This window comes from Acartia tonsa, chromosome 4 (assembly GCF_053477335.1).
Source record: "Acartia tonsa isolate MP-2025a chromosome 4, ASM5347733v1, whole genome shotgun sequence".
NCBI lineage: Eukaryota > Metazoa > Arthropoda > Copepoda > Calanoida > Acartiidae > Acartia > Acartia tonsa.
In genome coordinates, this window is record NC_137263.1 from 15355962 (window position 1) to 15472286 (window position 116325).

General features: G+C 33.5%; 6 protein-coding genes across 46 annotated transcripts; 2 read left to right on the forward strand and 4 right to left on the reverse strand.

Annotated features, from left to right (window-relative positions):
* Window positions 1–8630: 8630 nt before the first annotated feature.
* Window positions 8631–21675, reverse strand: LOC145316241 (uncharacterized). Its single transcript, XM_080156629.1, has 12 exons — window positions 21295–21675; window positions 19866–19918; window positions 18788–18869; window positions 18159–18315; window positions 17656–17722; window positions 15873–17354; window positions 15287–15362; window positions 12349–15066; window positions 11884–12145; window positions 11125–11504; window positions 10759–10819; window positions 8631–10260 (listed from the first exon to the last, which is right to left on the reverse strand). The coding sequence occupies exons 3-12, from the start codon at window positions 18866–18868 to the stop codon at window positions 10151–10153; spliced, it is 5394 nt and encodes a 1797-aa protein (XP_080012755.1). The 5' UTR covers window position 18869; window positions 19866–19918; window positions 21295–21675; the 3' UTR covers window positions 8631–10150.
* Window positions 21676–23800: 2125 nt separating this feature from the next.
* Window positions 23801–32930, reverse strand: LOC145316242 (ubiquitin carboxyl-terminal hydrolase 12A-like). 31 transcript variants are annotated; one of them, XM_080156660.1, is made up of 11 exons: window positions 32553–32930; window positions 31272–31335; window positions 30140–30332; window positions 29299–29733; window positions 28460–28802; window positions 27309–27765; window positions 26343–26496; window positions 25897–26008; window positions 25630–25667; window positions 24830–25106; window positions 23801–24199 (listed from the first exon to the last, which is right to left on the reverse strand). In XM_080156660.1, exons 1-7 carry the CDS (start codon window positions 32599–32601, stop codon window positions 26421–26423), a joined length of 1617 nt encoding a protein of 538 aa, XP_080012786.1. In that variant the 5' UTR covers window positions 32602–32930; the 3' UTR covers window positions 23801–24199; window positions 24830–25106; window positions 25630–25667; window positions 25897–26008; window positions 26343–26420. The 31 variants fall into 31 exon arrangements, with proteins under 31 accessions (XP_080012786.1, XP_080012787.1, XP_080012778.1 ...); XM_080156661.1 differs by lacking the exon at window positions 25630–25667 and having other exon boundaries at window positions 24830–24955; window positions 25921–26008; XM_080156652.1 differs by having other exon boundaries at window positions 24830–25664; window positions 25921–26008.
* A 3101-nt stretch (window positions 32931–36031) lies between these two features.
* LOC145316244 (uncharacterized) lies at window positions 36032–46122 on the forward strand. Its single transcript, XM_080156665.1, has 14 exons — window positions 36032–36228; window positions 36535–36652; window positions 37128–37215; window positions 37637–37955; window positions 38074–38281; window positions 38831–39061; window positions 39335–39483; window positions 39712–40251; window positions 40457–42993; window positions 43112–43506; window positions 44051–44296; window positions 44680–45000; window positions 45368–45696; window positions 45939–46122. Exons 1-14 carry the CDS (start codon window positions 36125–36127, stop codon window positions 45946–45948), a joined length of 5595 nt encoding a protein of 1864 aa, XP_080012791.1. The 5' UTR covers window positions 36032–36124; the 3' UTR covers window positions 45949–46122.
* Window positions 46123–48483: 2361 nt separating this feature from the next.
* Window positions 48484–59524, reverse strand: LOC145316245 (putative odorant-binding protein A5). Its single transcript, XM_080156666.1, has 10 exons — window positions 59255–59524; window positions 57270–57334; window positions 54253–54343; window positions 53736–53799; window positions 53378–53470; window positions 53113–53225; window positions 52183–52323; window positions 51406–51488; window positions 50457–50527; window positions 48484–49779 (listed from the first exon to the last, which is right to left on the reverse strand). The coding sequence occupies exons 1-10, from the start codon at window positions 59308–59310 to the stop codon at window positions 49561–49563; spliced, it is 996 nt and encodes a 331-aa protein (XP_080012792.1). The 5' UTR covers window positions 59311–59524; the 3' UTR covers window positions 48484–49560.
* Window positions 59525–72452: 12928 nt separating this feature from the next.
* Window positions 72453–93930, forward strand: LOC145316230 (uncharacterized). 4 transcript variants are annotated; one of them, XM_080156607.1, is made up of 8 exons: window positions 72453–72836; window positions 74016–74086; window positions 81785–82014; window positions 86887–86991; window positions 88370–89080; window positions 90949–91456; window positions 92534–92780; window positions 93037–93930. In XM_080156607.1, the coding sequence occupies exons 2-8, from the start codon at window positions 74054–74056 to the stop codon at window positions 93621–93623; spliced, it is 2421 nt and encodes an 806-aa protein (XP_080012733.1). In that variant the 5' UTR covers window positions 72453–72836; window positions 74016–74053; the 3' UTR covers window positions 93624–93930. The 4 variants fall into 4 exon arrangements, with proteins under 4 accessions (XP_080012733.1, XP_080012734.1, XP_080012735.1 ...); XM_080156608.1 differs by lacking the exons at window positions 72453–72836; window positions 74016–74086 and adding an exon at window positions 75601–75760; XM_080156609.1 differs by lacking the exons at window positions 72453–72836; window positions 74016–74086; window positions 81785–82014 and adding an exon at window positions 85650–86136.
* Window positions 93931–97746: 3816 nt separating this feature from the next.
* On the reverse strand, window positions 97747–115655 carry ATP8A (ATPase phospholipid transporting 8A1). 8 transcript variants are annotated; one of them, XM_080156614.1, is made up of 19 exons: window positions 115570–115655; window positions 111191–111266; window positions 110910–110998; window positions 109496–110642; window positions 108800–109114; window positions 108201–108491; window positions 106275–106375; window positions 104883–104975; window positions 104575–104767; window positions 104022–104213; window positions 103344–103510; window positions 102812–102991; window positions 102472–102582; window positions 101849–101942; window positions 101092–101375; window positions 100659–100739; window positions 100217–100252; window positions 99419–99468; window positions 97762–98827 (listed from the first exon to the last, which is right to left on the reverse strand). In XM_080156614.1, exons 1-18 carry the CDS (start codon window positions 115620–115622, stop codon window positions 99450–99452), a joined length of 3522 nt encoding a protein of 1173 aa, XP_080012740.1. In that variant the 5' UTR covers window positions 115623–115655; the 3' UTR covers window positions 97762–98827; window positions 99419–99449. The 8 variants fall into 8 exon arrangements, with proteins under 8 accessions (XP_080012741.1, XP_080012745.1, XP_080012743.1 ...); XM_080156618.1 differs by lacking the exon at window positions 115570–115655 and adding an exon at window positions 114089–114234; XM_080156616.1 differs by having other exon boundaries at window positions 98248–98827; window positions 100665–100739.
* Window positions 115656–116325: the final 670 nt, after the last annotated feature.

Here is a 116325-nt window from a genome sequence, read left to right on the forward strand (position 1 = left end):
AAAATTTATTTCATATTCTTCTGTGTTTTACACACACAATAAATGAGTTGGAGAATTAGGCTTTAACAACTTTTTAGTGTTAGTGCTGAATGTCTTGACTACATTACGGGAGACCATGTGAAATGCGAGCACGGCGGGACGGCCACAGATTTCAGTTTTCTGTTTACAATGTGATTTATGCTTCTCATTTTTCAAAATGGATTTGGCCTTTACAGGAAATGGGGGCCATTATTTAGTTTTATTTTTAGAGATGTCATTTTTAGGATTATATCAATATTTTAAATCAAGAACAGATTTTAATTTATTATTTTGGTAAAGCTATATTTAAATCAACTTTTTTTATTCTAATAAAATAATGGATATATGATATACGTGGATATATTGACAGGTGAAAATTTATCGTCAATTTAGCTTGCTAATATGGACCTCTTTAATTGGTCTGTTCGTTCATCCAATAGGTGGGGAGGGGATGGGGTAATGGGGCCGGAAGTTTGGAATCGTTATTTTAGCCCGATGAAGTTTCACTTTGTTAGAGAACATGAAAATCTTGTGTAAGGTCCAATTTATAATATATCCATTCTAACAGTGGAATTTTATAGCTTTTCAATTAAGCGTTGCTTTTGTATTTTTGCTTTTTAATTTCTCGGCTGCGCGTTGAGAAATAGTGTGATCCTCGTTATCAGTAGGGGAGGGGATATTGGGCTGTTTATTACACGGGTCCCCAAAGTCTTATAATGACATTGGCATGACAAACTTTGAGACTTTTATTGAATTTTGATTGGTTGGTTCATTGAGTTCAGTGTTCAAACGGTTCAATCACCAATTGTTATCTACAAAAGGGGTTAATTTTGTGTATCATCATTGGGGATGTACATCAATTTATCGGCAATTGTCTTATCCCTGCCTCGTTATACTTAATACATTGGCTAGTGTAGGTATCACTTAATATATGCAGATGAGAAGAGCCGCCAAATTAGTCTGGCGTCTCACTGTTTAATGAATGTGGTTAAGTCGTTTGGTCTCAATACATAATCACAAAAAAAAAACATAATTGACAACATCCATAAAAGCGAAGGTCTAGCATGAGAAGGAAGGACAAATGAACAATAACTCTTTTAGAGTATCAGAACTTAATAAGTAGAACATTAATTTGTAAGTTTAAACAAAAATTTTGTCGTACTGTTAAATACAGGATACTGTTTAAAGGACATACTTACATCTTAGGATTTGATTATAGAGATGCCTCACTTATAGTATTGTACTTTGTTGTCTATGAATCATTGTTCCAAAAATCAGATGAGTAGGATACTTATATCATACAAAAAGTTGTTGAGAAGAAATAAAAAATCCAGCATGATTTAGATGATTTCTTGCAATGATTATAGATTTGCTATACTTCCTAAATCGTAACTGACTGTTATTAGAATCATTATGCAAAGTTTAAAATCGATTGGACAACTCTAACATGTCTGAATAGACGAAAAGAGCTAACCGTTCAAATAGACCGTTCATAATTATAGAAAAATCCTGCTTTTAATTAATGACAACATCCTTAAAAGCAAAGCTTACCTAGCAATTAAGAAAAAGTGTAAATAACCAATAAGTACAAGAGGGGGGGGGGGGGAAGTTTTGACATATTTGCGTAAACAGTGTTTTTATTTGGACTAAGAGGATAGGTAATAAAAGATAAAATCATTCTTATATTATGAAAGTTCCCAAGATTAAAGATTTTTGGAAAGGCCTCTAGGTTCAGAAGCTGCAGGCCACCAGGTGATCACTGGACAGGTAAAAATTAATTTTTTTTTGAGGAGTTAGAGGTCAACTTATAAAACAAAATCCCTTTTCTTCAAATATGTAAATAACACTCAGAAAGATGCATATTTTGTTTTATACGTTGACCTCTAACTGTACAAAATTTGAATTTTTATTTTTACCTGTTCAGAGACCACCAGAGATGGGTTCTTAAAAGATGCCGCGTTTTTTCGACATTTTTTTAGACATTGCTTGATTGAACGAAGACGATACACAGAGTATACAACATAAGAATCCAAAATTTTAAAATTATTATTTTAGCCATTTGTATAATGTCTAATACAACTTAAATCCATTTTCGCTGCATATTTATTAATGCATCCTTTTAGATCTGTATTAGACATTATACAAATGGCGAAAATAATAATTTTGAAATTTTGAATTCTAAATTTGTATACTCTGGAAATTTTCTCACCTTTATTTTATGAATTACTAACTCTTGATTTCATTAAGGAATACAGCTCTCGACCTAAATCTGTTGAACTTCTTTTGGAATTTATTTTATTTTATTTTAAAGAAAAGATTTATGGAAACCAGTACTTAAACAATTTAAGATACTACTTTTTCTTAACAAATATATTTAACTAACAAACCCCTTACTTATCTAATTTACCTAATATTTATTGCTTAAGTACTGGTTCATTAAAACATAAAAATACAGGGATGGAGGGTGGGGTTGAAAAACTTTTTAAATAAAATTTAAAAATCTGAAAATATATTAAGATTAAAATTGATAAAAAGATGAATTTTAGATAAAAACAAGGTAAAAATATAAAAATTATAAGTTACAAATAATCACGTTCATTGCAAAACATTAGAGAAAATTTCCATTCATTTCAATATACTTGAAATACCAAGGAAATTTTCTCACCTTTATTTTATGAATTACTAACTCTTGATTTCATTAAGGAATACAGCTCTCGACCTAAATCTGTTGAACTTCTTTTGGAATTTATTTTATTTTATTTTAAAGAAAAGATTTATAGAAACCAGTACTTAAACAATTTAAGATACTACTTTTTCTTAACAAATATATTTAACTAACAAACCCCTTACTTATCTAATTTACCTAATATTTATTGCTTAAGTACTGGTTCATTAAAACATAAAAATACCAAAAACAGTAAGAAAAACATCCAAAAGAAGTCAAACCCAAAGAGAAGCACGAAAATCAGCTAAAATTTTTGATCGCAGATCCCAATCTATAACAGGATTTAGTAACCATGATTTCAAAGCAGGTGGCCAATCAGTTTTAACAGGTTTGCCAATATTGTCAATAAGATATTTGCCTTTAGGATCTGTTCTTGATAATGTATCCGCTATTAAAGCTGGCAAAGTTGACACTCTTGGAAGATGTTCCACATATAATTTAAAAGGTGTTGAACCAGCGATATGATTTATTACTGACACTATGAGACTGGTAAAAGGATCCTGACGAGATCTGCCATTGATAAAGGCCCAAACAACAGCAACATTATCCACCATACATACGACATGTTTATTATGTATCAACTTGTAGTTATGATAAATTGAAATAAGGACACCAACTGCTTCTAAAAAAGTTGTCTTGTTTCCAAACTTTTTTCCATCTTCATCGAATAACTGTAAAATAAACTTCTCTGGCCACATACATTGTCCAATGTAGAAAAAATCAGTCATTTCACTATGAGGCATAACATAACCAACTGCGCCTATGCCTAATTCATGGTTACTTGTTTGAGAAGCACAACCTGCGGCATCTGTTACAAACACAATGGATTTTGCTGGAGGGCACTTATTCATATCAGATATAGGGAAACCATCTTTCAACTCCTCTAGAATATACAACCATTGATGTAAAAGATCAATTGTATCAGCGTCCAAGAACAGAGGTTCCATTTCATAGGAATTTTTTAAATCATCTATTACAGGAGTTCTAAAAAACTTTAAAACTGGACACATTTGAACAATAAAATTTATCATACCCAAAAGTTTCTGAAGTTCATTTTGTGAAACTTTTCCACCAGTAAGAATATCTGATATATAATTACTATACTTGATTCTTTTCTCTTCAGGAAGTGACCATGACATATTTATAGTATTAAAATAAATGCCTAAAATCACTCCTTCTTGTTGGTATAAAAAAGCTTTGTCTGGTTTGTCTAACGGAGCTAATGGTAACTTGATTTTTTCAGCTAAATCCAAATAAACTTCAACAAACTTTTTATTCTCAGCTAATGTTTTGGTCATGACAATCTGATCATCTAATTGACGTTCTAAATACAATTCTATTGTTTCACTTTTAACTTTAACAATGTCAGAAAAACCTTTATGTAATCTGTCATAATTTGGTACAGCTGATCTTGCACCAAATACTTGTGAAGTTTCAAGAAAATATTTGTTTAACCAAAAAAAACCTTGCAAGAATAAATGATCAAAATGGGTTGGAACAAGTTTGTATGCACTCTGGTGATCAATTTTTGACAAATAAGCTCCTTTTCCAATAGAGTACAACTTTTTTGCCACCAAAGACGGACTAGACATCACTACTTTTGTCATTAAATTGTCTACTATTGCATCATTGAAACTTTTTCCTTCTGGTGCACTTAAATTTAAGATGGGTCTAAATTTGTCTGTTTGTTCAACAACAAACAAACTATTTATTCTAAGATTCATTATTGGTGGCTGATCAAAAGGTCCAGAAACATAACCTTTTTTTATCATGGTTACCAACTGATCAGTGAATTGACAACCAACTTTTTGTAAACCCATATTCTGTGCATTTGAATCAAAAAGAGGCTCTATACAGTCAAAATCAACTAGTGAATTTGCGCCATATCTTAAATCATTAATAGTTTGTAAAACTGATTCACGTTGAGGTAAAGACAATTTTTCTTTAATTTGTAAAAACTCACTTTCATAAGAATTAGCACAAATCGGAGTATTTGGACTATATCTGCCAGGTAACGGTCTAGAAGGAAATTTAACCCAAAAATCAGCATTTGGTTCATCATTATAATTTTCCAACAGAGGAATTTCAGTATTTTTTAAAGGCTTTGGTAATTTGATTAACTCTTTATTTACCGGAAAAAATCTCCTCTTCTTTAGCCAAGATTCCAAAACATCTCCAGGTAAACCCAAATGACTGAATTCAACATTTCCTTAAACATTCACATTGTCATTTTAAAACCAGACCCCCAATAAAATTAATATTCCAAATTTTTTTTTTCTGAAAATAAACACAATTATTATTGACAATTTCAAAATAATGATAAATATTATAAAATAAATCTATGGATTTATAAATATATATATATATATATTACTGGGATAAAAGACGACTATTAAAATCAATAAAACTCTTTAACTATAAAATAGTTAAATAAATAAAAACAGATTAAAATGGAATAATAAAATGCTTAATCTATAAAAAGATAAACATGTTTTAAAAATCTATCAAAAATAGATATCATAAAATACAAAAATAAAATCTGTATAAATGTATTAATTCTAAGCTCGATATAACATAAACAAATGAAAACTACCATAGCTAATAATAAAAGAAAAACTTAAACTCTTATTTATAAGCTAAAATATTATTATTATTATTTGATTCTTTATTTGTCTTAACTATATACATAGAAAGTTAACATATGAATTATAGGAGTTTTTATAACAATATTAAATAAGGACTAATCCAAGATATTCTCTTATAAAAAGTGTAAGTTCATTGTGAAGCAGAAGTAAGCAATACAAAGAAGGAAATTTTGCCGTTTAACATAAAAAGTGTACATTTAAATTAGGTCAATACTAATTCAACATAATATCTTCTCAAAATATGTCCAATTTATACAAAAAAATAAAACTTCAGTAAGTTCCAGAAAGAAAAATAATCGTCATCGAGAAGTAAAATATAATATTCATGATAAAAATAATAGGTCAATAGGTACTAATCCTTAATATAAAAATGTGTATAATGGATACACAGCTGAACTTAAAATTGTTAAGGAGGGATAAATAAGCTAAAATAAACAAACAATAAATAAAATCAATTTTTTGGATGACTGCTGTTTTTATGTCCCTGGCCGCAAGGTCTACCATTTGGCATTTTAACATTACAAATATGAAGGTATTTATTCCCTCCATTTGTGTCGTGGCACTTTCTAGACTTAGAATCAAAAGAGTTTTTGCAGTTTTTGTCAGAATTGAACACACGACAAATAGTTCTTACTGCAATGTAAGAAGCACCAGGTTCTGAAGGTGTCCAAGTTTCTTTGATAACCTGTTTCATTTTCCCATCAACATTTTTATTAACCACGGGAACCAGCTGAACAAAAGAACATTTTTGATTGAAAGTACAAAAACTTCGGAAATGAGCATCTAGCTCTGAAAATGACATATGCGGTTGTTTCTGAGAAAATCTGATTGCATTTGTTTGCAGTACGCTATCAGTGAACGAAGTACAAAAACTCCCTTGGTCTTCATTTGTATTGTATCCAAAAGAGTTAGGAATATCTTTTAACCAATCATGTACTAGAAAAAATTTCCACAGAGGTTGAAGAGATTTGTCCCAAGGAACAACTCTGTCCTTCGCAACATATAAACCAAAAAATGCAGCCTTGAAATTTCTAATATTTTCAATGTCTTCTAAGTAAAGAGAAGTTAAAACAGTTTGATTTCCACTCTCATCTCGCACCACATTTAAACTTGATAATCCACCATTTGTTTTCTTTACATTCTCAGGGGAAAACATTTTTACAGAGAGAATTGTGGAATCCGGTTTATGAAGCTCTTCAAAACCCTTCATTGATATCTTATTTGTCAAATCCAGCCTAGATAGATCATAGGTATTAATGGGAAGTAACTCTTTGTCATCATAAAAATGAGCCGCTTTAACAAACATTTCTTCAGAGCTTATAGTTGGACAGCGATCAAATCTCAATGGATGAAGTTTATCTTTAAGATTATCCATAGTATTATTATCCCATGACTTGACAGTGTGTATTTTAATAGCATTATCCTTTAACTTGGTTTCTAGTGTAGAAGGTTTCTTAATCACTTTACTCTTTGCCTTACAGTTTTCAATAGCCAATTCACCTATTGTTAAGTAAAAAAAAAAACTGGTTCATTAAAACATAAAAATACAGGGATGGAGGGTGGGGTTGAAAAACTTTTTAAATAAAATTTAAAAATCTGAAAATATATTAAGATTAAAATTGATAAAAAGATGAATTTTAGATAAAAACAAGGTAAAAATATAAAAATTATAAGTTACAAATAATCACGTTCATTGCAAAACATTAGAGAAAATTTCCATTCATTTCAATATACTTGAAATACCAAGTTAAAAACCTTATTCCATCTCGAAGATCAATGCCCCGTACGATTTTAACAGAGTATTCAACTTGAGAATTCAAAATTTTAAATTATTATTTTAGCCATTTGTATAATGTCTAACACAGCTCTAAAAAGATGCATTAATAAATATGCAGCGCAAAATGGATTTAAGTTGTATTGTTTTGAATTCTTATGTTGTATACTCTGTGTTGAAATCCCATCGTCTTCGTTCAATCAATCAATGTCTAAAAAATTGTCGAAAAAACGCGGCATCTTTTAAGAACCCATCTCTGAGATGGATTTTTAATAAATGCAGCGTTTTTTCGACAATTTTTTAGACATTGATTAATTGAACAAAGACGATGGAATTTCAACACAGAGTATACAACATAAGGATTAAAAATTTTAAAATTATTATTTTAGCAATTTGTATAATGTCTAATACAACTTAAATCCATTTTCGCTGCATATTTATTAATGCATCTTTTTAGAGCTGTGTTAGACATTATACAAATGGCTAAAATAATAATTTAAAATTTTGAATTCTCAAGTTATATACTCTGTTAAAATCATACGGGGCATTGATCTTCACGATGGAATAAGGTTTTTAACAGAGTATACAATTTAAGTATTCAAAATTTTAAAATTATTATTTTGGCCATTTGTATGTCTAATACAGATCTAAAAAGATGCATTAATAAATATGCAGTGAAAATGGATTTAAGTTATATTAGACATTATACAAATGGCTAAAATAGTAATTTTAAAATTTTGAATTCTTATGTTGTATACTCTGTGTTGAAATCTCATCGTCTTCGTTCAATCAATCAATGTCTAAAAAATTGTCGAAAAAACGCGGCATTTATTAAAAACCCATCTCAGGAGGCTTGCATCTTATGATTGTATATTTTTATATACGTAGAAAACTGGATATAATACGATGCTAGGCATAGTTTTTTTTCGTATGGATGAGAACCGGTTCTAAACCACCGGATATTTTTCGGTTTCGAATTAATACGAGAAAAGAACATACTTTAATTTTTAGGATTTTATTATAAAGATGCCATGTATATTAAAATGTAACTTGTTGTCATAGGAAAAGTTATTAAAACAAGGATGACAACATCCATAAAAGCAAAGCTCTGAAACGGTATGACTGACGAACATTAACTCTTCGCTTTAAAAAATTAGATGAATAGAATTATTATTTCATACAAAATATGGTTATCATAAAGTTAAAAATCAGCATGTTTTAAATAGACATACAGACTTTCTTGTAACGATAAGAGTTGCTGTGCTTCCATCTGTTAAAGGAATCATCATTCGCAGTTAGAAATCAATAGTACAATTCTAACACATCTAAATTGAAAATTAGAGCTAACACTAATTTTAGAAAAGCTTAGCTTTAAACATTAAAAATTAGGTTACATTTTAGTACAGGCTTAGATACAATTTTGCAGCAAAAATCTGAAAACATAAAAATAATAAATGAAAAACACCAATATCGTTCAGCACTATTTATTTAAATTGATTTCATTGTGCAAGTATAAATACTTTATCCAGAGACAATGTGTGTAGCTTCAGTGCTATAATTAGTTTTCACTTGAGAAAAAGTTCATTACACTCGCCAGCAGACAGACGACAATTGATACAAATTTTTAATTATTACAAACTTTTTTTTAGTTAGAATCACTTACATATAAGTAGACAATAGTGTTACAAAATGTTGACTAATGCAGAGAATTTTTTATCAGTTCTATGCAATCCAGCAGTGTCCTTGAATATCTTCGCCAAGTTTTCAATGTGAAATTTGTATCACCACCTTCCATGCTGGCCTATTCACAATTTTGTAACCTTTGTCAAAAGGCTAAATTTTTTTGTCGAGTTCAATTGCTTTTGTCTCACGGTGTACTTACTTTCTTCATTTTTTAAATTATTTTTTTTTCATCAATTTTTATACTAAATCTAACAGTGTAACATGTAGTAGTAAAGTCAATTATATGCAAAGAAATTTTTTATCTAATCAATCAGGTGAATAGAACAAATTGCCTCCACCGTAGTATTAATTAAATTCTAGGACAATCCTAAAATAATATCCTAGGTTGAATGGGTTGGATGTTTGTTTGTGTGTGTGTAAGCCACCTCAATAAAAAAAAGGGGCTGATAACACACCTCGTAGCGTAGCTGGTACTCCAACAATTTTGTAAGAATGTTCATTTCTTCTAGCACAAACATTCTTTACTTGTGTGGATGTGTGTTTATATTGCGTTATTCATTAAATACACAAAAAATTGTTTATAGAAAATAAATGAACAGGATGAATGTTCCTAAAAACACACGTAGTGATAACCTGATCAAAAGTATGATAAACCTCTGGTGGTAAAGATCATACTACTAATCACATATCATCTCACATAAAATATGTTGTAACTAATCATTATTTCTTGTTTAAACTACTATAACAGAAATGTTAGTTGCGTGCACGGCCTGACCCAATGCGCGTCGGTTTGTACGCGTTTGAGTATGCATGCGGCATTGCGCGCGCGCGCGAACATATGGTCAGGCTGTCTTCTTGTATGCTTCTGAACTGCGTGCATGTAAATTCTTTTTGCACAAGGACATAACAATCTGTTGCAATTGTATCAAGAGTTCTTTTTTTGTTACTTTCTTCATAAGAAACATGAATACTTGGGGGGGGATTATATCAACACAAATATCGGTATTGGATTATTCATTTTCACTCCTCACTGGTTAAATATTTGTATGTATTGAAAAAAAGTCTTCTTAGCTAAATGAATTACAAGATTAGAACATGTCAAATGACTGCTATAACTGTGCATAGGACACAGCTGTAACAGCTAACCATTCACACTTCACGTATACAATATTCTTCATTTTAACAGACCACAAAGATGGAGCGAGACAAGCATAGGTTAGTTTTTTTCTTATGAGGCGTTCAAGCTGAAGTGACAGGTGTCTTTAAAAAAACACCATGTCCAGTTAACACGTGTTGGTTGATGATTTACTGGACAGATTCTCCGGCTTCTTGTTCTGTGTCGCCCTTATCGTTGGCGCCAGAATCACATTCTTTAGCCTCACTTTTGTCAGCTTCTCCTTTCTCCTCTCCGTTTCCTAGAAAATTATGGATTTATTATTACTTGGATCTTACATCAGATTATCATGTACTCTAATCAGGTGAAATCAGAAGTGGGTTAAAATAACGATATCCCCATCCCCTCTTATTCCCACTGGATGAACAATCCGACCAATAAATGAGAATGTTTTTCCCCCTGTCATAATATCCACGGATATATTATATATACATTCCTATACAATATCCCCCAAAACACCCCTTGTTTTTAAAGATAAATTGAAAACAAGGGGCAGTGGGGGTAGTTATATGTAAAATACAACGGCTGCGCCCCTAACGTCTAGGGGCTTTATATTCTAAGAGGTAGGGAAAAGCAGAAAAATAGTTTGAAACCATCCCAAAACTTAAATCTTTAAATAAAATAAGAACCATTCCGGGACCTGTAAGAACTTAATCGGTTCATTGGTTATTGAAATCATAAGCTTCAGAAGAAAAAAATATTATTTTGTTGCTGTAGGGAGAAAAATCATGTAAATTACCTTCTTGATTATAATAATCTGGTTTGCCAGGTAGGCCGTGGTTTCCTGTTCCTTGACCCATCTAAAATTAGGAGTTAATTTAGAACAAATTCTGTAAATTTTCACGTGGCTATTTGTTACCCATAGCAGGCTGAAATTTAATTTTATCTTAATTCATTATGGGTAATGTTTTCTCATGAGGTATAGCCAACAAGCAATATTCATCTAAAATTATATTTAGGGGGCGGATAAAAAGGTCGGCTTTACTATGAAGCGTTGCACCCCAACCAATATCACAAAAAATGCTAAAAATTACCAAATATTTTTTTCGAATTAATTCAGTTAATTGGTTACAGCTGATTTTTATAACTTAAAATGTTAATTTACCTGTGGTCTAGCAATAGGAGATGGATATCCTGGCTGAACACCTGCCATCCCCATATTAAAGCCAAGTCCCATCCTTGACATCTGGACAAGCTGATTAAGACTGGCAGCTGTCACTCCAGCTTGTTGCTGCTGCTGATGCTGCTCCAGCTTCATCTTGGTCTTAGGCGAAGCAGGTCCGCCCGCAACTGATCTATTGTTGGCTGCACCGTTGCCAAAATTAGCGCCGGCACCGCTGCCGCCGCCAAAATCATTGCTGCCAAGCTGATTCTTTTGCTGGTTGGACAGAGCTGCTGACAGATCATTTTTCATAAAAGGAAGGCTGGCAACATGGTTGGCGGCACGTAGTTGCTGCTGGGCTGAAAGTGCATGGTTGTATGATCCTAAAAAAGTATAATTAGATTAATTAAGGTATAAGGTTAAAATTCAAAGGGGTAGTTGCACGAAATACATTTAAACTTGAATTTAGTGAACTGCATATTTTTTCCTGTTTGATGGTTTAAACTACATTTAGTTTTAAAAATATCAAGACTTGAAAATCGCATTCTTGTGATATATGCATCTGAATTATTGATTTCTAAATGTTTGTTATTTATTGAAATTCAAAATTATAAATGTTTGATGGTATATTTGTAACTTATGCTTGAAATCAGTATTCTGAAATGCAATTCATGCAACTATCCCTTTTCAGAACATAAGGTATATTAAACAATAGAGCATAAAAAGCATTATTAAGCAAGATGATTTAAGAAAACTACTAACCTGGTATAGCTGCATTAAGGGCCAATTGTGGCTGCCTCTGGTAGAAGGCTGTCTGGGTTGGAGGGGCATTTCCTCTTTGGAGTCCCGCGGCAGCTGTCGGGTTCACAAAGTTAAAATTACTGGCGTCATACTGGATAAAGGTATTGGAGAGAGTTCCTAGGCCTGGCTGCAGATACGGGGATGTACTGGCCCCCGTACCTGCCTTGGTTCCAATTGGACCAATTTGGTTGGAGTGCTTCACTCCACCAGATATTATGCTTGCCTGCAAAAATAAAATGTATTATTATGAAAATTTAAATTTGATGTAGTACCTACAAAATGATAACAAAAGAGGAGTTTCAAATAAATATATCAAGAATAGGTTTAAAGACGATAATATAAAAAGAAGCGCAGCATAATCGAGTGAAAAATACATTTTTACAACTCATTTTAATCGAACTTTATCAAGAAATTAAATGAATTTACCTGAGAAATCATATTGGCTGTACTTTGTTGAGTGCCAGGATAGTGTCCATGTCCGGCATTCTGGAGCCTGTAACCACCAGCACCGTTAGAACCAGTGAACAAATCAGTTCCAATTGAATGTGTGCCAGCCATAAGAATCGACTGGTTGTACGGGTTGTACATGTTGGAAGTTCTGTCCAGCTGGTATCCCCAGGACTGCGGCATTGTTCCCATCTGGTTCAGTTGTGTGGGCGGAGACGGGATGGCGGGCATTGTGTTCCCGGCCAATCTGTTAAACTGCATGGGATTGTTGGGCCTGTTGTCCTGTTCCAAAGACATTGACGACACAGCCTTTACTTTCTGGCCGTTGTTCTGGTGGTGGCTACCTGGTACGCCCTCTTGTTTATCATAACCTGATGCAGGATCAGAATTCTGGCTGCTGTGATCCTGGAATCCTTCAAAGCCTGAGTTTTCTGTGAAAGGTGTACCGTCATTCCAACTAGTGGCAACTGTATTTTCTGGAATTCCGGCCATTCCACCAGGCGAGTCCCAAAGCTTCTTAGTATTTGCTATCTTAACAGTAAGGTCATCTGTGCTTGGTGAAGGAGGAATGCCTTGGCCAGAAGCAAGATGCGTCATTGATCTAGGTATGGAAAGTGGTGGCTTTCCTTGAGTGCCCATTTCGTCTCCACCAAAGAAGTCTAGCTTGACAACATCAAGATTATCCTCTGGTTTGCCCAGGCCTACTGGCAGCTGAATATTTTGCTTGTCGAGTGCATTCTTATCCTTGCAAGATTTCATAGATGTATTCTCAAACACCAAGGTCTGTTGAATCACGCCATTCTCCTTGCCGACCTTTGGAGAGCATCTCATGTCAGGGTTGTCAGAACCCTCTTTCTCACGTCTGATAGCAGTTTTCTCCCAAGCATTGGTGCCAAGATCATCAACCTGGAACACACCCATCTTGTCACCTTCTGGCCAGCCATTCTGTTCCACACTCGAAGGAGATACACCTCCAGTCCTGGCCTGGGCGCGTGACTCCTCCCTTACTTTGGCTAGCCTAGGTGGCAGTTGTTTGCGTTTTTCAAATGCGTACATCTTGTTTTGTTTGTTAAAATCTCGGCCATATTTATCGCCGTTTCCACCACGGTTGTCTCTGTTGTCATTCATCTTCATGCCTGGCCTATCATAGGACTTCTGCTCATAAGGTTTCTTCTCCTCTCTACCCATAGGGGGTCGTGTCTTCTTGTTGACCACCTGCATGAACTCTCCAGTCTCACTACCATCCATCTCATGGTCACCACCACTTGTCTCTTGGTCGACAACAACAACTCCAGCAAAATCATGCAGATCAATGTTATCGATGCCTGTCCTCTTCTTAGCAGCTTCACTTTCTGGTGTTTGTTCTCTGTTATCATTGATAAATCCACCAGGTCCCATCATTTGTCCAGAATTATTCATCATGCCTCCACGTCCTCTGCCTCCGCCTCGTGAGTCCCAGCCACGGCCTCCGCCTCTGCCACCACGACCGGAATCACGTTTACGCTTGTCCTCGCCAGAGTTCTCACTTTCGTTTTCCCACTCGTCCATCATGTCATCTCCCTCACCGCGACTCTTACGCTCATCACGCTTGCGCTGCATGCGTGGAGGAATCTTACCACCACGACCTTTGTTGGACTCATCATCGCCCCAATCTCCGATTTCGTGTTCATCCCCATTTTCATTGTAGTGTCTTCCCCCACCTCCTCTACCAAGGGGACCACGTACACGACCATCTCCTCTTCCTCTCCTGCTAGGCTGTCCACGTGGCATGAAGGCTCCTGCAGGTGGCTGGTTTCCTGCATCCATACCACCCTTTTCAAGATTCTTTTTATTTTTCTTACTTTCCTCCGACTCATCATAGGAGGAAAATGAATAATATTCTTGGCGAGGTTTACTCTTGTTATCGCCTCTACCGCCACCTCCACGACCGCCTCTCTCGCCACGACCACCGCGACTGTCCATGCCTCTGGTGCCTCCGACACCACGTTGAGACCCGACCCTCTTGTCCTGTCCTGGGGGCATACCACGACCACGTGCATTACCACCGCGACCCTTGTTAATACCACCTCCGATTACATTACCCCCTACGGACATATTTTTATCTTCCTTCTCAGGACTGTCAAGAAGTCCATCGTCGTCATCACTAATATTTTCATACATGTCAGAATCTACCAGGGGATTTAGTTTATGAGCAACCTCTTGCTCTGCAATATTGCCTGCGTCAGGCTTGGCCATATTATTGGCGGATAGGTTGGGTATGTTAACATCGCGCTTCTTCAATTGGGTCATTCCCATGTTGTCGCGCTGATTTGAAGCTTCCAGCTTCTCACGTGTAATTGGGGCAGGAGCTGCGCGGGCAATTTTCTTGTTATCCTCAGATACGTCACCAAAATAGTTTCTCATATCTGTGGGACCCTTCTTGTCCATCTTTTTGTTTTCCTGGTCAAGTTCATTAATGTACTGATCCTGTTTTCTCATTTTGGCCGAGTCCACATACTGTTCCATCTTCTTACCGCTGGAGCGCTCCATGGAGTTGCGGGCATTCTTGCCCTCCTTAGAATCCTTGGACACCCTGGAGTCTCGGGAGTTAGGTCTGCTTGGGTGTTGTTGCTCTGGGACGGCAGCCATCTCAAGTTCTTCTGTCCAGTCGGTTTTGCCAGATCTTGGAGCTCCCCATTCACTGGTTCCATTCTCAATCTAGATAAAAAATATTAATATAAGTAAAATAAATATACAAAAACAATTCTCATTTATTTCTCATCAAGGTACTTATGACTGAATGTACAAACGCTTTATCATTGGGCATTTCGTAAGTAATTTGGTAGTTATTAAATTGCCTAAATTAATATCCAAACACAGTTGACAAAAAATGATAGGATTTTAATTCACTGGGTTGTAAATGAAATATTTAGTTTACCTCGACGTCTCCAGAAATATGTCTAGATCCATGTTTACTGTAGGCTGGAGATCTTTGGTTAACACCAGAATCAAGACTAAAAATAAAAACAAAAAGTAATCTTCCGTTAGGCATAGTTTTATAAATGACTACTATATGTAGTTTTATTATTCTATTCAAATGCTTTAAGAGCATTGCAATTGTGTAGTTAAGTAGATACTATTTATGTTTAACTGGTAGATTTTTAAAACATTTAATACCTAGATTTTTTTCATATTTTGAAAGTTAATTTACAGAAAATTATGAAGAGAAGCCGAAAAAGATTATTTCCTCTTGAGCTGTTTAAACATTCCGATGATGTAGAATAGTTATAGTTGTAAATATGCAGGTGGACAAATAAAAATAAGATTTTCTCAACTACGGTAACCTTGTAAAGTTGCTCAAGTATTATTTTTCTATAAAGAATGTTGTGGTAAGCGAACATTTTATTGTATTATAGACAGCTTTCTGTGGATATTCAAATAAAAAAATAATAATAATCCAACAGGTATTAATCGGTTTCAAGCCATAATGGAAAAAATATCGTGTAGAAATTGCAGTTAGATACCTGTTTTCCTCATGATGTGAGTAGTCGGAGAATGACCTTTCTTCAGAGCTGCGGTTTCTATCCCTGTTGTCCTCAAAGTTGCGCTCCTTGCGGCCAAACTGTTGCGGTTTGTATTCCTCATCCTTGTGATGAATATCCTCAAAAGTTCTGTAATCATCCTTGTCCTCCTTTCTTGGCTCGTACCTGTGAGGAGCATGTCCGCCGCCATAGCCGCCTCCGCGAGAATCAAATGATTGGCGGTCGTCATACCTTCCGCCGCCACTGCGCCTGTCCTCATATCTGCCTTTAGGCGGCTGACCGCGCATTTTCATTTTATCATCGCTCGTCCAGTCTCCTCGACGATCATTACCACTTTTCATGTCCTTGTCATCATAACGCCTAGCGTTGCCTACACCATGACCGTTTTCCTCGTGTCTCTGAACCTCACTAGATCCAGGTCGACGGTATCTGTTTTCTTCTTCCTCTCGCCTTTTCCTGGCCCGATCAATGTTCTTCCTAACTTCCTCGGACTTCTTGTTTCTTCTCCGTTCCTCTTGTGACTCGTCGTATCCTTTCTTCTCATCATAATAGCCACCAGCATATTGTCCGGGTGAACCAACCTTTTCAACCTGGTCGGCCCAGTTAGGATCTGCTTGCTGATGGTGGTGCTGCTGGTGTTCAGATTCATTCTCCTCATCGTCACTCTGTAAACGTTTATTGTAGTCAAAATTATCATCATCATATGTCCAGTCATCACCAGCCAGGTCGTCCATACGACGTAGCTTTTCCTTGTCAATGATAGATGGTGGTGTAAATTCAGGTCTGGAGCCAGGTGGCCCGCCGCGGCCTCCACCACCTCCCATATGATGGGGCAGGTGGTCCCCGCTCCGTCTGGAACCAGGAGGCGGAGCGTGCGGATGGCGGTCGCGTGATATTCGTCGCTGAGAATCGGAGGAAAGTCCGACTGGCGGCTCAATTACATCCATATAATGTGGCATAATTGCTTTGAACTGACTTGAAGCAGATTTACTGGCCGAGCCCATGCTAGTCGATGAAGAGGAGCTAGGAGGGGTTGGCTTGTGGGGCTGAGGGATTGGAAATTTTGTGTCTGGAACAGATTGATCCGACTGATGTCCCGTGCCCGCCCCTTTCCCGCCCCCCTGGGTCCAATTTCCAAACGTCTGAGGTCTGAGCATAGGCCCACCATTTCCGTGTGTTAGGTCGTCCTTTCCAGCTCGTGACTGCAGCTGCAACCGTCCTACTTGATTCCCGACAGCCTCGGCATCGTCTGGTTTGCCCGGGCTGCCGCCGCCGTTGTTGTTGTTGCTGCTGTTGGTTGATTCTGCAGTTCTCAAGCTCGGAAACTCGTGTCCAAACTGTTGTGCTGCCCTTGCCTGCCTGGCACCTGTCACACTGCTCCATGTTTTGGGTCCCGAGGATGATGATAAAGCAGGTCCTGACTGCGATTTCTTTACTCCTTCTCCTATTTCTTTATGTACTCCACTAAAATAAATATATTTCTTGATTTTTAAATCATATTTAATATATTTGCGACACACAAAAACAATAGAACCCAAGTTTTATTTTAAAAGTTAGTTTTTAAAGTCTATATTTAGCGTAAAATGCAACCTAAATGTTTATAATATTTAATTCCAATAAAATACATTAAATTCAAGATTTTTTTTAAAGTGTCAAAAGATTCGTTAAGTATAGAATTCATCAATAAATACGATGAAAAAGTGAAAGTAGGTGGAATATGCGAAAAAAAATTCTTAATGGTTTCAAATGAATAAAATTGTATTACCTAGATAAATTTTCTTGTTTTTCCACATGTTTTGTATCTGGTTCCTTGCTGTTCCATCCTGACCCTCCTAAACAATATTTAAATAGTTGAAAACTTAGGTTGCTGACATGGAAATCATTTATTGGCCAGTTCGTTCATCCATTAGGAGGGGAGGGCATGGGGTATAAGGGGTGATTGGGGGGGCCGTTATTTTACCCAGATACAATCTTCACTTTATTAAAGTACATGATAATCTGGTATAAGATCAAAGTTATAATAAATCCAGGAATGTATATTTTTCAATTTAGTTGGATTTCTTAACAGTGGGGGTGGGGGAATCTCAATAATGCGTATTACCTTATTTATTTGGAGGAGAGGAAGTCTCGCAAAGCGTCCCGAATTTTTACCCCTCCTCCAAATTTGAAGCCCTTGTTAAGACACGTAGGAGAATGTTGAATAAAGAATAGAACATAAGAAGCTTCCCTGTAGAGCCCAGTCACCAATTTTAGTTAGCATATGTTTACCTGTGGGTACAAGTACTACGTTCGGATCGTTTCCACCCTTCTCGGACTTTACACTTGGAAGATTGGCAGGGGCACGTCTAGCGGTTGGAACTTTTCCAAGACTTTGCAACCCATGTTTCTGTGGTACTTTACTACTTGTTACTTTACTAGCAGCTCCCTGTAATAAAATTATCTTTGTTAACACAAAACTTTGCCTTAAAAGATCTATATTATTATAAGTACAGACTTTAATGCAAAATAAGAATGTGAAAAAAGTGAATTTATTTCGCAATCTTGCAAATCATGCACTTTTCCTTGTCCATCAAGTTAAAATTTCTGTAAACAATATGTTTAAATTTTTTTGATATGCATAAAACTAGAACAAAATATTTGTAAATCAAATACGGTATAATCAATTTGTTAAGGCTATACACATAATGTATAGTGTAAAATGATCAATCAGTGTACACAGAAGGGACTGTGAAGTAACTTGAACCTTTATATGGTAGGTATTAGAAATATTTTGAAAAAACTTATCAAAATGCTTAAATTAAGGTTGATATAAAAGAATAACTAGGTAGTTAACTGCCCCCCCCCCCCTTTTCCGAACAAGCTGTCAATAAGTGGGAGTAAGTCCTATTTTTTTTTACCTGATATATAGTGTTGATGGGTAACGATTGGAACTTTGACTTTGCTTTGGAATCCGATAACTTTTGTTGAGGCAGTGACATCCTAAACATAAAAAGTAACTTCAGGAGAGGAATAAAACTGAAAGATGTAGGTAGCTATTTAAATGTATGTAGATCATTCCCATGGATCTAAAGGGATAAGACAATGGCCGATAAGTTGATGTACATCCCCAATAATGACACAGAAAATTATCTCTTCTGTTGATTACAATTAGTGGTTGAAACGTTTAAACACTAAGGATAATGAACCAACAAATCAAAATTAAAAATAGTTCCCAAATGTGTTGAGCCAACGCGACGGTAAGAAAACGTTATTAAAAACTTTGAGGATAAGCCTAATAAACAGCTCAATGACCCCTACGGAATAATACTCATCACCACCAAGAAAAATCTTGTTAAATACAACAAATTTGGAAACTTAATTCTAACTAAAATATTATACTCATATCACTAACATCTTATTTTTAAATACAAATTAGGAAGTACCACTTTGAACTAAATACTTTTACTTGTATCATTATATTAACTTTGTTTGATGTACAATACAAGTGTTTTCTTTAATAGGTACAAATCTTTTGTTTTAAAATAAAGATTTCTTTTCTAGAAAAATATTGAACTAAATATATAAAGAGGGGAAGGGGGGGGGGGGAAATAAAATAGTTTTTTGAAAACAAATGTACATGTTTTAATTTTCCTTTAAAGCAAAACAAACAAATACAAGTTTATGTTCGATATCTTAATGTCTTCAAAAGTTCTTTTTAATAAAGGTTGTAACGTTGTACAATAGAGAAAATACTCTCTAAATCAGCCAATAGGATAACAGTTGAAAAATAACCCGCCGATGGTGTTGGTTGAAATTGTGTACATATTTAGTAGCAAAAGGTATAATCTATTCATTTCGTTAGCATTTCTTGAGATAAAGCTTTTCTTGCATAAACTATATGCTATAAATCCCTTTTTAAGTTTGACGAATTTTGGGATCAGATTGACCATCTATATATATCATGTCTATTTGTTGTACTAACAATTTGTATCTTACCTGTAAGTCACACAACATCAAGCTTATTCAGGACCCTCAGAACGAACCAGATACTAAAAACAAAAGTTTGTTAAAAATCATATTAAAGTAATATTTGTTTTAAGAAAAACAATTTAGTTTGGTCTTCAAAAAGTAAATTCAGTCGCTCGCAGCTAAAAACAGAATTTCTAGAAGTCTAAAATTTTAATCTTTCTAAGATCTGATATTCTATAGTCTCATGAAGTCCTATTGGAATATTTATTTCTTGCACCTCTAAAAGTAGGTCAAATTATTTTTCAACTGCAGTTATATTAAATCTGCAGTTATCGAACTACTCAACTACCCTTTACGCTTAATTTATGATTTGTTAATATATAGAAACTAAATTTATAGTGATTTAAAAGTAGATAAAACTCATGAATTTAATCCTTAGATGCCTTCTCTTTTAAGTATTGGCGAGCGAAAAAACTTGAAATTGTAATTTAAATCTCAGAAAACTTATTTTTTTTTGTAAAAATAAAAAATATTTTTTTTTGAATTAATGAACTTTAAAAATCTTTTTATTACATAAATTTAAATTTCGTTCATAGACTAGAAGGTAATTAGGTTATTAAAGGCATATTAAAACTATTAGGTAATTCATAGAAAAATATAAAAAGTAAGAAACCTTTGAAAATTAGCCGGTTCAATAATAATACTTTGAAATTAATTTAAGCTAAATAATTGTAAAATATAGATAGAACAAGTCCCCAGCTTCGGGGTGGTTGAAAGCTAATGTCTGTGTTTACTTTGAAAACTTAAATTGGAATGATTTAGGTGGTGGCTTTAGGCTATTTTTAAGTGGTAGGGGGTGGAAATTGCTTCTTAAAACCTCTTGGATTATATAGAGCATGTTTGTTAGTTTTAAAGATTTAGATAAGAAATTAACTTCCAAGGATAAATTTAGCTGATTCATTGTCTGTTTCCCTAATGCAAAAGCGGACTTTTATTAATGTAAAGTTAAGTAAACGTTATACAATTAAGCCCTTTAGGTTAAGAGCCCCCGCCGGGACTAGAATATTTTTTTTTAAATTTATTTTCAGAAAGTAGGGTACTGGATGAGTTCAGTGGTCAAAAAAATAAGCTTGTGTGAAGCCTAATTTCCATCAAAGATAACGTGAATTCAATTTTATCATAGAATAATAACTTTTTTTTTGTCTATTAGAAGGTAAAAAAATGCTTTGGGTGTTTTTTATGTTAAATATATGTTTATATATATATAGTAATAGAAAGAATTAAAATAAATACAAAAACAAAGAAAACTTCATTTTGGAAGAAAAAATAAAAGTAAATGACTTTTTGTGAAGGATTTTTTCACTTTTTTTTTAAGATTACAAATGACGAAATATACCCGATACAATTTTCAAAATTGCCCTTTTTTCGGTGAAAAATATAATAAAAAATGGCATACCTTGGTTCGTTCACAAGAGGACCAAAGGTTAAAATATAACTTTAACTTATAAAATTGCTTGGCTTTGCCTAGCTCACAAAAAAAGCAAATTTTATCACAAATTTCTCTTTTTCGCCGGGGAAGTAATGGCGGCCCACACCACTGTGGAAAAATCGATCTGTAAGAACACAGGAGAGGAGGGGGAGAGGGGGGAAGGGAAGATAATGGATGTGGATATACATGGATGTTAAAACAAGGGAAATTTGTCTTCAATTTAGGTTGCCAACATGGAAATCTTTTATTGGTCAGTTATTTTATTCAGTAGCAGGGGAGGGGATGGGTTTTCGTTATTTTATCCAGCTACGAGTATCAGTTTATCAGAGTACATGAAAATCTGGTGTAACATCCAAGTAATGGTATATCCATTGTAAGAATATTGTAGAGGAGGAGAGAGAGAGCGAAGAGGGGGATAAATAAGGAGAGGTAGAGGGGAAATATTGCTCAATGCAGAGAAAAGGGAAGTAATATAATGCAATAGAAATAGAAGAGTAGAAGAATATTCTGGACCCTTTTTTCGTCAAATCTAAGAGAGAACATTCCTAGCAGACAAAAGTATTGTTTACTTTCGACTCAAGCTGATGTGGATTCTTAAAAAATGATAGACTCGCTATTCGATAGTGAGGCAAAATTATTTTTGTGAAAAATCATCCAAAAGCACATTAAAAATCTACAAAAATTAAACAAAATCATATGTTAATAACCCTCTTAAGATTTTATTTCATTTTGGTAAATTTTTTTATTCGATTTTGGAGGATTTTTCACAAAAATAATTTTGCCTCACCAGCGAGTTGCCAGCCTAACTTTTTTTTTAAGAATCCAACTTTGTTTCAAGCTTTCAAATTTAAACGAAATTTTTGGGCAATTAATTCTGATTCCGCAAAGCTTTCTACTAAGAAAATATACTGTTAACAGCTGACTTTTATGTATGTATGAAATGAAAAAAAACATGCCTTCGTAGGAAAATGTGTACATAATTTCAACCAATGAGATCCAATGTAAATTCCGATGCGATTCTCCTATTGGCTCAATCAGACATTCCCTCTCTTTCTTAGTACCTTTATTTATAATGCTAAAGGAAGATGACTGTTCAAGGAAAGGGGAAATTTGAAAGTGGAAAGGGGGAAATGGAGACTAAAGGGACAGTACACGTTATGTCATATTATTCTTTCTATAAAAATCAAACGATGATTTTCCAATTCAAATGTTCTTTCAAATCTAAATATTGTATTCTCGAAAACGAAATAAAAGTAATTTTTACTTATTGTTCAAGACAAAATTCTCCACTCATCAAATGTAAATGAAAATTGATAAAACTAACAATGCTAGAATATTTTTAAAATATTCACTTGTACTGTCCCTTCAAATTTCAAGATATGTGAAAGGGAAGGTGCGGATTGTTTGGGGAAAGGAAAACATTGAAAGCAGAGATGTGTTGTAGAAAACAGTTATGCGCGGTTTTAGAGAATAAAATCAACAAATGTTACCTTCCCCTCTCCCCGGTGTATTTGTAATAAGGAAATTAAAAAAAAATCCTTAATTTTATTTGCATGACAAAAATAGGTTTTGGCTCGATAATAATTTTAATTCAAAGTATTTCTTTTAGCACCAACTTTTAAGTCTCAACAACATAATTAAAAATTAACATATACAATTTTTTTAACTAACATATGTTGTAAATTTCTAATAAGAAATGTATGACATACGATATCGCAATATAGAAGTTTGATTACGTAACAAAGGTAGGCCTTTTTTATTGTACTTTATAATTCCATTTTGATATCTTTTATAAAGAATTCTCAACACTATTTAGATGATACACATTAAAAAGGCTAATTTACACAAAAGTAATATATATATGTATAACGAAAATGCCCGGCTGTCACAGCCGCCTAAAAATGCTTTTATAGTAGGGCAGATGAAAATGTAACCTTCGATCGATTGTTTATAGTTGAAACTAGAATTGATGCAAAAGGTACAGAAACCTGCGAATATAGCGTAATAGCACCACCGCTCGTAGTTGGGAAGGTAAATGGTTCGAATCTCGACTGAAACCGCGCCATAAAAGTTGTACCTACTGCTGCTATGTTTGATACAATTAAGTAATATGAGTAGGGAGAATGCCTTGGCTCTTTAGAAGTGCAACACATTACCATGCGGTTAGGACTTTCAGACAACGATAATGCGTTCAGAATTAGATGTCTGCAACAAGTTGTATTGTTATTGGCAAAGACACTTTATAATATTTAGTGACATAAATCTTGTCCAAGTGCTATATGAAGAAGGAAGTGCGTAAATTTTCACTAAGAATTGTTTGTAAATATCCTAATCCATGCTATAAAGATACTTTCGAGAAAGGTATCTTGTTTTGGAAAACACAGTATGTCGGAGTAACAAAGAAATCACTGAGAAGCTAAGCATTATAAAACACGTTTTACATGTTAAAAAAAAGATTTTTATGAACAAGATATTATGATGAAACAGCATATATTTAGAATATATTAATAATAATAATTATACAATTCATGATAATAATTAAAAACAATTTACTATACTAGATATAACTGTAAATATTAAACTAAAGGAATTTAAAGTTAATACATTTTGTTACAATTTAACACCTCGGCTTAATTTAGCTGAGCTAAGGTCAGGTATAGTCATAACATATTTCTAATTACTATGAAAACCAAGTTTCTTGTCCAGATTTGATCGACAATAAAATATTCTTCCAAGTATTCTATTAAGGTTTCATTTAAATAAATAGGATCACAAGATTATAAATTAAATTATAACAGATTTTAAATAATAATTAATTGAAATATTCTAGAAAATAATTAATCAAATTCTGGTTAAATCATTTCAATGCCCACTTCGATTTTGACGGAGGTAAAATAATTAATTTTTGAAGTAAGGAAATCTCAATCTTATATTATAAAACCTATGGTAGAGGCTAGAATTAAATTATTTCCTTTTAGGGATAAAAAATAGCAAACACAAAAGTTTAATTTCTCCAACTTTAATGCTATTCAAAAAGTGTTGGGGCAGCAAAATCTATTTTTAGCCGACATATGCCTGTCCAATTTTTAACCCTGATTAATTTTAAGATAAATGCAACAGACAAGCGCCAAAATTAAAATAAGGGGGGGGGGCGAAAGTGACACTTTTTGAAACCAAAACTAAGAGTCAACAAAGGAACTCAACTAAAAAAGGGGTTACAGGTCTGAGATTTTGCATGGCAGTTGCTTTATAGGGGTGCAATATGGAACTGTGAAAAAACGGCGGCGCAACCGCCGAAAACCGCCGTTTCCCGCCGTAATTTTTGTTGCCTTTTCTCGGCGGTTTTCGGCGGTTGCGCCGCCGTTTCTTCACAGTTCCATATTGTAGCCGTATAAAGCAACTGCCATGCAAAATGTCAGACCTGTAACTCTTTTTTTAGTTGAGTTCCTTTGACTTTTAGTTTTGGTTTCAAAAAGTGTCACTTTCGCCCCCCCCCCTTTACATAAATAATACGAAAATTTAATATATAACAATTTTGATTTCAAGTAACAATTCAAACTTTATACTAAATTTTAAGTAAATTAAATTTTTTTTGCAAGACAAAACAATTTAGCATTTATAGGCACATCTGAGGTTAGAGCAAGAATTTGAAAAAAAGAAAAGAAATATATTTTACAATATTTCTAATACACCTTAATACAATATTACTTAACAGAAAAATGACCTATAATTAACGAAGAACTTGTTTTAGGTGGACTAATATGAAGATTCAAACTTAGGTATGAACATGAAACAACACAGATAATTGACCTCTTCAGGCAAGATGATGTTGATGGCAATGGAAAAGTGAACCATTAATGTAGGATATACCATGAAACCAAAGGGGTAGTTTCACAAAAGGCATTTGAACTTAATTTAGTGAACTACATATTTTTCCTGGTTAATTGGTTAAACTACATTTTTATGGCATATATTTGAAAGAATTTCAATTTTCTACCACGTAGTTTTTAAAATATCCAGACTTGAAAATCGTCTTTTTAAATTGCATATATCACATTAAAAAGACGATTTTCAAGTCTTGGTATTTTAAAAACTACATGGTAGAAAATTGAAATTCTTTCAAAGATATGCCATAAAAATGTAGTTTAACCCATTAGATAGCAAAAAATATAACTACCCCTTTTAAATTTATCTTGTATCTTCCTGTTCATAGTTAAAAATTACTGTTAGTACCTAACAAAATTGCATAAAGAAGTCTCTAAAATTAACTTAATCCAAAGTTAGCCAATAAAGGCCAATTATCTGTAAAATGTTTCATTCATCATAACATATCAAAACTACTTAGAATATAATTTAAGGATCTAATGCAGTTCACGGTCAAATGTTCCTGGTAACGATTACCTGCAAAAATCTAGGAATTTTAAATGCTGCTAGCGGCCCAACAAATGTATGAACATAGATGAGTGAAAAAGGCTTATTATACAATTGTTTTCTTTAGAAAGTCGCCTTTTAAAGTTTATAGATTTCTGGAGATAATCGTTACCAGGAATATTTTACCATGGACTGTACTAAATCCTAATTTTAATTATGAACCTGATAATGCAATTTCAACATATTTTTTTCATCTACACTTAAATATCTATAAAAGTGTATATTGCACTAATATAGGCAACACTAATCTCTAAAATTATGGATTTGGTTTCACATTTAGTTTTTGCATCTCTTATTTGGAAAAGCCTTTTTTATTTCAAATTAACATCGACTAATATTTATACCAAATAGTTTTCAATATTAATTTTTACTTCAATAATTCATTTGATTAAGATACGGTTTTTAAAACTTTTAAAAATATTAGTTTGGTACATATAATATCCTTAAAATCCTATTTCTTTGATTTTATATCATTTCTTTTGAGTATTTAATAACCAGCATACATAAGACTAATAAAAATAGTTTTCCAATAATGATTTCTGAAACTGCAAATAAAATTAAAGCAAGTTATATAAACATAAAACCTTATTGCTTTGCATGTGAAGTTTTTTCCTTAAATATTTGTGTACATATGTTATGTAGTAATAATAATATATATATTTTCAAATTTTGTTGTAGAATAACAAGTATGGAGTTGTGGTGGTTTGTCGGGACGTTAACAAGTCTTCTAACTGGGATCTAAAAGCAAAAGTTTAAATTCAAATGTAAATAAATAACGTTGACAAAATATTGAGTACATACCCAATGATGAATAAAACTAACCCTTCCGTATAGTAAATTAAGTTTAAAAAGCAGGGTGCCGGAGCCGTATAATTTTGATGCGGCTCCGGCTCCGCGTAGCCGTATTTGGAAATACGGCTCCGGCTCCAGCTCCGGCTCCTACCTTAAAATTAATAAATAAATTTTTTTTCATTATTGAATTTGATAAAATAAATAATATAAAATATTTTGCTTTTATTTGATTAAAGCTATATAAAAGTAGAAGGATGTGTGTCTATTTGTTAAGTAACAATAGTTTTTCAGTTTATTATATGGAAATAGACCGTTGCCAAATTATAATATTACTTCAAAAAATCATTTTTAGCTAGTCCGGAGCCGGAGCAGTTTTTAACGAAAAATACGGCTCCGGATCCGGCTCCACCAAAAATGTTGCTGCTCCCGGCTCCCGAACACTGTTAAAAAGTAAGTTATTAAGTAAACTAATAAGAGAACGTGTATATGAAAGTGAATAACTTACAGTCTAATGTCCTTCTCACTGGTATTTAATCTTAATCATATTTGATATTTGATACAAAAAATATCAAAAGCAATTTCAAATACGTATTCATACACTACGAAAATGTCAGGACTGGAACGATTATTATGAATAAAATTAAAAATTTACTATGTGTTATAAGATCCCCTTACCAAAAAAACATCCCAAAACAAACTTATAAAAATGTTGATACTAGTTAAAGGTATATTGACTAGGTATATACTATATACTATACCTGGTTAGAACTGATATTTGTTCATCGTCGCACTCCAACCAAATATCATCCATAACGTCAGCAGTTGCTCCCAGGTTCGGAGAATGCTTGCCGTTGCTGACCCCACCAGGATCCAATCCATTGCTGGATATGGAACTTTCCACCCCAATGTTGCTGCCATTACTACTACCGAGCCTGCTCTCCAGGCTAGAGGCTGACAAGGTGGGGTTCCACTTGAGTCCGCAACAAGAAATACTACCGCACACCTGGTTCGTTAATGATTGATCCGCCGAGTTGCCGGTTAAAGAACTCGAACTGGAGGAACTAGATTTGCTAAACATTTTGAAAATGCTACGTTTAGAATTCTTATTTCGTAGGGTGTTATCCACAGGGCCTGGCCGCCGACACTGGAAGTATTCGTAATTCACATCGCCTGCTCGAACACACGTTATATAATGCCCAGAAGCAAGGGAAGCGCCTGAATTTTAAAGTTTTGCATTTCTTAAACTAGATAATTTACTTACCTATTCCTTTGGAAATAATTTCTACTTTTCCTAATTTTGAAAAAAAACATATTCTATAATTCACTTTGTCCGTAACGCTATATGTATACTAGCAGCTTTGCCCCTAGCCTCTAGGGGCTTTGCCCCAAGAGATAATTAAAAAAAAAAAAGTACTACTGGTTCTGCTCATTGTCTAATGTGTTCCCAAGAAAATTATTTTTTTTTTATTTGGGGGGGGGAATTTTCATTTATTTTGGGGGGGTTGGGAGTGTCCCCCCCCCCCCAAGAAAATAGCTTAAAACCACCACAGGACTAGTAGGTATATACCCTGAAGAGTAGAATCCAATCGGTTCAGTGGTTACCGAGATCTTAAGGGACGGACGGACAAACAGACAGACATCATTCTACTTTGTATTTGAAATTTGATTTTCTCACCCGCTATTTAAGATAGATAGCTGAAGTTTTTGTTAAAAATTCCCTGTAGCTTTAATTAGCCAGTACATAATTTTCTCAGTCAATCGGTCCTGATGTTATAATAGTATTTAAGTTTAAGAATCTATCTTTTAACATATATTGTTTCCAACCTAAGCAAAATGTCTTATTACTGCGAAACTGCCGCGTATAACTATTCCTAATGAACAGAGTAAAACTACTGAAATGCAAACTTGCCTAAATGTAATATGACAGAGTAAAGACGATACCGGTGTAGGGGGGCGCCGGGGCTGTCCCGACATTTCTGACAAAAACAATCCATAACAAGTGGGGTCGGCATGTAATCAGTCAACTTGCTCACATAACTGCGTGACGCCGTTGCGGCAAACCGGTTCAAATGTAGGACTAAAACGGAAGGAAGCTGCTCGTACGAAACTGTGAGCTGGGCCTCGTTGTTCCGCGAGCACTCAGAGCAGGTGTATTTGTTGGCGTCTCTGACCGTCTCCGAGGCCATGATACGACTGATGAAAACATTGTACCCGCTAGGATCTTCATCCTCTTCGTCACACTGTACCGGCACCTACAAAATAAGGATTCCAAAATATACTTATAACGTGCTACCACCGTAATAACTTCCAAGTGGAAAAATTAAATATCTTTCTACTAGCGACTAGGGAAAGGGGTAGGGAGAAGGTAGATATGAAGCCTAAAACCATCCCGGAACCTTAGTGAAACTTCCCTAAATGGAGAACTACATCTGTGGATATCGTGATATTCACGGACGAGCAAAAATCTTAAAACTTTGCATTATAGATAGAATAAGGATAAATAAGTCATACAATCTCTGAAATGACTAGGAGTGGGACAACTGTAGAAATATCCCCCCCCCCCCCTCATCAAATAAACTAAAAGAAGGCTATTAATAATAAAGTTAGTCAAATCAAATCTCAAAGTAAAGTAGGTATATTAATATCTTAGTATTTATTTGGATTCAAAGGGAACTAAAACTATTAGGGTAACACGAATGCAAGAAACCAGCTACTATACAAAAAGTCTAACAGTGAAAGCGACTCGACCTGTATGGTATTAAACTCTTCTTTGCTGTATGTGCTTGACTCACACTCCAGACACTTGATACGCCGTACCCCCACCCCAACAAAATTCTCTTTGATAAAATTTGTAGGCAAGGGAGGCGGGGGTGTGGCAGACTTGCTGCCTAGCAGCGGATTTGACTCCACGGAGCCATTGGCGTCAAGCGAATGAACAAGATTTGGTGTGCTGCCCAGATGCTGTGGCTGCTGCTGATGTAGATGCTTGTTTTTCTTTAGCTTCTTGTCATCCGCTGATGAAGCCGCCACAGCAGGCTCAACTTTGGGAGGGGGAGGTTTTACTTCTTGAAGGTTGGTAAGAAGGTGGTTGAGAAGCTCTTGGGCGTCGTGCTGCTGGTTCCCATCAAAGGCTGGCAACAGTCTTACTATGGAGCGCAGTAGATCCGTAGGAAGGACTGGATCCTGTAAAATAAAAATCATGTAAAAATAATTTGTCTAACTAACAAAGAGAAAATTAGAGTCCAAGGCATGAAAAGATATCTGACCGTACTAATTGTGCATCGTAATTGGTTACGCAATCGCTTGGTTAATGGGACTCTTCTTTTAAGGTCTTATTTCTGACATCTAGTTATTTTTTATCACTCTAGTATAATGACATTCTAGGCCAGCAACAAAGGCTCAAGTTTCTATTCAGTACGGCTTGGAAACCGATTTAGCGTATTCTAGACGATTTTCCACATAAATTAAAGAAAACATATAAATTAATAAACTGTAATTTCTTATATTTTTCCTTTTACTATACGCGGAAAAATGTCTATATTGCGATGCGATCAATAACTATTTCAAAGCTAAAAAAAGGTTGACAAACCTTTGGATCTCCATTTGCACCAGTATCTGAGATGCATAGTTTGTGAAATAACTGGTGAAGGCTGTGAATAACATCGACTAGATTTTCTTCATCTGGGTCAGGTTTCTCTGATGTCCGTCCATTCTCCTGCTTTAATTTGGCTTGGAGGTCGCAGTGCAAGTGATGAAAACTGTGACAAAATCCAGGTGTGAACCTAAAATTATTTTTTGTATTAAATTCTTGTATAAAAGTAATGAGAGGTCTATCAGTAGCGAAAGATCTCGCAAACCGCTGAACTGATATGTTGCTCCATCACAAGATAGCATATTTTTGATGGGATATCTTCACCCTCCCAAAAGAAAAAAATTAGACTTAATTTTTTTACTTCCTCTATTTAAAACCCAAACTGAAAAGGAAAGACTTACCTATTTTTGAATATTAAAAGAAATATGCTTCTTAAAGTTTCAAAAAACTATATGTAATTTTTATTTATAAAAATTCTTTCATCGTGTAATAATGTACACAAACAATTTAAGATTATGAGTCAATTTTGTTTACATTAACAATGTATTTCCTCCTTATCTATAATCCTAGCACAAATACTCACAAATAAAATGAAACAGCTTCATTGTGTTTTGAGTGCATGTAATTAATGCAGGACGTGATAACGCAAAGGATTGAAGACAATGAGACAAACAACTTAATCTAATGCTAGTGGCTACGCCCCTAAGCCTTTAGAGGTAGTGGGGGTTTGATTCCATCCTCTACTTTTTATTTCATTTTCCTTTTTATAAGAGGGTGGGTGTGGCGGGAGTAATCGACCACCCAACATTTTTAAATTTTAGTTTTAAGAATAATTTTGGTAGCGGGGAGAGTAATTTCATTCTAATAGCGATTTCTCACCCTTCCCCAAACTAGTTATAAACCTTCCTAGAACCTATGCGAAGCTATTGTAAAGGAGTACCATTTCGGTTAAGCAGTTAGCGAGATCCTTCGGTACAGACAGACACACAGTTTCCCTTGTCACAAAAGTCATGCAATCTATATACAATATACATCCACACCACATTACATTCAAAAAAATAAATTTGTCTTGAAATTATTGTTTACCGGCATAAACATTAAAGCGTAGTTTATTCCAACAAAATAATACCTGAGAGTATATAGAACTGAGTTTAGGAAGCATGTATTTCCAAGATTGGCCAACGATGAAATGCCTAAAATTTAAATAGGTTTTTATTGGATTGTTAGGAATCTTGATATCCTAAAATGCGAGGCAAGAATCTAAATCATTTAAACGTCAAGAGTGGTTTTAATACTTGTAAAAGATTAACATAAGGAAAAAGGATAAGAGGATGAATACTCACCCCTTTTTCATGGTAAAATACTACTTCCCCATCCCTAAATTTAGAAGCAGACGAAAATCAAAAGCCGCCCAGGGCTTTTTGTAAGTCAATCATAAATAATAATGTGAATAAAAAGAAAAGCGATATTTAGCAAACAGCCGTGGGCGGTCAGAATCAGCTGAATGTTCATTGTGAAAAAAAATTCCCCCTTTTTAGAAATAGAAGGATTCATCTTTCATGAACAAATTTTTTTAAATAAAAATAAAATTCTATGTAATTTTTAATTAAAACATTAAAACGAAAATATCTAATCTAATATTCTTGCCCTAAATATGGAAATAGTAATAAGTAAAAAAATATTTTTTTAATAATTTTTAATCCTCCCATTTGAAAAGTAGTGGAATAGCAATAAATTTTAGCGCGGCAACAGCGCTGAGTAGGCCTCTAGGCCCACTGCCTATTTTCGTCTTCTAGTTGCTTCGATTCCTCTCTTTTATTTTTTTCTCTATGAAGATTAACTAGTCACTAAGCCATTTAGGAAAACTTATGGCAACTATGACCGGTAAATGACATTTAGAATAAGTTAAAATCCTTTGACTCAATGACAGGCGCTATACATTACAATAACAAACGGGAGCCATGCAAAATATGTGTGGATTGTCAGTAACATTATTTCTAGTGATTTAATATAATTTAGTTGATTCTAGTCTTTACCTGGTGAGATGGACCTGCTGTTCCTAGTCCGTACCTGGTGAAATGGACCTGCTGTTCCTAGACCGTACCTAGTGAGATGGACCTGCTGTTCCTAGACCGTACCTGGTGAGATGGACCTGCTGTTCCTAGTCCGTACCTGGTGAGATGGACCTGCTGTTCCTAGTCCGTACCTGGTGAGATTGACCTGCTGTTCCTAGTCCGTACCTGGTGAGATTGACCTGCTGTTTCTAGTCCGTACCTGGTGAGATGGACCTGCTGTTCCTAGTCCGTACCTGGTGAGATGGACCTGCTGTTCCAAGTCCGTACCTGGTAGGATGGACCTGCTGTTCCTAGTCCTAACCTGATGAAATGGACCTGCTGTTCCTAGTCCGTACCTGGTGAGATGGACCTGCTGGAGTCCGAGCCGTGGTCTCCATTCATCATCCTGGGGGGTCACACATCACATTTTTATATTAATATTCTGCAAGAGAGAAAATGAAACAACTCTAAGATTTAAATAGAATGGCACATTTTAATGGAACAAGTTAAAGCCATGCAAAAATATCATTTGCATATATCAAATAACGGATTCCATTTGGCTCTCTTAGATGATGAGAAACATAACAGCCATTACAGATTTATCTTAATCTCCTGGCTTCTCTCTCGCACTCGAGGAGGGTGAGGATATCTCCCTCTCTGACGGGGCCCTTCACATTTCTGATGATTTGACGGCTCTGCTCAGAGATGAACTCAACCTTCACCTGTTAAATTTGCTATTTTTATCATTACTTTCAGAAATAAAGATTTGTATTATGTCTAATAGGGGGGGGGGGGCCGGGGGGGGGGGGGGGTAGGAGGGAGCATAATTTTCAATTAAATATTATTGTCCGTCAAAAATCAAAATATAAGCAAATATTTTGGATAAATTAAGGGGTAAAGCAAAATGCAAGGTCATTGACAATATTTGTTAAGAAATGTTAACATTTTTGCCAATAACTACCCGAAATATAGAAATAATTGTCAGTATAGGTACAAAGGTTAAGAAAAAAATTACGAATCAAATTTGAGAAAACATTACAAGTAAAAAGGAATATTAAGAAAGGAAGTTTATGATAAATATTAGCATCCCTGAGTACACTGTCCTTGGGAACCAGTACGGCCAAGAACCTTAATGACACGAGCGAGGGTAACTTTGTTATCCATTCTTTCTCTGAAATTAGTACAAATGTTACACAAATGACAATTAAATACATGAGGATATTTTGACAGGTAAAAAATTGTTGTCAAATTAGGTTGCTAACAAGGACATAGTCAGCTACAAGTTTCACTTTATTAGAGAACATGAAAATATGGTGTAAGATACAAGTAATAATAAATCCATTAGCATGATGAAATATTAATAAAAATGTTCTGGTAGCTTTTCCAGCAAATTCGATTTTCATAAAAAAAGGGGAAGGGTTTCCCCTGGGGAAGATATTTTTTCTTTCAAAGAATGGCTTTATATACCTTCCTGAATTCGTCTTGAAGAGTAGAATAAGAATCAAAAAAATATTTTTTAAAGTATTGATCCTAGCAAAAGTAATCCTCAAATAACCGTCAAAATAACCTGATTTTGCTAAAATGGCCAAAATTGTCAGTCTTTTGAGGATAGCTCTTACTATGATCAAAATCTTTTAAAATCGTTTTTTGATTCTTAATCTGCTCTTCAAGACAAATTCAGGAAGTTATATAAAGCCATAGTTTGAAAGAAAAAAATTAATGAAAATCGAATTTGACATGTTGCTGAAAAAAAAATACCAGAATACTTTTTTTGGTATCAATGGTCATTATTATAACATAATAGGAATGGGTTGGAATAGCGCGCCCATTGAATTTCAAAAATAGTGACAATTCCGAGTCGGTTTAGTGTGGACTCTGGTTTCTAGAAAGGTTCATACCAGTAAAGATGTGAACTCTTAACTATCCTACGAATAAGAGGAAATTTAAAAAATGACCAAATACAGTAAACTGCGTTCCTTCCCCTCCAATGTAGTGTCAAAACTATTCAACCAATATTTTTAATCTACAGAAAAGTACTTAAAACACAGTTTATCGTCCATTGTCTTGTACCTCCAGATCAATATTTATATTCGTTCTTTAAATGGAAATTTACAAAATAGGTTTTTAAAATAAACTGACAAACGATTCCAATATCTTAATTCAAAAGTACATAAGCTTCAGGATTTGTTTAAAAGAAAAAGGCCACGAAAAATTTATAACAAAATTTAATTGTCAAATATATAGTCACTAATTAATCCAAAAACTTAAAATGTCATGCACACAAATTATCCTTAACAACACCCTCATGCTTAAAAATTATGGAAATAGTCATATAAAGTGTGTATAAATTGATAGAAGAATTAAATGGAATAGATGGATAGAAGATCGTGCTTCCTCTCCTCTCCACTTGTGAACATTTATTTGGTTTGGCAGTTAGAAACTTTGACCAAGTATAACATATAGATCAATGTTTTCTATACACATATAATGTAGACATCTTAATGGTCAATCTAGCCCTATAATCCATCCAGCTTTAAAAAGATTTTTTAAGCAGTTTTTTTGTATTTTAGTTTTACATGATTTATTTTCTATTATACGAGCGACAAAAATATTCGACGATATAATTCACTGAAAGCTAGCTTTTTCCTTACAAATTAAACTATTTGTATGAAAGACTTATTATGCAAAATAACAGAAAAAATAATTTCCCTTTCTGTGAAAATTGCACGCTTTCTTACCAATCATAAAGTCGGATTGTTACTGCGCACTGTTTTCATTTTGGCCGATAAAGAATTAATCTAAATTTATTACATACATTCATGTAATAATTTCTTTTAAATATCTATGATTTATCGCACATTTGTAACCACCATAATTAATCTAAATTATGCTGTAATTTTGATACAATTTTGTAGTGAATTTTCAAAAGTAAATTTTCCCCAAAAATATAATATATATTTTTTCTTTGTCTGTGTCGAGTCTAAGAAATGCCATCTAGCGCTCGAGTCCACATTTAGGTTCCAAAATTTTAAACAAAGTTCCCAAATCTAAAATTTCTAAAAACATAATTTTTTTCTCATATAGTCTATGATAAGAATAAATAAATTACATTTATTTTATTAATTTATTCGTAACAATTTGTTTTCAGTATCTTTTTATTTATAATCTTTACACAGTTTGTCATCACTGTGTAAAATGTAATAAAATGAATCAAATTTTGGCAACCTTGTTTCAGAGGTTTTCTTACAGAATAAATGTAAACAAATTATTAAATATTTGTCTGCTACTAGATCACATCATCTACATATAAAATAATAAATTTGAAAAAAATTCAGCAATCTTAAAACAAAAATAAATACTTACATGAAACTTTTATTTATGTTGATTTATTGTTTTGAAAATATAATGAAAATATCTTTAAATTTCTACTTTAGTAGATATGTAGTAAATAAGTATTATTCAAACAATAATACATGTAAGGAATCCTATTATGTTTAGATACAGTTAATTAAAATAATAGACAAATAATATGATATTGAAATTAGAGCACATTCCAACTTTGCTTGAAATCCTCATCATAATTCAATTGACAGGACTTTTTTTTATTAAATAATCGCTGGAAACTTTGCCACCTTCTTATATTTTCAAAAACAAATTTATTAAAATCGAAAATGATATATTTGTCGTATTCAACTTTCTTTAAAGTAAATGTGCTACTTGCAATTGCATATTACTTAATTAAAACTATTTTGTTGTAATGATGGATCCAGAAATTTTATAATAATCCCAGTAACCATTTTATTATATTACACTATTTATTTTTCCTTTTTTTTTCAGAAGATAAAATGAGTTTACAGTTAATTTGTTTACATTTTTTTAGTATTTGTAAAATTATTATTATTAGAATTTAGAAGACACGGCATTGGAAATGGCGGTAGTAGCTCAAACAAAATTTTCTCACAAACTATTTGAGCCAACCCTGACTATCAATGAAGCAAAAACGCATTGTGTAGCCATTTTTGATAAGTTAAAGTAAGTTTTTTTCGAATTTTGTTTTTTTCTTTTATAAATATAAAACTATCTATTCAAACATCTATGATTAAAATACCATATAATGTTACGTAAAAAAAATATTAAGCGTGTGTGTGTGAACCTTAAATCATTCCAAGCTTTTTAGATAAGGGAGTTTTGACACCTCCCAAAAGATTTTCCATACAATTTTGCTAGATACATCTATAATAATTAAAGGAATTTATTAGCAAAATCATAAGAAAAACTATAATTTAAAAAAACTTTACATAATACACCAATTGTAAATTCTTATTATTATTTTATTAGATTTCAGCGAGAGCAGGGGAGATTTTGCGACGTTATTTTAAAAGTATATGACAGAGATTTTCCTGCCCACAGATGTGTCCTTGCCTCGTGCTCTCCTTGGTTTGATACCAAATTTAAGGTAAAGTAATGGATTTATCATTACCAGAGGTGAATTCTTTTAAAAAAATTTGCCTCACTAAAATCAGTTTGCCCCACTAAAATCAATGAGGCTTGCTAAAAATTTAGAGGGGATAATTTTGCCCTACTAAAATTTTAGTAAGGCAAACTGATTTTAGTTGGGCAAAAGTTTTTTTGAGATTTCACCGCAGATTTTTATATTCTACAAGAAAAAGCTAAACTCGCAGCTGGCTAAATTGACACTATTCCCATCCACCCTCTTTACCCCATATTACTCCTACTGGATGAACGAAATGACCAATAATTGAGTTCCATCTTAGCAACCTAAATTGATGACAATTTTCCCCCTTTTGTAATATCCACGTATAATCTACATTCATTACTTATACTTATTTTGTCAACACATGAATCGAGACAGGCTGTGTTGCCACCAAAAAAAAGAATCATACCCTAAAATGATAAGTTTTTTGTTTTAGGTTCATAAAACACTGAAGGAAGTGATTGAAATAGAAAATTGTAAAAATTATGAAGTGTTTCATTTGGTGCTAACTTATATGTATTCAGGTATTTTATTTTGTTTCATAGTTTTCTTAAATAATTGTATTGAGATTTAATCAGAAATATGTATATGCTTAGTTTATGAGATTAATGTTTAGCTTATTATTGATTTTTACTGTTATTCCCTTGTTATAACAGCAAATAAAATAGATTGAAAATAAGGGCGGGAGGGGTATTTTTTCTTTTGTCTATCTTTTTAGTTTAGATCAGTTTAGGTTAGGTTATTTTGAGTACTGAGCACGGTTAGGTCCCTTGCATAAGGATTAAACTACCCCTCCCCTTCCCCCTTTTATTTAAATTTATTTCATGAATAAGGAAGGGGGGAGGGTGTTACAACGCTCAACCAGCACATTGAATGAAAGCACTAATAATCATATGATATTCATGCTGTGTTGTTCGCCTTTATATTAAGCAAATATATTTTCAGGTGAAGTAGTCATAAACAAAGACAACGTGGCTGACATTCTGGCCATCTCTCACATGTACAGCATAAACAAACTCAAGTCCTATTGTGCTGAGTTTCTGGAGAAAAATTTAAAAGTTTCAAATTGTGTGAATGCAATTGAACTTGCTGAAAAATATCATCTTATAGATTTTTCTAAACAAACTTTAGCCTATATTAACAAACATTTCGAGGCTATTATTCATTATCATGAGATAGAGAAGAAACAATTTGTGGATATGCAGCAATTTATAAATAAATCCTGGGGTTTGCCAAATCAGCTGGTCTTACGGTTGATAACTAGGTATGTTATATTTTATCAATAAATTACAAAATTGAAAAATCCTCGAAAATGGAAATGAAATCTTTATTTTTACTAACACTCTTTTTTTGATAATAATATTCTAAAAAACTATTATTAGATGGGTAGAACAGAACCAAGACAGAGAAGAGCATTTCCAGGATCTTTTAAACAACCTCTCATGGAGTACTATAGATCCAACTTTTATTGAATCTCACCTTGACAATGAGAAGCTGTACAAGAGCAGCGAAGAAGCATTACTGACAATTCTTACAGTTATGGAGAAGAATAATGTAGAGCTTAGCTCTAAATACAGGGCAATCTCTCAGGTAGATTCTACTGAACAGAGGTGGATTCTTAAAAAAAATAGGCTGGCTACTTGCTTTTGAGGCAAAATTATTTTTGTAAAAAATACTCAAAAATCACTTTAAAAATCTACAAAAATTAAACAAAATCTTATGTTAATAACCTATTATGATTTTATCTAATTTTTTAGATTTTTATTCGATTTTGGAGGATTTTTCACAAAAATAATTTTGCTCCAGCTGCGAGTTGTGAGCCTAATTTTTTTTAAAGAATCCATCTCAGGACTGAAATCTTTATATGTGTTCAAATATATATTTCTCTAGTTAGATGCTTGTACACAAATTTGCCTTTTTTCTAATAAGAATTGCTTATATTGAAGATATTTTTTCCATTTTGGGTTTATTAACTTCCAATTGGGGACTTAATTATTGATGTTTACCATTACATTCTTTTCTTTAACTTTATTAAAGTTGCTTTTTCGTCCTGACACTAAAATATACACACGTATGTATGTCTGTAGCTTAAGATCTCATATGTAAATGTAACTAATGATATACAAATTAATGTTTCAGGAAAAGTTGTTATATGAAACTGGACTTCAGCAAGAGCTTGACGATTCAAATGATCTGTTATTCAAAGACCTCGAGAATTCCGATGTGTACGAGTCCATCAGTTCTTTCATGCAGAATATGCAGAATGATTCAATAGGAAATGAAGGAGCTTATGGAGCACCCTACCGGCATCCTAGTGGCAACGACATGGAAGTTTTTAAAACTGAAAGTGAAGTTATTAGCAATTCCCAGGTATTGTTTTATTCCTATAAAAGTTTTTAATAAATAAGCTAAGTTTATGTCTACAATGTGACTTAATTTTCAAGTTTAACAATGAATTAATACCTACTAAGAAATGCAATGTTTTCACCAACAGTCATATTTTAAATATCTGCTTGAATGTGAATAAATATACCTTTGAATGTTGTACATTCTTATGTAGTTTTATTTAAGATGAAAAATGCCAATATAATCAACTATTTATTAAATCTTTTTAATTTTCAATCTTCTCTTTTAATTTTGTAGGAAATGTCTGGTGGTAAAAAGAGTATAAAAAGAAGTACCGCCTGCTCACGCGAGGAGGACAATTCTCTTATTAAATGTGAACAAGAAGTGATAAGAAGTGAAAACAAGATGAATATAGATCAGAGTTGTGCTTTGCTTCAAGATCCTAGGTATTAATTTTACCTTGGATTCTTTTCTTGTCCCCAATAAAACTAGCCAATACAAGCCATATGCAGGCTATCACTTAATGACATTTAATAGTTCAATTTTGATATCACAACAATGTTTCATTGTTTTCTAATTGAAACCAACTGTATTTACATTTCATAGAGATTTAAAAATATTATTTTACAAAAAAATTTCTTAATGTTGACCATAACTCTTTTATAAAATTTTAGAGTTTACCTTGGAGACATGAGGGGGAACGAAAATCCAGTTAGCTCGGCTGGTCAACTTGGACTACAAGGTATACCACATTCTGCGGATGAAATGACTAGCCCGCCAGATGGGGAGGAGACAAATCTGACGCATTCCAATGTGGATATTAAAAGTCAAGGACAAACAATAACGTCATATGGTAATCAAGAAAATTGTGTCATGTTTAAAACATTTCCAAGCTCTCAAAACCAGGTGGCCACCAGTGGGGGTGTGATGCAGACGACCGAGGCCTGCTACAGGCAGGCACAGCAATATTCAAACAAAGGACAACAACAACAGTATTCCAACTCAGATCTGAGATATTCCATGGTGGATCATGTAGATGGAGAACTGTTTAAGCAGAGCCACGACATGTACAGAGATGACTTGCGGGGAGGGGGAGGTGTTGGTGGGGCTGGATACTCACAGCTTGGATTTCTACCGCCAGGTACAACAGAACAGATGCTCTTCCAGGATCATTTGGTTTTCTCAAGAGAACAGATGAACCCAAACTTGTCAAGGTATTTTTTAAACATATTATTCAATCACAATAGAATCCATTGAATGGCTTTATAGTAGCACAGCTACTCTATATTAGGGAAAGTCCGTACTTTTGTCCGAACGTTCGTAAAAGTAGTTTTTTATCTTGTTATTGATATGCTACTAATGGATATAATCATCATTTTAAAAAGTTGAAAAGTTAGCAGTAATTCTATTACATTTTAGGGATGGATGTGTGCCTCATTCCAGTTTTATTGAAAATTACAAGCATATACTTACAACAGAGCAACAAAATATGATGGTGTCAAACAGAATTGGTGTGCAAGATGATTACACTAGCAGTTATAACAAAGATGCCAATGATCCTTCCAGAAATGTAATAACATCCAGTTCCGACTCACATAAAGCTGACAGGCTGGAACGAATGAACAGTAACCGCAGCAACTTTGATAATATTGACTACAGCCAGCTTGTTGACATCTTGTGTGAAAGGCCTCCGGGAGGGCAAGGCATGGATCACATTGTAAGCGACCAGCGGCTGACTGACAGACAATCTGGTGTTCCAGGTATGGATCAGGTCATTCCTGATCAGAGGCTTGCCGACCGCTCAACCACAACCAAGAGATATGATCCAAAGTTTCGAGCCCTTGCTGAGGCTTCCAAGCATGTTGATCCTGACCCGGCAATGTTTGGCTACAAAAGTAACGAGGCTGATGTAGCTTGTGATAACCTGGCTGTGCCTGACGTTGGTGGTGATTACAAATCCCACTTCATGTACAAGATTCCTTCCCAGCAGGATGCTTCATCTAGTTATAGAAACCATAATGCTGGATACAAACAGACAGATTTCATTATGGGGAAATCCGAGTTGGATTGTTATAGATACGGTGAGATTGGTAATAACTTTAAAACCCATCACGATCTTGCTGGCTATGAAAAAGACCTGGTAGATGTTGCCAACAGATCACAATCAATTCCACGATCAACTGAAGCAGAAATGTTTAAGGCCAGACCAATGATAAATAATGAATACTTGCAGTGTGCTGATATGCAAAAGGATAATATTGGATTTGGAAACATGACTGCTGATACATACCATAATCAGTCCCAGTCTTGCAGTGAGCTAAGGAATATTGAAAAACAAGAGAGAACAATGCAGCTGTCTGACTGTGCAGCCGAAAATAGTCAAATGCACAGCCATGCCATGCCAGAGACAAATGTAAACAAACGAATGAGTGGTGCAGTCAACAAACCGAATGAAAACTCCTGGAAAGGCGAAGATCTCGATTTGGTTGATCATCAAGAACTACCTCAAGAATTTAAAAATTGTAGAATCTCGGAACGAAACATGGATCGACATGGAGTTGTGAATTCAAGTGTTATAACCTCCATTCCTTCATCAGTACACAACATGGATTATAATATGCAACAGGGTAAACACGACATACAGTCTGTGGACGAGAGAAATTGGATAGAGTCACGTAAAAACTCCGGGTGGGATCAAGGCTCAGCCACTAGAAACATGTTACCAACAACAAGACCTCAGGATGTTAACAGAGCCAATTTAAATAAGACGCATAATGCTGGAGGACTTAACAATACTGACCCATCAGAAGATTTCTTGGCACATAGGCTTGAGTTTGGTGTGAACAAAGGCCAATATGATAATGTAGATGGGGGTCTAGTCAGTGAGGAGGATCAAAACAAAATGCACCAACACCAGCGCAAGAATAGACTCACTATTGCCAAAGAGAGTCCAATTTTGGATCACATGCAGATCGACTGTCAATTTGTGGAAGACATGCGTCCCATCAGCTATGATCCCATACCTATGTCGTGTGATACACCGCATTATTCACGAGACACGGGCAGTATTATTGAGCCATTCAGAAATAGTGAAATTTTGGAGCCAAGTTTATTAGACCTACATGATATGAATTCTTTCCCGACAGACATGAAAAAGGCCATTTTAGAAACCCCTCCCAGGAAAGACATTGAGTCACCCTCCAGGCGAAGACAGAAAACTGTACCACCACCACTAATTCTCACCCCCAAAGAAAAGTATGCCAAGGAGATACATGCTGAACGTAAACTTGATAACATTATGAAGAATGTTTTTAGTGATCAAAATCTTGAAAACAATTTAGACACTAACAAACGTAGGCCCAGCATGATAGATAAACCAAACGAAACAACTGAATCTTTAATATCGGATTTAGAAAAACAGACTGATATACTTACTAAAGACGACCTGAACATAACAGGAGACAATATTGAGGCTACTATGGAAGGTAAGAGCAACGACGCCAGTGGTAATGGGTCAGGCGTGATGACACCAGAGCCGTGTGAGAGTCAGGAAGCCAGTTCTCCCCGTAGTACAACAGACCTATCAGATATATGCAGTGAAGAACAGAAACATGAGCTAGCTTCACAACATCAAATAAAAATTCAAAATAATATTCTTAAAATACTGCGTCATAAGAAAAAGTTGGCCTCGCAAAAGAAGCTGATTCTTGAGCATGGAGGGGTTAAACTTACCCATAAACAAAAGATAAAGCTAAAACAGAGAAAGAAGAAACCAGCTAGTAAAACAATTAATAAACCTGTTTCTGTTCCTGAAGCTATGACTAACACTGTTAAGGAATCATCTGCTAAAGTGAAGTCTGACTCAGCTATGAAGAAAATTGTCAATCTAAAAGACAAATTGTTGGCTGAACATCGAAGCCAGAGTGTTTTTAATCCGACACTTGACAACGTTGAAGGTGATGATTTTTAAAAAAAATTCAAGAGTTTTAAATTTTCAATTAATAGTTTTGTTTAGTTTAAATTCATCAAACTTTATTTTTTTTAAAGAAATAAAAAAAATTCTTTACTTTTCAGGGGAATCAAAAAACCAATGCAACATAATAATAAAAAGACCACCATGTACTGTGCCTCCAGATAATAGCACTACAACCCAATCCAACCCTATTGGTAAAGAACAGAAAATCGAATCGCGCTCTTTTGAAATAAGTCTTCCTTGTCAATCTATAAATCCCTCCTCGGATAATATTGGCTCTAGAAATGAGCGTTCTTCGTGTCAGGTTAATGAAAAAAATTTGGAATTGAATTTTTCTTGTCCTTCTGGTGATAAAAGAATGGAGTTGTCACTTCCCGGCGCACCAACACCTGTGAAGACAATTAATCTGAATGATTTGCAAAGCCAAACAAATTTAAAATGTTTGTATTGTGATGTTGTTTCAAATGAGAGAAAAGATTTCTTCAAACATTTGAAGGTTTGTAAAATTTTTATATTTATATGTACAATAAATCTGGGCTAGGTAGCCGTGCGTCAGCCTCATATTCAAACCCGTTTAGATGCTTTGAATGTTTTTGGAAAGAGGGATTACCATATTTAGGTCCGGTTTAGACTTCCAGCTGATTTTTAACATTGTAAAGGTTGACTTCTCTGAGGCTTACAGGCTGCTGCCGACCCCTGTTATAAGTATTATTATATAAAATGATTATTATCCTTTTATAAAAGTAACAGAACGAGTGTCTTATATCCGTGTCAATGTAGCAAAAGCTCTTGCTAATTGCTGAACCGATTTGGTTCTTCTTTACATTAAATAGCTTATGTGAAGTTTTATAGAAATGCATTTTAAAAATGAAATTGCCTCATTTTTTTCATTTGTTTTCGGATTTGAAACTTTGCGCGCATCCTTTTTGATTTTTTAACCTAATAAGTTGATTAAATTCTTAAAATTTATTAGTTAAGGACCAAATGAAGGCTGAAATTGTAATATTTTTAAAAAACTTCACTTTTATCTTTTTTACTAGGAAGAGCATCTGCGTGTGGCACCCTTTAAATGTCCCAAGTGTGGTCAGGAGTACAACAAAATATCCCTCCTGCTGAAGCACCACAAGACCCACACCTCCAGGTACGAGTGTACTACCTGCCATCTTGTCCTGAACAGCCACGCTGACCTGCGCAACCATGCCAAGATACACAAGGGAGTGCCCAGTTATGTTTGTGATATATGCAGCAAATCTTTCAGCACTAAGAATAATCTAGAACAGCACAAGGTTAGTCTTAATGGATATAGAATATGCGTGGATATTATGAAAGGAATTTTTTTTGTCATATTAGGTTGCTACATGGACATCATTTAATTGTCAGTTCGATCATCCAGTAGGAGAGGAGGGGTACAGGGGGTGGATGGGGTATCGTTAAAGCCCGCTACAAGTTTCACTTTATTAGAGTTCATGATAGTCTAATGTAATATCCAAGTAATAATAAATCCATTTTAGCTTTTAATATTATCTTATACTTTTTAATATACACAAAAATAAAGTGGATTTTAAGTACACGTATGTAAACTTTGATAGAAACAAAAGATAGAAAATCAAACTTGTAATTGACTTTACCATTACTTTATATGTATACCCTTAACTTTCATAACTTTCAGGCTGTCCATTCTGATGAGAAGAAGTTTAAATGTTCTTGTGGCTTCAGCACTAAATTTAGTTCTCACCTAGCAGAGCACAAGCGCACCCATGAGGGCAAGGTGCACAGATGCACGCTAGAGGGATGCCAGTACTGGACCGCCAAGAAGACACTATTGAACGCGCACATGAGAATGCACAACGGGGAGAAGAAGTTTGTTTGCAAGGTGTGCAGCAAGGGGTTTGTTGAGGCGGGACAGCTGAGGAGACACGAGAAGATTCATACAAATGATAAGAAGTTTGTCTGTGATGTGGAAAATTGTAGCTATTCAAGCACACGAAAGGTAATTTTTCACCCATAATAAATATACACACCTTGAGTGAGGACAGAGATTGTCTTACTTTAAAAACCTTATCAACTAACACGATACATACTGAAATGAATAAAGAACCCCGTGTATATTGTGGGAGATTTTCACTTACCCTGATAAAATATTTCTCCTAGATGGCTAATATAGCGAAACTCCCCATGGTCCCTCTCTTATGACTCTACCCCATCCCTTCCCCTGACCATGGAGGACCGTATTAACCAATATCTGAGGACAATATATTAGCAACCTTAATTGACGACTAAAATTTCACTGTCACAATATCCACGTATTATATATCCATTATTATCATTATTAGATTGAAATATAATTTGCTTTTTAGGACAAACTGAAAGAACATAAGAACCGCATCCACAACAGAGAGCCGACCCCACCACCAGAACGAAAGCAGAAAATGAGCAAACTCTCAAGTCTCAACAAGTACCATATTCCCTCAGTACAATCTGACTTCAGCGAGACAATTGACGAAGATGACCCCGCCGTTCTTGACACTACCACTGGCGGCGCCAACGTTGCTGATGGTAATGGGGGTCAACAGCAGATGGGCAGAGGAGAGGAGGAGGGAATGAATAAGTATTATAGTGTGGAGAGTGGTGTTCATCTGTCTGAATCTCAGATTCCATACGTCAAGGAGGAGTACATTTTAGGAATGTAAATTGTTTTTCGGTATATGGCTTCGAAACCGATTAATATCCACAGGATTAAAACCGGTTCAAAGCCATACTGAAAAATCATTCATCTTATCGTATTTTAGCCAGTTTTCTACGAATGTTAAAACAAAAATCTTAACACCAATAAAAGTTTGGTTAGCCTAACATGATTTTTCAGCAATAATATTTGCGGTTAGCTGTCTATAATACGATTTGATAAATAACTATTTCTTTTATATAAAGCAGCTTATAAGTATGTAGTAAAGTAGCCTTAAGATTTATGAACTGTTTGGCAAAAACTCCCGCATTTTTATGAATTTAAATGATCTTCTTGGAGATCCTTTGTTATTGAGATGATGTTGTCTATAATTCTGTGATAATACAATTGTTTAAATACTGTGATACTTCAAATATATCTTTAATAAAACATACTTGTTTTTTACCTTTACAAACAAGGGGGGGGGGGGGAGTTTTGCCACTTTCGCGTAATCCGTGATTATTAGGCTAGGTATTGATGTGAGACTAAAGGTTATTTGGGATAAAAGTTTACTTTTGGATAGTACTTCACGTATATTTAATCATGTTTTGGATAACCCCACCCCCTAGCCCCCCGGGGCTCAAAACCCCCCTAAAGATGAACCTAATCTTAATTTTCTCAGAAACCATTTGACCTATAGGGATGATTTCTTAAACTTAAGCTTTTATGCTTATAAAATAACTTCTAGTTTAGAAGTCACCCCCCTGCTGCCAACCCCTAACCCTCCGGGGCTTTAAAAAAACCCTAAAAATGAACCTAACCTTAATTTTCTCAGAAACCATTTAACCAATAGAGATGATTTCTTAAACTTTTATGCTTATAAACTTACTTTTTGTTTAGAAGTCAACCCCTAAAAAAAACCCAAGTACATTTTTGGTTTTTTTTTAGCCCAAGGTGGCTACGGGATGACTTCTAAACTAATAGTTAGTTTATAACCATATATCTGCTAAACAAAAATTATTAGGTTTTTTTGAGCCCCGTAGGGCTAGGGGTTGGTGGCAGAGGGGTGACTTCTAAACTAAAAGTTAGTTTATAAGCATAAAAGCTTAAGTTTAAGCAATCATCTCTATTGGTCAAATGGTTTCTGAGAAAATTAAGGTTAGGTTCCTGTTTAGGTTTTTTTGAGCCCCGGGGGGCTAGGGGGTGGGGTGGGGTTATCCAAAAAATGATTAAGTATACGTGAAGTACTACCCAAAAGTAAACTTTTATACCAAATAACCTTTAGTCTCACATCAATACCTTGCCTAATAATCACGGATTACGCAAAAGTGGCAAAACTCCCCCCCCCCCCTTAAATTATCATTCCATTGCAAAAAACGCGATATTCAGTTTGTTTAAATATTCAATTAATTAGGTTTTTTCAAGAATGTCAAGCGTGGGAAAATTTTTTGAACGTGGGAACCATTTAATTTTCATTTAAATGGTACATATGTTTTTCATTTAATTTCATTTTTAGGGCCCGTGTGAAAATTTTTTTAACGTGAGAACCATTTAATTTTCATTGAATTTCATTTTTTGGAAGTGTGGGAAAAAACGGGAGAAAAAATATGTTTTAGTATAAAGAAATGTTCTATCAGTTTCAAACCTTTTTCATTCGATAGATCATACTGACTTTGGAAAAACTGTCAGACCGATTTTTGAAATTCAATCTGTGAAAAAAGATATTCAAGTTTTAATTTTTTGTTTTGAAAATATTATTTTACATGTATTGACGCCATCTTGGATTATGATAATTTTTTTTTGTTAGAAGATTTTTTTTCTAAAATATTTTTAAAAAATTAACTTTTTACAATAAAAAAATCTTTGAACTTAAATTGACCAATAATTCAAAGATTTTTTCTCTTTGATTTGGAAGATTTTTTATGATTTTTATTTTTAATGTCAAATAAAAACACAACAGTGAAAAAAATGAAAATTAAATGAAAAAACGTTTTATGATTTTATTCAAGAAATTATTTGCTAACATCACCTTTTTGTTGCAATAGAATGTTATTTAAGCAAACAAAATTTAGCATAAATGGATATTTAAATCCCTCGGTATTAAATGATGAGCTAACGCTCAATCATTTAATACCTTGGGATTTAAATATCCATTTATGCCAAATTTTGTTTGCTTAAATAACTCATTAGCGAAGATACTCTTTAATTCACTTTTTTTGCATCCGTCAGTCAGTTCGTCATTCTGTAACGCTATGGAGAAATGAGATTTATTCAGCTTCTAATTAAGTTAGACCTTTGATTTTTCTTGTCAACATTTCAATTATTATGGGGCATATTTCAGTAATTAACATCCATAGCAGTCCGACTGCTTAATTTTTTTTTTTTAGATTTCCACATTTCTCTTGTGTTTTTTTCTGATTTTCAAAAAAAGTTGGGTATTAGTATCAAAATCTAATTTTCCGTCACTCTGAAAGATTATTGTGTTTATAGATGAAAAGACAAGTAGCCTTTTTTTCATTATTTAGCACGGGCCTTCGGCCCTTCGGATCTAACAAAACTGGCTTTAATCTTATAATTTTTCATTTTTATATCCGCGGAAAGCTGTCTAATATAATACGATGATATATAAATAACTTCCAGACGTTGTATTGAGTTTGTAATGTCTGTTTATGAATGGATAGCAATCTTTTTTTTAAGTCATATGATATTGATAAGTTTTCACGAAAATTAATCTTTAGTAGGTATTATTTTCTACCTACTGAAAACTGACATTAATGAAAAAATATTTTCTTCATAAAAAAAACAGCTATATACATTCAAACAATTTATTAAAAATAATGCAATAACTTTACAGTATAGTTATATAATCTAGGGATAGGAGATTTTTATTACAAAAAGAGGTAGAGAATATTTTGTAATTCATTTTCATAGTCTATGGAGGAGTTTTTTTTGACATTAATCAGTCTTTATTACAGTTTAGAGGAAAATGCTTGCGGAAGGATTTTGCTATGGAAATGTAAAACAGAATTTCTTTTCCAATATGGCTTTGAAACCGATTAATATCCAGTGGATCAGAACCAGTTCTTAGCTATACTGAAAAATTATGTCTAGCATCGTATGACAGACAATAATTCACGAATATTAAAATAAAAATCATAAAATTAATCCTAGTTTTATTAACTCGTGTCAACAGTTTTTAATCTTATTTTTTTTAAATATCCGCGGAAAGCTGTCTATAATACGTTGCCACAGTAGTCTTGGCAGGATATAAAGGGGTAAGTAACTATTGCAAAATCCAGTGTTTAGTACACTACAGAAACCAAAGATTAAAGTATAGCTTTCTATAAACATGTCTAAGAAGGATTAGTTAAAGTTAACACAAAAACTCTAATTTTTAAGATAAATTTGGTTTAAGTTGGTATTTTGTGTGGACTATTCAAAGCTTTTAACGTTAATAATTTAATTTCGTGTGTTTTTATGGCCAAAACTAATATATTCCATTAATTTATACGTTTGAAATTGCTGAAAATTAGTATATTTTGTGGTACGCCACTTGGCGTAAAATTCGTTTCGTGCTGTAACGAAAGGGAAGTGGGTAAGATGGGGGGGGAAGGATGAAGTTGATTGTAATGAAATTTTCTTAAAAATGTTTGTCAGGATCAATGTCCTTTTTCTTTGAGTTTAAATTTATATAGGAAGTAATAATTCATTATTTAATGAATGAATGGTTTGAAATTTTTAAATACCTCAAACCTGCCTAGGACTTGTATAATAAGATGTATAAAAATTTTTTATGGGGAAAGGTGGACTTATAAACAATAATAATTCAATATTTTTAATTGATAGTATTTGAAAATAACTTGAAGATATTATACTCAGAGAAAAATATTATTTGAGTTGTGGAAATTCAAAATTGTTGGTATTCTGGAAGTTGATGTTGTCCTGAATGCTGTTGGTCCCTTGATTGTTGTTAATGTTGTTGTTCTGAATATTGTTGTTGTTAACTGGGCTGTTGTTTGTTCTAATATTGTTTGTGTTGGATGGTGTGACAAATGTTTTTTGTTCTCCTTGGAAGCTTGCATCACAGTACGGCTGGGAGTTCACACCCTACACAAATTAAATTATTTTGAAAAACCGCTAAAATACAAAGGCTTAAAAAAATAAAAGGAAGAACAAAATGAATGGAAGAATTTGCCTGAAATAGTGCAATCAATTGACCTCTTGTTCAAATTTGGACCTCAACTGTCGGTTGTAATTAATGTGCTTTTGAGTACAACAAAACATTTGACAACTATACAAAATTTTAAACATTTGGAAAAGTTTCTGGCCTTTGTAGCCCTGATCTGAGCTGCAAATCTTTTCCATGTCCCGTGAATGAGCGGCCTGTATATTTCTGTGATTACTGTAACAAATAGGTACAATTTAGAATACGTAGCAACTCTGTAATCAAAACCCGAAAGTCATATTTTAATATTATGTTTGAATTTTAGAAAGCACTTTTTCTTTTATGATGTACAAAATTATCCAATTCACGAGATTTTTTTCCTTTTTTCGATGTTGTCATCCTTGTTTTTAAAAAATCAAGTGTTTTATTAAAATTATGTAAAGCATCATATTACAGACAACTTTCCACGAAAATTAGAATAAAAATCATAAAATTAATAACAGTTTTGTTAATTCGGGTCTTCGGCCCCTAGGCTAACAATACAGGATTTACTCATACAATTTTTCATTTTAATATCCGCGGAAGACTGTCTATAATAAGATGTGATAAACAACTATACCTGAATAAGACTTGGAAAAGGTCTCCCAGCACAGCGAGACAAAGAACAGAGATATGTGTCGGTCACAAAACCTTATATAAAGAAATATAGCTTTCGTGTGACTTATCTTTGATTTTTTTTGTAGAACACAGTAATAGTGTCTGACTGATTATGACGTAACAAAAAAAAATAGCCAATGAGAGGCCGTTATTGACCAATGGTAAAATTTATAGTGGCCTCTCATTGGCTAATTTTTTTTGTTACGTCATAATCAGTCAGACACTATTACTGTGTTCTTATCTTTGATATTTTTTGTATTCATTTACAGTTTGAAATATGCAAGATCTATGGTTTTTATATCATACTATTGGCTGCGCCTTTAGCATATAATGCTTTCTATTGGAAGTAACTGGAAAAACAGAAAAATAGCCTAAAACCATCCCAAGAATTATCTAAGAAACAAATAGCCTAAAACCATTTAGAAACCTTAAAATGGAGAACCAATCAGTTCATAAATCGAAATCTTAGGCCATAGACTAAAAAACTTTACTATTTTTAATTGCTAAGATAGCCTTCAGAATATATTTATCTGTTAAAGTAATTTTCTTATAGCCCACACTAAATAGCCTAAAACCTGAATTGGACCATTACTAAACCGAATTAATCATGCGATTTATGACACAGTTTACTACACAGATTAATTGTTTATTTAAAGTGAACTAAAACTATAAGAATGAATGTAGAATACGTGGATATTGTAAGAAATTCTCGGCTACTCTGATAAAATGTTTCTCCAAACGAAACTCCCCATCCCACCTCTTATGACTTTACCCCTTGCCCTCACCTGACCATGGAGAAACGTATCGACCAATATCTGAGGACTATATTAGCAACCTAAATTGACAAGAAAAAATTCACAATATCCACGTAAATTATCTCCATTACTGTAAGTATCTATTTATCAATATACCTGTATAGAGATTATTAAGAAAATTTCCAGCTACAGGCCCCTCCAGTCCATTCATCTTCAGAAATTCATTAAAGAAAACCAACCTGGAAAGTAAAGCCTTGTTTAATTTTAACATTATGAGAGATCATGGCCTATTTAGGTTTCAAGCAGTAATGCCTTATATTGCTGTAAATAAACCCCTTTCATTGAAAGTTTGGATCTAGTGCAGTTCACGGTAAAATGTTCCTGGTATCGATTATTTATAAAAATTGATGAACTGTAAAGGCTGCTAGCGGCCAAACGGCTAGACCTATATAAAATAACTAGCGGCTTCGCCCCTAGCTTTGCCCCAAGAGGTGATAAAAAAAATTTGGCGAAAGGACCAAGGATATCTTCAGCAAAAAAAAAAAAAAAAAAAAAAGAGGGGGGATTTTTCAGAAATAGCCTAAAACCACCACAGGACCAGTAGGTATATACCCTGAAGAGTAGAATCCGATCGGTTCAGTGGTTACCGAGATCTTAAGGGACGGACAGACAGACAGAGGACAGACATCATTCTACTTTGTATTATAGATATCTTAAATTTCAACCGACAAAAGAAGCCCTACAAATAATCAAGAATAGTCATAACTCAATAATGCACAATTAAAACAGTGTGCAGGCATGTTTGGCAGCTATTAGCTTTTAAAGTTCATAGATTTTCGGAGATAATCGATACCAGGAATATTTTACCGTAATATGTACTAGATCTAATATTTTTTATAGCAATTTTGCAAGCAATAAATATTTGTTACCAACCTATCTGAAACAGTTTTAGAATTACACTCTGGCTGCTCTCTGACAATCAGGTTGGATTTCTGTCTGTACACAAGGAACAGGTGACATTGCTTAAACTCTGGATTCTGGTCAAGCTGCCCCTCAAAATCTCGAACAGTCAGACTAAAGAAAAGATGGATAATCCGCGACTGTGGCGTAATACGTAGCGCATTCGCTCCTTGACGTTTTCATTTATATTAAGTATTCTAATTGATTTTCCAGTATGGCTTCGAAGTGATTAATTTCCGCTGGATTAGAACCAGTTCTCAGCCATACTGAAAAATCATGTATACCATCGTATTACAGACAATTTTCCTCGAATTTTGATATAAATCATAAAATTTAAAGTTTTGTTAGCTGTCTATAATAAAATACGTTAAATAACTATTCCTTCATGATAGTTAGCAAACAAACTTTGTATAAAAAGGTAAAAAATGCATTCAAATAGACTCTTCGAAGATCCCTTTTTGTTTCATTTTTTATTCTTGCTATTTTGGATTCATGATATCAACGTAGCATTTGACATCAAGTTGTTAAAACAAGATTTTAAAATGTGTTTTGATTGTAATTGCTAGAATGCTCGGGTATAGTCCCTTTCGTAACATCGCACCTAATGGGGCGATTCTTCGTATTAGTCCCTTTCGTAACATCGCACCTTATAGGGCGATTCTTCGTATTTTTCACAGTAGCTTTTCTGCGGGGCCAATTACCTAACCCTGTGGGGCAATCACCTAACCTAACCTAAAATAACCTATAAAAAGCCATTTTAAAAATACGACGAATCGCCCCATATGGGGCGATGTTACGAAAGGGACTATTCCCGAATGCTCTCCTGAAAATAATAGTATTTTCAGATAGGCATCTACTGCAGACAGACAAACTTCCTACATCGTTTATACTTAGATGTTATACCTTGGAATATAAGGTAGTACAGTTGTGCCCTTGTCCATGTCTACCTCAACAACATTTGATACCATCCAGTGAATAAATACTCGGCTTCCTCGCCTTCGCCCACCCCCATTATCCTAAATCAAATATTTATTGAAGTTTTCCTTCAGTATTTGATCAATATCAGTATTAACTATAAGCACAGTGTATAGTCAAGTATGGTTACCTTCATAGATTCATCAATATCAGCATTAACCATAAGAACAGTGTATAGGTCAACTATGATTACCTTCAGAGATTCATCAATATCAGCATTAACCATAAGAACAGTGTATAGATCAACTGGATCTGTCGGCCATAACAATGTCGGTTTTGATATCATCTAGATTATTAAAAAACAATTGGTAGCTAATTGACATTTCAACTGTGAAAAAAAATCCTTAAATATCCTCCTTCCCATTTCTTATAACAAATTTTCATTAAATGATGAGCTATCGCTCGATTATTTATTACCTTAGAATTTAAATATTTATTAATGCTAAATTTAGTTTGATTAAATAACTCATTTATTATAAAACATTGATTCTAAACCTTTCCAATTTATAAAAACTTTTGTCCTGTAAAAACATAATTAATATTAAAATTACCAATCCTGTAGTGATGGTATCGTTTGGCCTCACTTCAACACCATTGCTAAATCTTACAAATAACCTGAAATATAACAAAATAATTTGGGAAAACGATTTTAAAAAGAGTAAATCAGTACCAGACTTCACCCTATCTCTGTACCTATAAGGGAACATTTTACGCTTCACCTCTAGGTTCAAATCCTTTGGTATTAAAAAATCAGGTGAATTTTAAACATTTCATTAACAATTATTAGGGTTATACCCCTCCCCCCCATCGGTCCCTTGTGTAGATATTTTTGGGGGGATGGTAATTTTTTTTATGTGTTCCTACCACGCCAATTTACCAACTTCCATAACTTTTAAAATACCCCTTTCTAGATTATTTGCCACTCCCCATAAACAGAAAAACTTATTGTATCAGGTGTCAACCACTAATTATAATCTAAAGAAGAGGTGATTTTGTGTATCATCATTAAGTACAGTACATCAATTTATCGGCCATTGTCTTATCCCTTTAGATCCCTGGATATTTTACCTATGTGTTGGTAAGTTTGGAACATATTTTGGAACAACTTTAGTTCTAACCCATATCCTGTTCCAATCTTCTGTATCCTCTTCAGGTAAACCTAAACAATGGACAATTAAATGAGTCCTAACAATAAATTATTTTTTGGTGCTTGAACCCCTCCACCTAAGGACGTCAAATGTGGGGGGTAAAGGGTTTATGTAGGTACCCCAAAACTTTGAAGTTTGAAGTTTTAACACCCCCCCCCTTAATTTTTTTTTTAAAGCTTGGAGATCCTATATCTTATGAAAATAAACCCCCCAAATGAATTTGAATTTTACACTCCAAACGAAAAAGCTTGGACGCTCTTGCCCCCACCCAACAAAAAAAACATTATAAAATAGAAGAGGTAAAGATGTTATCCATGACAGTTATGTAATGATTGGTTGGAAAGAATTAAGACCTCTAAAACGAAAGTGTTTACAGTAAATTAAAATTACGAAAAAAGTATATTTATAAACATCATATCCTATCCCAAAAATATTTAGTTTTGGAAAAAAATATAAGAAATGACAAAAATTGAAAAACGTTTGAGTCAAAAAATTGTACTTTCTACAAAATATCAAAATTTGAATTCACTTTTCGGATCAACTGCAGTTCACGGTAAAATATTCCTGGTAACGAATATTTCCAAAAATCTATGAATCTTAAACTGTTTTTAACCTATTTTTAAAACATATATCAAAAATATACTATGACACCAGTAGAATTAAACTGCAGAGCCTAAATTTGAATTAAGTCCCCAATAAACTTTTTTGAGGGGATTTAAAAATTAATTTTACTGTTGCTGTGGTCTTTTTTGATCAGAGCAAAAGATCTTTTTTTAATTGGGTAAAATTCGTAGCTTTTAGAGTGTTTTGCTTCATATATATAGTATTCTGGTACAGAGTAAAATTAGGCCTTTTGATTTCATCTAAATTAATTCATTAAAAACTTAATTCTTTACAATATATCAATGAATTAACTTTATTGTGCTTGTTTTCCATCACTTATTTAAAACACAAAAAAATTGGCTGTAAAGGGTTAAATAGTGAAAGATGACAACAAACGTTTACACAATACAACAAATTTTTTTTTGTCACATATACAAATATGATAAAATATAAGATTATTCAAACTTATTTTTTAAATATTTTTAAAATGCATGTATCTTTTATGTGTATAGTTTTCATTCTTTTCATTTTAATTAAATAAAAATTATTTAACTACATTGGAAAAAGGTCACTTTGTGAAAACACTCTTTTTTGAATTGTAAAAAACTGAAATGAAACAAGGCTTCTAATTGGTTCAGACTTCAGAATAATATGTTTTATTTTAATGTTAAATTTCTTCTATATAAATTATTGTTTTAGAAAAAAATTATTTGCATCGAACAGAGTAGAGTTTTTATTATTGTATTGATATAATCTGAATCACATCAAATTGTTCTGTAAGAAACAATTTAACCCCAAACTAAAAAATGCTTTTGCTTCCATCAAAATGATCACAGCAACATATAAAATTGATTTTTAAATCCCCCAAAGAAAGTTTATTGGGGACTTAATTCAAATTTGGGCTCTGCAGTCTGATTCTACTGGTGTCATAGTATATTTTTGATATATGATAAAAAAATAGGTTAAAAACAGTTTAAAGGCTGCTAGCTGCCAAACGGCTGAACGTACAGATAATACCCGCACACAATTTTAAGCGGCATAAAAAGGCCTACAAATAATCTGGAATAGCCAAGATCCAATGATGCACAGGGAAAGCTTCACTTAAGAAAAAACGCGTAAAATTGGTCTTTTTCGCCCATTTCTCTGCACTGCGAGATAATTATGCGTTATTGATTTATGGCTATTTCAGATTATTTGTAGGCCTTCTTAGGCCGCTTAAAACAGTGTGCGGGTATAATCTGTACGTTCAGCCGTTTGGCAGCTAGCAGCCTATAAAGTTCATAGGTTTTTGTAAATATTCGTTATCAGGAATATTTTACCGTGAACTGCAGTTGATCTTACTTTTCTTTTTAATAATATTTGTTTTTAATAAAAAAAATGGAAATCAATAAAGTGAATTTTTCCGTAATTTGCAAGTCATTTTGGGATCCGTCAAGTAGAACATAATGCGTACTATACCATAAAATATAAGGAAAGACAGCATAAAATAAACCAAGAATGACAACATCCATAAAATAAACCAAGAATGACAACATCCATAAAATAAGACAGTGGGACAAACGAACATTAGCACTTTTAGAGTGTCAGAATATTATTTCATAAGTTTAAACAAAATTGTACATAATTATAAAATAATAATGTTGCAAAATTACTTAAATACAAAATTTTGTTAAAGAATATGCTTACATACTGTAGGTCCTGATTTTAGAGATGCTTCACTTTAATAATTGTACCTTGTTGTTATATCATTATTCCAAATATCATATGAATAGTACAATTTTGTCATACAAAAAAAATGTTGTCATAAAAGCCAATCTTCCCAGCAGTTGCTGAGATTTTTTACTTCGGAAGATCGACATCAACGAATTGATGAACTGCATTATACTTCTAAACAACTGGATGTAGAGTGAGAGATCGAAGGCTTCATAGAACAAGCTTTGCTAGTTAATACTATACGCTTACATAAATCATAAAATTTACAACAGAGGCATTAAAAACATTTCTAAGAGCGAATTTTTTCTTTATTTAGAGCATATCTAGCGGGAACTTGCACATCATTTTTATGAGGCAGAGGGATGGCTGCCGAGCCCTGATTAAAATCCTTTTGTTAAACTGTTTTTAACCAATTTTTGAATGGGGGGTCGAAAATATACTAGGTTACCTGTAGAATCAGACTGCAGAGCCTAAATTTTAATTAAGCCCGCGAACCCTTTGCACCCCTTTGGGTGTACCTTAAGTATTCCACAGGGGCTGTATACACCCCCCTATACACGCCTCTGTTAACTAAGAATTGAGAAGTCTTGTTCATCTTTAAAATTGGTAATAATTTTTAACCTAGGTTTGATTTTGGATTTAGTAGTAGAAATGATTCTCTGAACTCTGGAACCCCGGAAAGTTGTCTAAAATAATAGATTTATTAATACTTGGATCTTTCACCAGATTATCCTATACTCTAATAAAATGAAACTTGCAGATGGCTAAAATAACGATCCCCTCATCCACCCCCTTTACCAAATCTACTCCCCTCCTAATGAACGAACAAACTGATAAATATATGATGTCCATTTTGCAACCTTTATTGATGATAATTTTTTCCCTGTCATAATATCCACGTATATTCTATATCCATTTCTTAAATAAACTATTGTCAATTTGAAAAAAATAAGGATGTTTTTAAATTCACACCAGATTATTTTCTCACTTATCCACTACTTGCAGCTATGCCCCTAGAGGCTGCTTAGGGCATTTAAGTTGAAGAGTGAAAGGAAAGCCGACCCCACGCCCATTTTTATATTATTTTTTTTAAACAAAAAAATCTAGGGATGGTTTCACTTTAAAGGATGGTGGTACTCTTCCCTAAAGTAGCTATGCACCTTCCCAGGACCTATAATAAGCTACATTGTAAAGGAAAATCATATTGGCTCAGTGGTTAGCAAGATCCTTTGAGGTAAAGACAGACAAAAAGATTCAAAGACATCAAATACTTAATGTAAATACGAGGGTTAAGACAGTTGAAGAAAAATTAACTATTTTGTAACTCAACCTGTTGTCACAAAATTTAAAGCCAACAAAGTATGGACTAACCCCCAATAAATTCTGAATGGCACGCTTATAATTCCAAACTAGAAATGTTTATGTATGTATATTGTAAATCCTTATATAAAAGTGACAGGTTGCCTATCTGTCTGTCTGTCCTAAAGTATCATGCCAACCGCTGAGCCGATATAGCTTCACATAGGTCCTGGGAAAGTTTATAACTATTTTTTGGAAGAATACCACCACCCTCCTAAATCAAATCTAAGGTGAAGGTTCTATATTACAAAGAGCATCCAGTATACAACTTACTTTGTCTGCTAGTCGTTGGGTCATACTACAAAAGGCATATAAATATTTTTAACGAAGGTTTCGTGATTTTAAAGATTATTTACATCTTTTAATAGTCCTTATTTCTCTTTCTTTTTTATGACTACCGAGCATTTGCGTTTTTCACTTTGTCCGTTGGACAATACATATTGCTTATGCTTTGCAACTTATGGATGTTGTCATCCTTGTTAATATAATGTTGAGGACTATATGTTTGCGGTTAAAACATAGAAGCAACAAGGATGACAACATCCATAAAAGCTAAATGGTATGACAGACGAACATTAACTCTTGTAGAGTGTCAGAACTAAATTTACAAAATATAAATATAAATTTTTGACAAAATTATACGAATTTTTTTTTTTAAACTTCTTAAATACAGAATTCTGTTTAAGGACATACTGACATTTTTAGGACTTATTATTATAGAGATGCTTCGCTTATAATTTTATACTCAAAAAATCAGATCAATCGGATGATTATGTCACATAAACAATTGCTGTTAAAAAAGTTAAAAATCAACATGTAAAATGAATATACGGATATTCTGGTAACAATTATAGAGTTGCTACGCTTTTTAAATTGTACCTAACTACTACAAGGATCACCATGCAAAATTTGAAATCGATAGGACAATTCTAACGTTCCTAGGTTAACGAGAAAAGCTATCCGTCACGGACGGACGGACGGACCAACCCTAATGATAGAAAAGCTTCGCTTTTAAAAATGTTAAAAAGCGTAAAAATTAAAGTATATGTAAATATGTACCACAACAATCCATATCAAGTCTTCAAAAAAAACTATTATATACAAGGTCAAAACTTGTAAAGAAATATCACAATCCCTACTTTTCTAACATGTTTCACTTCTTTTTATAATATCACTGAGTTTGTGAGCAAATATGCAAACATAAAAATGAAAAAAAAAGACTTATTTATTGAATGTAAATGAATTACCCCGAGGCTCTTGATATGAATATTGAAGTAGCAAGGATAACATATGTTACCATCATGGTTTACAACTAATCACTAACTAAGTCATTAAATAATTCTCAACAATACTATGCAGCTAATTCTTTACCGTCTCTCTCTTTCTTTCTCACTGAATAATATCCCTTTTTTTGCCAAATTTTATTATTCAAATATCTATAAAAATGGTTAAATTATTGTCTCATTAACTTTTTTAATTACTTAAATATTGATTATCTTAAAACAAAAAAATAAAAAAAAAATTTCGATATAATAAAAAAAACCTGACAAAAAATTAGCATTTCAATAATTTACCTTTTTGGTTCATCTATTTATTTTTTGATAAGTTGACGTTTTTAAAGTACTGTTAAGAATATATAAAGTTATTTGAAGATTGAATAAATACTGTAATAGCTGATTAACTTCTTACTATCTGTGCTACTTTGGACACACTCGTTATTTAATTTTCACAAAACAAGGACACTTATGTTCATTAGCAAACAGCAATGGTGACATAAAATGCAATACTGCTTAGATAGATAGCATTTTTATATATAATTAAAGGACGTTATGAAATGTTCAGTAAAAGAAAATATATAAGTTCAAATGATAGTTATTAAAACAATAGTATAAGTAAGTAACTATTTGAAATAAATAACTTGGACAAACTGACGTTATGACCTACTACCCTAATTATATATAAGCTGCGCTACTAATTACATAAGTATAACCAATAAATATCAACTTTATTCGCCAGACTAATAAAATAAATTAATGAATTTTAAGTTACCAACAAATTCAAAAAAATATATTTTTAATTATTTAGAAATGGATATAGAATATACGTGGATATATTGTCGTCAATTTAGGTTGCTAACATGGACATCATTTATTGGCCAGTAGTAAGGGAGGGGTGGATGGGGGCAATCGTTTTCATATTGTACGTTTGGTAGTTTATAGTTTTTTGGAGATAATCGTTCCCAGAAACATTTTACCATGAACTGCACTAGATCCTTATTTTGTTCACAGACAATAATTATAATAAATATAGAATGTCTAGATGAATAATTTTTTTTTTTTAACAAAGTGTGGGAACAATCCAATCACATTATTGGTTAAAAAAAGGACTTTTTTATTTCATTTATTTAATACGACAGATATAAAAAAAATTCTTAGGATAAAGCTTTGCTATTGTCTATCATCTTCAAATTCTGGGATTGAACTTCACGTGAATATGATATGATATGATCTATTAGCAGTAAATTACAGATTAATTTTACAAATAATTAAATACTTTTTAAATTTCATTTATAAATATATTTATTTACATTGAAAAATTAGGGTAACTTCTACAGTGCCTTTAAAGTCAATCTTGACTGTCATTCTACCCAATTTTCATTCATTTTTTCATATATTTACAAGTTTCACAAATGATAAAAATAAAACTATTTACAGGGTATGGCATTAAAGTAGCTTACTGGTTGCGATATTCAAATTATATTTAGGTTTTTCCAATATGAACTAAAATATCTGTCTGCTAAGAATTCCTTCTGAAGTTGGACAGATTATTGTGTCTGATTGAGCATCTATGGTAATGTATCTGTTGTAACTTTTATTGTTGGTAGCGCAGCTACTCTACATATAATTATGATATGTCAAGTGATATAAAAACGTGGTTATTGTGATAGATTCTCGATTACCCTGAAAAGATGCTTCTCCTAGCTGGCTAATATAACGATACCCACCCCCTTCTGACTTTACCACATACCCTACTCTGACAATGCAATGGAGGAACGTATTGACCAATATCTGAGGACTAAATCAGTAACCTAAATTGACGACAAAATTACACTTTCACAATATCCACCTATTCCATATTCATTTATATGTTTAAACGCCTAACCGGAAGCCCCCACCCTGTCCCAAATAAAACCTAACCTAACCTAAGGTAATACGCTAAATGCCATCCATCTTATCTACAATACAAAGTAGCTTGATGTCTGTTCGTCAGTCTGTCCCTTAAGATCTCGGTAACCACTGAATCGATTGCATTCTGCTCTTCAGGGAATATACCTACTTGGGGCAAAACCCCTAGAAGCTAGGGTGAAGCCGCTAGCTTTCATAAATAGTACTATTTTTTTTTGTTGTTGTCGCTCGGCACTTTGAGGGGAAACCGTCTTGCGGCTAATAATAATTTAGATATTCAATTTACAAAATAAATAAAAAATTTCATAAATCTTGTATTGCATTTCAGTATAAAGTTCCTTAAAAAAAACATTGTTAGATTGTTTTTGCTGCATTACTTAACTTTTGGTACAAATTGATCTCGCCTGAATATATTAAGTTTTTCCTTATTCAAACAATTATAAATTACATAATTTACAATTTTATATTATGCCAGTGGATCCACTTATAGCCTCTAGGGACGAAGCCTCAAAAAGGGAGGGGGCGAATCACCATACTTAATATCTGTTACATAAGTATTCTAAGGTCAACAACTGAAAAAAGAACTTTATATTTGTTAAAAACAAAAAAGTCCTCATTTTCGTTATTTTAGATGAGAGTGTCCCACCTCCCAAGAAAATAGCCTAAAACTTTTATATAGCCTATAGTCATATTCCCTGAAAAGTTAAATCCAATGTGCCCTACCGACAAGACCTTATTCTTCATCCAGGATGCAGTAAGTAATAAGTATGCCCTTTTACTGTATCCTGTATTTATGCAATATTGCAACAAATTTATGTACAATTTTGTTTAGACTTACAAATTAATGTTTAAATCAAGTTCTACACAAAAGTTATTATTTGTTTTTATGGATGTTGTCATCCTTGTTTACTACCTTTTTCTAGATATCTAATAATAACTATATTGTTGATAAATATTTTCCTTCCTAAAATAATCTCGAAGTTAAAGGTGTAGTGTCCCAAAGACACTAGACCTGCAGTGGGCCCAAGACACTAGCCCCTGCACTGGGCCCAAGACACTGGCCCCTGCATTGGGAACAAGTCATTAGACCCTGTAGTAGGCCCAAGATACTAGCCTGCACTGGGCCCAAGACAATAGCCCCTGCATTAGGCCCAATATACTAGCCCTGCATTAGGCTCAAGTCTTTAGACCCTGTAGTAGGCCCAAGATACTAATTCCTGCATTAGGCCCAAGTGATTAGACCCTGTAGTAGGCCCAAGACACTAGCCCTGTATTGGGCCCAAATACTAGCCACTGCATTGGGCTCGAGCCATCAGAACCTGCAGTAGACCCAAGACACTAGCCCTTGCAGTGGGCTTTACCCTTGCGGTCCCTAAGCACTGCTTAGCTAGGTTTAACCTAAACTATATACATGAATCCTTAAATAACCCAACTATTTTTTTAGTTTGAGATAAGCATAATCCACATTAATTCTTTTATATTATTATAGCTATAAATTTTGGATAACATTGTAAATTAAGAAATAGTTTTAAAATCACGAAACTTTACATAGCTAAATTTTTTTACATTTTGTTGTTGAAAATGTATCTTTGTTTGGAAAGATAATGAATTTCGTAACTTAACATTTCTATAGAAATAACAATTATTATAATAAAAACAAACAATAAAATTCTATCCTTTCAATCATTAAAAGTCTTAATCTAATGTTTTGCTTTTCAAGGAAGCTTCATGATTGTCTTAGGGTGACTGGAGGCTAAGGGCGAGAAGTATTATTTTTAAGGAATTATTACAATTACATTTGAGATAAAAAGTCATATGCATAAATATTATGTCATCACATATTTAGGAAAGATACTTAATGGATGTAATAAGTGGATATTATGACAGGGGAAAATTTGTCATCAATTTAGGTTGCTAATATTGAACTATGTAATTGGTCAGTTCGTTCATCCTGTGGGAAGTGAGGTGATATGGTAAAGGGAGGAGGTTGGGAGGATCGTTATTTTAGCCAGCTACAAGTTTCACTTCATTAGAGTACATCATAATCTTGTGCAAGATTCAAGTAATAAATAAATCCATTGAAAATATACAAGTTTCATTTCAAAGCTTCACGACAATTTGTCAGTACACTGATCATCCATGAATAATTATTGATATATGCAATTAATTGTTTATCATTAATTGGCTATTTATTGTGGTTGCGGTATATATAGGTGTGATGTGGGTTTCCAAAACCTCCCTTTAAATTGAAATTGGATAGTTCTGCCTTCCCCTTTTATCAACCGCTGGTGAATCAATGTGCACGCCACTTGTTTTCTATTTATATAATATAAATATTCTTTTTTTACTTTGGTTCTATGACAAACGCAGGAATGACAAACGTCGGAGTGGACACTTCACCAAACCTATTTTAAAATTTAAATCATCTTTTTTAATGCATAGCCCCTTCAGGTGGTTTATTTATATATTCATATCTTAACCTAACCTATCCTGTATAGAAAAACTCAACTAATTTGATTTAACATTTTAGACACTACTGCGTTTGTCCTCTCCGACGTTTGTCACTGCTGCGTTTGTCCTGGAACCTTACTTAATATATATATTCAGTTTATTAAACTTTCGAATAAGGCTTCGCTTGCAAGGATAAAACCAATCTTGTTCCAGATAATTTTAATAGGAAGTGTGAAGTGAAATTTTAAACAATTCAAATTCTCACGAAAACTTTAAACTTTTTTTGTATTTTTCATCATGAAAAAACGATTCATTTAAGATTTGTTTAAAACGTTTTTTTTTAATAAATGATAGTTATTTATCGCATCGTATACGAAGGCCCAAACTGGTATTATTTTTTTTATATTCATTAAATTATTCTTGTAAACTGTCTGTAATACGATGCTATACCTGATTTTCAGTGTAGCTTACAAACCGATTAATATCCGGTGGATTAGAACTGGTTCTCAGCCTATACTGAAAAATCATGTACAGCATCGTATTACAGACAATTTTCTACGAATACAAAAGTAAAACATAATATTTATACCAGTTTTAATCTTACAATTTTCATTTTAATATCCTCTGAAAGCTGTCTTTATAACGATGCGATAAATAACTATTAATTAATCAATTTTAAGCACATAATAAAACATCAGAATTTGATACTGAATCATCTTTATATAAGCCAATATCAATAAAGGTACTAAAAAAGAGAGGGAATGTCCGATTGAGCCAATAGGAGAATCGCATCGGTACATACATTTAATTTCATTGGTTGAAATTTTGTACACATCTTGTTACGAATGCATGTTTTTTTTCATTTCATACATAGATAAAAGTCAGCTGTAAACAGTATATTTTCTTAGTAGAAAGCTTTGCAGAATCAGAATGAATTGTCCAAAAATTTTGTTTAAATTTGAAAGCTTCGAAACGAGGTAGATTCTTAAAAAAAAGTTGGGCTGGCTACTCGCTGATGAGGCAAAATTATTTTTGTGAAAAATCCTCCAAAATCGAATAATTTACAAAAATTAAATAAAATCTTAAAAGGGTTATTAACATATGATTTTGTTTAATTTTTGTAGATTTTTAATGTGCTTTTGAATGATTTTTCACAAAAATAATTTTGCCTCACTATCGCGTAGCGAGTCTATAATTTTTTAAGAATCCACATCAGCTTGAGTCGAAAGTAAACAATACTTTTGTCTGCTAGAAATGTTCTTTCTTAGATTTGACGAAAAAAGGGTTCAGAATATGCTTCTATTCTTATATTTCTATTCCAATATCTTTATTCTAAGATCATACCCAATGATTTATTTGGTTATGGGGGGCATTTTTTGCCTTTACACCCTCCTCCTTGGGTCTAATGTAAATGTGTACATTTTTGGCATGTCTGTTAAAGTTAAAAAGAAAACTTTTACCGTAACGAAAATTGTAGCAAGTAAAGTGTTGGCTAGTTACATAATTTTTTGAAAAGGTCAGATGAAACTCTATGGCCCAGAAAAAGTAGACGTACTGACAATTTTCTTGTCTTATAAACTGGCAAATATTTAATTATTACATCAAAGTAGTCGGTTGTACACCAATGAGTTCTGTAAGATCTCAAAAACGGGATTTTTTTTTGTTCTTGAAGGGTTTAAAATATTGTATGTAAAAGTAGCTAAATTTATAACACAGATAAAAATTTGGTTGGGGGTGACCATCTCCTCTATATCGTTGTCCACAAACCCTTGAGACTAAGTGTGCAGCCACTATATAACTTCTAAAACATATAAATGAAAAATATTAAATCTTTTCTTTTTTAGATACTGAGCCTCTTTAATCCTATTATACATTATTAAGTAGTAACTTGTGCCAATGTGTCCCTAAAGATCTCGTAAACAGCTGGAGTGATCGTTAACAACTCTCAGGAAAGTTTAATAATGGTCTGAGGAATGTTTTAGGCTATTAGGCGGGAGTTTATAATACACTTCTCCTCCCTAGAAAAATAGTTATCTTTTTAATTTTTAAGATTCAGATCTCGTAGCAAAGCCCCTAGTGGTTACAACTCAACCTAAAATCTAGGAGGGGCTAATTTTCCTCCCAAAATATTTTTATAAAAATTGTCTGTCTACTTGGATTTAATTTCTTTGTTTGTCTGAACTGGACATTACAGATAGATTGTGTAGTCACAATCGATATATTACTACTGGGATGTTGCACCAGATTTTTTTATACTCTGATAAAATGATGCGCAAAGCTGGCTAAAATAACTATAACCCCCTAAACTCCCTTTATACCATTCCCCCTCCTACTAAATGCACGAACTGACCAATAAATGAGGTCCATATTAGCAAGCCAAATTGACGACAAATGTTTTCCTGTTAATATATCCACTTATATCCTATATTCATTATAACAGATAGACTGTGTAGTAACCAACAAGGGAGGGATATTTCAACGCTAGAAAATAATCATAAAAAAAAACTAAAAAATTTATCTCAGTTGTTTGTAAGGAAAGAAAAACGGTATTTTGACTTATTATTGACAAAATAATATCATAATTATGCCTACAAACTTAAGTTGATATAATCAAAATGTTATCTTCATGACAAACTGATGAACGGCTAGCATTTAGATTAGTTTTTGAAAACAAATTGTAAGTCGACAAAGAAGCTTCCTTAAAATGCAAAGCCTAATATACAGTCCCTTATAATCACTACCTTGTGACCAATTGACTGATGCTTTTAGTTTAAATACAAAGATCAGCGGCGTGCACAGGGTTTTTACAAGGGGGGGAGGGGTTGTATTTCTTGAGGGGGTGAAAAATTACAATTTTAAATGTGGTTTTGACAACCTCACTTTTGCATGCTCATAATTCAGACATTGGTTTTTATTTTTCCTGGGTTTTAATAAAACTATTTTACTATATTTTGTTTCGTATACAGGGATCTTGAGGGACATGACAATGGATGATAAATTAATATACCCCCTACCCCCTAAAAAGGATAAATAACCATATTTTTAAAAATTTTGTGGATCAGTTAAATTTACATTACATTGTCCCCTCTCTCCCAGATTTTTTGACTTTTTTTTCTCACACAAAAAGCATTGTTCTTTTACTCTGATGATAATCAAAATTTTTGTTTGTCTGTTCAAGTAAAATTATTTTTTTTGAAATGATGATAATTAAAAATTATTTGTTATAAAATAAATTTTTTAAAGTAAGGCTACGAAAACGATTAATATCCGCAGTACTAGAACCGGTTCTCAGCCATACTGAAAAATTAAGTATAGCATCGTATCACAGACAATTTTCCACAAAAACTAAAATAAAAATCATAAAATTAAAACCATTTTGTTAGCCTATGCCTTTGACCCAGTCTAGGCTAACTAAATATTTAATTATTTATTAAAATATCCACAGAAAGCTGTCTATAATACGATGCGATAAATAAATATTATTGATTTTTCAAAAGTTTACACCCTTTAAGCAATTAAAATGACGTTTCTTTAATATCTTTTGCTTCAAATGAAATAAAAGATAAGCATTATATGAGAACATATTTGTATCAAAGATATCAGTGGCTGCTACTATGTACTTAAAGAAGAGGAATTAGAAAAAAAAACTCTTAAAAAATCATAAAAATCAAAATTAGAAAACATATATTTTTTTTCATGATTTTTGTTGATACTTTTATGTACAGCAAAACATTTGTTTTTGATAAATGAATAATAGTTATTTCTCGTATCATATTATAAACGGCTTTCCGCGGATTAGAATGTACAATGATTGTACATTTCTATATTCGTAGAAAACTGGATATAATACGATGCTAGACATAGTTTTTTCGTATTCATGAGAACCGGATCCTATCCACCGGATTCAAATGAATACGAGAATAGTTATTTCTCGTATCGTATTATAAACGGCTTTCCGCGGATATAGAATGTACAATTATAAGATTAAAACTAGTTTTTTTAGCCCCGTGGTGCCGAAGGCACCGGCTAAAAAAACTAGTTTTAATCTTATGATTGTACATTTCTATATTCGTAGAAAACTGGATATGATACGATGCTAGACATAGTTTTTTCGTATGGATGAGAACCGATTCCTATCCACCGGATTCGAATGAATACGAGAAAAACTATTACAAATACCAATATCTGGCGGTAGTCATACCGGTCAAGCTATCCGTCACGGACGTACGGACACACCCATAATGTAGTGTATCTTCGTTTTTGATAACATAAATTTCTTAATGTACAAATATTGCAAAATGGTAAAAAATGACTTTGTCTTTCACCCACTTAGTTTTAATCTGCCAAACTTTTTGTTGCATAATGTAATGTTTAACAAGGATGATTGTTTCCGTGAACTTTGGTTATATGGTAACCTATCCTAAATAATAATTCTCCTATTATATGTATAAAGTAGTAAGCTTTTTTTTCTGTTGCGAAGAATCTTGCTTAACACTAAACCGATTTGGTTCTTCTTTACAGTGAAGCTTCTGATAGGTCCAGTTAAGGTTTATAACTGTTTTGGTGATGGTATCTTCACCCTCCGAAGACAAATCGCCCCTTGAAAAATAACCACCTCAAAATTTTTGTGTTATGTTTTAAAAAGATAAATTTAAAAAGGGAGGAGGGGTGGGTCGACTTCTACCTTAAGAGTCCCTAGAAGCTTCTAGGGGAGTAACCGCTAGTGTTATACATAGTAACATTTTATGTTTTAAAATTGTTAGGATTAATTTTTGGTAGGTTGTAAGCACACCCCTCCAATTAACGGAATCGATTAGGTCCCCTTTTTTATCCTCTCGTGGCTCACATCCATCTGGCAAATGTTTGTACAGTCAATTCAATAGTGACAAACAACCATATTCTTGTAGTAGAAAAGCTTTGCTACAAAAAAGATGATGGTTAATTATGACTCTTATATAGGTGGGCGGGTGAGGCAAAAACTTGGAGGTGAAACATAAATTAATCATCACCCCGATCACCTTGCTTTTACTCTAGAAATCACTTTGTCTGTCTGTCTGTCCATCCTTGCAGTCAGTTAGCCTGTAACGCATTAGGGGAAATGTGATTTTCTCGGCTGCTATGTAAGATAGAAAGATGAATTCGTCAGTAAAGATTCCTCAGATATCTTCACATCTACTTTTTACATTATTTTGTTCGTCTGTATGTCGCTCAAGCTTAAATGCTTGTATTTTAATTTTTTATAAAATTAAATATACATTTTTTTGTGAAAAAATATGAAACAACAACTAAACTGTAATGGTTTTTACACTTCAATAAATACAATTCCTATTTTAGTTTTTTTTTATTGATTTAAATATTGACAACAAGAGCGATATCATTTATTGGTAGCTGAGCTTGTGATATTTTTTAGAGACTCCAAATTCCCCTTGTGTTTTTTTTTGTCGTATTTGACCAATAAGCAAACGCTATAAAGATGGACCAACCAAACAGTTTCAAAAGATCTGATTCAACCGATTGGCATCCTCGTTTAGACTCTGCCTCTCAGGTAGTGTACCTTTTGGTGATACTATGGTATTAGGCTATTTTCTGAGGTAAGCAACAATTCTTATGCAATGCAGCTATGCAATGCAGAACATGTCACTGAAATAAAGAAAGTTAAAAAGACAAATTAGATAAATAGAAATATAGATTAGATGAACAAAAATTTTATGGATAGATAAATTTATAGATTTATTATTACTTGGATCTTACACCAAGTTATCAATCATCACTCTAATAAAGTGAAACTTGTAGCTAGTTAAAATAAATATTCCTCATCTATCTTTACTCCATCCCTTCCCCTCCTGCTGGAGGACAAACTGACCAATAAATGATGTCCATGTTAGCAACAATTTTCCCCCTGTCATAATATCCGCGGATATTTTATATCCATTACAAATAGATAGACATGTAAAGCAACATACAAGAAAGTTCTGTTATTAGAAAGCTAACTGGAAATATTTGCAAAATTTGTTGGTTGGCTCAATATTGCTTTATATAGAATGCACGCTTACACAGACACACACACACAGACACACCCACACAAACACACACACACACAATAAAACTAAATTTCAGTTTATCACTTTTCCTTCTCATGATTCGCAGGGATCTAAAAGGATGAGATAATATGTACATCCCCATTGATGATACATTTAGATTATAATAAATGGTTGTAACGTTTGGACACTTAACTTAATGATCAACCAATCAAAATTTAATGAAAGTCCCTAAAGAAAACATTATTATAAAACTTTGGGGACTAGTGTAATAAACAGCCTAATGTCCCTACCCTCCCTGCATAATTCGTCTCTAACACAAGGATGACAGCATCTATAAAAGGAAAGATAAATAGATCAGATAAAGGGACACTAGAACCTTAGTATATTTAGAGAAATAGGCTGCAGATTTACCACAAAGTTTCCCTGTCATAATATCCACGTATATCCTATGTCCATTGTAGAAACTAACAGGAATTTATTTTTGCTAACCAAAAGAATGCCGATAATCATTAGAAACGGCAATTTTAAAATTAACAGCAAAGTTGGGACAAAATAATTTAATAGTTATTTATCGTATTATAGACAGCTATCCGCGGAGAAACAATCCAGTCTTGTTAGCTCCGAGTGGCCGAAGGCTAGGGCTTACAAAAGTGTTTTTAATTTTATGATTTTCGTTTCGATATTTGTGGAAAATAGTCTGTAATACGATGTTATACATGATTTTTCCGTATAGCAGAGAACCGGTTCTAATCCTGCGGATATTAATCGGTTTCGAAGCCCTACTGGAAACTAAAGTAAATTAAATCGCTAGAAGAGGGAGGAAATTTAGAAAAATGTTATTTATAATTAGAACTAGGACAATTATATGTCCATTTGTAGCGAAGCAATTTCAATTATTCCGTTACAGGTTAAAAAAATTAACTTAGCAATGGACATAGCTAAAAACCAACACATAATATAAATGTAAAAATAAAACAGCCTTAAACCACTACGGAACCCATATAAAGCTACCCTAAAAAAGAACAATATTATCTATTATCTCTCATCTATAATACAAAGTAGAACGATGTCTGTCTGTCTGTGTGTTTGTCTGTTTGTTTGTAGCGAAGGATCTCGCTAACCGCTGAACCGATCGGGTTCTCCTTTACAGGGTAGCTTCTCATAGTTCCCGGGAAGGTTTTTAACTATTTTGGGGGAGGGTACCACCACCCTCCCAAGAGAAATGACAAAAAAATCGAAATTTTAAAAAACGTTTAGGAGACTTCAACGTCAAATGAAGAGGTATCGTACGTAAATAATTATAGTATAGACTTTATCAAACAAAAACATTTAAAGTGCCACTAGAGGCCTCTAGGGGCGTAGCCGCTAGTATATTATAAAGTGGTAATGTTTTTTTTTGTATGAAGCTTAATACACCAACTGATCAGGTTTTCCATAGGTCCTGTGATAGTTTTAGGCTATTTGATTTTAGTTTTAAGGCTTGGGATGTTTTTAATATATTTTTCGAGCCATTTTCTGTCCTGTAGATACAGAGCTCCTAGATTCAAAATGCTTGTAGATTTATATAAGAGAATTACATCAAAAACAGTAAGTTTTTGTAAACATTCTTCCAATAAATATTTTACTTTCCATACTGACGGAAAATTAAATTAAGGAGAAGTTACGCAACGAAAAATATTTATAGAAAGGAAAGGCAATGATTTTCTAATAGTTTCACATTTTCATGAGGGTTGGTTAACTTTTAGGGTGGACTCGGATGCTTTGGGGCTGTCTGTGTGTGTGTCTGTGCGTGTGTGTATGTGTGTGTGTGTGTGTGTATGTGTGTGTGTGCATAGTTGTATAGGCAACAGTCTTGTAGAACCAAAATGTTGAGCCCGTTTCTAAAAAAGAATCTTTAGTGCTAGAATGCACAGAGTGGGGTGGGTGTGGGGGGGGGGGGGCTTCTCTTATTGTAAATATAGAACTATATACATAGAAGAAGGAGTTAAATCTAACCATATACAGGAGATGGAGAGAGGGAGGAGGGTGGGGTGTCTTGAGATGGGGCAAGGGCGGATCCAAGCTGCAATATTTCTTTATCTTTTTTTTCAGCATTGAGTGTTGCTTGCTCTAGTCTGGCCTTGAGAACTGGTTGGACATAGAAGTTCCCTAGTCCCTGAGTAACAAATATATAACACCACAATTGCTAGCTATGATGCTGTATAATCATACTGTGTTAATTATGTATGCAATGGTCTCAGAAATTCCTCCTCTATTTTGCTTGCACGCACTCTCCCATCTCTATACACAACACCCAACATGTAACAATTCACAACTGCACAAAAATTGACAAAATTCATGTATAAAAATTAAAAATTATAAATTTAAACATAGTAATAGAAAATAAATAAATGTAAAACTTGGTTATTTTCTTCTCATAGTGATTAATACCATGTATAACTTGAATTGGACCATCTCCACCACCTTTCTCACTTCCCACAACAACAACCAAAATTATTTTCTCTGGTGTGGCGTGTTCGGTTGTGTAAAGGGAGAAATGAGAAGTTGTGTGTGGGGCAGGGGTGCGCTGTGGAGGGGGTGGGATACAGTGTACAACGATGAAAATGATAGAACTTAAATGCCGAAGAAACTTTGCCTCTCCCTTGCCCTTTATTTTCACTCCACAAAAAGTTCCCCTACCCCATCCTCCCAACACCGCTCTTCCCATCGCATTCCGATTGCGATGAGACTTCTACGGAAAGGAAAGAGACAGCTTTCTGAAGCTGAGGAACCCTTCTTCAGTCTGACGTGACGGAGGCAAGGAGAAACTTCTGGCCGCGTAGAGACTCACACCTGCAGCAGCTGCCTGCCTGCACACCCCGCCTCCCTGGAGATTCTAGAGAAAATTCCAGGAACAAGAGCTCCTGGATCACTTCCTAGATTGCCAGAATTAACAGTTCAGGGAAATTTCAGCACTCTTTCTTTCTCCAAATTTCTTTTTAATTGATATTTTGATAACAAAGACATTTATAATTAGCATCCAAAAGTGACAATTGTGAAGTAAATGGTCGCTGAATACAGAAAATTAAATTTTGGAACATCACCACCGTCTATAGAAATACATTTTTCCTGTCAACTAAGAGTTTCACTACAGAAATTTATGTATTGTAAAGGTAATTTTTCATTAATGATATAATTTTTTTCCAGTATGGCTTCGAAATCGATTAACAAACGTTGGATTAGAACCGGTTCTCAGCCATACTAAAAAAATCATGTATAGTATCATATTACAGATTATTTTTTTTTTTAGAATAATACATTAAAGTAATAAAATCAATATCAGTTTTGTTAGTCATGCTCTTCTTAATTTTAATTTCTGCGGAAAGCTGTCTAAAATACGATGCGTCAAATAACTATTAAAATTCTTTATTTTGATTCAAAATTGTTTTTTTTACATAAGGAATTAAAGTTTCTTAATTAAAGTCTTATTTTAGATAAATATTTAAAATGTTGTACATCAAAAGTATTTATTAATGTTGTATAAAATGTTTTTCATATGCTTTTTTTCTGACGCAAATCTTATTTACTCACAGATGTAAAACACAATAAAAAATTGCCAACACAAGAAAAAGTTTGCTTTAAAAAACGAACACACAAAAATGTTTAAGATTAAATTGTGATATGACTATTTAAATCTTATGGCATATTCAGTAAATGTACAAACATAGATCAAGCTGAGCATTTACATTTATCGCCGAAAGTTGCAAAAATAAGAAATTGCTGAACAATATTTTTAACCAGCAATCTAAAGGAATAAGACAATGGGCGATAAATTTATATACATTCTAATTATGTTTAACAAAATTACCTAGTATGTAGATTTAAATAATAAGTTAAATAGTTACATCAATAGTTTTGAACAAATGAAGTTTTAGGGCCAACGAATAAGATAACATAGATAAATTTTTTGAGTACCAGTAAAATTTACAGCCAAAGTTTCCTCACTCCCTGATTTTTAAATGTTAAGCGTCTGTCTGTCTGACTGACATACGGACATTTCCTGTTAAAAATTTTAGAGTAGCTGCGCCTCATAAAATTCAGTTATGTATGTGAGATTAAAAATAAATGGATGTAAAATATACATGGACATTATGACACGGGAAAAATTGTAGGTATTCTATTTAGGTTGCTTACGTGGACATCACTTATTCAGTTCGTTCATCCATTAGGATTGGATGGAATGAGGTAAAGGGGTTGTATCGTTATTTAAGCCAGCTGCAAGTATGTCTTTATTAGAGTATATTGATAAACTGGTGTAAGATCCACGTAATAATAAATCCATTTTAATTTAGGAGTTTTGATGATTTGAATGGAGGTGTAAACTGACATAATGAGACAAGAATATAAAAATCCTCCTGGCAAGGTAAATATTATATCCTGTTAAACTTTAGTGCTCCCATTATAGGTGTATGTCTATCTGTTTTTTCAGTATGTGTCCGAATCACAACCATATTGAATAATCAAGTATCTTTATTTCTATCAGCTTCGAATTTCACTTTATTAGAGTACATAAAAATCTGGTGCAACATCCAAGTAATAGCACATCAATTGTAAAAGCCATCAGTAATTATTAGCACAAGCTACTCTATAATTCTAAATGTCCGGGGGAGGCCGTATTTCCTCAACTTCTGTCTAATTTAGACAGTTGAAATTTGAAGTCCATAAACAAGATGACTCCACTCTATAACTTACTTGACCCAACGGTAATGATCACTCTAAAGAGGAAACGTGATAGACTTAGCTGCTATCTTAGATAGACTGCTGATATTGTGTGGCATCTCTATAACTCACTTGGTTCAGATCTGTCTTGTTGTAAATTTTAAGGACAGCTTTCCGCGGATATTAAAATAAAAATTATAAGATTGGAACCCGGGTTAACAAAACTTGTATTATAATTTTATGACTTTATTTTAATATTCGTGAAAAATTGTCTGTAATATGCTGATGTACATGATTTTTCAGCATTGCTGAGAACCGGTTCTAATCCAGTGGATATTAATAGGTTTTAAAGCCATACTAGAATAATTTTCCTGAGCTAATGTTTAAGATAGATGTCTAAAAATTTTGTGAATATCTCTACAACTCACTTGGTCAGTCGGTCTGTCTTCAATACTCTGGAGGACATCAATTATCTAGAAGGAAAATATGCTTTTTTTTCCAGCTGATATTACATATACTAGCGACTACGCCCCTAGCATCTGGGGGTTTTGAATTCGAAGGGGGGACAGAGCTAGAAAAATAGCTTAAAACAATACAAAGACTTAAATTGAAAATGAAAAATAATAAGACCATCACAGGACCTATAATGTAAAGCTTACTTAAAATAGAGAACCCAAACGGTTCAGTAGTTTTTGAGATCTTAAGATGCCGGCAAAAATTTTTACTACTTTTGTATGATAGGAACCGAATTTTCTTTTAGAATTAAGAAACTATCATGACTAAAAAATTTTTGGGGGGGAAGAATAATAAAATAATACGAATTAGAGATGGGAGGTAGGGAGGGGGTGCCATTTTGAAACAAAGTGCATTGTTGTTGTGAGGGAGTAAAATGCGTATATTCACTGTGCTTTCAAAATAACCTACCTCTTCAAACCCACCTCCTTTACATACATACCAAAACTTATTTTCCAAAAATTTGCCTCTCTTTTTCTCACATATGCGCTGGATGGATGGATCCACATTTGTTGGCCCCTCCTCTTCTCATCAGCTTACGCATTTAAACCAGCTTGACGCATTTACGCACAAACACGCACACACACACACACATACAGAGATGTACATATGTGGGTCTTACCATCTACATATGTGTATTTTCCGTTCATCCGTTTGTTAAGAAAAAAATGCTAAGAACGTGTAAATGCCACAGGCCTTAGTTGACGATTAAAGTCCACAGTGACAATATTTTATTTTTATGTTAATCTCTTTTGAAAGTGATATGGGTTGAATGAATTATTTACACAGTTAAAATTCATATAAAATTTGTGATCTATACAATGTTTAAATGAAATAAGTGTTATATTTGTAATCACTAATAAAAGTAAGTATATTTTATTCTAAAAAAATAATAATTAAAATTTAATTTAAAAATGATGAGATAATTAATCAATTAAAGTGCTTAAAAGTTTTATCACGTTTTTTATCAGAAGCGAAGCTACTCTATACTTGAAAGGACAAGATTTATTTTTGATTTTCATAAATTTTCTATTTTCTCTGCTGCTATTAAAGAAAGATTGCGGGTTTTTCTTACTATGTCTGCCAGTCCATGGGTCATGCAATAAAAGATATTTTTTGATGAAAGTTTCGTGATTTTTTGTCATTATTAATATCTTCTATATTGATGACATTTTCTCTCTTTCCTTTTCTTCCTTTTTTATCACTTTGTCCGTTTGTCATTTTTCTGTGCTTTTCTACTTATGGATATTGTCATGCTTGTTTGTTTGTGCATCTGTTGATGATTTTATATTTACTTTGGTGGATTTCTTTGTTACATATTTTTTGCTGGTTCATCCAGTTTTCAATTAATATTTGGTGTATTTGGTTTCGTCTGTAGCCTCAGGGGTGGGAGGGGGGAGGCTATAGGAAGAGTGGATGCCGGTGTAAAAGATGGACAGAATTTTGAATTTGCATAAGAAAAAATTTTAATTGCTTACAATTAAAACCATAAAACAATGTCATACTTAATGATTTATTAACAATACAATAATTTTCTGTTTACAAAAAGATTATGACCAATAAAAAACATCCTTAATTATATCTGGTTTAAATCAAAGAAAGTAAAACAAAACAAAAATAGTTTTTTTGTAAACCATAATTTATTTTAGTTAAAATACTTTTGGTTATTTAAATACTTTTTGTTTGTCTTCTTTAATGTATATTTTTAACATTAAAATTGTCATAGAATAGTTATTTCTCGTATCGTATTATAAACGGCTTTCCGCGGATATAGAATGTACAATTATAAAATTAAAACTAGTTTTTTTTAGCCCCGAGGTGCCGGAGGCACCGGCTATAAAAACTGGTTTTAATCTTATGATTGTACATTTCTATATTCGTAGAAAACTGGATATAATACGATGCTAGACATAGTTTTTTCGTATGGATGAGAACCGGTTCCTATCCACCGGATTCGAATGAATACGAGAAATATAAATAGAATATTTAAGCGCGCTTTGAAGTCGACTGAATATATGTTTAGAATTAGAGCGATGACTAACTTTGTAAAAAGGAAAGCTCTTTCATTCCAGGGATCTAAAGGAGTAAGACAATTGCCTTTAAAATGATAAATATACACAATGATGATACACTAAATTACCCCTTCTGTAGATTACAATGAGTGGTTGAAACGTTTAGATACTCAACTTAATGAACAAAGTTCCCAAAGTTGTTAAGCAAACGAATAAGAAAACATATAACACTTTGGGGACTAGTGTAAAAAACCTCCCAATGTCCCCTCCCACCCTGCTTTTATTCAGTAACAATTTTTAGCAATCAAATTGGCGGCTAAATCTCAGCTTGTTTGCGGTTGTCCATCCATGATAAAAGATAATTTAGAAATTTAAATTCCTAATGTATAAACTGTAAAAATAAATAAGTAAATTATTCTAAAGGTAAAAAAGTAATTTAAAAAAAACTAGTCTTGACAAGTTTCTGGGGTTGTTTAATTTATTAGTATCACAAGAACTTATCAGCTGATGAAGCTATAAACTCTACAGTTATCTTATTGCAAAATTTTTTTCGAAACTGGTTTTGTGTCCAAATGAATTTGCACTCAGCTGTGGCAATTATTGTAGCTGCAAAACTGTTAAGTAGAATAAGAAAATAATATTTATTGGTTGGACTTCTGGGTAGGGCTTTGCAATAGATTTATTATTATTTGGATATTTCACCAGATTATCATAAACTCTTTTAAAGTGAAACTAGTACCATGCTCAAATAACGATACCTCCATCCACCCCCTTACCCCATCTCCTCCCCTCCTACTGAATGAACGAACTGACCAATAAATGATGCTTATGTTAGTAACCTAAATTGACGACAATTTTTCCCCTGTCATAATATCCACGTACTCTTTATATTGCTTTCTTTATGAAGCTTTTGTGATAAAAATATGAACATCTAAAAGCAATTTTTATAGAGAGGGAGGGGACATTGGGCTTTTTATTATACTAGTCCCCAAAGTTTTATAACAATCATTTATTGCTGACTTAACAACTTTGTGGACTTTAAATGATCTATAGATTTTTTGTAACATCATTGGGGATGAACATCAATTTATCGGCCTTTAGATCCTAATATTTTTATATTTCATATGTATTTTTGTTCTTAATGGTTAAGAATGGACAAAAACTGATTTTCAATCCAAAATAAGATAACAGAAATAATTCTCCAGATTAAAGTTTCTTTCAGAGAAAAGTTTCAAAATTGCTGATTTGTACCAACCCATCAAGGTTTAATAAGCAGTTACTGTTATTGAAAAGTAAAAAAATAAATATTTAATTTGGATGGACGGAAAATTTGGAGGCAGAAAATTCAATATCCAAAACAGAATAAATATTTAAGTAACTGAAATTTAAAGAATAGTTAGCGATCAGGGATCTAAAGACATAACACAATGGCCGATAAATTGATGATACACAAAATTACCCCTTGGTTAAAAATTTTGGACATTCAACTTATTGAACCAACCAATCAAATTTAATAAAGTCCTCAAAAATTAAAAAAATCTTATTTTAAAACTTTGGGGACTCGTGTAATAAACATCCCAATGTCCCCTGCCTTCCTGAAAGTTAGCGATATAATCTGTCAGATAAATGAGCCACAAATTTAAAAATATTTTATGATGAACGTACTTTCATTGCATTACGCGTTGCATTGCCGTAAAAAAGTTCTAATATGCCAATCCTGTATTTGGAAAGGATAAGGAGGAGGGACTTGCAGCCGCGGCCAAAACCGCATTTAGAGATACTTTTTATACAGTTGAAGTCACATCTAAACGTTTTTTTTTTAAACAGAATACTTTTCAAAAGATAAAAAGTAACCAAAACCGCATTTATGTGAACTATGGATACTGCAAATTTAATTGTTACCAAGCATCATTTCAAATTCTTTAAAAAAGGAGATAACATCAGAGTTTAAATTTTATACTAACCTCCAAACTTGTTATTGATTAGGTTGTACAAACAAACTTTTTCTGCTAATAATTTCTTAACTGGGGCGATCCGCCCTTTTCTAATTTTATAAATAATCAGTCGTTTTAGCGGCTGTCAAGCTCGGGAATAAAACTGACTTTTAAAAATGAGTCAAATTAATGATGATGATTTATCTAAAAATATTGTAAGTCAAGAATAAGTTAGATTTGACTGAAATTGCTAACTCTAGTAATAACAAAATATTAATTTATCATATTCAAATGACTTTTTTTTTATTAGAAGTGAAACTTCTCTTTAACAGTAAATTCATAATCTGAAATAACACACACAATATGAACTTGCTTACCGAAATAAATGTCTGTTATTTTATTGCTGTCAAAATATTTAGCTTTGAATGTTTGAAACTACGTGATAAAAAGGAACCGTTGCCCATTAGGTTTTTCCAAAAACTTTCCATTGAAAAATGCTAAAGATTTTTTTTGTGGTCATCAAAAATGTTTTAGTAATAACTTTACTTTATAACTATCAGTTGCGCCCCTAGCATCTAGGGTATCTTTGATTCGAAACGTTGGAAAATAAAACAGCAAGACCTAAACCTTAATAATAAAATAGTCTTAAACTATCCCAGGACCTATGTTAAGCTTCCCTTATAAGGAGAGCTTATTCGATTCAGAAGTTTTTGAAATCTTAAGTGACTTTAGATATGAGGTAATTTTTCTTAAAGTGTCTAGGGGGGTATTTTTATATTCCCTGCGGGGCCACTCTGTTTCAAATATAATAAAACCTTACCTGAAGTAAAAATCAAAGACAAGAAAAATAAACTCCCCTATTTCTAATTTTCAAATTAAAGGGGGCTTCGGGCAATTCACTTGGAGAAAAACTGCTAAATAAATATGACCTAAGAAAAACAGAGTTAACTGACAGATGCGGCTAAAATTTAATTCCGCCAATTTTACCCAATTTTATGAGGGAACAAAAATAATTTGCTTCTGCTTTTTTAAAAATTCATTAAATTCCAAAAATAGATAAAAACCAGATGAATAGATTGATAAAGTTAATTGTGACCAGAAAGACAAAGGCTTTCAACCATTGGTGGTGGTGGCACCCGGATACTAACAGGTTTTAATGTCAACCCAAAGAAAGGAGGCGGATTAGTTCAAAGTTAATTAATTCAAGTTTCTGCATTCTTTGCATTTAATCCTCAAATGGATGTTATATTAATCACTTGGATCTTACACCAGATTTTCTTGTTCTCTAATAAAGAGAAACTCGTAGCGGTTAACAACGTAAATTGGCGATAAATTTCACCCTGTCATAATATCCACAAATATTCAATTTCCATTATCACTCAAAATTTTGGAGAATCACACAAAAGTTATAAATACTTCCCCCTCCACTGTCCCTAATCTTCTCTTGCTCGGCAGTCCCATTGGGTGCTTTAAAAAAAATTAATGATTGAATTGTCTGATTGCCACATTAGTAAAAATATTTGAAATTTAGCTGTTTTTCAAATTAAGTAGTCCTAGTTTAAAAAAAAATATATTTCCAAGTTCTTAAACCTCTTACAACAATGGCTAAATATGTAATAAAATTGTTTATGAAGATGCAACTTAAATTGCTAAATTTTGTATTGTGGTAATGAAGAATGATACACTTGAGTGCCTTGTTAACTTGTAATCATTAAGTCATCTTACATTTTTTTAATTTTACATCCTTTTCTTATCATTGAAATTCATAACAGTATATAGCGGCAGGAATCTAAAGGGATAAGACATTGGAGATAAATTGATGTTCATCCCTAATGATGATACACAAAATACCCATACTGTATATTACAATTAGTGGTTGAAACGTTTGGACACTCAATGAACCAACCAATCAAAATTCAATAAAAGTCCTCAAAGTTGTTAAGCCAACGAATAAGTAAACGTTATTATAAAATTTTGGGTACTAGTGTAATAAACAACCCAATGTCCCCTCTCTCCCTGGTAAAGTGGACTGTTAAAAATATCATAAACTACTTAAAAAGTACAGCATCCGCGCAGTGTTTATTGAAAAATTGCGGATTAATGCGGCAGCGGATTTTTTGTCTCATTGATGAACTCATGTCGGCTCTAAAAATAACGTTATGCTTTTTTTTTCATTGATAGAGCTGCCAGCAGCCGCTGTGTTGCGGCGACTGCATTATCTACCGGAAAGACCCAATGAAAACGCTAGCGGCTACCCTGAAATAAATATTAATTTTATTAAAAGAATAGTTTTGATTAAAACAAATTAAATATAATAATTCAATTAACTTATCAAGTTACTACTAACTATGATGTCATTTTATAACTTAGTTTTTAGGGATAGTAAAGAGATTTGTAAATGAAACATTATAAAAAAAATAACATCTTTTGTTACTTTTATTTAATTTTCATTGGTTGGTTCATTAAGTTGAGTGTCTAAACGTTTCAACCACTATTTTTAAACTACAGTAGGGATAGTTTTGTTTATCATCATTAGGGATGTACATCAATTTATCGGCCATTGTCTTATCACTTTATATCCCTGCTAGTGTAGTGTCATTAACCCTTTTAACAGTATTGATATGTATATGACAAAATAACGGTGTTGAATTTAAGCTAAGAGGAGGCAAAGAGGGTTTTTATGTAAGTTTAAAGTACAACAATATATTGTCAACAAACAACACAAGAAAATATGTTTTTACATAAAAGAACTGTAAATTCTAAATGAATTTAAAAGGCTCCATTTTTTCATATACATTTATACAAGTAATATTTAGTTTGTAATATTTAGTTTCTGATCAATAGTTAATGTCCTTGTTAGCAACCTAAATTGATGACAATTTTTCCCCCTGTCATAATATCCACGTATATTCTATATCCATTAATATTGACTTAATATTTCAGGCCCTCAAGTGTGTGAACAATGGTGCGCCAATTAAGCTAAACTCAGAATGGATGCCGCAATATCAAAATTATCATGGCCGCAATATTCAATCTGCGCGGAGCTTGGAGAACATAGCGCGGCATCCGCACAGCAGTGTTAGTAATAATAATAACAATAATAATCACAGTGGCGGCTCTTTCAACAATCAGTTCAAGAGATACTACAGCCTTAGAATAGTCAGAAAACTTAGGTAAATTGTTGATAAGCATTTCATTGGCTACTTTTAATTTTATCAAAACTAGGCTTTTCTTCATTTGGAGTCGGTCCGTCCATAGCAATAAGCAAACTTCATGCTTTGATAGATAATTTATGCATATTAGAATCCTTTGAACACAGTAATAGTGTCTGACTGATTATGACGTAACAAAAAAAATTAGCCAATAAGAGGCCACTATAAATTTTACCATTGGTCAATAACGGCCTCTCATTGGCTAATTTTTTTTTGTTACGTCATAATCAGTCAGACACTATTACTGTGTTCGAATCTTTTAACTAGAGATGCAGAGCCACTAGTATAGTTAAACAGGGATGACATCATCCATAAGTAGCAAAGCACATAAAAAAACGTGGACGAACAAACGGATAAAGTGATGTATAGAGCAGATGGTGAGTGGTCATAAAAAAGAAAGAAATAGTATGTGATCATAAACTGTAGAAACACGAAACCTTTCAAAGAATAAATATTTATGTCTTTTGTAGCATGACAGTTAGACCGACGGACCAAGAAAGTCATATGCTAGATGCTCTTTAGGAATGTGTATCTTAACCAAATTAATAGCAGTCTATCAAAGCGTTACTGACTGACTTACGGTCGGCCAGACAAAGTGCATTACAGAGTAGCTTCGCTACTAAAAAAGCTATAGTATTAAAACTATATAATTGTGTGTTGTGCAATAGTTTATACAAACACTGCACGTGAATCACAATCAGATGCTATCTGAAACCTTACAAATACAAAGTCCACGGCGTTGCTACAACAGAACTAATTACAGAATATCTAATTCTACAAAATACAAAAGACCTAATCCGACAAAAGTTAAAACAAGTTAGGTTATGTTAGGTTAAGTTAGGTTAGGTTAAAATGATTGAGTACCATTTTGTGCATATGATAATTGGATATGCACAAAGCTATATCCAATAATCTTAACCTAACCCATCTTAACCTAACTTTTTTCCCATTAGGTTTTTTGTAGAATTAGGTCTCATGTCGGATTGGGTCTTTTGTAGCAACAACAAGTCGACAAGTAGCGTAGCTGCTTTATACTATGGTCTGTAACTTTATTCTTTCATTTAACTGCTAGCGATCAAATTTACATGAATTTATAACTATAGTACTACTATCTTAATATTAGCTGTACTAACGAAAAACTTAAAATTTAAAATTTAAAAATCGAAATAATTTCTAAGGCTAGTCATTAAAGTAAAGGAATAGAGGGGGCACAAGCTATATGTGTAACTCTACCCACAGGGTGTGGACCCTGTGCAGAATTTCAATTAGTTCTTTTATTATCAGCCAATAGCGTCGAAAATATTAACAGAACCAAGTCGATACAATAAGCAATTTGCTAGCAGATGAAAAAGATCCCAACCACTTGTGCCAGACAGTTGTCTGGGTTATACATCTGCACTTATACATTTATTTGTTAGCAATGGAAATTTTATAATATATAATATACTCTTATTCTTAAAAATGATTAACTGTCAAGTAACTTTTAGTTTAGTTTCATTTTATAATCATACGTAGGGATCTAAAGGGATAAGACTATGGCCGACAAAAGATGTACATTCCCAATGATGATACACATAATTAGCCCTTCTGTAGAGAACCTAGTAATAGTGTTTAACTTTTTATCTTTGTGACGTAACAAAAATCCATCTCTTTATTAAGGGTTTCCTTTCCCACCTCCCCTCTCATCCTTCGATTTTTGTTACGTCACAAAGATAAAAAGTTAGACAGTATTACTAGGTTCTTCTGTAGATTACAATAAGTGGTTAAAACGTTTGTACACTGATTAATTGAACCTACCAATCAAAATTAAATAAAAAAAATCAAGCGTCAAGCCAACTAATAAGAAACAGTTATTATATGACTTTGGGGACTAGTGTAATAACAACCCAATGTCACCTCCCTCCCTGAGTTTCCTTTTAAAATCATACGTCCAACTTTACAATGCATAGAACATATGTTTTATTTAGTTTTTATTTACTTTTACATCAGCAAAAAAATTTAAAATTGCTGACAAATTGTAACAAAGAAATTTATATAAGGAAATTTCCAAAAAAAATATTTTATATAATCAAAGGCATTTTTTTTAAGATAATAAAGTTCCGTTTATCTGTCATACTAAATTGAAAAACCCTTTGATATAAACTTAATTATACTAAGGATAATGAACCTTATAAATGTCTTAAATCTATCATTGGATGCTGTGAGTATTGGTGCAAAAAATATGACGTAACAAAAAAATTAGCCAATGAGAGGCCGTTATTGACCAATGGTAAAATTTATAGTGGCCTCTCATTGGCTAATTTTTTTTGTTACGTCATATTTTTTGCACCAATACTCACAGTATCCTATCATTGATATCAGATAAAATAAATAAATATCTCTTACAGAATTTCCATCTATATCACAGCATAAGGAATAGACAGACAGACAGACAAACAGAGTTTTCCCTTGATTATTACAGACAAACCGACGGATCAACTGAAGAGTAGAGTCAATGCTTATCAGAATCTTCACAACAAAAAATCCAACGTCTATCTGTAATAGCAGCAGAGAAAACATATTTTCCCATTTAAATTTGTTGTCCTCTAAATTATTGCAGAAATAGAACGACGGACCTAGAAAGTTAAAGATGGCTGCTAAAAAATTTTTTTTTTACCAAATACAATCTCTATTCATTTCGTATAGAAAATCATATTTCCTCTTTAGAACGGACAGACGAAGTTAGTTAAAGAGTAATTTCACTACTTATAGTAAATAATAGATTTTATTTTACAGTTTAGAGATTATTTAGTCATGAAAATCTTTTTTTAAATTATAATCTAAACTATTCAATATAGGAATTTGTTATGTGACTTTAGCTAAAAACCTTGCAGCCTCAAATAAGCCTCAACGATATTGGCGTTGAATAATAGCCGGATTTCAAACTTTTTCATATATATGTTAACCCAACCCCAGACAGTAGTTAAAACGCAGATTGTCAGCGGCTGACATGCCCTTTTTGCAATTTTCATATCAAACTATTGGCCGAATCCTATAAAACTTCTTATTGTAGCCTATGAGTTAGGGTTTCCTAATCTTGCACATTCCTTTATATCTATTTAAGGCTAAGAAAATACTAACTACCAGGCTAACCTATTTCATTTAGTAGAATTTGGCCTAATTTATAAATAGAAAGATTATTTTTTTATTTATATTGTTTTGATTTATACTTTTATGCTTTAATAACTTTAAACCTCTCATATTACAAGATAGAAAAGTGCAATTTATGTAAAGAAAATAATTTTAGATTTTGTTTTATTTGTATTATTCATTGCTTAGATAATACTGATTTTCCATCGGGTATAAACAGGTTCTAACTTATGAAAAAATAGGATGGGATAGAATTATAGTTGGAGGATAAAAAATAACAAAATTTTAATTTGCATAATCGCGAACAAATGTTTATAAACACAAACAAGAAATTTAATATAAAATTTATGTTTTTACAGTGATATTTTGGTTTTAAAAAAACTCCCAAACTTCGATCATGGTGAGTTGAAATGAAGATTACATAAATTTTAAAACCGGTCTTTTAACTGCACTACACTTTTTTATTTAGTTGATATCTGTGTGTGCGGGCCTTACATATGTAAGCATGGTTCCTTCCAACTTTTAGTCAACATTTTACCTTTTTATATTCTTTTATTTACACTTAATCAAAGAGTGATTTTATTGATATATGATATACATATTTGAATCAGAGAGGGAGGGGACATTGGGCTGATTATTATACTAGTCCCAAAGTTTTATAATATTGTTTTCTTATTTCCTTATGTAACAATTTTGGGGACTTTTATTCAATTTTGACTGGGTGGATCAATAAATTGAGTGTCCAAACGTTTGAAACATTAATTGTAATGTATAGATGGGACAATTGGGGTTATGCAAAGATTTATCGGCCATTGTCTTATCCCTTTAGATCTCTGAATTTAAACACTTGTGTATTAGAATGTAAGTAGTTGTTATTATTTCAAATGTTTATTTGCCCATATTCCAATTAAAATATGGAGGGTAATATAAATAAAATGCCTGCAAAATTTAAAGGTATTTAAAAATTGTGCAAAAGTGTTAAATAATAAATAAAAGTTAATCTTTTTATAATAAGTTCCAGGAAGTAAGGTGAAAAAATGTGATTTATAAAAATATTTTAAGCTTTATGACCTTCTTGCGTCAATTTAGTTTTATCATAAAATAAATTCTTATCTTTCATTAAAAGCCACGCTTTTCTATAATATACATTTTATTAAAGCTTGATTTTAAAATTTAAGTGGTCAGATTATGATTATTGGGTCAAATAATAAATGTATAGATTGATAACTAAGACAAATGCCTGGTTCAAGTGTTAGGGACCCTTTTGGTCTGCCAGCAAATTACTTTCTGCTCTTTTTTAGCGACTTGGCTGTATTAATATTTACGTCGCTATTGGCTGAAATTCAAAGACCCAATCAAAATTCGGCACAGGGTCCACACTCCGTGAACATCTAGTTATTTAACACATGTCCCCTCTATTTTTTACTTTAATGATTATTGGGTCGAAAGCTTTAAAGGTTGACTTTGATACCAAATATACTATCTAGATTATTTAAACTCTTTTTAACATTTATCAACGGTAAAATAGAAAATATAAGTTTTCATTTTTAAATAATTTGATAGTAAACATTCTAAGTACCGTCTTGAAATAAAATATGCAAAAATATTGATTTTTATTTTCCACCTTTGTAATAATAATTGTTCTTGTTGTTAAAATTCATTAAATTATAAAGTGGCCGTAAATAACACAGTTTCATTTTTCAGTCGTTTGCTGAACTCTAGCAGATCTTGTGACCCGTGTTATTCCTCTGACCAGAGTTTACCTGACACTTTCCTGGACCAACCTGTGGATGTACACCTACCTAGAAGGTCAGCAGCTATTATTTAAGTTTATGTAAAAAATAAAAGTAGTATTAAACGATTTGCCCAAATAAAAATAATATTTATTAAGTTTTAAAGCTTTAAATTACAAGTGCAACAATTTTTCGTCTTTCTTCATTGTTAAAAATTTGGCAGTTTCCACCAGGGCTAGGCAGCCGCCTGTAAGCCACAGTATATATTTATAAATTTGCCTTTATTAGTTTTTAGTTATTGTGGGGTTGGAGGGTGCAGAGTAATTCTAATGCTATTGTCACCTCCCCCTTCATGTGAATGTGGACTGTTGGAACTTTCACCTGTTTTGACACGTGACCTTTACACAATGTATTTTCGTAGTATGTTCTTTCCTACCTGCTCTTTTTTATTCATCTTTTATGTACTATTTCCATATTTTATGATGCTTTAAACTAGCGGATACGCCCCTAACATTTAGGACCTCAGTACTCGAAATGGCAGAGAGGGGCTAGAAAATAGCTGGAAAAAATTCCAAAAATTAAATCTAAAAATAGAATAGCCTATAATCATCACAGGACCTAAATATATAAACCCTACCTGTAATTGAGAACCCAAAAGGTTCAACAGTTTTTGAGATCTTAAGCTTCAGACAAAAAACCTTACTACTTTATAAAATAGGATACATGGCAATTTCGATTAGATTTCAATCAAAATATTTTATTATTAGTCGATTGTGTAGCAACTTTTGCTTCGCTCCTAGCTTCTAGGTGCTTTGTATTCAAGAGGGACTTTAAATTTAGAAATAAAATAGCCTAAAACCAAACCCAAAATGTTTAAAGCTTTAATCGGTTCAGAAGTCAGTGTGATATTAACGTACAGAAAAAACCTTACTCCTTTATATTATAGACTAGTGGCTACGGCCTTAGAGGTCTCTAGAGCCATTTTATTTTTGTTCCAAAAAGATAAAGGGTTATAGTCCCCTTCGTAACATCGCACCTTATGGGGCGATTCTTTGTATTTTTCACAGTGGCTTTTCTCCTATTTCTAGCCCCTGCGGGGGGCTCTAACCCTGCGGGGCCAATTACCTAACCCTGTGGGGGCAATCACCTAACCCAATATAACCTAACCTAACCTATAAAAAGCCATTTTAAAAATACGACGAATCGCCCCTTATGGGGCGATGTTACGAAAGGGACTATTCCCAGAAAAAGTAACTCCCCCCCCCCTCAAAGTTATAAACCTTCCCAGGTTCTATGAGAATCTACACTGTAAAGGAGAAGCATATCGGTTTAGCAGAGAGATCCTTCGGTACAGACAGACAGAGATCCTGTTTCTTTTATATATAGATTTCATATATTCTATTTAGATTCTATTGACTATAATCGTTAAATCTATCAAAATATTTTGTTTAAAGGTCTAACTCTGAAGATGGGACCCGGCGGGTACTGAGCCGACGCCAAATCTTGAGCAGTCTCCGGGAGGAGGAAGAGGAAACATTCCGCAGCATGGACCAGAACAATCAGGCATACTCCAGGCAACTCAACTATATTGATCATAACATTAGAGAAACCAGATCACTGGAAAGATTTATCCCGCAAGTGAACATAAGCTACAGCAGCGCGGCGGGTGAGGATAATTATGATGGCTACTACAGCGACAGGTCTAGCTATGGTATCCCCAGGTCGAAGCCGAGGACTATCTACACACGCAACAGCAGGTGCAGCAGTGACAGAGACCTGGGAAGCATAGAGACAGCAACCAACTACGGGGCGTCCCCGGCCTTTTCAAGGTTCTCGCTGACCCTGAGCCAAGCCACAAGCAGGCTGGACCCCATGCTGGGCGATCCTTGTCTACGTTGGGCCGACGAATTCGGGGGTCATCAACAGCAGCGGTCAAGACGAAGGACCAAGTCGATCTCATGCAGCCCGGAGTGGGGCACGTATTCTGTTGACTCGTCGTCGTCTGGCAGCAGCGGTGCGGGGGCTCTGTTGTCCGAGCGGTCAGACTGCAACCTGTCTAGCCTGTCTGTGTGCTCAAGCTCTGGGGACGGCAGTGCACAGGCCGGAGAGGGGAAGAGGTTTAGCAGATGCATGCTACTCCAGTCAATATCCAAAGAAGAGATGAGGTGAGATTTTCTCTTAAAATTTAGAATTCCCTAAAAAAGGGCCGTGGATCAATATTGAGTCGATAAATAAATTCGCAGCTTCAAATTGATCTTCCCTGATCTATGACGAATCACAAATAGTCCAATACAAATTTTAAAATTTAACATTGAAAAACAAGTTTAAATATAATGGTCGATAAATTGATGTACAATGCAAATCCCCAATGATGATATACAAAATCACCCATTCTGTTGGTTACAATTAGTGGTTGAAACGTTCAAACACTCAACTAATCATAATTCAATAAAAATCCCAAAATTTTTAAAGTCTGTTAAGCAAACGAATAAGAAAACTTTGTAGACTAGTTTAATGAACAGAAGCCCAATGTCCCTTCCTTAATTCCCTGATTAAAAGTACCTTATGAATAACAGATACACTTTTATCCAACCCCTCTCTCTTTTGTGAACAGCAGTAGTTGTCTAGTATGTTTTGTACCTTCTAAACCATCTTTCTTTTTCAACTCTTGGAATCGGCTAATGAGGCAGGGAGGGGACATTGGACTGTAAATTACACTGATACCAAAAGTTTTTACATGCACGTTACCTTATTCGTCCATCTATTTCTTTTTTAAAAATCTTGGTTCAAAGAAAACCCAAGTCAGTAAGGGCATCGATAGAACAACGAATACAACATAGATTTCTATGATTAACAAATTAAACCCCCCAAAAATATTTATATAACCACAGCTAAGTTAAATATACTTAAATCTACGTAAAACTTAAATTTCTACACACAATGATAAAATAATTATCATCCCTATCATATACGTTATTATGTCATTGCCCTAACTGCCCTATTATCAGAATACCTGTCCCTGCCCCTCTCATCTTAATTCAGTCTGCTAAACACATCTTATATGTGATACACTATTTTTTTTTGGAGGCTTTATTGATGACTGGGCTAGGGGAATACCACAGGATCTGTGACTTGAGTTATAGGGGCAATACCAAGGTAAGGGACCAGTCGAAAATTATCCTCTGGCGACCCTTGTACCTAACAATGTTAGAGCATTCTGCTCTTAATAAAACTGTCCCTGCCCAGGATCTGTGACTTGAGTTATAGGGGCAATAATAAGGTAAGGGACCAGTCGAAAATTATCCTTAATTCATCCTCTGGCGACCCTTGTACTTAACAGTTTTAGAGCATTCTGCTCTTAATAAAACTGTCCCTGCCCCTCCTTTCTTTATTCAGTCTGCCAATCACACCTTAAATGTGATCCATTATAATCTGAGGAATTAAAATATGACTGAACGAAGGGAATGTCACAGATTGTAAAAAATCTTTTTTATTTAACCAATGTAATTTTGAAATGATATTCATTATATATGTGTACATAAACAATTTTTACCCAACTTGAATATTTTAAATGAGTTTTAAATTAATATTGTTATACTTTTAATGTAATCTTTGTATGTAAATGATAAAGGCAAATAAAGAATCAAATAATAATAACTTAAATCTACGTAAAACTTAAATTTCTACACACAATGATAAAATAATTATCATCCCTATCATATACGTTATTATGTCATTGCCCTAACTGTTACGACGAAACGTTCTAGAACCCTTACCACACGTTGGCCGCATGATATGTGATCAGATTGACCGCTCGTCGCCGTGTTACGCAACAACCCGTTTAACCACCACCCACCGTAGACAAATAAGGGGAGAGGGTTCAGCAGTTGAGAAAGCTGAATTGGGAGGGGATAGGGGGGGGGGGGGGGATTTAAACCAATGCAATATAAGATTTCTTGTTAACTTCTTTACACTTATCTTCAATAGTCTGTGATTGACATTCTAGTATAAATATGTATATAAAAATTTGCAGAGATCCTTCAGATACAGAGAGTAGCATTGGGTGTGATGAAGAAGAGCCCATGTCACCTGGCAGTCCCTGCTCCATGTCTCCAAGCAGTCCTTGCTCCAGGCAGTCCTCTCATCATATTGATAACTCTTGCGGAGAGGAAGAGGAGGCGACAACCAGTGATGACGATGACGTAGTAGACAACCATAATAATTCTACAGTTACTGTACAGGATATAAATCATAACACAAACACCAAGTTGGTGAATATTAAATGTGATAATAATAAAACTAGCAGCTACTCAAATCAAATTCTAGCTAACGACAATGGCAATAGCAATCAGCAGCCGAAGCAGAAGGCGGACAGTAGTGGCGGGAGGGAGCATTCGGCTGCTGAGATTGACGAGCTTCAGCTGTCGCAGCTGCATTGGGTGGGCACACTCGGCATTGGAGGCTTCGGCAGGGTGGAGCTGGTCACGGCGGGGCTCAACAACAATCAGACTTTCGCCCTGAAGAAAATGAAGAAAGTTGAGGTTAGTTTTTAATTTTATTAACGAAAACTCTCTCGAATTCTTATTATCTTGTCTATCCAATACTTGTCATAATATCTTTTTATTAAACTATTTTATCAGTTCTTTTCAATTGTTTATACACTTATAATTTAGAAAATAATAAAATTTTTAAATAAATTTTATTATCATCTATTTACGTAAAATGTAAATCCTTTTGGCCATGAAGGGATTTATGAATGTAAAGATAAGGAAAAAAATATAATTGGGTCCGGATTTTTCTTATTTCATCACGGGCGTGATTTCTAAGGGGGCATTAGCACCCCCCCCCTCTTAAATTTCAGTAATCACTGTCATAGGGGCACACTTTAGCTTCACAGGGGGGCAATTGTTCACCCCCCCCCCCTCACCACCACCTGCCTTGCACGTCCTTTCAATTTATTTTCCTATATTTACACTATTTACTAGGGGGTTTAAGTTACATGAAGGGAGGGCTGAATTATTAGGATCTAAATTAAATGAAGATAAAAAATATCATGATTTTTATGAATGATTCTTTGGGAGTCTGAAATCCCATCTGTTAGCTAATATAGTTTCACATTTAAAGAAATTATTCATCGTCAGTAATAAAGGAAGATCCTGTTTTGGTAGCGCAACCAATTCTACACAACATCCGCCTGTCATATTTCATTCAAAATGTTTTCAGCAAATTATAACTTTGATCTTAGACCAGATTATATGTACTCTAATAAAGTGAAACTAGTAGCTGCCCAAAATAACGATCGCCCCCTTTCCCCCTTACTGGATGAACAAACTGATAAATAAGGAATGCTCAATCTCATGTTAGCAACCTAAATTGACGTAATTTTCTCTATGTCATAATATCTAAGAATATTCTTTATCCATTTGTCAGCGTGGCTTTGCTGCGCTACTTATAGACACTAATGTTGAATATGAATAAAAACTGAAAATTAGTAATGACATCATTATTCCAGTTTTATCTTAAACTGTTAGCAAAAAAGAATATTATTCTGCCGAAAAAAGCTTATTATAATTTAGCATGCTGTAATTGTTATCAAGAATTAATGGATGTTTGTTTAGATCCAAGAGGAGAAGCACCAGCAGCACATCCTGAACGAGAAGAACATCATGATGTCCTGTTCCAGCCCGTTCGTTGTCAAGCTGTACAGAACATTTCGTGACTCGAGGTACCTGTACATGCTGATGGAGCCCTGCCTGGGCGGAGAGCTCTGGACCATCCTCAGGGACAAGAAGAAGTTTGAAGATGGTGCAGCTAAGTTCTACACGGCCTGTGTCATCAAGGCTTTCGAATATCTTCATTCTAAAGGTAAGATTCTCCTAATCTTTTAACTGTATGAGGAATGAATTTAGTATTATTTGGATCTTACACCAGATTATCATGTACTCAAGTAAAGTAAACTTGTAGCTGGCTAAAATAACGATACCACCCATTCCCTCCCACTGGATGAACGAATTGACCAATTAATGATGTCCATGTTAGCAAATTAAATTTACAACAATTTTTCTCCTGTCATAATATCCTGTATATCAATAACCATTTTAACATCTAAATTATTTTTCAGGTATTGTGTACAGAGACCTGAAGCCTGAGAACTTGCTGCTGGACTCCAGTGGATACGTCAAACTCACAGACTTTGGATTCTCCAAGCAGCTGCAGGATGGCGAGAAGAGCTGGACCTTCTGTGGCACGCCAGAGTACGTGGCCCCAGAGATGATTACAAACAAAGCCGGCCACGACCAACGCGCGGATATCTGGTCTGTCGGCATTCTCATGTACGAACTCCTCAATGGAATACCCCCATTCTCTAAGGTTCGCAACGTAAGCAGCGATGGAACTAGCAAAAATGTGTATTCTGAAATATTGAAAGGAATGAAGGGTGTGTACTTCCCGCCCCACATGTCTTCCACAGCTGTTGAGCTTATTCGCCAGTTGTGTCGGTTAAATCCGGCCCAGCGGCCGAGCCTTGCCATCACCAGAAAGTTTATGTGGTTCGCAGGCATGGACTGGGAGGCCCTGGAGCAGAGGCGCCTCAGTCCCCCCTTCCTACCCAAGATTACTGGAGCACGGGACACCAGTAACTTTGACAACTACAGCAAGGACATTGAACAACCAAAAGAGGATTTCTCAGATTGGGATCTTGAATTCTAAGAATTCGCCATCTCTTCCCAAAAAATCAGTCTAGTTCCTTATATTTGCCCATTTTCAAATCATATGCTTCACCAATGCATTTTTTCTGTTATAAGAATTATTCCTACTTAAGCTATATTAATTTTCACTCAGAATTGAAATATCTTATATTATATATATATTGTATGTATATGTTGACAATTAATCTAAACTTTTATCCCGGTGTCGGACCAAAAAACTGTATTCTATGTGCGACATTAAATGACAAGTCTTTACGATGTTAAATATTTTTATTCCCCTTTGTTATTGAAATAAATTTCAAACTTAACAATTTTTGTTTTTTAGTAGCGAAGCTGCTCTATAATTCACTATGTCCGTAACGCTAGGGGGTATATGGAAATGTGACTTTCTCGGCTGCTATTATAGAAAGACAGGTGAAAATTTTAGTGAGCTTCCTATGAAATATGCGCTTCAATCTAAACATTATTTTGTCCACGGCCATGCTTGAAGAGTTAACGTTTTTTTTAAGGTTCCGGGACTTTCTTAGTGTTTTGCATATTAGATATCTTATTTACTTTATTATGAGAACTGATCATCTACACTATAACGTTCTTTGTCTGTTTGTCCACTTCATAAATTGGGTGTTGTAAACCTTATTTTTGGGAATTAGTTACTTAGTATCTTTATGCTATGGATTAAAAAAGTGTAGAAGCATTGTCTCGTCTGCTTCTTATTGCAAGATTTAATTTTTATCTTTTTGAAAAAGACATGGTTTTTACCAGGAAAAGTTCTTACCTTTTTCTATCACTTAATTTAAGAAAATTATCCAATCGTCATTTGTATGGCCTTTGTGATTTCTAAACAGTAGTACTCCATTTATTATTTTAAAACACTAATTGCGCGAATATATTTTTAAAGGCTTGCGTGATCATACTTTTACAGTTGGAAGTTATCCCCACAATAATCAATATTAAAGATGTAAAAATTAGTATCTGTTGCTGCACTTTCAGGCGTTAAAGATTTGTAGCCTTGGCCTAAAATCAAGTATGAATTTCTTGTGGACTAGCATTGCGTTGCAGCATATGTTTAAGTTGCGTGGGTTAGTTCAATGACGGAATCCTGCTTGGATCCTAGGTTAATTGAAAAGTCTCTAGGATTTGATATAACCTCCATTATTGAAGATACATCGTAATGTTCTAAGCTTTGCGACCATCGCATAAAAATGATGGAATTTTAAATTGCCCATAAGTCTTACAAGCAACAAACTAAAATCCGCGACAGATCAAAGACGGTTATAATATTTACCATCCTGCTTCGTTCAGCACAAGATACTAATACGTTTGAGTAGGGGAAATATATAGACGCTAAATAAGAGATGCAACTCATTACCGTGCACTGTTAAGATCTCCAGACAAAGATCTTGGAATAAAAGTGTTGGTTGCCTGCTCTGTAAAAAAAGAAACAAACTTAAAATCCTTATGTCAACTATGTCAATGAACTTTGAGACCGTTTCACATCGAACATTTGTTTAAAATTCTACATAATTGTTTCTAAAATAACTGAAACTCGACATGACTAGGACATGTGCTGTGAATGGAACAGAATAGGAATCCAAAAGTGCTTAAGATCGAACCCCACTGGTAAACGTAGACAGGGACGACCAATAACGACTTGGGGCATAGCACTAAAAATGACCTAATAAGTTAGGATGGACAATGGGGAGAGACTGAAACATATGCCAAGAAAAGGACTTCATAGAGGAACAGGGTGGCCGTATTCTCTGGACGGCATAGTCAAATAGAGACGCGCCTGGTGATAAATATTTATCATACAACCAATTCTTTGAATGCACAAACTTTGTCTGGATGTCTTAACTGAGCATGGTGTTGAGTTGCGCCTGTTTATTGCCAAAGTATTCCCACTACTCTAACTATTAATGTCGCACTCCTGACATAGCTGTCGTAGCATTCATTTTTGATTTCTTTAGTCATGACGAGATTAATACGAGATTCAAACCTATCACCTTCACGACAACGAATGGATGTGCTACGTGATACGCCACAGTCGCGGGTTATGAATGCAAATAAAGGAATTATCACAAAAGAATATTTATTATTTCTGAAAGTGTAATATACATAATAATAATCATACATTATTCATTTATATTAATAAAATATTTTAGAATTATTAACAACAAAGAAATAGCAAAGCTTTAAATAGTCCCTTATTTGTAAGTAAATTTCAGGTTTTCTACATTAACAAAAAAAAACGTGCCTGAACTGGAAATTAGGCCAAAAACCATCAAAACCTATACGTGGATCTTAAGGGATCAAAAAATTGATAATACAATAATGAAAACCCCCAATTATGTTCAACAAGATTACCCTTAATGTAGTTTAAAATTATAGGAGTTATACAGGGTACAATTGAGGATACAATAATGCAACCTCCAACAAGATTACCTTTAATGTAGTTTATTATTTAAGTTATACAAGTTACATTTCAACCTTTAACATAATGGATAAAACAATAATCAATATACAGAACAAAGTATTTTTGTATTTAAGTGCATAATAATTATAGAATAGATAGGACAATAGAAGATTATGGAACAAACTCCCCCCCCCCCCAACCAATTTTACAAACACAATTTCTCTCTTAAAACTATTGGGAACTTTTCCAAACTCTCTTATTAATAATTTTACACGATTTTTAGGCAAAAAGTATCTTACAAAGATTGAGGGTGGGATATAATTATCAACCCACCCCCCTCTATTATTTAAGTATCATGTGCGCATTTTAATATATTAATCAGGGCTCGGCAGCCAAGCGTAAGCGGCGAGGATGCCTTAAATTTAATCAAGTTTTGGTGCTTTGAAATTTTTGAATAAAATTTAGACTTCCATCTGATTTTTTAAATTGTAAAAGGTTACTTTCCCTGAGGCTGCCGACCCCTGATGTGAACCAAACACACTTTTTATCAATAAAATTTCACCGGAATTATTCAGTTTCATACGAAAAAAATGAAATTACAACATACAAGTAAAAAAATAAGTTTTTATTTTGACAGTTCTAACTTATCTCATTTTAACGTGAATAATAATTACGAACAAAATCACTGCTTTCTAATGAAAGTTATAGTCTACCTACACATATTATAATTCATTTATTGACAAAATTTGAGTAACACGAATTTAAGATTGCTAAGCTAATTTTAGTTTAAACATAAAAGCTTTTTAACTTTGGATATTAGTATTGTGCAGAAATTTGAACAATTAACCCATATTTTAGAAAAGCAGAATTAGGATCAAGTATCTACAAAAAATATTTGAAAACACATGGTAGAGTGTTTTACAAAAAAAAACATATTATTAAAGCTCGTAGATTGTATGAAAAATGAGTTTTAACTCAAAGGTATCTAAAAATACCCATTTCCAAGCCAAATTGCATTGCAATTCATAAAATTATTTCTTTGATCATTTTCTATTTTTTATTTTGGGTAAAACATTAGCAGAATTATTAAAGATGAAAAAAGTCACAGATATTTCGTAATTCTAGTATCGAGAACACAATACAGAAAGCTAAAAATTAATATAGGTATGGCTCCCACAAGTTTCATTTATGTACCTTCTTATCAAAGTATTTGACAGTAATTAATGAAAAATATAAAAAATTAAATACCAATAAAAATGGTGACTTTTCAACTGTCAAGAAATAAGGGGGGGGGGGGGAGTTTTGACACATTTGCGTAAACCTGGCACCTAGGCTTTTTGGACTGAGAGGATAGGTTATTAATGATAAAATCATTATTATATGATGAATTTCACGAAGTTTTAAGACTTTTTGGATAGGCCTCCAGGTTCTGGAGCTCCAGGCCTCCAGGTGGTCTCTGTACAGGTAAAAATGAAAAAAAAAAATTTTTTTTTAAAGTTACAGGTCAACTTATAAAACCAAATATGCATTTTTGATTTTTACCTGTACAGAGACCCCCTGGAGGTCTGGAGCTCCGGAACCTGGAGGCCTATCCAAAAAATCTTAAAACTTCGTGAAATTCATCATATAAGAATGATTTTATCATTAATAACCTATCCTCTCAGTCCAAAGATAAAGCATGAGTGCCAGGTTTACGCAAATGTGTCAAAACTCCCCCCCCCCCTTATTTATTTTTTGGCCATTAAAATACCTGTTTCTTGAAAGTTAAAATAAACATTATATTTCTGTGAAGTTTCCTTTTACTATTTATCTAAGGAAAAGGAGGGTGGGAATGTTGTGTCTATTGACATGACATACCAGCAATTTTATGAAAGATACCAAAAATTGGGTTAATTATTGACTCATCCAAAAAGATTTTTACCCAATTATCTCTAAAACTAAGGGAATAGTACTCAAAATCAAGTTGCTGGAATATCATGTTAATAGACACAACATTCCCACCCTCCTTTTCCTTAGATAAATAGAGGAATAAGAAACTTGTAGATTATACAAATAAACTTTTAACATTACTTGATCTTAATGCTTATTAACAACAGTGCTAAGATATCAAAAAGATAGTGTTTATACAATATTAAGAATTTTTTAAAATTATGGCCCTTTTTTATTGTATATAACATAGCGAAGAATTATTAAGGTTCTTTGATTTATTTACTCTTACTCTTTAACATATTACCGTTTCAGTTGCTTAATTTATTGTATCGTCTTGTACAAAAGTACGCATTTATGCGAACAAGTCAAAAGCAAAATAGTTTTCTTTAGTTGCTATGTCCTTGTCCATTACATGCGCAGAATTTGTTTACCTGACCCAGCCAGCTTCGCCATATTGTCCAACCTTATGTCAGGGCACGGCAGCTGTGCATAATTCTTAACTTTAAACCCGCTTGTGTGCAAAAAAAATGGATTGATTGTGTGTGAACAGGTTTAAACATCCAGCTGAATTTTAATGTTATATGACAATTTCAATGAAGCTTACACGGGTCTGACGCGCGGCTGCCGAGCCCTGTCATATGCTGGATCTATCCTGTCTCTATTGTGGGATAATTAGATTTTTGTAAAGTATTGTGCTTTCAATCTCGAGGTGTAGGTTAGAATGCAATTTTGAATCAGAAATTTCTGTGTTTCTATTTTGAGGAGCACATTATATATATTTCTGGTCCCAGCATATAAATCAATCAATGAAGCCTCGGTATCTATCTATTTCTTCATCTTAGAGGTTATGTACTGACACCATGCTAAATATTTTATAAAAACTTGTTATTTTTATTTTTAAAACTAATTAAAGCTGAGTTAAACCTGGTGTATAAAAAAAAAGAAAAAAAGATGCAAAAAGTGAAAAATTTGTTGAAACAAAAAAGTTATAAAATCAAAAAATGAAACTGAAAAGAGAATTAAGTAAAGTATTATAATAAAAATGAATTAGCAAGGAAATAAGATCTAATGCAATTCACGGCAAAATATTCCTGGTTACAATTATCTCCAAAAATATCTGAACTTTGAAGGGTGCTAACGGCCAAACGGTGGAACGTATAAATTTTGCTCGCACAAAATTTTAACAGACGAAAGAAGGCCTATAAATGATCTGGAATAGTCATTATTCAACAATGCACAGTGCATCTCGCAGTGCATATAAATGCACAAAAAGATTTATTTTCGTGTTTTTCTTAAGTGAAGCTTAACACTGTGTGCGGGCATGACATGTACATTCAGCCGTTTAGCAGCTAAAAGCCTTTTAAGTTTTTTTTGAGATTTTTTGCAGATATTCGTTACCAGGAACATTTCACCGGGAACTGAACTAGAACCAGGAAATGAAAATAAAAACAAACCTTGTAACACACCAGGCTTTACTTAGCTAGATCAACAATGTAACTCTTCACTGCAAATATCATAATTTACAATTTATACTTTTTGTTATACTTGTGGATGTGCCCTTAGGGCAGAAATGAAGGGGACATTGGAGTGTTTATTATCCTCAAAAATTCATAATAACGTTTTCTTATTCGTTGCCTTGACAAATTTGGTGACTATTATTAATTTTTTGATAGGTTAGTCTATTAAGTGTAGTGTCCAAACGTTTCAACCACTAACTGTTATCTACAGTGTTTCATTTGGAAGGAACATTAATTCATCGGCCATTTTCTTATCCCTTTAGATACCTGTCTTAAGGGTTTCTTCTTAATAAGGTTGTTAGGATACTTATCCCTTACATTTAGTTTTGTTTTAAAAAAGAACTAATTTTCTTAAAACCATCTCTTGACTAATGTCAAAATTCCTTAAAATTGTACAACGATTGGCCCTGTGGTTTAAGAGATCTTAGCTAACAAACATAAATGCAAACAAAAATCCTGTTACTTTAGAATATAGAATTAAATTTACAATGTTTTTCAACAGATTCTTAATAAAATTAAATTATTCCAAGACAAATGGATGTTTTTTAGATTTCATTACCAATTAAGGCTAACAAAACTGGTATCAATTTTATGATTTTTATTTTAATATTGATAGAAAATTGTCTGTACTATAATGCTACAAATGATTTTTCAGTATGGCTGAGAGAAGGTTCTAATCCAGCGGGTATTAATTGGTTTCTAAGCCATATTTAAAAAATAATTTGTTTAATTTACCTTGTTACTGGTGTTATTCTCTGTTGACTTCTCGATCTGAAAAGTTAAAAAAAGTATTTAATTATTTTTTATTTCTTGTTTTACATCAATGGATTTATAATTACTTGGATCTTACACCAGATTATTATGTATTCTAATAAAGTGAAACTTGTAGCTGGCAAAAGTTACGAACCCCCTCCCATCAACCCATATACCCCATCCCATCCCATCCTACTGAATGAACGAACTGACAAATAAATGATATTAGCAACCTTAATTAAAGACAATTTTCCCCTGTCATAATATTCACACATATTCTATAATAATATCTATTGCCGTTTTTTTAGCTCTTGCTATCTGCCCTTACCTGTACCGTACCTAGTACCTAACTTCTAACCCTGCCCCACCCTTACCTGTACCTAGTTGCAACATCCTTACCTGTACCTAGTTGCCCCACCCTTACCTGTACCTAGTATCATAGCTTCTAATATAATCTGTTTGTGACACTGCCCCTCCTTCTTCTTGAGAAAATGCATAACCACGTCTAAAACAAAAAAAAATTATATTACAGTTGATCTAAATTGTAGTAGTTATTTATCGCATTGTAATAAAAACAGCTTTCCGCGGATAAAAATGAAAAAGATTTAAGCCAGTTTTGTTAGCCCCGAGGTGCCGAATGTCTGGGCTAACCAGATTAGTATTAATTTCGGTTTCGAACCATACAGCAAAAAATTATATTACAGCTGATTTAAGGTTATCCCAACATTTAGGTTCCAATAGTTGGTGTAAAGATTAGATGTAACATTAGATAAACACCAATTTATTCTGTTGTTGGGTTGGTCTGCTATGGTTTATATAATTTTCTAGAAGGCCCAGATGTTAGTAAACTAATTTACCTTGCGTTCAGTTCCAGATCTTCTTGTTCTTGTTGCCTTTTCTTTGTCTTGCTGAAGGTGTTTCTCATGTTCCTGAGCAGGCTGCTGTTCTCTGTCGGATACCTGCACCCGTCCACGTAGTTGGCCACCTCCTTCTTTGTGATTTCCGCAATCCTGATCTTGTCCGTCTCTGTGGTGTGCACCGTGGTCATGAAAGCTCTGTAGCACACGTCAAAGAGAAGTGTAATAACAGGAACTAAGAAGATACACAGCCAAAACACAGGACTCAGAACAAGCAAGTTAATCTAAAATTATTTAATCTTGTAATAATTTTCACGCTTGAATTTGAAGGTAAATAAATAAGAGCTGCCAGAGAGGGATGAGACATTAAGATAGTATATTATACAAGTACCCAAAGTTTTATAAGATGATCTCTCATTCGCTGCCTTAAAAGCTTTGGGTATTTTCATAAAATCTTAATTGATTGGTCCAAACAAGCAGTATCCTAAACATGTCTACTATTAATTTTGATCTCCAGAATGGGTAATTTTGTTTATCATCATTAGAATGTACATTAATGTTCAGAAGTTTGCCCTAAAATTATATATCATGTGTATTCTGTGAAAATATTGAGGGGTAAACAATAAACATTTAATTTTAGTCAAAATCGATGAAGCAATTACAAAATAACTTTTATTTAACACTTCTACAAATAATTTAAATGGTATATCAAATTGTCGATTGTCTTATCCCTTAAGATCCCTGATAATAAACTTACCATTCCTGCCATATTAGCAGCCAAAGGAACTGAAGGCCAGAAGTTACTGTACACAATTAGGAAGAAAAACCACAGGATTATGCTGCCCCAAATACTAAAGACATAAAAGTTTAGACACAAAAAATTAGAGTTTCTTCATTAGATACTAGCGACTAAGCCACTAGAGGCATTTAGGGGCCTTACAGGTTGGAGGAAAAATCGACCGTCCTTTTTCAATTTTAGTTTTAAAATAAAAAAACTAACCGGGGGGGGGGGGGGGTATATCTGGTATCTTGGGATTACCATTGCGCAAATTAGTAAAAAATAATATCTGGACCTATAAGGCGAGTTCAAATTATGACTTTACAGTTTACACACTGTTGTATAAAAACTCTCTAAATAACCCGAATCAATATCTTCGATTAAAAGCATAGCAGGTGTCAAAGATAAATTTCAATTTCTTTAGAGTATCGTTTTTTAAAACAAGAAAAAACATTTGATCATGGAAAGAAAACGAAATAGGGGTTTCGTCGTATTTTCACAGTAGCTTTTGTAGGTTAGGTTAGGTTAGGTAAATGTTAATGATTGCCCCGCAGGGGCTAGAAATTGGAGAAAAACAACAATGAAGATAAGAGATTGTTTACCTTCCATGGCTAAACCATGTCCACGCATCCATCTCAATGCCAGCTTTAAGACAGGTTGTAATAACAACAAGAGTATATACAGTATTACCGAGCACTAGGTATCCATCAGATCTAAATTAATAATTAAAATGAATAATTAAAAAAAAAACTAGCTTATGGTTAAAACTGAGTATCTGAAGATACAAATAGTGAGAAAATTAACCTCTGGATTAAAAAAACACCCAATCTTATTAATTTAGGCAGAAAGTCTAATGTTCAAAGAAAAACCTGGCCATTATTTTGTTTTTACATCATTTAAGAGGACTCTCGTGAAGACAAGGACAGTTGATATAATACATACCTGCCAGATTCCCAGACAACAGAATTCTTCATGGCGGCCAGAGGCAACCAGAATAACAGGATGGAATGGTACAGAGAGATACCTATCCATTTCCAGAATTGTTTATGGTTGAACATCTGGGAGGATTGAGAGGCTTTGTACAAGGACGGATACATCTCTCGTGATTCAGCTGAACAGGATCTGAAATATTTATCACAAGCATTAAACCCTACTTTGTATCCAATTTAATGTAAAAAATATCAGTTCCTTCTAATATCTTATTTCTAGGATAACAACAGGATAAAAGAGTGAGTAAAGAAACAAGATTAGTATTCATGAAAACTGATACCTTTTTGATCTAAAAGAAGAGGTTATGAACATACGAATGACAAAATGCGAACGTCCGTAGTGTACTAAATTAAAGGACAAACTTTTTTTGAACCATCGTTTTCGATATCCCATTGAGAGAAAAAAAATTAATTGATGGAAGAAGTGAAACTAGATCCCTTTTCTTTAAAAAGGCATAAAAATACAAAAATGACACCCAAATTACCTGTCAAATAATCCCAGAGCAACAGGAGGAGCAGAAGTAAAGAAAATATTATACATTCCAATGGTCCACCGTTCATACAGAACTTGCCCACTCCAATAATTGTAAATAGCAAACCACAGCTCAATTATATACAGAGTAATATTCTTGTAAAATGAATACAGGATCACCTAAAAAATATTTTTGTTAAAGAGGTTTATTTATCGCATCGTGTTATGGGCAGCTTTCCGCAGTTATTAAAAGGAAAAATGATAAGATTAATATTCGTGGAATATTGTCTGCAACTATGCTATACGTGATTTTTCAGTATTGCTGAGAACCAGCTCTAACCTAGCGGATATTAATCGGTTTCGAAGCCATACTGGAATAGAATTGCATTTTAAAAATAAAGGGAAAATTATTTAAAAATATTATTATATACTAACTATGAATGTATAATACATGTTATGTTTAATTAAGTAATTATGCCATTTCATAATATAAAGTAGAAGGTAAGTTGTATCTGTGTGTTTGTGTTCCGAAAAATCTCGTAAACGCTTGGATCGATTATTCCATATTTTTTAGAGAAGATTCCCAAGGAAGGTGTAAGGCTATGGTCGCCGGAGACATTGGTTTTCTATAAATCTAACAAAGCCTTAACAGCTATCCTAGTAAGTTATGGTATAAAAGCAGCCCATATACCTTGCTGATTCTGGAGTAATTCCATGCTCCATGAACAAATAGCAGCCTCTCTAAGTATCTAAACTGTCCAATGGCAAAGTCAGCGCTATTGGCCGCTTGGAGACCCTCATTACCAGAAATGCCAACACCAACATCTGCCTTTTGGATCATGGCCACGTCGTTAGCCCCGTCTCCAATCGCCAGGGATATTGCCTTAATTGCAAAAAAAATATTTAGGATAAGATAATATGTCAAAATAAAAATGGATAGAGACAGCAAATGTATGTATATATTTTTTACAACAAATTCATATTCTCCCCATTTATTTAGATAAATTGAATATAAAAGGGGAGGTGGGGTAGTTTTTAGTTTGATTATTTATTATTTTAGGTCAATTTAGGAACTTCGACATAGGAATATTAAATTACTCTCACCCAATTGTTTTCATTTCTTTTAAAAAATAAGAGGGTTATCAGAACTCGAAAGGTGAAGCACGAGAAAACCATAAGAATTAGAACTCGAATTCTGAAAGACACCAAATGTTTTTTTTTGTAAATTATCCTATGTATTCTACCTTAGTTTGTTCTCTGACCAATTTGACCATTTCAGCTTTCTGACTCGGGCTGACTCTACAGCACACAACAGCTTTACAGCTGATGCATACATCAATGAAGTCCTTCCTAAGGTCGGGGAGCAGGGTGTAGTCCAGTGACTTGCCATCAAGCACCAGGGTAACATTGTTGGCTCTCCCGACCATATTACTAGATCTAGATAGTATTTTATTTTCCATATTTGTTCTACAAGAATCATTGTACGAACAGCAAAGAGCATTTAATTTTTTTTTTCATTCTTTTTTGTTGTAAATTATAAATTAAAGAAAACCTGAAATTTTCCAGGTGTTCTTGAATTTCATCCCGTGCTTCATCAAAGCTTTGTGAATTTATAATGATCATTTCTGTGTTATCTCTGTGCAACCTTAAAAAACAATTTCAAATCAAATATTGTTAATCCTTAGCTGACGGCTCTTATAGTGTCAGAGGGTTAAGCTGTCGTTAACTAAGTGACAATGACTCATCATAAACCTATTGCATGGTATTAGATCGAGTAATACTTATCATTCAAACAACCATTTAAATATGGTAACAAGTTAGGCGTATTTAAGGCCATGGTTCAACCAATTCATTAAGAAAACATATCAAATTAAAAATACTTACTTATAAAACAATTAAAATATTTAATTTTCAATTTAGAAAATATATTAGGTACTATAGATATTAGGAGTTAGGTACCTAGGTATTTAAAATTTTTCCTGTATTTAAAAAATAGCTAGGTTACAATAAGTACGTATTTATTCAAATTAGCTTTTAAAATTGTCTTATCAATCCAATAGTAATATTCAGCAATACTTTTTTTAGTGGCGAAGCTACTCTATAATTCCAAATAACAATCTGTGCGTACTCGTAGGACACGAAGTGAGGGAAACGTGAAGTTCTTGGCTCCTATTTAAGTCAACATTCCTATAATCATGGAGCATGATTAAATTAACTGTAAAACACTCATGCGGTCGGACTGATTTTTAGCAAGTTTTTGGCTAAGAGAGGGGGCGCGCGGAAGTGCCACTTTTTGAAACCAACTAGAAGTCAAAGGAACTCAGCTAAATAAAGAGTTGCAGCTCTGAGATTTGGCAGGACAGGTGCTTTAAAGAGGTACAATATGGAACTGATAAGAAACGGCGGCGGAACCACCGCTCCCGCCGAAAACTGCCATTTCCCGCCAATTTTTTTTTGCCTTTTCTCGCTAAATTGGACAATTTTCAATCATCTGAGATAAACTTTTTTTCATAAATATTTCCCTTATATTTTCTCTTGACACCTTACATTTTTTTGGTGGTAGAGTTGGAATATTTCAAACATGTCAATATTAAAAAAAAGTGCCAAGTACAAAGATAAGAGGATTTTTTATTAAGAAAAAAGTTTATCTCACATGATTGAAAATTGTCTAATTTGGTAACAAAAGGCAAGAAAAATTTTGGCGGGAAACGGCGGTTTTCGGCGGGAGTAGCGGTTTCGCCGCCGTTTCTTTACAGTTCCATATTGTACCTCTTTAAAGCAACTGCCATGCCAAATATCAGAGCTGTTACTCTTCATTTAGTTGTGTTCGTAAACTTTTGACTTTTATTTTTGGTTTCATAAAGTGTTACTTCCGCCCCCTCCCTTTCATATTTTTCACATTGCGCATGCTTACCAATCTTTCTCGAAAAGCTTTGTATCCTACCTGCAAGATTTAGCAATATTAATAGCTGTTTCTTGTTTATCTCCAGTCAACATCCAGACATGGATATTTGCCTCCAGTAACTTCTCTATTGTCTCAGGAACCTGAACATATCAAACGTCTGGAGGAAAATGTGATTTTCTTGGCTGTCATTTAAGACAGAAGAATGTTTTTTTTTAATGTTAAGATTTTCAAAAACAATGATCTTACAGCATACAACTTATTTCGTTATAATAGACATGAATAGGGTAATACATTTTACCACGTAATATAAAAAAGTTGTTTTATTAAAAATAAACATTGCTTATTGCCCTGTCCTGTTTAAACTAGTGATTTTTTATGATACGTACATATAATCTAAGTTATATAAAAATTGTTGCATTGAAAATAAGCATAGCTTCTTAGCATAGTAGTTTAAACTAGAATGAGTTTTTTTTATGATCCGTAGATATAAGCCTAGTTATATAATAATTCTTTTATCAAAAAAAAGAAGTGCTTGATATCATAGTTGAAACTAGTTTTTCTATTTTATATGATCCGTGAATCACAACAAGGAATATATCACACCTTAAAATTAACACCAGAACAAATAATTGCATAATGTAAATATGCAGGGAGCGAGGGGACATTAGGCTGTTTTACATTAGTCCCCAAAGTCTTATAATAACGTTTTCTCTTTTGTTAGCCTATCAACCTTAGGAACTTTCATAGAATTTTGATTGGTTGGTTCATTTAGTTGAGTGTCCAAACGTTTAAACCACTAATTGTAATCTACAGAAGGGGTAATTTTGCGTATCATCATTGGTGATGTGAAGCAATTTTTTAGTCATTGTCTTATCCTTTAGAACCCTGGTATTTTAACATTTGTACCCAAACAAGGATGACAACATCCATAAAAGCGGAGCACTGAAATGGTAGGACAAACGGACACTAACACTTGTTTAGTGTCAGAACTGAATAATCAGAATATGAATGTATAAATGTCGAAGCAAAATTGTGAGTAAAATTGTTGAAAAACTGCTTGATACAGAATAATGTTTATGGACATACTTACATTTTTAGGACTTGATTTTAGAGTTGCTTCGCTTATAATATTGTACTTTGTTGTCCCAGGAATCAGTATACCAAAAATCAGATCAATCGGATAATTAGATCATATAAAAATTTGTTGTTAAAAAAGTAAAAAAATCAACATGTTTAAAATGGACGTACGGACATTCGGGTAATGATTATAGAGTTGCTACGCTTTCTAAATCGTACCTAACTACTACAGGAATCACCATGCAAAGTTTGAAATCAATTCTAACATGCCTAAATTTGCGAAAAAAGCTATCCGTTACGGACGGACGGACTGACCCTAATTAAAGGAAAGCTTCGCTTAAAAAAAAACAATGACGTAAATGTAAAATGTAAATATGCCACGTTGATAAGATTTATCAAGTACTTATCATAAAACTAGTGGTTTCGCCCCTAGCCTCTAAGGGCTTTGCCCCAAGAGGTAATTAAAAAAACAAACTAACTAACTTCCACAAAACAAAAATAATGGGGGGGATTTTTTTGTTTTTTGGGAGGTTGGGGGTGTCCCAACCCCAAGAAAATAGCTTAAAACCACCACAGGACCAAATTGTATATACCCTGAAGAGTAGAATCCGATCGGTTCGGTGGTTACCGAGATCTTAAGGGACGGACGGACGGACGGACGGACGGACGGACAGACATCAAGCTACATTGTATTATATATATAAATGCCGTTAAAATAAGCAATTTCAACATTGATAAATTCCCTATCTAAAGTACCAGCGGCTGCGCTCCTAAAATCTAGGGACTCTTTCCTCCAAAGGGATAAAAAGTAATTAAAGGAAGGCTGTACATACATTAACAAGGTAGCGGTAAAAGGGCCCAAGTAAAAATACAAAATAAACGCAATACCTTATCCTGTAGTCTATCTTCAATAGCTGTAGCTCCAATAAGAGTTAAATTTCTTTCAATTTGATCCGCCGCCTGCTCAATCAATTTATCCCTGTCCACCATGGACGTGGAGGCTGTTTGCATGAGAGCACTCCAGGTGTCATACTTCTCCCTGGGTATATCCGAGACACCCAGACACAGGGTGCGCAGACCTTCTTTGGCAAATCGTTCCAGGTGTTGGACTGTTACGTCATAATATTTGCGCTGAGGGATGCTGGTTCCAAGCCGATCAAGAATAACATTATCAGCACCCTAGTTTTATAAAATAAAATAAATCAGAGAGGTATTTAATGACAAAATATCAATAAGATACCTAGGTAACTTTTTATTAACCACTATATTTTTCCTTACTTATTTTTGCCATGAGGGGGTGGGGGGAGTTATGAAAAATCAACACTTATGGATATTTACTTCATATTTTCAAAAATTAAAAATTAAAGGTAAAAAAATTCTTCATTACTTTTTCTTTAATAACAAAAAAAAATCAATATAAAGTATTCAAATTTCAAGATTTCCTTCAAATTCTTCTTTCTTTTACTAAAAAATACATACTTTAATACCTTTGAATATATCTTTAGTTTGTTACTTGGTGTCCGAACAATAACAGACATCCTCTTACGCGTTGATGTGAACTCTATGACATGCAACACTTCAAACACGAGCTCACTGCCGTCTGGAGTCTTGATGGTCACACTCTCAGGTTTCCTGGCCACAAACTCGTATCCATACTTGGCCGCGGCCTCCACCAGCGCCTTCTCGTCCGGGCTGGCGGCATTGTAGTGGATAGAACCATCCTCAGAGTTTTCCGGTATGACTGTGTGACATACGGACAGGAGAATAAGGAAATCTTCCACCGAGTTTACCGCTTCCCCTTGCTGCAATAAAAAATAATTGCAATTCTTTTTATAAAAAAAAGACGATATAGGGTTAGGTATAACTTTTAGCAATTGTGCACAAAAATTTCCTGATTAAACAAAAAATTAAAACTCAGGGGCCAGGATTCGAACATTCAATTCTAAGTTAAAACTTCACCTCCAACCACTTCCTTCTTTCCCCCCTTCTTATCCACTTCCCTATAATTACAACTTTTACGCTAATATTTCGCCGCAAAAATATCCAAAATTTCCGCAATTTTAATTGGAATCAATTTGCTGAATCACGGCCCCCATAGCAATTGTGCACAAAAATATCCTGAATCTCAACGAAACTACACGATAGCAAAAATATAGCTAATACAAAAATTGAATGTTAAGTACCTTTTTGTTAAGGTTCTTGATAATATTTGGTTTATTGAGATCATCTATTTCATCCAAAGAATAAATTATACCAGCCACACTACATTTTCTATATTCCATCACATTCATGGTCAGGGTTCCTGTTTTGTCAGAGAAGACATACTTAATCTGGCCCAGCTCCTCGTTCAGGTTGGAGGTCCTTGCGAGAGCGTAGGAGTCAATACCCAGCTCCTTGTCAATATGGTGCATCTTCTCGTCGTTATTTATATACATGGCCTGAAATACTTTGACTAGCTCGAGAGTGACTTGAAGAGAAATAGGTATAAGATTGTTGTACAGTATAAAGAAAGTTATAAACTGCCAGCCGAAACCTGTAGCGGCTGACTTGGAGTTGAGTCCTAGATATTCCATGTGGTCTTCACCGTTGCTTTGAAGGATAACATTAGCAATTGCAGATATAAGGGCGAGGACAACAAGAATAACGAACAAAAATATTATTTGCATGTTTGTTTCTTTGTCGAGGGTGGATCGTTTTAAGGGAGCTTTGGTAGAATTCATTAAAAGCTTTGACTCGTGGCCGGTATACACACAGAACCCGTAAATCCACTGAGTATTTCTGAGCCGCGAACCTCGCAGCAGCAGCTGGTTAGGTCCAATGGGCTGCAGCTCGGAATCTTCCGCGACCAGGTTGGCGCGAAATTCGTACAGTTTTCTGTTGGGTGCCTCGGCCACCACATGGCCTCGCAGCTTGGAAAGCTCAGATGCTGAAACGCGATTGCGCGTCAACGGGTGGGACGAGCGTATTTTAAGATTTGTCTCCCCGTCAAGATTTGATGTTTCTATGTAACAAATACCATTCGGCTCAGACGAGCTCATTAATATCAAGTCTGCAGGAAAAAATTTGTCATTTTTAACCTTTAATATATTGCCAACTTGGACATCTTTCCACATTTTCCGTATTATCTGCCCCTCGGGCGTTAACACATCAACCTCTGTCTGGTTGACTTTGCGGTCAGCACTGTGACGCTTGAAGTCCTCAACCAGCTCTTTAATAGCTGTGAGTATAAGGATAAGGATGAAAGGGACAATGGTAACATATCTTCCTGTTGGTGACACACCGGGGATTTGTTGCAATAAACCAATGGAAAGGAAAAATATGTTGGCATACCTGAAATAAATGAAAATTAAATGTCATGAATACATTATAACGGCAGTTGCATTCCCATTATATAAGTCAGTTTTCGGGTAATTATATAGCTAAAAAATTTCGTCACTAATATCACTGGATTATTAATTGAAATTCCTAATTGTGTCTGAGAGCCCACCAAGACTAATAAATCTATTATAACATGACTCGTTTTTCATCAAATTATTTCTTTTGGTATAACTAATAAATTGAAATATATGACAACAACTATCTTTAAAAAAAAATTACCGTCGAAATTGTTCAAACAAGAATTTTGGGATAAAGGTGAAAAAATTGTATTTTGCTGTGCTGATCTCATTGTCAGGAAAACCAGGATCCTAAACATTTCAGAAAATTATTTTCAAAAAATATCAAAATTAAAAACTTTTTAGAGTTTGTAGGTATAGGTATATATTTTTAAAAATAAAATGGTACTTTTAGAAATCTTTAAAAAAAAATTATTTTTAATTTAAATAATTATAAACAGTCAAGAATCTTTACTGCAATAACAACCATGTCTTTCAACTCACCGCGGCCTGATTGAAATTAATGTGTCTTGAATTGGCTCCATTTACATCTCCATCCTCTTCTTGATTTTGAGTATTCCTATATGATAACAATTTCCTAATTCTATCCATTTTAATACCAGATCTCTTTCACCTCATTTTATACCTACGATATTAATAACATAATATGATAATTTAAATTAATTTGTTGAAGAGAGAATGACTCATGTCATAATCGAATCAAAGGACAAGGGATGATAAAATAAATCTTAGAGTCAGGATTGTATAATTTCTAGCAAAGTTGGATTTCTTTCCCCAATAATTTTTTTTTTAATAGTTAAATATATCCTTAACTAGAATAATATTGAATGGATATTAAGGCGGGTTGATTTCAACTTTTTTGGAATTTCACATTTTTTCACATTGGCAAGGGTTACTGGGCCTATATAAAACCCTGTGAATCTTGAAACAGGTTTTTTAATCTAAAACCAACGGGCGCACGGAGGGTATAAAAAGTGCCCACCCCTTTATAAAACCAAAAATTAAAATTCCTTCAAACACAGGCATTTTGTATATCAAAATGACCGCATTGAAATGCTGATTATGAATCTGAAAACCGTTTTGAAAAATATTGCTCCTAGTTCGAAGAAGAGCTCATTAAGTACCTAAAAGGGCTGATTTAGTCAAAATTGTTCATTTTGGTAGGTTATTTCAAAAATCATTTCAGACTGAATCAATATTTTTCAAAACGGTTTTCAGATCTGTAATCAGCATTTCAATGCGGTCATTTTGATATGCAACATGCCTGTGTTTGAAGGAATTTAAATTTTTGGTTTTATAAGGGGGCGGGCACATTTTATAACCCCCCGCGCGCCCGTTGTTTTTGGATTAAAAAACCTTTTTCAAATTTCACAGGGTTTTTCATTGGCCCAGTAACCCTTGCCAATGTGAAAAAATGTGAAATTCCAGAAAAGTTGGAAATCAACCCGCCTTAATGAATATAGTTATGGAAATTATACACTCCTATCATTTTTTTTCCATTCTACACACATGATAATATGACACTTAAATTGACAAAGAAACTAATATTTTTGATGGCCTGAATTATGTTATTATGCCACAATCTTAAAAAAAAGGTTCTCAAAACTTATTGTTTGCAAATTACATAAAATGGAGCTCTGAATTTTACTTAACACGTGTATTATAATCAAATGTTTAAAACGAATCAAAATTATGCTAAATCATTAGGAAGTGAGCCCCTCTTCACACACTTTTATAAAATAATTAATTTATTAGAAAGCGGGTAAAGCTTTACATGTCCCATTATGTAAAATAATTTTAAAATGTCATATTTTGCAGAGATGTAAAAAAACCAGGTTTTTTTTTTTTAAAAAGAACAAACCAGTTTGGTTTTTTTGGTTTAAACCAGTTTTTTTTTTTTTTTTGATAAAAACCAGTTTTTTTTTAATAATATCCAAATTATAGGCCTGCCCCCCCCCCCTCTTTTTTCACCCCCGAAAGGGGGGTGCCCAAATCTGCCTAAAAGGACCCGAAAAAGAGCAGCCCAAAACCGCCCGCCCGATTTGACAACCCTGGCTGATACGGTAATTTAGGTTTTTGACAAAGTTTGTATAAATATTTTTAAAAAACTATTTAAACCATCCCACCTTGTTTTTTTTGTTTTTTTTAAGCTTGTTTTTTTTTGGTTTAAACCACTTGATTTAAACCACGTGGTTTTTTTATGCCATCTCTGATATTTTGTTAGATTGTTAGTTTTAAGAAAGAACAAGAAACAACGTGTCCCGTTTAAATATTATCTAAATCTAAATAATACGAAATCAATTTGTTAGTGCAATTTTAATTAACTAGCGGCTGCGTCCCTATTATTTGGGGCTCTGTATTTGAAAGGGTAGAGAGGAGGGCATAAAAATAGCCTAAATCTATCCCAAAATCTAAGAATAAAATGGTCTAAAAGTGTCAAAGAGCCTTTGTAAGACTTCCCTAAAAGAGAACTCAATTGGTTCAGTAGTTGTCAATATCTTAAGCCACAGGCAAAAAACTTACTACCTTATATAATAGGATAATAATAGGTTTAAACAAATTAAATTGGCAATGAAAACTAAGTATTTAATAATAAAAAATAATTCTCTAGCTAAGTCTTAATATTAGAACGTGTTACTAGTTAGCTACAGTATCGTGTACTATTTCAAAGTCTCCAAGTTTTTTTTTGGAAGGGGGGCGGGGGGGGTAATCTAAACTTTTGTGGGGAGAGTAACATTCATTTACCACTCCCCTCTTTGGACGTCCTATAATTTTTTACTACATTTAAGAATATACCTAGAGCGAACCTACTCTAAAACTAAATTTTCTATTTGTCCATCTGTCGTGCAAAGGGGGAAATGTAATTTTCTCGGCTGCGATTTAAGATGGACAGCCAATTTCTTTGGTGAGGGTACAACTTGCCAGAACATCCAAAATACAACTTACTTAAGTAATCTGTTAGTCATGCGCTACAAATAATATTCATAAATCGATACGTAAAGATTTCCTTTTATTCTTTTTCCTTCGAATTTTTTTTATATGAACACTGAATATTGGCTCTATAACTCACTTGTTGGTACTTCGCTTTCTATGGATATTGTCATACTTGCTTGGACAATTTACAGTTTATTATTCTTACTCATACATATACCAATATGACTAACCAAATGTAACTGTACAAACATCCTGTTATTTTAGAAAAGAAAACATACAAAATTTGTCTATTTGAATTAAAATATTTAAGAAAAATGTTTATTTATAGTTAAATAAAGATTACTATATATCTAAAAATTTTAAAAAGGGGTGCCCCAAATTTGGGTTAAGTTTATAATGTGTTAGTAAATTTATTTATTATAAAATATACATTATCTACCAACCTACCTAGCCCCAAACAAAGAGTAGTTCATTCTATTCAAAAATATTAATGACATTCCATCTATTTGGAGTAAAATTTTAAAGAATTGTCAAAATATTCATTATTTTATATTTTTGTAATGATCACGACTAGGGTATGAAAGTGTACACTCAGAGTAAACAAACCTCAGAAATATACATATAAATTCTCACGACATTTTCTCCCTAAATAATCTATCTGATGTATAGCTAACAAAAAATGGGGAAAATTTTGTCTATTAGGTTTCGTACATCTACCACAAACCTTATAACTATGGTTACTAAATTTAAAAGGAAAGAGAAAAAGGCCTCAAATTAAAAGATAAGGAAAATGGAATTACGTTAAAAATAGAACGCCCAGCAAAACTTTCCAAAAATATTATATATAATGATAATTTTAATCATATGCTAAAACAGCTAAATCTGGAAAATCTTAAATTGAGAACCTATTGAAAGAATCATCTATATTCATTATTAGTCCTATATTTTCTGCCTTTCATATAGTAAAAACTCGAGGACAATGGACAATTTGGACATACACTCTCTATCGTATCGTAATTATTACATATAGGTAAAACATTGTTTTAAAGCGCAGCTTCATTATACCAATTATAGTCTATTCGAAGGGACCCGAGACAATAAACCTTTGTAAATAATACACGAAATCAACAATAACATTATAGTTTAGTAGCCTTTTATTCACTAATAAGTTATTTTGAATATAAAAATCATATTATAAAAGTTTTTGCTTCAAGGATTTTTGCCGTCTTTGTAATATAAGCTTATATAAAAGTAGGATTTCTGTGTGTATATAAAATTTCGCTAAATGCTTGACCGATATGGTTCTACATTATAGTAAGCTGCTTGTAGGTCCAAGAAAAAAAAAATACTTATGAGAAGGGTACATCCCAAAAGTAATCGACCCTGCAAAAAAATTAGAGCTCGCAACCGCCTGTTATCCTCCGGAAAATCAACCGTCTACAATTTTGGAAATCAGCTGAAAGTCTAAATCTGACCTAAGTATAGCATCCAAGTACGGGTTTAAATTTGAGGTTTAGTCGCGGCTGCCGAGCCCTGAAAAAATACCCCCCCCCCCCTAACATTTTAAAAGTCTTTATAAATCTAAAATTTGAATAATACTGCCCAATTTATAAAATTACTACGGATACTAATTACCAATCTACTTAAATACTCTACTACTCAAGCACTGAAATGAATATAGAATGTACGTGGATAATATAACATGGGAAAATTGTCGTCAATTTAGGATGCTACAATGGTCCTCATTTATTGGTCAGTTAATTAATGCATGAGTAGGAGAGGAGGGGATGAGGTAATGGAGATGGATGGGAGGTTATTGTTATTTAAGCCAGCTACTAGTAACACTTTATTAGAGAACATGAAAATTTGGTGTAACATCCAAGAATTAATATATCCCCTTTCCTATATGTTTATTGTTTAAGACTTACCCTTGCATGTATCTGTAACCGAATCTTTTTTCCTTCTTTGTTTTTGTCGTCATAATTCATTCAGATCTATCTCTGAAACATTATTGCTCAATAATGGGGACAGGTAGAATTTGTCATTCCAAGCATTAGGCTTTGTGATTATAAAATTATAGAATCATCGGAGATTTAAAGGTTTGATTCAACTTTGACAAAAAGTGTCGAGATTAATGTTTGATTTGCGGAAGACCTCTGTCCGCTCCAAGTATAAAGCCTCATTGTCCCCTTTAAAGTCATATAATTTATTTTGTAATGCATATAAAAATATACATATGTCTTTATCAAGATCAATAAAAATCAACAGTTAAAGGGTTCTTCAAGTGCTTTCCCTTAAAGTACCTATCGAGCACAAAACCCCCATCACCCGTTTAATTTAAAAAAATTGAAAAAAGTGGCATAGGGGCAATGTTTTTTTATGCCTCACCCCATATACAAGTACTCAATATGACCTAACCTATCCTTAAAAAACACGATAAACTACCCCTCCTTATGTACAATTAATTTTTCAGGGGGGTTTCTATTCCCCCCCCCTTACCCTTCCTATTTTCGGATCAAGGAAAGAAAACGAAGTAGCAGGTCGTCACAGTGGCTTTTCCTATTTCAAGGCCCTCTAGGGGGCTCTAACCTTGCAGGACAATCACTATCATTTACTTACCCTAACCTAAAATAACCCATCAAAGCCAATGTGAAAATATGACGAAACCCGCTACTTCTATTTCT

What these genes read in the sequence shown, in the direction of transcription:
- LOC145316241 (XM_080156629.1), bottom strand. Translation starts at nt 18,868, where the DNA reads ATGTCACTGCCTCAACAAAAGTTATCGGATTCCAAAGCAAAGTCAAAG. An exon ending in CAGCCAATATGATTTCTCAG is followed by an intron (nt 12,146 to 12,348) that starts GTAAATTCATTT and finishes TTATTTTTGCAG; the next exon opens with GCAAGCATAATATCTGGTGG. An exon ending in AGATTATTATAATCAAGAAG is followed by an intron (nt 10,261 to 10,758) that starts GTAATTTACATG and finishes ATAATTTTCTAG; the next exon opens with GAAACGGAGAGGAGAAAGGA.
- LOC145316242 (XM_080156664.1), bottom strand. Translation starts at nt 32,601, where the DNA reads ATGATGAATGGAGACCACGGCTCGGACTCCAGCAGGTCCATCTCACCA. An exon ending in AAGAGTTTAATACCATACAG is followed by an intron (nt 28,803 to 29,298) that starts GTCGAGTCGCTT and finishes CTTATTTTGTAG; the next exon opens with GTGCCGGTACAGTGTGACGA. An exon ending in CTCTGTCATATTACATTTAG is followed by an intron (nt 27,766 to 28,459) that starts GCAAGTTTGCAT and finishes TTTAAAATTCAG; the next exon opens with GCGCTTCCCTTGCTTCTGGG.
- LOC145316244 (XM_080156665.1), top strand. Translation starts at nt 36,125, where the DNA reads ATGGCGGTAGTAGCTCAAACAAAATTTTCTCACAAACTATTTGAGCCA. An exon ending in GGTTTGATACCAAATTTAAG is followed by an intron (nt 36,653 to 37,127) that starts GTAAAGTAATGG and finishes TTTTTGTTTTAG; the next exon opens with GTTCATAAAACACTGAAGGA. An exon ending in GCTATTCAAGCACACGAAAG is followed by an intron (nt 45,001 to 45,367) that starts GTAATTTTTCAC and finishes TTTGCTTTTTAG; the next exon opens with GACAAACTGAAAGAACATAA.
- LOC145316245 (XM_080156666.1), bottom strand. Translation starts at nt 59,310, where the DNA reads ATGATGGTAACATATGTTATCCTTGCTACTTCAATATTCATATCAAGA. An exon ending in ATATTGATGAATCTCTGAAG is followed by an intron (nt 53,226 to 53,377) that starts GTAATCATAGTT and finishes TATTTGATTTAG; the next exon opens with GATAATGGGGGTGGGCGAAG. An exon ending in CTTTTCCAAGTCTTATTCAG is followed by an intron (nt 49,780 to 50,456) that starts GTATAGTTGTTT and finishes TAATTTGTGTAG; the next exon opens with GGTGTGAACTCCCAGCCGTA.
- LOC145316230 (XM_080156607.1), top strand. Translation starts at nt 74,054, where the DNA reads ATGAGACAAGAATATAAAAATCCTCCTGGCAAG. An exon ending in GATGTACACCTACCTAGAAG is followed by an intron (nt 86,992 to 88,369) that starts GTCAGCAGCTAT and finishes TTTTGTTTAAAG; the next exon opens with GTCTAACTCTGAAGATGGGA. An exon ending in CGAATATCTTCATTCTAAAG is followed by an intron (nt 92,781 to 93,036) that starts GTAAGATTCTCC and finishes ATTATTTTTCAG; the next exon opens with GTATTGTGTACAGAGACCTG.
- ATP8A (XM_080156612.1), bottom strand. Translation starts at nt 115,622, where the DNA reads ATGACGACAAAAACAAAGAAGGAAAAAAGATTCGGTTACAGATACATG. An exon ending in GTTGTCTGGGAATCTGGCAG is followed by an intron (nt 102,583 to 102,811) that starts GTATGTATTATA and finishes TTATTAATTTAG; the next exon opens with ATCTGATGGATACCTAGTGC. An exon ending in GATCTGGAACTGAACGCAAG is followed by an intron (nt 100,740 to 101,091) that starts GTAAATTAGTTT and finishes TTTTTGTTTTAG; the next exon opens with ACGTGGTTATGCATTTTCTC.